Source organism: Callithrix jacchus, chromosome 12, assembly GCF_049354715.1.
Source record: "Callithrix jacchus isolate 240 chromosome 12, calJac240_pri, whole genome shotgun sequence".
Classification (NCBI taxonomy): domain Eukaryota; kingdom Metazoa; phylum Chordata; class Mammalia; order Primates; family Cebidae; genus Callithrix; species Callithrix jacchus.
This window is the reverse complement of record NC_133513.1, coordinates 54,727,370-54,853,792: the sequence shown is the minus strand read 5'-3', so window position 1 is coordinate 54,853,792 and position 126,423 is coordinate 54,727,370. Positions and strand designations below refer to the sequence as shown.

Here is a 126,423-nt window from a genome sequence, read left to right as displayed (position 1 = left end):
GCTCTGTTGCCCAGGTTGGAGTGCAGTGATGCAATTATGGCTCACTGCAGCTTCGACCTCCTGTGCTCACACCTCAACTTCCTGAGTAGCTAGGACTGCCATGCATAACTTTTTTTTTTTTTTGTAGAGACAGGGTTTTGCCATGTTTCTGGCACTGGTCTCAAACTCCTAGGCTCAAGCAATCCCTCCCAAAGTGCTAGGATTACAGGCATGAGCCACTGTGCCGGGCCAAATTTTCAAAATAATGTTTGATAATTAAGTAAAAGGTATAACACCTTCTTAGTGGTTCTGATGTATATAAAGGGAACATAAGAAACAATTTTGTTGTAAATGGGGGAGAAAAGGAACATAAAGGGAGGTGAGTCTCTGTACTTCACTTGAACTGGTACAATGACAACATAAATAGACTGTGGCAAGTTATGTATATATAATGTCATACCTAGAGCAGCCACTAGAAAAGCTATATGAGCAGATACTCTCAAACAACCTATAGATGCAGTAAAAAGGTATTTCTTTTTAAAAAGTCAAGTAACTGCAGGAAGACAAAAAAGAGAAAAGAGATGAAAAGCAGAAAAAACAAACAGAAAATCAAGTGGCAGACTTAAGTCCTAAAGATAAAAATAATTATATGTAAATGGGGGAGAAAAGGAACATAAAGGGAGGTGAGTCTCTGTATATAATTAAATATAATTAAAAGATATAATTAAAAGACAGAGATGGGCTAAATAGATTTGAAAATATTAGGCAACTAGGTGCTGTATTCAAAAACTTTCTTTCAAATATAATGACATAGGTTTACAGGACAAGGCGAGAAAATGATGCGTACATTAGTCGCAAGAGAGTAGGTGTAACTTAGATGAAATGAAGCAATTTCAAGGAAAACAATAACTACAACTCACCCAATATGAAGGAGTTAATTTGAAGTCTTAGAACTATTAATACTGTCAAATTTATAAATTTTAAAAATCCTAAATAAGAAATCTCCAGGTTCAGATGGTTTCACTGGAGAATTCTACAAAACTTTAAACAACATTAATTCTATACAATCTCTTCTAGAAAAATAGAGGAGGGAAAATTTTTCAATTTATTTTATGAGTTTGGCATTATCCTGTTACTAAAACTAGATAAAGACTGTACAAAGGAAGAAAACTGTAGACCAATATCCCTCATGAATATTGATGCAAAAAACTTTGAAAAATTAGCAAATAGTGGCAGGGTGTGGTGGCTCATGCCTGTAATCCCAGCACTTCTGGGGCCGAGGTAAGCAGACACCTGAGGTCGGGAGTTTAAGACCAGACTGACCAACATGGTGAAACCCAGTCTCTACTAAAAATATAAAAATTAGTTGATGTGGTGGTGTGTGCCTGTAATCTCAGCTACTTGGGAGGCTGAGACAGGAGAATTGCTTGAACCCAGGAGGCAGAGATTGCAGTGAGCTGAAATTGCACCACTGTACTCCAGCCTGGGCAACAGAGTGAGACTCTGTTTCAAAATAAATAAATAAGTAAATAAGTAAAAGAAAAATAAAAATTAGCAAAGAGAATATAGCAATATATAGGCTGGGCATGGTGGCTCATGCCTATACTCATAGCACTTTGGGAGGCTAAGATGGGAGGATCAATTGAGTCCAGGAGCTTAAGACTAGCCTGGTCAACATAGCAAGACCCCATCTCTAAAAAGATTTAAAAAAAGAAAAGAAAACAGCAATATAGAAAAATAATTATATACCACAATCACATAGGTTTTTCCTCAGGGATGCAAAGTTGTTTTAATATTTGAAAATCAATTAATCAGTGTAATCCACCATATTAACAAGATAAAGAAGAAAATAATAATCTTATAATTCTTGATGACAGGAATTTGATGCAGAAAAAGCTTTTGATAAAATTCCACTTTCATTCATAGTATAGTTTTCCAAGATATTACCACTTGGGGAAATTAGTTAAAGGGTACTGATATGGTTTGAATCCTAAATCCCATGTCAAAATAACCCCCAGTGCAGGAGGTGGGGCCTGGTGGGAGGCAATTGGATGATGGGAGCAGGTTGTCATGAATGGTTTAGCACCACCCCCCAGTGCTGTTTTTGTGATAGAGTTCATGAGATCTGTTTGTTTCAAAGTGTGTAGTATCTCCCCTGTCTCTTTCTTTATTTTTGTTTTTATTTTTTTCTAAGCATCTAGATACTGCATAGAGAACAATCCCCTGTCTCCTTCTTCTTCCTGCTCTGGTCATGTAAGAGGGGCATGCTTCCCCTTCACTTTCTGCTTTCATTATGTTTCCTGAGGCCTCCCTAGAAGCTGAGTAGATGCCAGAATTATGCTTTCTGTACAGCCTGCAGCACCGTGAACCAGTTAAATCTCTTTATAAATCAGCCAGTCTCAGATATTTTCTTGTAGCAATGCAAGAATGGACTAATATAGTAAATTGGCACCAGACGTGGAATATTGCTATAAAGATACCTGAAAATGTGGAAACAGCTTTGGAACTGGTTAACAGGCAGGGGCAGGAACAGTTTGGAAATCTCAGAAGAAGACAGGAACATTAGGGAAAATTTGGAACTTCCTAGAGACTTGTTGAATGGTTATGAGAAGAATACTGTTAGCGCTATAGACAATGAAGTCCAAGCTGAGGAGGTCTCATATGGAAAAGAAGAACTTACTGGGAAGTAGAACAAAGGCCACTTTTGTTATGGGTTAGCAAAGAACTTGGAGGCATTGTGCCCCTGCCCTAGGGATCTTTGGAACTTTGAACTTGAGAGTGATGATTTTGTGTAGCTGGCAGAAGAAATTTCTAAGTGGTAAAGCATTCAAGATTTGACCTGGCTGCTTCCAACAACCTATGCTCATACGCATGAGCAAATAAATTACCTAAAACTAAAGCATATTTAAAAGAGAAGAAGAGTGAAAAAGTTGGGAAAATTTGAAGCCTGGCCATGTGACAGAAAAGAAAAGCCCATTTTCAGGCAGGAATTTAAGGACACTACAGAAGTTCGTATAACTCATAACAAGTATTTTTCTTATTGTTCTCCTATTTTCTTAATATACATTCTCTTACTATTATTTTAGCAGTTGCCCTGTAGTAGTCAATATACATCTTTGATTTATTAAAGCCCAATAGGAAATAGTACTTTTACCACTTCTCATTCTATGCAAGCACCTTGTAATACTTTATTTACTACTGCCAATTTTTTATGCTATTGTTTTCATATATATTAGTTATACATATATTTTAAGCCACACATGATAATTTTTCTATGGAAATGATGTTTGTTTTTTGGCCGGGCATGACTGTCACTCATGCTTATAATATCAGCATTTTGGGAGGCTGAGGTCGTAGGATCGCTTGAGGCCAGGAGTTGGAGACCAGCCTGGGCAACATGGTGAGACCCCCAACTCTACAAAAAAAGAAATTAAAAATAAAAAAATTAGCTGAGCATGGTGATACATACCTGTAGTCTCAAATACTCTGCAGGCTGAGGCAGACTCAACACCTGAGCCCAGGTGTTCGAGGCTGAAGTGAGCCATGATCATGTCACTGCACTCTAACCTGTTGGGCAACAGAGTGAGACCCTGTCTGAGAACCAACCAACTAACCAACCAACCAATATCTATTTTTTTTTTTTTTTGAGATGGAGTCTCACTTTGCTGCCCAGGCAGGAGTGTAGTGCAATCTTGGCTCACTACAATGTCTGCTTCCCAGGTTCAAGTGATACTCCTGCCTCAGCCTCCCAAGTAGCTGGGACTATGCCACCATGCCTGGCTAATTTTTGTGTTTTTAGTAGAATGGGGTTTCACCATATTGGCCAGGCTGGTCTCAAACTCCTGACCTGTGATCTGCCCACCTCGGCCTCCCCAACTGCTGGGATTACAGATGTAAGCCACTGTGCCCAGCCTTTTTTTTTTTTTTTTTTTTTTTTTTGTTATAGTGTGTATTTCATTTTGAGTTTTCCCCACATTCTGGTCGATTTTTAAAAATTTACATACAGTAAATTTTATTCTTTGTTGTGTACTTTTCTACAGGGTTTGTGAAATGCACAGAATTGTATCTCCACCACCAGTCTTGTATCTCCACCACCAGTCTTGATTTAGAACAATCTATTACTCCAAAATTCCCTTGTTCCATGTTTCCCCCTTGCAGTCAACCTCTCTCCAAGTATAACCCCTGGATGTGTCTGTTTTCCTGTGTAGCCTTCTGGCTTGGAATCCTTTCAATATAGCAAAATACATTTAAGATTCATCATACATGTTGTATGAATCAAGTTTGTTTCTTTTTTTTAATTCTTACTGCAACAGTCTACCCAAATGAAAATGAAAGTTTGTTTCTTTTGTTGCTGAGAAGTGTTTACTTGTATGGTTGCACTATATAATGTTTATCCATTTGATAACTGAAAGACCTCTGGGTTACTCCCAGTTTTTGGTATTTATAAAAAAGCTATTTATTTATTTATTTTTAAGATTGCATTTTAGGTTTTGGGGTACATGTGCAGGACATGCAAGATAGTTGCATAGGTACACACGTGGCAGTGTGATTTGCTGCTTTCCTCCCCTTCACCCACATCTGGCATTTCTACCCATGCTATCCCTCCCCAGCTCCCCTGCCCGCTGTCCCTCCCCCATTCCCCCCAATAGACCCCAGTGTGTAGTGCTCCCCTCCCTGTGTCCATGTGTTCTCATTGTTCATCACCCGCCTATGAGTGAGAATATGTGGTATTTCATTTTCTGTTCTTGTGTCAGTTTGCTGAGAATGATGTTCTCCAGATTCATCCATGTCCACACAAAGGACATGAACTCATCATTTTTGATTGCTGCATAATATTACATGGTGTATATGTGCCACATTTTCCCACTCCAGTCTATCGTCAATGGGCATTTGGGTTGGTTCCAGGTCTTTGCTATTGTAAACAGTGCTGCAATAAACATTTGTGTGCACGTGTCCTTATAGTAGAACAGTTTATAGTATTTTGCATATATACCCAGTAATGGGATCGCTGGGTCAAATGGAATTTCTATTTCTAGGTCCTTGAGGAATCGCCACACTGTCTTCCACAATGGTTGAACTAATTTACACTCCCACCAGCAATGTAAAAGTGTTCCTATTTCTCCACATCCTCTCCAGCATCTGTTGTCTCCAGATTTTTTAATGATCGCCATTCTAACTGGTATGAAATGGTATCTCAATGTAGTTTTGATTTGCATTTTTCTAATGACCAGTGATGATGAGCATTTTTTCATATGTTTGTTGGCCTCATGTATGTCTTCTTTTGTAAAGTGTCTGTTCATATCTTTTGCCCATTTTTGAATGGGCTCGTTTATTTTCTTCTTGTAAATCTGTTTGAGTTCTTTGTAAATTCTGGATATCAGCCCTTTGTCAGATGGGTAAACTGCAAAAATTTTTTCCCATTCTATTGGTTGCCGATTCACTCTAGTGACTGTTTCTTTTGCCATGCAGAAGCTGTGGAGTTTGATTAGGTCCCATTTGTCCATTTTGGCTTTTGTTGCCAATGCTTTTGGTGTTTTGGTCATGAAGTCCTTGCCTACTCCTATGTCCTGGATGGTTTTGCCTAGATTTTCTTCTAGGGTTTTTATGGTGCCAGGCCTTATGTTTAAGTCTTTAATCCATCTGGAGTTAATTTTAGTGTAAGGTGTCAGGAAGCGGTCCAGTTTCTGCTTTCTGCACATGGCTAGCCAGTTTTCCCAACACCATTGATTAAACAGGGAATCCTTTCCCCATTGCTTGTTTTTGTCAGGTTTATCAAAGATTGTATGGATGTAGATATGCTGTGTTGCCTCCGATGCCTCTGTTCTGTTCCATTGGTCTATATCTCCGTTTTGGTACCAGTACCATGCTGTTTTGATTACTGTAGCCTTGTAGTATAGTTTGAAGTCCGGTAGTGTGATGCCTCCTGCTGTGTTCTTTTTGCTTAGAATTGACTTGGCTATGTGGGCTCTCTTTTGGTTCCATATGAAGTTCAAGGTGGTTTTTTCCAGTTCTGTGAAGAAAGTCAGTGGTAGCTTGACGGGGATAGCATTGAGTCTGTAAATTACTTTGGGCATTATGGCCATTTTCATGATATTGATTCTTCCTAACCATGAACATGGAATGTTTCTCCATCTGTTTGTATCCTCTCTTATTTCATTGAGCAGTGGTTTGTAGTTTTCCTTGAAGAGGTCCCTTACGTTCCTTGTGAGTTGTATTTCTAGGTATTTTATTCTGTTTGTAGCAATTGTGAATGGCAGTTCATTCTTGATTTGGCTCTCTTTAAGTCTGTTATTAGTGTAGACGAATGCTTGTGATTTTTGCACATTGATTTTATATCCTGAGACTTTGCTGAAGTTGCTTATCAGTTTCAGGAGTTTTTGGGCTGAGATGATGGGGTCTTCTAGATATACTATCATGTTGTCTGCAAATAGAGACATATGGCTTCCTCCTTTCCTATTTGAATACGCTTTATTTCTTTTTCTTGCCTGATTGCTCTGGCTAGAACTTCCAGTACTATATTGAATAGGAGTTGCGAGAGAGGGCATCCTTGTCTAGTGCCAGAGGGAATTTCAAAGGGAATGCTTCCAGTTTTTGCCCATCAGTATGATATTGGCTGTTGGTTTGTCATAAATAGCTTTTATTTTTTTGAGATACAGTCCATCAATACCGAGTTTATTGAGGGTTTTTAGCATAAAGGGCTGTTGAATTTTGTCAAAGGCCTTCTCTGCGTTAATTGAGATAATCATGTGGTTTTTGTTTTTGGTTCTGTTTATGTGGTGAATTACGTTGATAGACTTGCGTATGTTGAACCAGCCTTGCATCCCCGGGATGAATCCTGCTTGATCATGGTGGATAAGCTTTTTGATGTGCTGTTGCAATCGGCTTGCCAGTATTTTATTGAAGATTTTTGTGTCTATGTTCATCATGGATATTAGCCTGAAGTTTTCTTTTCTTGTTGAGTCTCTGCCAGGTTTTGGTATCAGGATGATGTTGGTCTCATAAAATGATTTGGGAAGGATTTCCTCTTTTTGGATTATTTGGAATAGTTTCAGAAGAAATGGTACCAGCTCCTCTTTGTGTGTCTGGTAGAATTCGGCTGTGAACCCATCTGGACCTGGAATTTTTTTTTTGTGTGGTAGGCTCTTAATTCCTGCCTCAACTTCAGACCTTGTTATTGGTCTATTCATAGTTTTGGCTTCCTCCTGGTTTAGGCTTGGGAGGACACAGGTGTCCAGGAATTTATCCATTTCTTCCAGGTTTACTAGTTTATGTGCATAGAGTTGTTTGTAATATTCTCTGATGATGGTTTGAATTTCTCTGGAATCTGTGGTGATTTCCCCTTTATCGTTTTTTATTGCATCTATTTTGTTATTCTCTCTTTTCTTTTTTATCAGTCTGGCTAGTGGTCTATTTTGTTGATCTTTTCAAAAAACTAGCTCTTGGATTCATTGATTTTTTTGAAGGGTTTTTTTTTGTCTCTATCTCCTTCAGTTCTGCTCTGAACTTAGTTATTTCTTGTCTTCTGCTAGGTTTTGAGTTTTTTTTATCTTGCTCGTCTAGCTCTTTCAATTTTGATGATAGGGTGTCAATTTTGGATATCTCCACTCTTCTCATGTGGGCAATTATTGCTATATATTTTCCTCTAGAGACTGCTTTAAATGTGTCCTAGAGATTCTGTTACGTTGTGTCTTCGTTCTCATTGGTTTTGAAGAACTTCTTTATTTCTGCCTTCATTTCATTGTTTATCCAGTCAACATTCAAGAGCCAGTTGTTCACTTTCCACGAAGCTATGTGGTTCTGAGTTAGTTTCTGAATTCTGAGTTCTAACTTGATTGCACTGTGGTCTGAGAGACTGTTTGTTATGATTTCAGTTGTTTTACATTTGCTTTCTTCCAATGTGCTTTACTTCCAATTATATGGTCAATTTTAGAGTAGGTGTGATGTGGTGCTGAGAAGAATATATATTCGGTGGATTTGGGGTGGAGAGTTCTGTAAATGTCTATCAGGTTTGCATGTTCCAGGTCTGAGTTCAAGTCCTGGATATCCTTGTTAATTTTCTGTCTGGTTGATCTGTCTAATATTGACAGTGGAGTGTTAAAGTCTCCCACTATTATTGTGTGGGAGTCTAAGTCTCTTTGTAAGTCATTAAGAACTTGCCTTATATATCTGGGTGCTCCTGTATTGGGTCCATATATGTTTAGAATTGTTAGCTCTTCTTGTTGTATCGATCCTTTTACCATTATGTAATGTCATTCTTTGTCTCGTTTGATCTTTGTTGCTTTAAAGTCTATTTTATCAGAGACGAGAATTGCAACTCCTGCTTTTTTTTTTCTCTCTCTCTATTTGCTTGGTAAATCTTCCTCCATCCCTTTATTTTGAGCCTTTGTGTATCCTTGCATGTGAGATGGGTTTCCTGGATACAGCACAGCGATGGATTTTGGATTTTTATCCAATTTGCCAGTCTGTGTCTTTTGATTGGTGCACTTAGCCCATTTACATTTAGGGTTAATATTGTTATGTGTGAATTTGATACTGCCATTTTGATGCTAGCTGGCTGTTTTGCCCGTTAGTTGATGCAGATTCTTCATTTTGTTGATGCTCTTTAGCATTTGATATGTTTTTGGAATGGCTGGTACTGGTTGTTCCTTTCTATGTGTAGTGCCTCTTTCAGGAGCTCTTGTAAAGCAGGCCTGGTGGTGATAAAATCTCTGAGTACTTGCTTGTTCACAAAGAATTTTATTTTCCCTTCACTTCTGAAGCTCAGTTTGGCTGGATATGAAATTCTGGGTTGAAAGTTCTTTTCTTTAAGGATGTTGAATATTGGCCCCCACTCTCTTCTGGCTTGTAGGGTTTCTGCCAAGAGATCTGCTGTGAGTCTGATGGGCTTCCCTTTGAGGGTGACCCGACCTTCCTCTCTGGCTGCCTTTAGCATTTTCTCCTTCATTTCAACCCTGGTGAATCTGACGATTATGTGCCTTGGTGTTGCTCTTCTTGTGGAATATCTTTGTGGTTTTCTCTACATTTCCTGGACTTGAATATTGGCCTGCCTTGCTAGGTTGGGGAAATTTTCCTGGATAATGTCCTGAAGAGTATTTTTCAGCTTGGATTCATTCTCTTTGTCACATTCAGGTACACCTATCAAAAGTAGATTAGGTCTCGTCACATAGTCCCATATTTCTTGGAGACTTTGTTCATTCCTTTTTGTGCTTTTTTCTCTAATCTTGGCTTCTCATTTTATTTTATTGAGTTGATCTTTGACTTCTGATATCCTTTCTTCTGCCTGGTCAATTCGGCTGTTGAAACTTGTGCATGCTTCGCGAAGTTCTCGTGTTGTGTTTTTCAGCTCCATCAATTCACTCATATTCCTCTCTAAGTTGTCCATTCCTGTTTTCATTTCCTCAAATCTTTTTTCAAGGTTCTTAGTTTCTTTGCATTGATTTAGAACATGTTCTTTTAGCTCACAGAAGTTTCTCATTACCCACCTTCTGAAGTCTGATTTTGTCATTTCATCACACTCATTCTCCACCCAGCTTTGTTTCCTTGCTGGTGAGGAGTTGTAGTTTCTTGTAGGAGGCGAGGTGTTCTGGTTTCGGGTGTTTTCCTCCTTTTTGCATTGGTTTCTTCCCATCTTTGTGGATTTATCCACCTGTTGTCTGAGTAGTTGATGATTTTCTGATTGGGTCTCTGAGTGGACGTCCAGATTGTTGATGATGAAGTATTTCCATTTCTTAGTTTTTCTTCTAACAGTCTGGTCCCTCTGCTGTAGGACTGCTGAGGTCCACTCCAGGCCCTGCTTGCCTGGGGAACTCCTGTAGCAGCTGCAGAACCATAAGGGTTGCTACCAGATTCTTCTTCTGCTATCTTTGTCCCTGAATGATGCATGCCAGATGTCAGTCTGATCAGTCCTTTGTGAGGTGACTCTTTGGATATATGGGGGTCAGGGAGCTGCTTGAGGAGACAGTCTGTACTTTATAGGAGCTCAAGTGCTGAGCTGTGAGCTCCATTGTTCATTCAGGGCTGCTAGGCAGGTACATTTAAGTCTGCAGCAGCAGAACTCATAAAGCCCCTTTTTTTTTTCCTGAGGTGCTCTGTCCCGGGGAGTTAGGGCTTTATTTATGAGTATCCGTTGCACTGTCCTGCCCAGCGAGGAGGCAGTCTAGTCATTGCCTGCCTGTAGTGGCTATGCTGAGCTGCCGTGGGCTCCGCCCTGTTGCCATGGGCTCCGCCTTGTTGCTGTGGGCTCTGCCCTGCTGTTGTGGGCTCCGCCCTGCTGCCGTGAGCTCTGCCCTGCTGTCGCGGGCTCTGCCCTGCTGCCGTGTGTAATTCCCTGTAGTCCTGTTTATATGGGTGTGGTTAGAACTGCGGTGGCAATGGTGGCCTGCCTCTGTAATGGAGGACTCTCTCTGTTATGGCGGGTTGCCTCAGTAACAGCAGGCTGCGTCCTCAATGGCAGAGTACCTCCGTAGGGGTCGAGTGCCTCAGTAATGGCGGACGCCCCTCCCCCACTGAGCTGCACTGTCCTGGGTTCAGCTGTGCTTGCTGTGAAACTCTCAACCCTGAGCGTTTCCAATTGCTGTTTTGTTTGTTTTTGTGGGGGTGGGACCCGACGAGCCTGATCACCTGGCTCCCTGCCTCAGAGCACTTTTTTTCTAAGTTGAACAGTTGACTCTCTCCCAGGTGTTCCAGTCACCTGCTCAAAGGCCGCTGGGATTTATGTCATTTCCCATGCAGTGACCCACTGCGCCGGCTGAAACAACGTTGCTGCCCAGGAATCTCCTGGCCTGGCTTTCTGTTTAAGTCCTGTTTAATCAGATGAATGTGCCAATCTGCCTTCCAAAATCTCCAATTGCTGGTTTAAGAGGGCAACCAAACCAGTGTATTTTGTACGGAGTGCGGCTGCGCTGCGGCCCCGGCCCAAACTGCCATGCTGGAGGCCCATGGGGCTCCTACACCTGGAAATCTCCTGGTCTGTGGGCAATAAGGATCCATCTGGAAATGCGGTGTCCACTCATTCTCTGTGCTTTCATTGGGAGCTGCAATCCTGAGTTGGTCCTACAGTGCCATCTTCCTTACTCCTAAACATTTATTTTTATAGACATAGGTTTTCATTTCTCTTGGGCAAATACCTAGAAGTGGGATTTTGAGTTTGTATTGTATGGGTATGTTTAATTTTTTTTTTTCTTTAAGATGGAATCTTGCTCTTATTGCCCAGGCTGGAGTGCAATGGTGCAATTTCGGCTCACTGCAACCTCTGCCTCCTGGGTTCAAGTGATTACCTTGCCTCATCTTCCTGAGTAGCTGGGATTACAGGTGTCCACCACCACGCCCAGCTACTTTTTATATTTTTAGTAGAGATGGGGTTTCACCATATTGGCCAGGCTGGTCTTGAACTCCTGACCTCAGGTGATCCACTTGCCTTGGCCATATGTTTAATTTTTAAGAAGCTGCCAAATTGTTTTCCAAGGTGGCTGTACCATTTTTCATTTCCACCAGCAATATTTGAGGTTTACAATTGCTCCACACTTTGGTAGTACTCGACATTGTCAGGTTTTTTTTTTTTTTTTTTAAGTATCTCATGATGGTTTTACTTTGCATGTCCTTAATGACTAATTGTGTTGAGCATTTTTTCATGTGCTTTTTAGCCATACATATATCTTCTTTGGTGAAGTGTGTGTTCAGAACTTTTGCCATTTAAAAAATTGGATTGCTTGTTTTCTTATTTTTGAATTTTGAGCATTCTTTATAAATTTTATATACAAGTCTTTGTCAGAAGTATGATTTGCAAATATTTTATTGCAATCTGTGGTTTGCTTTTGGATTCTCTTGAAAGTATCATTTGCAAAACAAAAGTTTTAAATTGTCATAAAGTTAAAATTGTCATTTTTTTCTTTTATGGATAATACCTAGGGTCATGATTATTTTCTCCTGTATTTCTTCTAGAAGTACATTGTACATTTAGGTTTATGATCCTTTTTTTTTTTTTGAGACAGGGTCTCACTCTATCACCCAGGCAACCAGGCTGGAATGCAGAAGTATGGTCATTGCTCATTTCAGTCTCAAGCTCCTGGGCTCAAAGGATCCTCCTACCTCAGCCTCAAGGTAACTGGACTACAGGCACACACCACCACACCTAGCTAATTATTTATTTTTTTAGAGACAGGATCTGGCTTTGTTGCCCAGTCTGGTCTCAAACTGCTGGCCTCAAGTGATTCTCCTACCTCAGCCTCCTAAATTGTTGGGATTACAGGCATGAGCCACTGCATCCAGCCTATGATCCATCTTGAATTAATTATATATGTATATATATTTGTTTTATTGAGATATAAATCACATACCATAATATTCACCACTTTAAATTACATATTTTATTGGTCTTTAATATATTCATAAAGTTGTGCAACCATCACCACTATCTAATTCTAGGGCATTTTATTCCCATGCTCATTTGCTGGGATTCCTAGTTCCTCCTCCTCTCAGCCCTAAGCAACTATTTTATTTTGTCTCTGTAGATTCTTTCACTTAGCATAATAGTTTCAAGATTCATCTATTATGTAGCATGCATCAGTACTTCATGACTTTTTATGGCTGAATAATATTTCATTGTATGAATATGCCCATTTTACTTATTCATTCATCATTCAATGGACATTTGGGTTGTTTTCGCTTTTTGACTATTATGAATGATACTTCTGTGAATATTCATACACATGTTTTTGAGTACACATATGTTTTTAATTATCTTGGGTATCTATCTAGGAGTGTTGAGTTAATTTTTGTATAAGGTATGAGGTATGGGTTGAGGTTCATTACTTTAGAACCATTTGTTGAAATGACCATTTTTTCTCCATTGAATTGCCTTTTGCCTTTGCACATCTGTTCAAAAATCAGCTGACTCTATTTGCCTGGGTCTATTTCTAGACTCTGTTCTGTGTCATTGATTTACATGTCTATCTTTTTGCCAACACCACACTGTATTTTTAGTGACAGAGCATTGCTCTGTTGCCCAGGCTAGAGTGTATTGGCACAATCAGCTTACTCATTGCTGCCTTGAACTCTCAAGATCAAGTGGTTCTCCTGCCTCAGCCTTCTAAAGTAGCTGGGATTACAGGTGCAAGGCACAGCACCCAGCTCCACACTATCTTGATTACTGCAGCTTTCAAGTAAGTCTTGAAATTGGGTGGTTTGAATTCTTTAACATTATTTCTACTTTTTGAAATTGTTTTGGCTATTCTGCATCTAGAATATCCAAATTATAATCTATATTTCTATAAATTACAGAAATTGATAGATTCTAAAATTCTATACATTTTAGAATCAATTTGTTCTAGTGACAATAAAAAGTATATGAGATTTTGATTAAGATTGCAATGAATCTATAGATCAATTTTGGGGGAATTGTCATCTTAATAATTTGATTCTTTTAATCCATAAACATGGCATATTTTTCCCTTTATTTGAATTTCTCCTTTGATTTCTTTTGTCAGTATTTCATACTTTTCAACATACAGATCCTGCACATATTTTGTTAGATTTATAACTAAATCCTTCATTTTGGGGGTGCTATTATAAATGGTATTGCTTTTTTTTTCCCTTTTTTCTATTTTGAGATAGGGTCTCACTCTGTCACCTGGGCTGGAGTGCAGTGGTGTGATCGTATAACTCCTGTAGTCAAGTGATCCTCTCCTTGGCCTCCCTAAATGCTGGATTTAAAGGCATGAGCCATCATGCCTGACTGCAGTATTGCTTTTATTAGGTTGGTGCAAAAGCGATTGTGGTTTTTGCCATTGAAAGTAATGGCAAGAACATCAATTGCTTTTGTATCGCACTAATAAAAATTGGAATTCCAATGTTCATTGCTATATAGAAATAGTATATAGAAATTTCTATAGTATATAGAAATACAGTCGATTTTTTGTATATTTGCCCTGCATCTTATGACCTTGCTAAAGTCACTTGCTATTAGTTCTAAGAGTTTTTTTTTTCGGTAGATTCTTTGGAATTTTCTATATAGACAACATATTCATTTTGGTTTTAGAGACACCTTTACCATTCCCTCTGTTTGTGTCCTCTCTGATTTCGTTGAGCAGTGGCTTGTAGTTCTCCTTGAAGAGGTCTCTTACATTCCTTGTGAGTTGTATTCCAAGGTATTTTATTCTTTTTGTAGCAATTGTGAATGGCAGTTTGTTCTTGATTTGGCTTTCTTTAAGTCTGTTATTGGTGTAGACGAATGCTTGTGATTTTTGCACATTGATTTTATATCCTGAGACTTTGCTGAAGTTGCTTATCAGTTTCAGGAGTTTTTGGGCTGAGGCGATGGGGTCTTCTAGGTATACTATCATGTCGTCTGCAAATAGAGACAATTTGGCTTCCACCTTTCCTATTTGAATACCCTTTATTTCTTTTTCTTGCCTGATTGCTCTGGCTAGAACTTCCAGTACTATATTGAATAGGAGTGGTGAGAGAGGGCATCCTTGTCTAGTGCCGGATTTCAAAGGGAATGCTTCCAGTTTTTGCCCATTCAGTATGATATTGGCTGTTGGTTTGTCATAAATAGCTTTTATTACTTTGAGATACGTTCCATCGATACTGAGTTTATTGAGGGTTTTTAGCATAAAGGGCTGTTGTATTTTGTCAAATGCCTTCTCTGCGTCAATTGAGATAATCATGTGGTTTTTGTTTTTGGTTCTGTTTATGTGGTGAATTACGTTTATAGACTTGCGTATGTTGAACCAGTCTTGCATTCCTGGGATGAATCCTACTTGATCGTGATGAATAAGTTTTTTGATTTGCTGTTGCAATCGGCTTGCCAGTATTTTATTGAAGATTTTTGCATCTATGTTCATCATGGATATTGGCCTGAAGTTTTCTTTTCTTGTTGGGTCTCTGCCGGGTTTTGGTATCAGGATGATGTTGGTCTCATAAAATGATTTGGGAAGGATTCCCTCTTTTTGGATTATTTGGAATAGTTTCAGAAGGAATGGTACCAGCTCCTCTTTGTGTGTCTGGTAGAATTCGGCTGTCAAACCTTTACCATTCCTTTAGCTCTTTATTGTTTTCTGAATATCCATGATCTTAATCTGGTCATTTTCCTTCTGCCTGAGATCTATCTTTCTTCCCTTTCCTCCTTTCTTTTCTTTTCCTTTCTTTCCTCATTTCTTTTCTTTTCTTTTCCTTCCTTCCTTCCTTCATTTGTTTTTTCTCTCTCTCTCTCTCTTTCTGTGTGCTAATTATAAATGCTTCAATTTTTGTTTGGCTAGAAATGTCTTTATTTTTCATTTATTTTTGAAAGATATTTTTGCAAAATATGTAATGATGAGTTGGCAATTATTTAATTCAGGACTTTAAAGATATCTTTCAGTGTTCTGGCCTTCAATTTTCGAGAAGTAAGTTATTGCTTCTACTTTGATGGCAGTCTTTCTTTCTTGTTCTTACTTTTAAAATGTTTATTATTTTTAGTTGACACATAATTAATTGTACATATTTATGGGGTACAGTCTGAATTTTTTTTTCCAGATGAAATCTTGCCCTGTAGGCCAGGATGGAGTACAGTGGTGCTATCTCAGCTCACTGCAACCTCTGCCCGCTGGGTTCAAGCAATTCTCCTGTCTCTACCTCCCCAGTAGCTGGGATTACAGGCGCCCACCACCACACCTGCCTCAGCCTCCCAAATTTTTGGGGTTACAAGCGTGAGCCCTTGTATGATAGTTTTGATATGTGTATACAATGTGTGATGATCAAATCATGACAATTAGCATTCCATCACTTTAAACATTTACCATGTCTTTATGTTAGGAACATTCAAAATTCACTTTTCTAGCTATTTGAAAATAGACAACAAATTGTTGTTAATTATGGTCACCCTGTAGTGCTTCAGAACTCAACTTATTCCTCCTGTCTAGCTCTACTTTGATATCTGTTAACCAACTTTTGGCTATTTCCACTACCCCCGACCTCCCCTGACCTAGGTCCCCTTCCCTACCTTTAGGAATCACTAGTCTACTATTCTACTTTCTACCTCTGTGAAATCAACCTTTTTAGATTTTACATATGTGTAAAAACATTCAGTATTTGTCTTTGTGTGTCTGGCTTATTTCACTTAATGTAATGTCCTCCAGGCACATCCATATTGCCCTGAATGACAGGCTTTTGTTCTTTGTATGGCTCAATAGTATTTCATTATGTAGATGTAACATATTTTCTTTATCCATTCATCTGTTGGTAGACACAAATAGATTCCATATCTTGGCCATTGTGAGTAGTGCTGCAATAAACAGGGGAGTGCAGATAATCTCTTTGACATACTGATTCCCTTTTCTTTGGATATACCCAGAAGTGGGATTCCTGGATTATATGGTAGATCTCTTTGTAGTTTTTTGAGGAACCTACATACCGTTTTCCATAATGGCTGTCCTAATTTACATTCCCACTAACAGCGTATAATAGTTTTTTTCCTCTGCATTTTCACCAGTATTTTTTTTGTTGTTTGAGATGGAGTCTTGCTTTGCTGCCAGACTGGAGTGGAGTGGAGTGATCTCGGCTCACTGCAACCTCCGCCTCCTGGGTTCAGGCAATTCTCCTACCTCAGCCTCCTGAGTAGCTGGGATTACAGGCACATGCCACCATGCCCTGCTAATTTTTTTATTTTTTTTATTTTTAGTAGAGACGGGGTTTCACCATGTTGACCAGGATGGACTCGATCTCTTGACCTCGTGACCCACCCACCTAGGCCTCCCTAAGTGCTGGGATTACAGGCTTGAGCCACCGCGCCTGGCCTTGTTTTTTTTTAATCTTCTTGATAATAGCCGTTCTAACTGGGGTGAGATATCTCATTGTGATTTCGATTTGCATCTCCCTGGTGATTAGTGATGCTGAGTGTTTAAAAAATATATCCATTGGCCATTTGTATGTTTTCTTTTGAGAGATGTGTATTCAGCTCATTTGCCCATTTAAAAATCAAATAATAATAATTATGATTATTATTTTGCTGTTCAGTTGTTTGAGTTCCTTGTGTATTCTGGCTGTCTTGTCAGATAATAGTTTGAAAATGTTTTCTACAATAAAATCTTTGCCCAGAGCAACGTCTGGAAGCATTTTCTTTATGCTTTCTTCTAGTATTTTCATCATTTTGGGTCTTACATATAAGTCTTTAATTTATTTTAATTTTTTATATGGTGAGAGATGAGTGTCTAGTTTCATTTTTCTGCATGCGGATATCTAGTTTCCCTAACACCATTACTGAAGAAACTGTTCCTTTACCAGTGAGTGTTCTTGGCATCTTTGTTGAAAATCAGTTGGCTGTAAACACATAGATTTATTTCTGGGTTCTTATTTTGTTCCATTGAACTATGTGTTTGTTTTCTGTTTGTATGCCAGTACAATGCTGTTTTGGTTGTTATAGCTTTGTAGTATATTTTGAAGCCTGGTAGTATGATGCCTCCAGCTTTGTTCTTTTTGTTCAGGATTGTTTTGGCTATTTGGGGTCATTTGCAGTTCCATACAAATTTTAGGATTTTTTTTTTCTGTTTCTGTGGAGAATGCTATTGGTATTTTGAGAGGAATTGCATTGAATCTGTAGATTGCTTTTGGTTGTATGGTCATTATCACAATATTAATTCTCCCAATCCATGAACATGAAATGTCTTTCCATTTTTTAATGTGCTTTTTAATTTTTTTCATCAATAGAGATCTTTTACTTCCTTGGTTAAATTTATTCCTAGGTGTTTGATCTTTGTGTAACTATTGTGAATGGGATTGCTTTCTTAATTTCTTTCTTGGCTAGCTCATTATTGGTGTATAGAAACACTACTAATTTTGTATGTTTATTTTGTATCCTGAAACTTTGCTGAATTCATTTATCTGTTCTAAGAGTTTTTTTGTGGCACATTCAGGGTTTTCTCTTCTGTCTTTTTTTCTCTTTTTTTATTGAGACTATCATAAAACAGCATCTTTCTTTTTTTTCCTTTTTTTGTTACAGAGACAGAGTTTAGTTTTGTTGCCCAGGCTGGAGTGCAGTGGTGTGCTCATAACTGTCTGTAGCCTTGACCTCCTGTGCTCAAGTGATCCTCCTGCATCAGTTTCCCAAGTAGCTGGGACTACAGGTATGCACCACCACACCCAGCCAATTTAGACAATTTTTTTTTATATAGAAATTGAGTCTTTGTTGCCCAGGCTGGTCTCAAACACCTAGGCTCTTGCAGTCCTCCTGCCTCTACCTCCCAAAGTGCTGGGATGACAGGTATGAGCCACCGTGCCTGGCCAAGTTTTTCTATATATAAGATCATGTCTGCAAACAGGGACAGTTTGATTTCCTTCATTCCAATTTGGATACCCTTTATTTTATTTTATTTTTTATCTTGCTTAATTACCCTGTTTAGGACTTCCAGTATTATATTGAATAGAAGTGGTACAAATGGGCATCCTTGTCTTGTTCCAGATCTTACAGGATCTTTTCCCTATTTAGTATGATGCTGCCTGTGAATTTGTCATTTATGGTCTTTATTGGCTGAGGTATGATTCTTCTATACCTAGCTGATCGAGAGCTTTAATTATAAATGAATGTTGAGTTTTAGCAAATGCTTTTTCTGCATCTATTGAGATGATCATATAGTTTTTATCCTTCATTCTATTGATGTGATGTACCACATTTATTGATTTACTTATTCAAATTATCCTTGCATCCCTGGAATGAATTCAGGGGCTGCATGGTAACTTGATCATGGTGAACGATCTTTTAATTGGGCTGCTGGGTTTGGCTTGCTAATGTTTTATTGAGTATTTTGCATCTATGTTCATCAGGGATATTGGCTGATAGCTTTGGTTGTTGTTTCTTTGTCTGGTTTTGGTATCAGGGTAATCTTGGCCTCATAGAATGAGTTTGGAAGAATTCCTTCTTCTGGAAGAGTTTGAAAAGAATTAGTATTAGTTATTTAAATGTTTGTTAGAATTCTGCTGTTAAGCCATTGGGTCCTGGGCTTTTCTTTGATGGGAGACTTTTTATTACAGATTCAATCTTATTACTTGTAATTGGTCTGTTCAGGCTTTTTATTTCTTCTTGAGTCGATCTTGGTAGATTGTATGCATCCAGGAATTTATCCACTTCAACTAGGTTTTCTAATTTGTTGGCATATAGTTGTTTGTAATGATTCTTTGTATTTCTGTGGTATCAGCTGTAATACCTTTTTCATTTTTGATTTTATTTATTTGGATCTTTTCTTTCTTGGTTTGTTTAGCTAATGGTTTGTCCATTTGATTTATGTTTTTAAAAAACAAATTTTCATTTTGTTAATATATTGTAATTTTTGGCCCTAATTTCTCTGTTCTGATCTTTATTATTTCTTTGCTTCTACTAGTTTTGGGGTTGGTTTATGCTTGCTTTTCTAGTTTCTTGAGATGCATTGTTAGGTTTTTTATTTGAACTTTTTCTACTTTTTTGATGTTGGCATTTATTGCTATAAAATTCCCTCTTAACATTGCTTTTGCTGTATCCTGTAGGTTTTGACACATTTTGTTTTTAAAACTTTCTTCTTAATTTCTTCATTGTCTGTTGTTTAATTGCCATGTACTTGTGCAGTTTCAAACGTTCCTGTTATTGATTTTTAGTTTTATTTCATTGCAGTAAGAAAAGATACTTGATATGATTTCAGTTGTTTTACATTTGTTGAGATTTGCTTTGTGGCCAAACATGTGGTCTATCCTGGAGAATGTTCATGTGCTGATGAAAAGAATATGCATTCTGCAGCTGTTGGATGAAATGTTCTGTAAGTGTCTGTTAGGTCCATTTGGCCTAAGTGCTGTTCAAATCCAGTATTGCTTTATTGGTTTTCTGTCTAGATGATTTGTCGAATGCTAAGAGTGAGATGTTGAAGTCCCCAACTATTTTGAATTGGAGTCGTCTCTCCCTTTATTTTATTTTTTAAGAGACAGAATCTCACTTTGTCACCAGGTGGGAATGCAGTGCCATGATCATGGCTCACTGCAGCCTTAAATTCCTGGGCTCAAGTGATTCTTCTGCCTCAGTCTTCCAGGTAGCTGGGACTACAGGTATGTGCCATGGCTTAAAAAATTTTTGTTTCCAGAGATGGGATCCCATTTGCTTCTTTGCCTTTTGGCTAAGATCAAATGTAGAGATGAAGTCTTACTATATTGCCCAGGCTGGACTTGAACACCTGGCCTTAAGTGATCCTCCTGCATCCCAAGTAGTTGAGATTATAGGCACAAGCCTTGATATCTGGCCACTGTCTCTCCCTTTATATCTAATAATATTTGCTTGATATATGTCAGTGCTCCAGTGTTGGGTGCATATATGTTAACAATTATAATACCCTATTATTGAATTGATCCCTTTATCCTTATATAATGACCCTTTTGTCTATTTTTACTGCTTTTGACTTAAAGTCTGTTTCATCTAAGTATAGCTACTTCTGCTTGCTTCTGGTTTCTGTTTGTTCGGAATATCTTTTTCTATCCCTTCACCTTCAGGGTATGTTTCTGGCTGTTTTTAAAGGGTTTTCTTTGTCTCTGAATAGTTTTACTCTGATGTGCCAAAAGTGTGGGTATAGTTTTCTTGTGTTTATTCTACTTGGATGTCTTAGCATTTTCTGAAGATGCGGCTTGATGTTTTTTGTTTTTGGAAAATTCATAGTCAATAATCTCTTCAAATATTACTTTTGCTCTATTTTCTCTCTCTTCAATGTGTTCCAAATCTTTAATTTTTTCTTTTTTTCTCCTTTTGTTTCAGTTTGTATGTTTCCTACTGATATTTTTTAGCTTACTAATTCTTTCTCTAGCTGTGTCTACTCTTCTGTTAAGCCTATCTATCCAGTTCTTAACATTCTGTCAGTTATTGTGTTTTTCAGTTTAACATTTTCTATGTGATTCTTTTAAAAAACAGATCCAAGCTCTCTGTTGAAATTCTCCTCCCAGCACTTTGGGAGGCCGAGGCGGGTGGATCACGAGGTCAAGAGATCAAGACCATCCTGGTCAACATGGTGAAACCCCGTCTCTACTAAAAATACAAAAAATTAGCTGGCTGTGGTGGTGCATGCCTGTAATCCCAGCTACTCGGGAGGCTGAGGCAGGAGAATTGCCTGAACCCAGGAGGCGGAGGTTGCAGTGAGCCGAGATCGCGCCATTGCACTCCAGCCTGGGTAACAAGAGCAAAACTCCATCTCAAAAAAAAGAAAAAAAAAGAAATTCTCCACTTGGAATTAATTTTCTTTAATGTATTAATGACATTTTTAAAAATTATATCTGAGAACTCCCATATATAAGTCACCTAAAAGTGTATTTTTATTATTTAGTCTTTCTCTGGTTTTTGGTCACTTGGTCTTATCTCCTGGTAAGTCTTATCATTTTTTATTAAATGCTGGACATTGTGGATAAGAAATTATAGTACAGATTTGAGGCTCTTGATAACACTTTTTTCCTCCAGAGAGGATTTTCTTTTGTCTTATGGCAGGATCAAATCATCTTAATCTCATCTTGAATCAGGCTGGTTTAAATCTGTGTTTCAGCTTTTGCAATGGCTGATTTATTTGTATATTCTAGAAATAAGATTAGGCCTTATTTTAAAACTATAACTCATCAGAAGCCCCAGTGGAAAGCTGGAGGTGCTTTCTAGATTCCTGTACTTATACCAGCCCGGAACTCTTTTTTTTTTGAGATGGAGTTTCGCTCTTGTTACCAAGGTTGGAGTGCAATGGCGCGATGGCACGATCTCGGCTCACCGCAACCTCCGCCTCCTGGGTTCAGGCAATTCTCCTGCCTCAGCTTCCCGAGTGGTTGGGATTACAGGCACGCGCCACTGTGCCCAGCTGATTTTTTGTCTTTTTAGTAGAGTTGGGGTTTCACCATGTTGACCAGGATGGTCTTGATCTCTTGACCTCGTGATCCACCCACCTCGGCCTCCCAAAGTGCAGGGATTACAGGTGTAAACCACCACGCCCGGCCTCTTTTTTTTTTTACCCTGAGTTCTAGGAGACTGCTGAAATCTCTGCTCAGCTTCTGGACCCTTCAGCTATTCGTATGCGAATCTGCAAATTACTTCTGGAGAAAAACGCAGTCAGATGTTTGCTTCACATGAATGCTCTGATCTCTCTTCATGGTCTTGGTTTTCATTTCCCTGTTAACTTTTCTTCATTTTCAAACCAGATTTCCTAGTTGTTTTTGACAAGGAGGTTGGTCTGATATGAATCAATCTACCATATCCAGAAGCAAAATTAAGAGTATGGACTTTGGAATCAAACTTCCAGGATTCAAATCTCAGTTCAAATCATTTACTTGCACTGTGATCATGAGCAAACTATTAACTTTTCTGAGCGTCAGTTTCCAATCACTAAAATGTGGATAATATAGTAGCTACCTTTTAGGGTTGTTGTGATCATTTAGAATGTGTATATGTAAACTTAGAAAAGTGCCCAGAACACTGAGATGCAAAAAATGCTATCTTGGTGTTTGCTATTATTATTTTTACATGACCAAGATTTTTTTGCCAATGATTTTCCATCGTATAATTTCAGTGATGCATCCTTAATGGGCCTCCACTGGCTACTGGATAAAGTCCAAACTCTATAGTTGCTGTTCTCAGCCCTGGTAGAATAGCAGGGTAATCTGTAGTGCTTTTAAAACTCTTGAGACCCCAGCCAAACCAGGCTAATCACATTAGAATTTTTTAGGTAGGATCTAGATAGCAGTATTTCTAAGAGATCCCCAGGTGATTTCAGTGTTGAGCCAACACTGAAAACCTTTGGCTTTCAAGATCACTAACAGTCTAGCCCAACCTATCTTTCTAATGATAATTCTCCCGTATCCCAACATGGGCATTTCCTTGTAGTGAGCCTATCTATTCAAGGTCCAGGCTTCCACCTATATGATTGATGGCTCATGCAAGGCTCAGAGGCTGATGGTTTATCTCTTCTCCCTCCCTTCCATAGTGGTATGGGTGGAGACACAGGTGCGCACCTCAGTCTTTGTCCCTTCCTTCTGGGCTTCATTTTCTTACCATAACTTGAATCTGTTTCATAACAAAGTTCCCATGTTTTCTTTTGTTTTTCTTCCACTCCTCCCTCCAGATCTTTTGCTAAAGACTTTTCACCTTTCCCTGTCCAAGACTAACACATCCTCCATTCCTCACTAGAAACACACTTTTCATCTATTTTCCTAACATTATCAACTGACAGCATGGCATCATAGCTAGTTTCCAATCATAAGGCTGGAGAAACCTGGCCTGCCCCCAGGAATCAACTTTGGACAACGTCATTCTCATTTCTACTTCTGTCTCTTTGGGCTACCTCATCGACTTAGAATATCTCTTTTCCTGCCTCTCTCTCTGCCAATTTGCAGTCAATTCCACCTCGAAGTTTCACTTCTTCTACTAAGCCTATTAAGTGTCTCCAAAGCACACTGTTCTTCCACTTTTCTTGTGCTCCCACTTACCCTGTCTATTCACAATTTTAGCTCCAAATTATATGTTCCAATGGAGGACCTTGAAACACAGTGGAAATTCAATACTTTATAATTCCTTGTTAGACCTACACAAAATTGTCAAAAAAAAAAAAAAAAAAAAAAAGCCTAAGCTAAAGATTCCCAACACTGATTTTCAGATCATTATCATTATCATTGTTTTTTGCCCTAGAAGTGAGGTGCATGTTGCTAAATGTTAGGGAGTTCTGAGAAACCATGGGTTGGTAGGAATAGGATAGGGAATTGCACTCACTTTCTGCTGCTGCATAACAGATGATCACAACCACAGAGCTGAAAATAACACTGGTTTATTATCTCACAGCTCTGTGGGTCAGAAGTCCAGGTGGCTTGTCTGAGTTCTCTGCTCTGGATCTCACAAGGCCAAAATCAAGATGTTGGCCAGGCTGGGATCTTCTTGGAGGCTTTGGGGAAGAATCCACTTCCAACCTCATTCAGGTTGTTGGCAGATTCAGTTTCTAGTAACTGTGGGGCTGAGGTCCCCGTCTTATTGCTGGCTAGGGGGTCACTCTCAGTTTACTGAGGCCACGCTCAGATCCTTCCATGTGGCCCCCTTAATGTCAGCAGAGAATTCCCCATGCATCGAAGTCTTCTGACTTCTTTTTCTGCTACCAGCTGGAGAAAATTCTCTGCTTTTAACTTGCATTATTGGGTTAAGCCCCACCAGCTGATATCTCTATCTTAAAGTCTACTAACTTGAGTCTTTAATTATACCTGAAAAATTCTGGCTGGGTGTGGTGGCTCACACCTGTAATCCCAGCACTTTGGGAGGCCAACGTGGGTGGATTGCTTGAGCCCAGGAGTTTGAGATCAGCCTGGGCAATGTGATGAAACCCCATCTCTACAAAAATACAAAAATAGTCGGGCATAGTGGTATGTGCTTGTAGTCCCAGCTACTCAGGAGGCTGGCTTAAGGTAGGAGAATGGCTTGAGCTAGGAGGCTGAGGTTTCAGTAAGCTGAGATTGTGCTACTGCACTCCAGTCTGGGCAACAGAGTAAGACCCCGTCTTAAAAAAAATTCTCCATAGCAGTACCTAGATTAGTGTTTGGTTGAATAACCAGGGTATGGGAGTCTTGGGGAACCATTTTTAGAATTTTGCCAACCACAGGACGGATGAAGCAGAAAGTCAGAGAACCAGTAAGGAAAGGACCACTTAGATTCAGTGGACCAGTGCCTTGCAGAGCAAAAAGCACCCTTCAGGATCACCTAGTCCTGCCCTTTTATTCTCTGGATTGGAACATCAATACTTAGAGAGGGGAAGGGAATTTATAATTAATCTTCTACACATCCACCCTGGGCCAGATGTTGTACTAAATGCTTATGGAGAATATAGAGACAAATAAGACTCAGCATCTGCCCTTAGGATTTTATTACCCATGCATCCAAGGTCCATGGAAGTTTTTCTTAAGAAAATAGCTTATTTAATCCTTGGAAATTATAGGGTTGTGTGCTAGAAATGGACCTCACAGATCAAATGTTCCAGTGTTTCTTAAGAATAGAAACAGTGACTTTAGGCGACATGTAGACCAACATTTTAAATTGTAATAATAATGTCTTTATGTTAATGTTACCTTCTATTTATGGCAAACGATGCTATTTTTTCTGCATTACAATGACATAAACTTTCCTTTTGCCTTCTTCCTTTTTTCCTTTTTTCAACTTGCATTTACGGATCACTTACTCTAGAAGACAACAGAAGATGAAGGCTTTGGCTCTGGGAAAAGAGTTACCTGGATACTGATCCTGATGTCTCTCACTTAAACTCTCCAAGTCTTACTTTCTCATCAGCTAGGTACGGAGAAATAGACTATTTAAGTGATATCATGTGTGTAAAGTGCTTAACAGAGGGCTCGTGACATTGTAAGGATCTAATAGATAGTAGCAATTATAAAATTAATGCTTTTCTGATCCAAGGGGAAGGGGGATTTCTGCTAAGGAAAGCTGGGCCTTGTTTCCCTGACCTTTATGGGGAGTGGCAGCAGTTCTCAGGGCCCTCATCCCTCTCCTCGCCTCTCCTGGGCCTTTTGAGAGCCTGGGAAGGTGCCTGAGATCTGGCACTTTCTGGAAAGAGAGGAAATGGATGAAGAAAGTAAAGAAAACATGGCCAGGTCCAATGGTTCATGCCTGTAATCTTAGCACTTTGGGAGGCTGAGGCTGAGGTCAGGAGTTTGAGACCAGCCTGACCAACATGGAGAAACCCCGTCTCTACTAAAAATACAACAATTAGCTGGGTGTGGTGGCGCATGTCTGTAATCCCAGCTACTCGGGAGGCTGAGGCAGGAGAATCGCTTTTACCTGGGAGGTGGAGGTTGCGGTGAGCCAAGATCCTGCCATTGCACTCCAGCCTTGGCGACAGAGCAAGACTCCTTCTAAAAAAAAATTTAAAAAGTAAAGGAAATAGTGGAGGGTGTCACCATAGGGACATACCTGTGGGAATTACTAATTTTTTGGAGAAGCAACAAACTCAGATTGGGCACCAGCAGTGTGCCCTGCTTTGAGAATCTTGCAGGGAATGAGGCAGCTGCATCTGTTCGCATTCTGTCTCTATCCTAAGCCTCCTCCCAAGTCACTCTCGCTCATGGCCTCCTCTCTCTTTCAACAACTACCAGAGGAGTTGTTGAAATATCTCCTGTCTAAAAAATCTTTGTGCTTTCTTTGGAGAAGAAAGGTGTTTCTCTCTTTTATTAAAAAAAGGACTACAGGTGTCTGTCAGAGGAGGGAAAAGGGGGCTAGAGTCTGGCATTCAGATGGCCAGAGGCACCGAGTTACTTGGCAGTAGGTGAGAGGGGAGCTTCAGAAAGAAGATGGGAGAGCCTCCAAAACACTTATTAGCTCATCAAGTGTCACCTGGGCTAACCTCTGAATGTTTAGGTGTTTAGTGTATGCCACCAATGGTAGATGTTCAAGGTGCTCTGCCACGCTGGTGGGGGAAATATTTTGTTGAGAGCTAAAGAGAGAGCCCAATCATAGCTGCCTATTCTGCCAACACACAGGGTGGGGGTGTCTGCCAGCGAGGAGCTGAGCCACCTGTGCCTTGGTGTTGCCCTCAGAGAGGCAGAGCTCCTGGGGAAAGGAGTTCGTGGGGCAAAGGCGAATGGTATGGTAGAAACCAGTTTTATACATTTTGATATTTTGATGCTATTTAAGTTATGAAGACATAGCCTATAGGTCTTCTGCCAGCCAACCATTGATTCATCGTGGGAAATGTGTTGTGAGACTTTCTGGTTCAGAATGTCTTTCTGGGCTACCTCTCTGCTTAGACTAGGGAGTGAAAACAAGTGACATAGATTTAAAATAATAACAGTCAACTGGGCACAGTGGCTCATGCCTGTAATCCCAGCAGTTTGGGAGGAAAGGCGGATGGATTGCTTGAGCCCAGGAGTTTGAGACCAGCCAGAGCCACATGGCAAAACCCCATCTACAACAAATACAAACAATAGCTGTGTATGGTGGTGTGCACCTATAGTCGCAGCTACTCAGAACACTGAGGTGGGAAGATTGCTTGAAAGGGGGTGGGAGGGTCGAGGCTGCAATGAGCTGTGATTACACCACTGCATTCCAGCCTGGGCAATAGAGCAAGACCCTGTTTCAATGTAACAAACAACAACAGCAATAATAATAATAGTCATACACAGTGCAGTGAAACAAGACTTTTAATGCTACTCGTGGGAGTATAAATTTGTCTGATCTTTCTTGAGGCATTTGGGCAGTATCAAAAGTCTTAAAAATAGTAATACACTTTATCCCAGCAATTCCACTTCTATGAATGTGTTCTGAGAAAATAGTTGGACAAGTGCACAAAGATCAGGATATAATGAAAACCATGATAGTTTTTTTCATAATCATGAACAACTGAAAACAACCAAAACATCCAGCAATTACAGATTGGCTAATAAATGAAGGTAACTTCATAGAATACTACACATCTATTGAAAAGGACACTGCTGCTGTCTCATATATACATTGAAAAAGAGTTTTGCTCTTGTTGCCCAGGCTGGAGTGCAATGGCACAATTTCAGCTCACTGCAACCTCCACGTCCCAGGTTCAAGCGATTCCCTTGCCTCAGCCTCCTGAGTAGCTGGGATTACAGGCATGCGCCACCACGCCCAGTTAATTTTTTTGTATTTTTAGTAGAGATGGGGTTTCTCCATGTTGGTCAGGCTGGTTTCGAACCCCTGATCTCGGGTGATCTGCCCACCTCAGACTCCCAAAGTGCTGGGATTACAGGCATGAGTTGCCACACCTGGTCTCATATTTATTGATAGGGAAAGATGGTTGTAATATTTTACGTGAGAAGAGCAGATTCCAGGACAGTATATTCATTATGATTCTATTTTTATAGATAAAAGTAGATAAATTTCTCTATTTCAGTAATTTTTTTACTCCCAGAACATTATTTCATTAAAGGTGACATTTGCTGAGACTGCACCACGTGGACACCCAGTTTTATGCAGGTTGCGCTCCAGATTATAGTGCCATGTTGTGAAGGTTACAGGTAGAGTGTATACATTACTTTGCATAGTGTCTGATACATAGTAGTGCTTAGAGGTAGAAAAAGTAAGTATTGCTTTTGGAAACTCTCTTAAAGTTGTAAAGAGACTGCTCCTCTAGAACAGTTTGGTATTTTAATAGAATAGAAACTATGATATAAAAATTGGCAAAGTTTGGTATCCTGAATACATGTAGTTGATATGGTCTCAACCTTGAAAAAAATAGTACATGTGCCCATAAGAAAAGTCTGTAAAAATATAAATAAAAATTTTAATAGTGTTTGAGTAATGCTGGATCATGAGTAACTTTTATTTTTTTGCTGTAACCCACCAGCCTCATGTGAATAGAACAGACAAATCTTCATTTCTGTCCTTCTTTTCACTCAAAGTTTTTTAAAAAAGACTTTAATTACTGATATAAAGTAAAACAATTACTCGTGGGTTGGCTGAGAATTGCTAGAAATTAATAAATAGTTTGGAAATATTTAGTAAATTCTAATTACTTAGCAAAAGTAATTAAAATATTTATAAGCGAACACCCATAAAACACCACCAAGCAAATACATTACTCAATAAATGGTTTAATTAGTATTTCATTACTAGAAATTAATCTCAGTAACGAAACATTACTACAAATTACATGTAGGATAGACAACTTATTTTACTGCTATTAATGATTTCAATTACTAAGTTTGTTCAAGCCTAATTCCTTCTCACTTCCCCCACTCCCTCCTCCCGCTCCCACCCAGGCAAGTTCCCACACACTGGGTCTGAATTAGGATGTTTGGGGCTGGTCTGGAACTGCATTGTTGGGAATCCCAGGCACACAGATTAACAATTTCCCTTGGCTTATTTCTTAGTTGTCTTGCTGAAATACAGGCCCTGGGTGCCTCTTAATCAGCTAGAATCAAACTCCAGGGGCTGGTGGGCTTCTTACTGCAGATATACTCTCCTCTAGAGTCTTCTAAATCACTTGGCTGCAAGGATCTATTCCTTCCCCTCTCCTGTGCCAAGGTCTTTCTGGCACTGGCTTGTATCCCTGGTCCACATGCCAGGCTGGGTGGGTGGGGGTGGGCCGGGCTACCACCAAGTCATCAGAGGGCATTATTATGCAGATTGGAGAAAGCAGCCTCTTCCTCCAGACACAGGTGGTCACACACCAGGGTGGATTTCAGCTCTCACTTGTTTTTTTTTGGTCAGGTTCCCCAAGAAACAGATTTGGGATTTGCATGCAGGAGTCTTATTGGGGAATGCTTTCAGGTAGTTCCCATATAGGAACTACCACCCCCGTCTGAGAGCGAGGACTGTACAGGAGAAGTTGAACGACTCCATGGAAAGCTCGGAAGCTGAGATAATTCTTCCAGAATGTCTTGGATTGAGACAAGGGGTGGGGATCATGATTTCAGATTGTTACTCACACAGTCATGGGTTCCATCATCTGGCAGGTGACAGCCCGCTGACCACAACCAAGGAGGATTTAACAGGGGATTTCCTTACTAGTAACAAGTAAAGTGCACACTAGGGATAGTTCCCAGAGCAGTGCCTCCCAGGGGTGACCTGTGGGTGTGGTTTGCTGCTGGCATAGCTTTGATGTTGCATGAGTTGTTCCAGTGTTCTGCTGGCGCTGGGTGATGTGTCGCTTTTGGTGTTAGAGTGAACTCTTACTGGGTCTTCTGCTTAGACCATAAGCTCCAGGAGGGCGGGCTCATGTCTCATGGTATCCCCAGACCTTAGCCCAGTTCATGGCTCCATTAGTATTTGCTGATTGAATGTATAAGACTAAAGACAGGCCGGGCGCGGTGGCTCAAGCCTGTAATCCCAGCACTTTGGGAGGCCGAGGCGGGTGGATCACGAGGTCAAGAAATCAAGACCATCCTGGTCAACATGGTGAAACCCCGTCTCTACTAAAAATACAAAAAATTAGCTGGCCATGGCGCGTGCCTGTAATCCCAGCTACTCAGGAGGCTGAGGCAGGAGAATTGCCTGAACCCAGGAGGCGGAGGTTGCAGTGAGCCGAGATCGCGCTATTGCACTCCAGCCTGGGTAACAAGAGCGAAACTGCGTCTCAAAAAAAAAAAAAAAGTCTAAAGACAAATGGTCACTTAAATACATTAATGTAAACTTGATACACTTGACAAAGGGAAACAGAATCTGATCTAATCTGAGGGGTCAGGGGAGGCTTTTCCAAAGAAGTGACGCTTGAGCTGAGACCCAAGGACTGGGTAAGAGTGAACCAGGTAAAATGAGGGGAGGGGGTTGCTTCCCAAGCCTCCCTGGGACGGGCGTTTGGCTCTGCCACTTCCTATGTGTGTCTCCTGGGAGGAAACAGAACTGAGAAGGCATGCTCACTGAATTTCTGTTATCTGTTGCTGAAATGTATCCTTTGTCCCTATCACAGCCTTATCTTGTACAAGATTCGTGTGTCAGAGAGCTCGTTTCCACCAGCCCAGGCTGCTGTGGGATGGAATTGCCTGCACCTGGATGTGCTTGCTGGGCTGGGAGATACAGACAAGGCATCCCGGCTGGAGGTGGAGGGGGCCTAACCCGGGGTGGCCTAGGGGGGATTTTGCATATGTATGATGCATATCTTGGAGGAACTGAGGGTGGAAACAGCTGGGGTACACCACACCTAAGCCTGTGTTTCCCATCTGTCCTTATCTACTCTGAGCTCACCCTCGCCAACTCTGGGCCTGTCTCTACTCCCCACTGCCCCAGGACTGTAGCCTGTTCATTTCTCCTCCACAGCTGTGCAGGGGACCTCTCCTCTTTGCAGTGCCCCTCTTGATGCACAAAATCCACCTAAATCCCCTCCATGGAGTCCTGCCCAGAGAATCCAGGTCCTGCTGTCTCAGCCTTCCTTGGATTTGATTCTTTAAGGCAGGGGCTTGGTTTGTTTGAGAAATTGCATGCCTGGTCCTAGGCCTGCTCCAGAGCACAGAGGTTGGCAAAAGGCTGCAGGAGAAGTTGAGCCCTGAAGAAAAACCTAGCATGCCCACTCCTGTTACATGATGCTGTGGTGGGTGCTAGGCCTTGTAAACTGTGCTTGGGGTGACATCTACTGGGCCCCCCATGCAGGCAGACTGTGAGGGGGACCTCAGGCTTGACTTCAGCTGGTGGTGGCAGGACTGGGGGTGGAGGGGAAAGGAAGATGGAAAATTCGCATTTATCATGTCTGAGACTTTGCCTGCCTTGTCCTTAATCAGTCTATAGCTAATTAGCTGCCTCCCCAGCTTGGCAGAGCACCATTAATCACCGAAGGAGAAAGCCAGCAGCAGTGCCTTGGGGCTTAGGGGAAATCAGACTCCTTGGGTGGGCCATTCTTGTTTGTTGCACTGAGTTGGCCACAGGGGCTCCTCTGTGAGGGTCCCTGGGGTGGCTTCCCTGTGAGGGTCCCTGGGAAGGGGCAAGGGTCCCTGTGGCAGCTGAGATGACTGTCAGAGGAAAGGTGTGGCATCTTCCTCTTCCTCTTTGCTTTCAATATTCCACTTCCATTTGTGGTGAAAATGTGCCTAGCCCAGACAAGAAATTTACTTTTCCAGATTCCCTTGCAGCTAAGGAAGGCCAGATGGCACAGCTCAGACCAATAAGGCATAAGCTGAAACCTCAGCCAGGCTCTAGGAAGTCTTTTCCTTTCCTTATAGAAGACATTGGATGTTGCTGGTCCTGCCCCTTCTTGCCCTTTCTCCTTGCTGCCTTGAATGAAGACTTGAAGGCTGGAGCTCCTGCAGTCTCTATGAAGGAAAGACCAAGAGAACTGTAGTGACACCAGCCCTGACCAGCTGATAAATGAATGCCAGTAACCGTTCTACCTTTAGACTTCTGTTATGTGAAAAGAATAAATCTCTATTTGTTTAGACCATTGTTGGCTGGGTATTCTGTTACCTGTAGCCAAAGACATTTCTAATATAGAGGGAATTCTGGGTGGTGTCAGCCTCATTGAAGAGATGCCCAAGGTCCCCAGAGTACTTCTGACATCCCCAAGCTTTGCCAGCCATGGGGCATGAGAGAGGCTATAGTGGTAACAGTAACCCAGTGTCAGCAGCTCTGCCCCTCTGATCATGTAGCCTCTGCACTTGTTTAAAGTCTCATTCTCCAACCCCTTTCAGCCACCCATACTGTTAAGAAAGTATCTGGTGTGACACTGATATATCAGTGATGTTAAACTGAGCAATAGAGCACCTAGTAAGGCAAAACTAGAATTTTCTGGCAAATAAACAATGTTTCCACTCTTAGTTACGCGACAGGTAAGTAGACAACTGCATTGCTATGGGAAAGGGCTGTGACAAGGAATGCTGTGATGCTAAGCAGGTTTGGGTGTGCAGAGCTGGTTACAGAGGTTGGGATATTTCATAGGGGCCTGGCAGGACGGAGGTCAAGACCCTGACTGAACCTTCTCTGTTGGAGTATAAGGTTACTGGAGCCTTTCTGATGAACTGAGTCAGTCTCTCTGAGACCCTTTGGCATGAAAGGGTAGAAGGAACCTCAGAGGGGAGCTCACCATCAGGAAATGGGGAGTGGGAATAGGTGAGCTGATACCAGGTTTAGATGGTTGTTGTGGGGTCTGGCGCCAGCCCAGCATGTGGCAAGGTAGAGACGCTCCTGGACCCAGGCATTCCATGCTGTGGGAACTATGGCTGCACGTAGGGGTGTGAAATAAAGGAATCGTAAACTGGAGTGCATGGTGGGGCTCCGCTATGCTGTGAGTCCAGGCATCTGGAGCACAAGAATGTCACTTGCTGGTAGATACGGAGGTGGGGGTCAAACTGTGCAGGATCAGTGTTCAACAGTGACCTCTTGTGGCAGCCAACCATAAGACTGTTCAGTTCTGCATCTGGCTTTTAGAAAGGGCAGATGCTGTTGAAAAGAGTAAGCTCTCTGGTTCGTGGACAGTTTGGAGGAAGTGAGGGAAGGGCGATCCTGAGAGGTAGAGGTAGTATAGCCCAGTGGTTAGGAGAATGGGTTTTGGAGCCAGATGGCTTCGGTTCACATTCCTGCTTTGCTACTTACTGGTTTACCTTTTATACAGATCTGGCTTTGTAAATGTGCAGACCTGTGTAGTCTCACAGGGCCCTGACCTTAAATAGACCCCATGCTTGGCTTGAAGTTTGGTGTCTTGAAAATTCTCGGTAATTTTTGAAGAAGGGCTCCCTATTTTCTCCTTCCTTCCCTCCCTCCTTCCTCTCTCCCTTCCTTCCTCTCTCTCTCATTCTCTTTTTCTCTCATTCTCTCTCTCTCTCTTTCTTTGGCAGGGTCTTGCTCTGTCACCCAGGCTGGAATGCAGTGCTGCAATCTTGGCTTACTGCAGCCTCAACCTCCTGGGCTCAAGCAACTCTCCTGCCTCAGTCCCCAAGTAGTTGAGACCACAGGCATGTGCCACTATGCCCAGCTAATTTTTTTTTTTTTGTAGAGATGGCATTTTGACATGTTGCCCAGGCTGTTCACAAACTCCTGAGCTCAAGTGATCTGCTCACCTCCGTCTCCCAAAATGCTGGGATTACAGGTGTGAGCCACCACAGCCAGCAACCTCAGCCTCTTTGAGTAGCTGAGACTGCAGGCATGCATCACCACATTTGGCTAATTAAAAAGAACTTTTTTTTTTTTTTGTAGTGACAGTCTCCCTATATTGCCCAGGCTGGTCTCAAACTCAAGCAGTCCTCCCACTTCATCCTGCCAAAGTGTTGGGATTACAGGCATGAGCCGCAGTGCCTGGCCAGGACCCGCATTTTCATTTTGCACTGAGCCCTGCAAATTATATAGCCAGTCCTGTCTGGGCAAACTATTTACTTCTCTTATGCCTCTGTTCCCGTATCTCTAAAATGGATTTTTAAAATATTATCTGCCTTGGAGAGTTGTCGTGAGTATTAAATGAGTTATATACATATAAAATACTTAGAGCAGGGGCTGGCATATAGTAAGCACCATGTAAATGTTAGCAATTGCTATCGTATCTATTAATTGAGGCAAGTGAGGACTCTGGCAATTAATCTGCAAAATATAAGGATGTGATCATGTTCATGTCTCTAGCTAGTGAAGCAGATCAGATCAAGTACATAGGGAAACAATGCAAGGAGAGGAAAATGTGACTCCTCAACTTAGTTCTCACACCAGAAGACATGCCTCATTAATCCCACATCCATCTGGGCCCGCAGGGCTGACAAGAGAGGAGAACGCAGAAGCCCAAGGAGTGTGGAGTCAAGGCCAACCCCCTGCCGGAGGGGCTGGCAGCAGAAATCAGGCACAGCTCTGAGGGGTGGGACAGGGCACCTCCTGGAAGCAGCCTGCGTCCTCCCCAAGGGGTCAGCCTGGGGGCAGGCTGTCCTCAACTCAGGCCTCATTGCCCTTCCCTGAAATGGCACCGCAGTCACAATGTGGGGCCCAGCCCCAGCCTCCTCTCTCCCCGCCCCCTAGCCTGTCTCACATTCCAGACAGATCAGAGGATGGGATATTGCGAAGAGTGGTTTATTATGATGATTATTCTAAATCAACTTTTTATTGACACATAGCATGCACACACAAAAGAGGAGAAATAATGGATTGCCATCTCCAAAATCCTCCCAAATACTGAGGTTGAGAAATAGGACATCCTTCTCCAGTGAGCTCCCCGCCCAGTTACTCCCTTCTCAAATTTACCACTACCCTACCTATTATTATTTTTTTTGAGAGGGAGTCTTGCTCTGTCCCCCAGGTTGGAGTGCAGTGGTGTGATCTTGGCTCACTGCATCCTCTGCCTCCCAGGTTCAAGCAATTCTCTGGTCTCAGCCTCCGAGTAGCTGAGATTACAGGTGCCCACTACCACACCTGGCTTTTTTTTTTTTTAAAGTCTTGCTCTGTTGTCCAGGCTGGAGTGCATTGGCATAATCTTGGCTCACTGCAACCTCCACCTCCTGGGTTCAAGTGATTCTCCTGCTTCAGCCTCCTCAGTAGCTGAGACTACAGGCACTTGCTACCACGCCCGACTAATTTTTGCATTTTTAGTAGAGATGGAGTTTTACCATATTGGCCAGGCTGGTCTTCAACTCCTGACCTCAAGTGGTCCACATGCCTCGGCCTCCCAAAGTGCTGGGATTATAGTCATGGGCCACTGTGCCTGGCCTAATTTTTGAATTTTGAGGAGAGATGAGGTTTCACCATGTTGGCCAGCTGGTCTTGAACTCCTGACCTCAAATGATCTGCCTACCTCTGTGTCTCACAGTGCTGGGATTACAGGCGTGAGCCACTGCACCTGGCCCCTATTATTTTTTAAAACCATTATATTTCACTTTTCATAATTTTTTAGTTTTTACAATTTCAAATCTATAAAATAAATGGGAAGACTAGACCAGGAACACCTATATATTCACCTCATATACCAGTTGTTAACATTTTGCTACATATTCTCTCTCTCTGTCTCTTTCTGTTTCTCTTTTTTTCTCTCCCATCACTACACACACAATATTTTGAATCACTTGAGAGTTACTTGTAGACATTATGACACTTTATTTCTAAATATTTTAGCACATATCTCCTAAGAACAAGGACATTTGCACAGTGCAATCACCACACTCAAGAAATTTAACATTGCTATAATGTAATATAAGTTGATATTCATACTCCCCAGTTATCCCAATAATATTCTTTACAGATATATGTATTTTTAAAATTGATAATCCAATCTTGGGACACACTTTTCATTTAGTTGGATGTCTCTTTCGTCTTTTTAAATGTAGAACAGTTCTTCATTAAAAAAAATTTTGGGGGGCCCGGCGCAGTGGCTCATGCCTATAATCCCAGCACTTTGGGAGGCTGAGGTGGGTAGATTACAAGGTCAGGAGTTTAAGACCAGCCTGGCCAATATGGTGAAACCCCGTCTCTACTAGAACTACAAAAATTTGCTGAGCACAGTGGCGGGTGCCTGTAGTCCCAGCTACGTGGGAGGCTGAGAGGCAGGAGAATCACTTGAACCTGGGAGGTGGAGGTTACAGTGAGCCAAGATTACACCACTGCACTCCAGCCTGGGTGACAGAGTAAGACTCTGTCTCAAAAAAAAAAGAAAAATTAAAAATTTATGATGTTGACATCATATAGGCCAGTTTTGGGGAATGTCTTTGAGTTTGGATTTGTCTGTTTTGTCATGATTGAACTCAGTTTAAACATTTTTGGCAAGAATGTCACATGAGGTTTAATGTTAACCATATTTATTACTTATAATTAATTTATTATTAATAATAGTGGCTGCAATTTATTGAGTGTCCATCATGTGATGTGGGGATTATTGTGTTCATTTTACAGATGAGGTCACTGAGGCAGAGAGTGGCTAAGTACTTTTCCCAAGGTCACATAGAAAAAGAACAGGCCGGGATTAGGTCTGTCTGACTCTAGTGCCCATGCCCGTAACCACTGCAGCTGACTACTATAGTGGCAATCACTGCTGCCAGTGATGGCTGGTCCCACTGGAAGTAGACCCAAGGCTGTGCCTGGAGGCAGGGCCTCCATTGTGTTCTCTGCTGAGTGCCAAGCTTAGTCTGGGCCAAACCCAGAGCCAGGGTCCAGATTGTTTATTGAACAAATGAATGTTTTGTTCTGTGGACAAAAGGTAGCATGAAGTCCATGGACCATTGTCAGCAGAGTCACCTAGAAAGCCTGTCAGAAACACATCTGTGGGCCCTGCTGCCAACCCACTGAATCTGCACCTCTGTTGGTGGGCCCTGAGGATCCAGTGAATTAGGTTTGCCTGATGATCCTGATATAGACAAAATTAAGTGAAAAGAATAAGTTTTCGAACAGCACATAGTGAATAATCACATATGTCTCTTTCTCCATTTGAAGCTGATGTGGTTAAATATGGATTTACAGTTTCAGGAAGGACATTAGAAAACTGTTACCAATATTCACCTCTGAGGAATGGGGCTGGGAGCCTCGAGGGCTGGAGGAGGACTTTACCTTCTACCTTATATATTACTAGAAATGACACAAGTGATAAATTAATAAAATTTTTTACACATTCTTAGTGTAAAAAATTAAATGTTGCAGATAAGTAGGGTTATTATATTATCACCAAAACCGAATGCTTTGGGGAGTTAAAGGCAGTGTTGTTGTTATTACACCCCCAACAGAGAAGACAGAAGCCATCCTGGGCATACTGGACAGGTGGGCACCTGCGAAACCTGCAGTCCCCTTTGATGCTCCCATTTGGTAACAACTGCCCCCAATCAGAGGTAACAACTGTTATCAGCCTGATGTGTATTTTGCAGACCCTTTAAGTACAATATGTAGCCATTGAAAGCACTTTAGCCATTTCTGCTTTTCTCTTTTTTTTTTTTTTTTGAGATAAGTACTCACTCTTTTGCAGGCTGGAGTGTGGTGGTATGAGCATAGCTCACTGTAACCTGGAGCTCCTGGGTTCAAGTGATCCTCCTGCCTCAGCCTTCTAAGTAGCTGGGACTATAAGCACATGTCACCAGGCCTGGCTGGTTTTTTTTTTTTTTTAAGTTTTTCTAGAGACGGGGTCTCACTGTGTTGCCTGGGCTGGTCTTGAACTCCTGGCCTCAAGTGATCCTCCCACCTCAGCTTCCCAAAGTGCTAGGATTACAGGCATAAGCTACTGCATCCAGCCTGGCACTTTCTCTTTTTACATAAATAATATCACGTGAAATATATCAACATGCAGGTTGTCTTTTTTTCACTCAGCGCATGTCTTGGAGATTTAGTCATGTCTTGCCACATGGAGATACTTCATTTTTTTTTTTTTTTTTTGAGATGGAGTTTCACTTTTGTTACCCAGGCTGGAGTGCAATGGTGTGATCTTGGCTCACCTCAACCTCTGTCTCCCCAATTCAAGCTTCAGCCTCCTGCTTCAGTCTCCTGAGTAGCTGGGACTACAGGTGTGCAACACCACGCCCAGCTAATTTTTGTATTTTTAGTAGAAACAGGGTTTCACCATGTTGATCAAGATGATCTCAATCTCTTGACCTTGCGATCTGCCCACTTCGGCCTTCCAAAGTGCTGGGATTACAGGTGTGAGCCACCGCACCCAGCAGTAGCTACTTCATTTATTTGAGAAATGCATGCTGTATAGCATTCTACATATTCTACATGTGAATCATCTACATCCTCTGGTGGATGGATATTCAAGTTGTTTCCAATTCTTTGGAATTATTAACAGTGCTAATGATCATGATGATGGGGATCTTGTCTCAACAGTGGAACAACCTAGTATCCATCAGAAGTCAGCCTAACATTAGAATACTATCAGGAGGTGGCATTTTTTTTTTCTTTTTTGAGATGGAGTTTCACTCTGCCACCGTGGGTGAAGTGCAATGGTGTGATCTTAGTTCACTGCAACCTCTGCCTCCCAGGTTCAAGCAATTCTTGTGCCTCAGCCTCTTGAGTAGCTGGGATTACAGGCATGTACCACCACATTCAGCTAATTTTTGTATTTTTAGTAGAGATGGGGTTTCACCATGTTGGCCAGGCTGGTCTCAAACTCCCAACCTTCAGTGATCTGCCCATCTGAGGCTCCCAAAGTGCTGGGATTACAGGTGTGAGTCACTGTGCCAGTAGGTGGCATTTTTGAGGCACAACTGAATTTATGTGCATGGTCCCTCACTAGGCCTGAGGACTCTCCACTTTTCAAATCCAGCGAAGATACGGAAGGGGTTCAGAAGTGGGGCTCTTCCCAGCTTCACCATCACAAGATCCTCAGAAGGTCTTTGTCCTCTCCAAATCTTTCCTGCATTTGAGGTTCGGAAGCTCCCAGGAGAGTCGACTCCTCCATTCTCACTCTGTATTCCTCATCTTCCCCTCCCTCTACTCATGAGGCTTCTTTTTACTTATCTGAGGTGGCATTTGGGTATGGTGGAAAGAGCCTGAACTTTACAACAGGATAGTCTTTCATTCCCAGTTCCTCCACCAAATGGCTGTGTGACTTTGAGATAATTGCTTTACCTCTCTGGGCCTCCAGTTCTTCCCTATTTGCAAATGGGGAAATATTATCTACCTCCTGGAATTATGAGTTCATATGTGGGATAACAGAACAGGTCATGTACATGCCCCTTGCTGCCGCAAGGTGAGTGCTCTGTACGTGTTCACTCTAGTCCCCTCCCCTCTCTTGCCATTGCTCTGTGTGGATTAGAACCACTGCAATGTTGAAATGCCTATGGGTGTTCCAGAGAGCAGGGATTGTCCTTCCCACCATTTGGCACTAACCTCACTCTTCCCAAGCCCTGGCACAAGTTTGGGGCACATTTGAAGCCCCCAAAAGGAGGTACAGATGCCAAGAGGCTGCTGTAGGGGCCAGGATTTATCTTTTTGCAGGGTCCTGGGGGGCTATCTAGCAAAGGATGGGGAGGCAAGGCCCTGCCCTTGGATAGATATCTACTTCATGGGATTTTCAATCTGAAAGGAGCAATAGTTCCTAACCCTGAGGTCTCTAGCCTGACAGGAAGACACCTGGCCTTTTTCCCCAGAAGATCTCCGAGACTGATGGGAAGGGGCTAGTCAATATCCTCTCAAGCACCTCACCTGATGAAGGAGACTTGATCTGACATCAATATCCAGGAAGTTTCCAGGCTGATAGAGGAAACACACTCTCATCTGGAAAGCCGTCCAAGATTCGGTGAAGACTTCACTTAGCGTGAACCTTTCTTCAAGCACCATTTCCTTACGTATGAATGCATGCCGGTCTTGCCTGGACTGACCTTCCTGAGTGCAGTTATATTATCTTACTTTGGGGATCTCTGGTCCCAGCGTGTTGCTGGCCATCTTGAAAAATGCTTGCAGACTGGGCACATTCTCAGGGTCTCCTTATTTAAAGAAGAGTCAGGGTTCTTAAATAACTCAAGGCCACAGACAAAGCAATTCAGAGCATGAGAGTGAGTGAGTCATCAAGGACAGCTGAGAGGACAGGATGGACCAGGAGGGGCTGCCTGGGCCTAGGGCAGAAGGACCACATGGGAGCCAGGCCTCCACCTCCCCGAGCCACACCTGTCTGTACTTCTTTCTGGAAACTGCTACATGTCTGTAGGTGGTGTTTTAGAGGAGCACCCACGCAACCTCTCCCCATAGGAGCTGTGTGCCGAGGGGGGCACCTATGTCTGTGTAGGAGGGGAGAAAACATGTCAGACCCTGAGCGGACTGGCAAGTCAAAACTGCTGGTTAAATGGCTTTAAAGTAGTGGCCATTTATAAGTTAATGAAAGAGAAAATAGGCACATTATACATACAGATTTGTCCTTAATGAGGGGAAAACGCATTGTTTACTGATGTTCAGTTCTAATTATCCATGCACAGGGCTAGTGCCTCCATTCTCCCATCTTCCACCTCGTTCTTTTAACTCCTTCAGTGCCCACCCAGCTCTCACCCATTCCCCAGAGCATGAGGTTTCAGTGCTGGCTGAATGGCCAATTCCTGGCTGACTTCAGGGACCTTTGACCCTGGCAGACAGCACAGCAGCAGCTTGTGTCCTCTGCTCTCCTCAGCTGAGAGGGCAGATGGTGGGCAGGGACCTCAGGGCACCACTCTTGGAGGGAGGCAGAGCTCAGGGGTGTGCCAGGGAAAACCTAACTGGGGAGGCAGGTGGAAGATGAAGACTTAAGCTAGAGACTCCCCAAAAAGTCAGAGTTTGGTAGAACCACCCACCAGTCTTGTCCTTTGCAGTTCTTCTGAAACTATCAAGAAGGAAGGGGGCTCCTCTGGGAAAGGCAAACAGCAGGGTACCTCTCAAATGGGCAGCTCACAGAACCATTGCTAAGGTGACACTCGTCCATCCTTTTCAGCATAAGCAAAAGAAAGATCACTCTGGAATAGACAGATAACCCCTTGCTGCCCCATAAGCTCCCCTCACCCCGAGATCCCAGCCTGCTAGATGCTGCTTGTCTCAGTGGGGAATAAATAAGCAATAGACATGAGAGTGGAACATCACGATGACTCCTGCCAAAGTCAGCTCAGGGTCTGCTTGGCTTGAAAATTGGCAAGGAGGAAATGAGCTACTCACTGAAAGTGGGGGAGGGAAGATGGCTCGGTCAGCCCCAAACCCTAATCATCAGGGGCACACTTGAGCTGTCTTCAGGACACTGCGATGGGAAGGGATTTGGCTTTTCCTTGAACTTTCTGGGTGAGCAGCAGTTCTAACTTGCTGATGCTCAGAATGCATTCTCCACTCTGCCCTGGGAAGCCCAGGAGAATGCGGAGGGTGGCTTCAAGTGGTGACGCCAAAACCACTACCTCCATGACCATTAGACAAGAGAACATGGGGTTACCCCACGACACAATTTTGGAGGTTTGATCAAAGAGAGAACTTCCTGATTGATTAAAAAGGCAGTTGGGCAGCATTATGCCATTAAATATGAAAAGTTAGATAAAATGGGCAAAGTTGTAGAAAAATGCAGATTACCAAAATTGACAAAAGAACAGAAAGCCTGTATAAGGGAGGGGAATATCACATGCTGGGGTCTGTTGGGGGTTGGGGGGCAAGGGGAGAGATAGCAGGGTGTGGGGAGATTGGGGAGGGATAACATTAGGATAAATACCTAATGTAGGTGACGAGGGGATGGAGACAGCAGACCACCTTGGCATGTGTATACCTAGGTAACAGTCCTGCAAGGTCTGCATATGTGCCTCAGAACTTAAAAACAAAAAGCCTGTATAATCCTATAACGGTGAAAGAACTTGAATCCTGCTGAGCTTGGTAGCTCATGCCTATACTGCTAGTACTTTGGGAGGCTGAGGCAGGAGGATTGCTTGAGGTCAGGAGTTCAGGACTAGCCTGCATAGTATAGTGAGACCCTGTCTCTACAAAATTAAAAAAAAATTGGCTAGGCATCTTGGTACGTGCCTGTAGTCCCAGCTACGGAGACTGAGGTGGGAGGATCACTTGAGCCCAGGAGGTTGAGGCAGCAGTAAGCTATGATCATGCCACTGTGCTCCAGCCTGGAACACAGAACAATATCCCATCTCTCTAAAAAAAAACCCAAAAAACCAAAAAACAAAACTTAAATCTTTAATGAAAGATCTCTGCACAGAGAATGCCAGGCTCCAATAGCTGCCCTTCCTTTCTTGTTATTGGGCATCTGCTGCCATTCATTTTTTTTCTTTTTCTTCTTTTTTTTTTTTTTGAGGTGGAGTCTCACTGTGTCACCTAGGTTGGAGTACGGGGGCACGATCTCGGCTCACTGCAACCTCTGCCTCCCATGTTCAAGCGATTCTCCTATTTCAGCCTCCCAAGTAGCTGGGACTGTGGGCATGTACCACTATGCTAGGCTAATTTTTTTGTAGTTTTAGTAGAGATGGGGTTTCACCATGTTGGTCAGGCTGGTCTCAAACTACTAACCTCAAATGATCTGCCCGCTGTGGCCTCCCAAAGTGCTGGAATTACAGGAGTGAGCCATGGCACCCGGCCATCTGCTGCTATTCATAAAGCCAAAGCTTCAATCGGCATCCTCCTCCTTAGACCTATTTTCTGTACATTAAAACCTTGAGACAAAGAGAGTTAGGTCTTAATCTTCCTTCCCCTCAAATCAGAGGAGACATCCTGCAGCACCCTTTTCATAAAAAGCTCCATTTATTTGCAGATTGGAATGGTAATTGAAAGACCTTTCATGATATTATTTATTCAGTCTTTGCATCAAGCATGCCACTTATTTAATCTGCACAAGTGTCCCGCAAGAGAGACACACTAGGATCCCTGTCTGAAGCTTGTTCTCTTCCCATGATACTTCCCTGCTGCCCCAGAACAAGCCTACTCCTCCCTCAGGGATAGGAGCATCATGATTGAGTCCTCCCCACTCTCCACTCTCATCACTAGCCATCAACATCTAGGCCAGAGTTCCAGGCCCCTCTGCCTTGATGACAATGCTTGGGAATTTCTTCAGTTGGTCAATGACCCTTCTTACACAGTTGTCCCCAGAACTGAACCTGGCATTGAAAGGTACAGTTGGCTATCCTGGTTGTGTATTGCTAAGTTAGAAATTACCCCAAATTTAGTGGTGTAAAACAACCATTTATTATGTTTATAGATTCTGTGGGTAGGGAATTCAGATGGGGTACAGCAGGGAAGCTTTGTCTCTGCTCCACAGAATATGGGCCTCAGCTGGAAGTTTCGAAGTCTGAAGGTGACTCAACTTTTGTGGGCTGGCATCATTAGAAGGTTTGCTTACTCAGGCATCTGGTGATTGGGGCTGGCTGTCAGCTGGGACTTAGCTGGGACTCTGGGCCAGAATATCTCTGTGTGGCCTGTCTAGAGAGCTTGGGCTTCCTCACAGTATGGCAGCCAGGTTCCCAGGAGATAGTGACAGGTGAAAGCCACATGACCTCTTAGGATTTAGCTTTGCTGGTTGTACAGCATGACATTTCTACATTTCATTTGCAAGTCCTGCCCAATTTCAAGAGCAGGGCTGTCAAGATTCTAGCAAGGGTGTCAATATTCTAGGTGGCACTGGAGATACTAAGTAAACCTTTTAAGAATATGTCACGTGGCTCATCTACCTAACTCAGAGGAAGATCTCCATGCAGGAGGGCCTGGGAGACACTCAGGGTGCTAGAACATCATTCATTCAGTCAGCACAAGTGATCAGAGTCTACCATGTGCCAGCAGCTATCCCCTCATGCCCTTGGTGATTCACAGCTGCACTGCTTTTCAGCCCCAGCCCTGCCCAGGTTCCCTCATTGAGGCCCTGCCACATTTGATCAAGATGAGAGAACTTTGGCCTCAATTCTCTTCAGCCTCCTGGGAAACCTCCCTGTGGGGGCTGCTGTCGAATGGAAGGTTTATGCACCTATTTCTCCAAGGTGTAGGCATGTTGAATAGTTGCTATTTATTGAAGAATAAAACAATAAGTTTTTATTTATATATAGTTCTTGTTTTTTTCCCAAGGGACAAAACAGGGTTCCTCAATTAGAAAGAGGTTCCTGCCCTTCAGTAGGACTTAGAAATGGGAGAATCCATGTGTGAATTAAGTCACTGCAGTATAGAGAAAGAAGTTGGGAGCTCCTCTAACCCTTTCTTTAGCACAGGAGCATGGCTTGTACAGCTAGTTCACTGGCTATTATACTGGAAAGCGTACTGAGTGGGTCAAGACAAGTGGAGGTATAGCTAGCATAATAATCACAATAGGGCTAGGCACTGTAGCTTACGCCTGTAATCTCAACACTTTAGAAGACAGAGCTTCAAAGACTGACTGAGCCCAGGAGTTCAAGATTAGCTTAGGAAACATAGTGAGGCTCTATATTTACAAAACAACCCAAAATAACAAAATTAGCTGGGCATGGTGGTGCACACCTGTCATCCCAGCTACTCAGGAGGTTGAGGTGGGAGGATTGCTTGAGCCAGGGAGGTTGGGGCTACAGTGAACCAAGATGGCATCACTGCATTCCAGCCTGGGCAACAGAGCAAGACCCTGTCTCAAAAAGAAAGTAAATAAATAATCACAATAATAACCACTATATATCATATTCTGGGCTCTGAGCATTTTATATAACATTATGAAAATGATATTAATACTTTTCACCACAATTGTTAGCAGATTAAATGGAATGAATGAGGAAAGTAATTTCTCTAAGGCCCAGAGTCATTAAGTAATTTGCCCAAGAGCACACAGATAAGATGTGGTAGAATTGGGATTTGAATCCAGGCCCATAGTCCAGAGCCTGTCCTCTTAACATTGGGTCCTGATATGCAGCTAGCAGGCCTAACAGCTTAAAGGGAGGGGTGGGAATTGGAATACAACAAGCGAGGCACACAGGCTCTGGGTGTTGGGTCTCTCTGGTTAGACACCAAAGACTCATTTTGCAGCCTGAGTCTCCTCATCTGGAAATGGGGATAATACCTACCCCAGTGAGTTATATAAGGCACTAGCACAGCACTCTAGACCCAGTGGGTGCTCAGTGCACCGTTGGAGAGTCCCTTTCCTTTTCTCCCCTGGGCTGCTCTATGGAGACAACTTTCCTGCCCAGGGAACAGGGAGATTGGCCAGGATGACTTTGTTATCTGTGGCAACTGTTAGGGAACCCTGGTTCCCTAAGCTTCTGCTGGATGTCAGAATTCCAGTCCCTCTCCACTGTGCTTTTCATTGGCAGAACTTTAAATGATTTTATAAAAACTGCAAATGTACAAGGTAATTGAGTCTTTTGTTTTATTACCCTGAGCTGCCTGGACCTTGCCCGGCCTCCTCCTCACTCACCGAGCCGCCGGAATAAAGTTGGAAGTGTTTGCACTGGTAATATATAGGACTTAATTAACCTGGCCTTTTATAGCATTTCCAATGGAGGCTTGGAACGAACTTTGAGGCAGCTTGAGAAAGGGAAGGGGGGGCCTGGGGTGAGAGTGTGTATGTACATACAACACTTGATGTTGGTTTTTTCTTCTGTTCTTTTCTCCAGTACTTTAATCAGCATTTAATGACCCAGTCGAAAATTCATCGTTTGGACCCAAGCACTGGTGGGAAGGCAGGAGGGGAGGCCTGCCTGCCTCCCTCCTTCCCTTCCTCCTGAGCCCTACAGCAGGCCATGGAGTGGTGAGTGAGTTCTTACTGTGCCAGCCACATTCCCAGAAACTTCCCGCAGAGGTTAACCCCGCTCCTCTCAGGTAGAGACAATGAATGGACATTAACAAATGGACTCCCTGTGTTGGCTAATGCCACTCCCTACTCAAATGCAGACCAACCTAGGATGGCTCCAATGGCTCATGTCCCAGTTCCCGGGCCTTAAGGCTGTGTTAATGTGCTATCCTGCCTGCCCCTTCATCCCTCCCCTCCCAACACGAAGCCATGCCTGAACTGGACACCCTTCCATACCAACCCAGGGAAAAGTGATTCAACTCCAGTCCACCCTGGGTGCAGCAGTCCTTCTGCCAAGATGTCTTCATGCCGTATAGCTATTATTTTCGGGAGGATTCCAAGTGAGGGCAGTCAGGGTAAGTGCCTCTTACCAGCTGCCTGCTCAGACCATTGCTCCACACACCCTAGCTCATAAATCCTCCCCCAACGCTGCTGAGTGGTTACATCATCCCCAAACCTCATGCAACAATTCGATTTGGAAATAAAAAGGCAGGTGTTAATTGACTCACTCCTTCTGCCCCTTTGCGGTGCCCTGACCCTCGATAGCTTTTAACCTCGCAGTTAATAAAAGTTTTGGGCTCAGCCCTAGCACAGTTCCTCATTCATTCTTTTACAACGTCAGCAAATTCTTCCTGAGTGAGTACAATGCACAAGTCATTGGCCAGAGCCTTAGGGAAGAGGGTTAGGTGGCTAAAGATGAGCAAGAAGCACTTCAAGCATTTCATGCCTTAGGAAAGCCTACAGAGGATACTCATAAGTAACACGGATTTGGGCAGCAGTGCTGTAGGCTTCCAGAGAAGGCCTGGGGCAGCCAGTATTTTAGAAGCATCTCCAGCTCTTGAGTTTGCCTGTTCAGTATCCATCCCTCATCCAAGAGCACCCAGATTCTCCTTTGGAGAACCCACGTCTCTCATTAAATCTATGTGGTTCCAAGTGGGGTTGAATGTCTGGGGTCCCCAGGAGTCAGCCCAAGAGTAGAGCTGGCCATTCAGGGCAGCTTAGCCCCCAGCCGCAGTGATCAGTTCAGCCATGGGCATGAGACTTGGGCTGGGCCAGTGAAAGCTATTGCTGCAGCTCCTGGGAAGGACGAGCTCTCTTTTTCCACTGGAACTGGCCAGAAGTAAGCCTGGAGCTGCTAGCAACCATCTTGCCCTCACTCAGGAGAGGCTTCATGAACCTAAGAGTGAAGCCCATCACTTCATTTGCTCCCGAGGGACAGCCTCTGACTTCAGGCCCCTACTGTCTCCTACCCCATAATGAGAAGCTCTTGGTTTTTAGGTGTGTTTATTACCCAGGCCCAAGAAACTCTCTGTCTCCCTTCAACTAGTCTGTGCCCAAGCAGAATATCAAGGAAAGCAGAGCTGAGAAATGAAAAGGAAAAGATGGTTAAGGATGTTGGGGAGCTGGATCCACCCCTGCCGAAGGTTTCTTAACCTGTACTTTCACTCCTCAACTCAAGGGTGGGCCAAGGAAACATGTTTTTTTCTGTTGTTGTTGTTGTTATTTTGTCCACTTCCCTCTTTGTGACAGAGTTAGCGAAGTTCAGGGTCGGGGGTTGATAATGCATCATTTGGGGGTCCCTTGTTTTTAAAATTTGCACTTGTGTGACTCTGAAGTGAGTGCCTTCTTAAATTTTGTACCCTAGGTGCCTCTCTCTTTTCCCTATTCCTGGCCCTGCTTAGATTGCTGGAGGTCCGCCCCTGTCTGTCCCTGGACCCAGCCTGAAGAATTCAGAGTTAATCACCCTTGTCTTTCCTCCCCCACAGGTAGGCTTGGCCCATTCTCTAGACCTTGGAAGATAATGTTCCATAGAGGCCTGTTCTGAGGCTTTACCAGGTCAAAGCAGAGAAGAACCAAGCAATGTAACTCATCCCAGCCTAACTATCCTTCAAGGGCAATCAACCTACAGCATCCAAGCACAGAGAAATCAAATCCATGGAGAATCTTTCAATTAGGCTCAGAATTTATTTGGGACACTGGATTTACTGTTATCAAGATCTTAGTTGATTTGATCCATGATTTGACCTACTTTAGAGTGAGAAGATAGTCTTCCTGGGCTCAGACTAGTTGAAGGTAAGGAGACAGGCCACTGGGTGTGGGGAGACCTCTCGTGGGATAACGCATACACAAAAAACCAAGAGCTGCTCACTGTGGTGCAGGAGGCAGCAGGGGCCTGAAGCCAGAGGTTCTCTCTGTGTCCTTGAATACACTACTCCTCTGACCCATTACTGTGGTTTGGAGAGACAGACAATATAGGATGGGCTCTGCAGGCAGGGAGGTCTGATCATAATCCCAGCTCTTCCTAAATTGGGTAAGACTCACTCTGAGATTTAGTTTCCTCTATCATCTCTCAATAGAACCATAAAGGTACTTTCCTCTTAGTATTGTTTTAAAATTCAGTAAAATCATAAAGGTTTAGCACAGGGTCTGATATAACTTTTCAATGAATTATTGTTGTCAGTATTGTTCTAGAAAACAGGAGAGCATATTAGAAGGTCAGAAGTACTGCCAACCGCTGAAGTGCCAATTCTAGATCCAGTCTCAGCCTTTGGAGAACTGATATCATTGTTTTCAAGCCATTCAAAAACCAGTGTGAATTGAACACCTAGTATGAGCTCTCTGGGGGAAGAGCTAAGTCCTGTGTTTTTGATCTTAAGGGGTCTTCAGTACCTCTAGCCCACAACAGTATCTCCATTAGGATTCCTCTCTGATAGTGTTCATTTCTTTTTTCTCAATGGATGCCTTAAAAAAAAATCCTTGAAGAAAACCTGTACTCCTCAAATACACCACTCAGGAAACCTGTTCTCCTCAGTGGTCACTCAGGTGACCATTAAATCATTTACATGGTTAATTTCTTTTCAGATATGTGTCTTTTTCCCTAGTTACATAATCAGAACCTTGAAGGCAAGGACAGGTCTTAGACTTCTTGATGCCCCCATACATCTAGGTACAGAGTAGGCCCCTGGACATCAGTATAAGGCCCATGAGCCTGATAGCTGCCCAGGTGGGTACTGTGTGCCTGGGCCTGGGAAGGACAAAAGAAAGGGCACTAAAGGGGTTCCTGGGAATGAAGAGGCCCTCTGACTTTAGAAGGGAGCCCGTACACTTTCTGGACAACTGAAACAATCAGAAAGTTTTTCCTGGAGCAGCAGCAGCCAGAAAGACCTGGGGAATCGGGTAGACCAAAGCCCTTCCAAAGGCTGCAGTGGCTCAGCCAGTTAGCCCAGCCTCCCTACCAGCCCCAGAGCTGCAACTGAACAGTGTTGGCCTTTTAATAAAAACAGCACCAAAGCAAAGCCCTAACTTCACTGGAGAAATAGCCCTGCGCCCTTCCATCCATTAACATTTTGCACCTTAATGCGGCCATATTTTTGGAAAGCCAATTCACATTGGCTGAGTAGCTTATTGGTATGCAGCTCTGGTTAGAGGTGGGGGATCCTGGGAGGGGGGCACTCTGCAAAGGGAATGTAATTAAGCCTCAGAATGTTCGATATATGCCCCAAAAAGGGGGGCAGTACTTGGGGGACCTAGAGCAAGAGTGATGGGCTTGTCCGAAAGGTTTGTGTGTATGAAGGCTTGACTGTTTCTGGGAAGTCCCACCGTGACTGCCACCCTTGCTCACCCCTAGCCCCTAGCCCCCACCAGAGCAGGGCCACCCACTCACCCTTTGGGTGTCTAACTTCAAATTTCCCAAGCAGACCCTATCGGGCAGCTCTTCTCAAATAAAATACATCATCATTTGCTCCATTAGAAAATAAATGTATGGCTATATTATGGGATTTGCATTCCATTACCTTGGTTTGCATGCCATAAAACATTTATTACACCCTTGGGCTAAAGTCTTAATAATGACTGGGTGTGAGGCACTAATGTGGTGCTGGTCTTGCTCAGGAACCAGAGATTAATGCCTTTTGATGTCACTCAGCTAATAGTTGTGCTCACCAATTTGTCCCATCAGAAGACATTAGAGTCAGGCCCTGTGCAAGGGTGGGGGAACCACTGCTCAGCTTCAGCTGGGAATCAAGGCTCTCTGTTCAAAATGGCTGGAATGATATCTCAGAGTTCCCCCTCTTTAATCCCCCATTCCACTTCTACCCCCACCCCAGCCTTGGCCAAGTCCCCACCCCTGGGTGTGAAAGCTACAAAAAGAGGTTTAAATGTCTGCCCTCCTGTCAGACAGCAGCGGAGGTGGCAGCAGTCATGGGTGGGCATGGATATGTGTGTACATGCATACACACACACAAACACACACTCCTCCCTTCCCTGTTAAGGAATTGCTTCACCAGGCCTGCCTCATTCAGATACAGAAGCCCAGCAGCCCAGTAGAGGAGGCTCCAGTCCAACTTCACTCCACCGCTAGACCTAGGCGCAGACCCCAGCCCAGGAGACAGGCCCAGGACGGCACCGAGCAGATGCTTTGGGGCTGTATCGTGGGTCTTTCATGTCATCAGATGACTTGGTTGGAGCAGCCCTGTGGCCAGGCCTTGGGGAATGTCCTCTTGTGGGTTGCTGTGATTCTCTGTGGGGTCCTGGAGCATCCTTCTCCGAGACTAGAGATCTCACTACTTCTTTTGCTCAAAGCCATGGTCAGGAAGTAGCTAGTTACTTCACCCTTCTGTCTCCGTTTCTCCACGTGGAAATGCTGGCATTTAGTGTATGTGTGTGTGCATGTGTGTGCGTGAGCCAGGGGTGCTGGCTGCATCCTGCAAATGTGTAGGACAGTTTCGCCCAGGGAATAATTCTCCCACATTCCATACAACTTTTGAAATGACCACCCAGGTTGCTGTGTACTCCACTTCCATGATGAAGTAAATGGCTGTGCAGTGCACAATCTATACAACCGTCAGAGAGGTCCTAGGTTTGACAGTCATCCCGGTGGAAAAACCTGTTTACAGTGACCAGAGCTCTAAATCTTACTGTTTTACATATAAGCACGGAGTATTTTTGCATGGCTCTGATGCACACTGGATTTTCTAGCACTGAATCTCTTGTGGCAATTGAGAAGGAAATCGTCCTCTGTTCTGTGTAGATCATTACCAAGCATTGTGCACCATTTCGGAAACCACCATTCATGCAGCCATGCTGTGGCCCTTAAGTCAACAGGACACTGCCCTGTGGCAGGCGGCACTGACAGCAGTTCCACTGTGTGGTTTTGTTTTTAGGTGCAAGCATTCTACTTTTTAAATTATTCCTGAGCATTTACATATTGAAATATATATTTAATTATAACTTACTCTCCTTTGATTTCTCCTTTATCTTACAGCTGGGTCAATATATTGATTTTTTAAAAAATTCCATGGATAGGTTTCTTATGTTATCTCTGCTTTCCATTCTGAGATAGCAAATGGGGTGTGACAAACCTGGTAATAAAAGAAAGCTGTGGGTCTGATGGGCTGCATGCTGAAGCCAGAGAATTCTAGCCTCAACATCTCTAGGAAGCCTTTTCTGACCACTTTTACCCCACGCTCCCACCCAAAGCCTGCTTTCCTTCCTCCCTGAAATAAAGAGCTTCAGAATGCCTACTTTCTCCTTTTTTTTTCTTGATCATCTCAGGGACAATCATGTCAACTGTACCCCAAGAAACATGAAAAGCTCACCAAGGACAGCTTTGAAGTGGTCACTCTTCATGGCCCTGACCGGGCCCTGGAGTAAAGGACACCAGCTTGGTGTGCTGACCTGAAAGACATGAGTCTGGCAGTGATAGGGCCCCTGGGAGCAGAAACCAGAGACAGGCACCCACAGCAAAGGCATGCAGAGTCCAGAAAGCCCCATCACTCAGCCTGAGAGAGCTGGGGCAAAATAGAGGGCCTCAAGACTCTAGAAGAGACGTTTCATAAGTCTCATCAAATTAAAGACTAATTAGAAAAAAAATTCATGGGAAATCATTGAAAAACAAGTAAACCATCCAAAGCCTGAGATTGTTTAAAAACAGCTTATTGGAAGTCCAAAGACTGGACAAGTTGAGGAATAAAGAAAACATCTTATGTGATGAGATGGTGACTTTAAAGCGACTTCTGTGGCAAAGAGGCATCCTTTGCAAATGGGAAGATTGGCCAAGCTCAGAGAACAGGGTTTAGGTAAGTTAATGGATGACAGCACCATAAAAGGTTATTAAGGGGAACCTGGCTCTGCTTAGGAGCTGCACTTGTGATATCTGGGGAATGACTGCACATTCCCAAGGCAGGATCCTTGTGTCCTACCCGGAGATAGACAATGGGCCCAGAACCCAGAAAGAAGGAGGCACTGCTGGGTCTCTGGTTATTTCTAGGGGTCCTCCATATGGATGTGATAGTCCACTTCAATTTTTCTTTTTTTTTTTGAGACGGAGTCTTGCTCTGTCACCAGACTGGAGTGCAGTGGTGCGATCTTGCCTCACTGCAACCTCCACCTCCCAGGTTCAAGTGATTCCCCTGCCTCAGCCTCCTGAGTAGCTGGGACTACAGGCATGTCCCACCACGCCTGGCTAATTTTTTGTTTTAGTAGAGATGGGGTTTCACCACATTGGCCAGGATGGTCTTGATCTCCTGACCTCGTGATCCATCCTGCTTTGCCTCCCAAAGTGCTGGGATTATAGGCATGAGCCACCAGACCTGGCCTCAATTTTTCAAAGAAAGAAAAAAGGAAAAATGCTCAGACTCATGCTGAATTTTTGGAAAGTCGATTTTCAAATGCGTCTGTGTTTCAGGTTAGAAGAGTTATGAAAGAAAACGCAGGAGGAGCATAGTGGATAGCCTTCATCACTGGGTTCCAGACACTGCTTGAGTTCAGGTCCCACCCCACCACTGCATAGCTGGGTGACCTTAAGCAAGTTACTTAACCTCTCTGTGCTTCAGTTTTCTTCCCTCTGGAATGGGGTAATATTACTTTGCTGGCTTATGAAAATGAAATGAGTTAATATGGTATATGCTTAGAATAGTGCATGGCCTATGGTGAGTGCTCAGTGTCTGCTTAGGTTGTTGTTACTCTCAAGAAAAGGGCCAAGTTGCATTAGTTCCCACTCCCTTCCTGCTGATTAACCAATGAAGGGTGGCTTTGGGAACATAAGAGAGGAGTCAGGGCAGGCATATGTGCCTCTTACTTTCCTGGAGGAGCCCCAGTGAGGAGGTCAAGTGCCCTGGTCCTGGTTCTAAATCCACTGTTTAGAGTAGCAAGTATATTTGAAGTGGAGATTACCCCTTTGGCCGCAAAGATTCAGCTAGGTAGGGGACAAGGAGTGACTGTGTCACTATAAAGTTATCTACATAGGTAATCTGTGCCTCCCAAAACATTTTGATTAGAGAACATTGTGCTTAGGAGGGATGCTCCCTCTAGGCCATGGGAACAAATAGGTTTGAGCTCTTTTGTATATACCATTGCTTGATAACAGCTGTGGGCTATATCCTATTGGGGATTCTGAATCCACATCCGAATGTTGGGGAAAGGGTGCCAAGATCAAACAGTGATGCAGGCTAGGAACACAGGATACAGGAGTGTCAGCACTGGCTGGAAAGTAAAAAACCCTGTCTGCCCATAATAGCCTGGCCAGAGGTAGCCTGGGTTCCTAGATATGGCATCCACATCCCGAGCAATGGTAAGGCAAAATGACTTCTCTGCCCTCCTCCACCAGGCCTGGCAGCCCTGGGAGCTTCTCCACTCCTGGGGTCACCTCCCAAATCCTTATCTCAGAATCTGCTTCTGCCAAACTAAGGCAGAGGTTAGCTGGCTGCACCACTTTGCGTTACTGAAGCGAGATAATTGCCAACACACTTGCCCACCAGAAAGGCCATATGTGTATCTATCTGGCTATGTATCCACCTAGCAAGGCCTACACACAGCCCAGAAAGAATCAGAACATTTGCATCTTTAGGAAGAAGTTCCCTCCTCCAGCTCAGGAAATTGTCCCTGTACCCCCCACCCAGAAAATCTTGTAGCCTGTGATGAGATCGCTCTCTCTGGTTCTCTCTCACCAGCCGTCTGTTCCTAACAACCCCACCCACGCACCGGAGCTTCTCTGACTTGATATTGCAGGATGCTGTCACTTGAAATTAATTGCAACTAATTAAAAATGATCCGGTTAGGACAATTGCACAATGGTGCTCCGGAGACTGCTTCATTCCCAGAGGTTTGGTGGCGTTTGCGGCTGCTGCAGCCCTGGTCTGCTGGACGGGGCCATACATCATTGTGTCATTTTACATTGTTATTTCTCTGAAAGCAGCAATTTAAAAGAGTCTCAGATGAACCTTGAGCAACTTCGTGCTAAAAAGAAAAATGTTACTGTCCAAGATCTGTAAAATATAACATATAGGCTCAAAGAAGCCTCTTGACATGAAAGGCGGCCCTAAGTTTGTGCCACGATTTGCATATCATATATAATGTTGTAGTAAAAGGACCCACAAAGCAGAAGGCAGCTGCGGAGCATCGATCCTCATCCCCTTTGTTCAAACTGGGTCACCTACTGTCCCTGGTTATTATTTTATCACAGCCATTCCTCACGTAAGGTGACAGGACAGCATCTAACCTACTGGGTTCCGAGGACTGCCACACCTCCCCCTTATTTAGTAGAAGACCCAAGGGTCCTTCTTGGCTCTGATTCTGAAAGCATTGCAGGTCCTGCTTCGTCCTGCCATTTTCCAAGCTGATCCCAGGAGCAGTAGTCCTGTTAGGAAGAGCCATTTATTGGACTTGTGTAAGGCCCAGTAAACCTCGAGTTAGGGCATTGAACCTCGATAAGCATCCAGAATGCCCCCATACCTCACTAGGAGGGACTTCAGGCAGCTTAAATGAATTCTGGCCCTATGTTCTTGAGCTACAAATCATTCCTCTTAGGCTACCTGCTGCCTCATCTAGCTCTGTGGTCTCCATGGTGCCCTTCAAACCCCTCCACATCAACAGGACAGGCGAGAAGCAGGCATTTGAGCAGAAAGGGGTATGTCCCAAAAGCATCTTCCAAAATTATTCTTCTAATCCTCTGGCTCATTCTGCAACTTTAAAAAATGAGCTGATTTTCAAGGGTACCAATAAGAATAACAAATCTCTGCAAAATAGAAAGTTTCAAAAATAAAAAATCAAGACCTTTAAAATGAAAGGTCCAGGAATAGAAAGGACTAGACAGAAGAGATGAAAGGAGAAAGAATAGTAAAGAGATATGCAGATAAATCTTATGTAATTACTAAAATTTGACTCTGGGCTTCCTGGAGGCCAAAGCAAAGAAGGAAGGACCCACAAAGACATATGATTAATTACATATGATTAATTACAAATGTTACACACAGACCAGCTCCTTAACAGAATCAAGGTTCTTTTGCATTGACCTCATTTGGGTCATGTACCTGACATCGCCCTCCACACACCCTCATACTTCAGTCAAGGGTAAGGCTCGTGGAGCTCCCTGCATTGGAAATGGATGACCTGGCAAGCCAACTGTCTTGGAAATCCAGGAGATTTGCATCACGTATGTGGTTCACTAATGGATGGTTTCATTCAGGGGTGAGACTTTAATACTGGAAAAGTGCAAGGACTAACTCCAACCTGACCATCGAATTATTTTCCATACAAAGTGTTTCTTTCAGCTCTGCTTTTATTGGAAGCTGAGCAGCAGACAGTTTGAGGTTATAGTTTCAAAGACTGGAATGCAAGTATTCAATATGCCTGAGAATTGGATTTAGATACATCAAACATAGCGCATCTGTACAGTGGGATACTATGCAAACATCGATAGGAACAAGGGAGACTTCACATGCTGTTAGGAAAGGTTAAGATACAGTATTAAGTGGGGAAAAAAGCAAGTTGCAAAACAGTGGGTATATTATTATCCCACTTGTATCAAAAATTAATAATAAAGCATGTGGGTACAGAAAATTTCTGGAAGGATACACAAAAATTGGTAAGTGTTTAACTTTGGATGAGAATTTTACAGCTTACCCAAGCCCTCCTTACTATAATTATGTATTGCTTTTTGATATGGTTTGGCTCTGTGTCTCTACAAATCTCACCTTGAATGTAATAATCTCCACAGGTTAAGGTGGAGATAATTGAATCATGGGGGCAGTTTCCCCCATGATGTTCTCATGATAGTGAGTGAGTGCTCATGAGATCTGATGGTTTTATAAGGGGCTTCCCCCTTCACTGGACTTTCATACTTCTCCTTCCTGCCATCATGTGAAGAAGGATGTATTTGCTTCCCTTTCTGCCATGACGGTAAGTTTCTTGAGTCCTCCCTGGCTATGTGGAAATGTGAGTCAATTAATCCTCTTTCCTTTACAAATTACCCAGTCTCAGGCAGTTCTTTATAGTAGCGTGAGAACGGACAAATACACTTTTAGATTTAAAAAATAGTTTTTGAAAAGTTAATTGAGAAAACAGTGCAGTTTTGTTAAAAAGAATGAAGCAGATCAGCATTACTGAAGAAATAAGATATGAAGGAAGAATCTGGATACATATGAAGTGGTTATCTTGGTTGCCAGGCCCATACCTGTAATCCCAGCACTTTGGGAGGCCGAGGTGGGTGGATCACTTGAGGCCAGGAGTTTGAGACCAGCCTAGTCAACATGGCAAAACCTCATCTCTACTAAAAGTATAAAAATTAGCCAGGCGTGGTGCTGTGTGCCTGTAGTCTCAGCTACTCGGGAGGCTGAGGCAGGAGAATCGCTTAAACCCCAGAGGTGTGGTGAGCCAAGATCTTGCCACTGTATTCTAGCCTGGATGAGACTCCATCTCAAAAAAAAATATATAAAATGAAGTGGTTATCTTGAGGAGGTAAAAGTACTACAGACTTCCACCTTCTAAGTTAATTTCTGTAACATTTTTAATAAGTAGGTATTTACTTTTATAATAATAATTTAAAGGCACTAAGCCAAGACTATTAGGTTGACTTTTATGACAATAAAGAGGCCTAACCAAGACTTGTGGAAATGAATGGCCACCCTATCCCTTCAGGGCAGGGGCCAGGAAAGAATCTGCCCGCAAGAAAAGAATTTTTCTTAAGAAAACAGTGGGTTGTCTATTCTGGCACAAAAATCAACGAATGATCTTGACATTAACATTCTGGCCTCACGGGTAATAATGCTCATCTGGGAAGGTGCTTGTGGCTGAATCCTGAAGCTGTAGTGTTTTACATTTAAAAATTCCCATTGTTTCACAGTGAGATATATCGGAACTATTAACTAATTTGTAACAATTCTGGCTATTTCTTTCTCTGTCTCTCTCCAGCCTGCTACCCCTTCAAGCTAAGATGTTTTATGCTGGATGCCTCAAGGAAGAGAGGACAGCAGGAAGAAATGTCCTGACTTTTGACTTTTAAAAGCCTGGCTCAAAATGAGAAGAGTGAGGGGCAGGAAAAAGGGCCCAGGGAAAGAAGTAAAAAATAATGTATGAAAATATCTCACTGCCAAGACTAGCAAATGGGGACCTGGGAGGGTCAGAGGGGAGAATCTGAGAGGACCAGGACTGGCCCTGGAGGAACTGTGCTTGGAGCAGAGACAGCATCCAGGGAGCTCTGAACTTCCTCTTAGAGAAGCTGAGTCAGCACTCCTGGTCCACAGAGTCTCTGTCCAAAGGTTAAGATGTGGATCAAGAAAGGCTGGAAGGCTGCAGGACTTCAGGAGGTAATGTGGGAGGCTGCTCAGCCTGGGACACTATTGTTTAATGGTTTGAACCCAAACACTGGGAGCACTCAACAGAAATCTGTTGTGGTTTGGCAACAGCAGGTAGGTGTTTCCAGAGCTGATCGGATCCCTCTCTACCCTCCCCCTCTCTCTCTACCTGCTTCAGCCTTTGCTGTCACTGCCCAAGATCTTTGCTCCTCAGTCTATACAGCCTACCATGGCTGCTCTCAGACTTATACGTCCTTGATTTAACACCCAAAGCCAGACTGACTTCTTTCTCCATTCTCGGCCCCTTATTCCTGAGGCCATTTGTGATTGGCCCAGCTTGGATCAGGTAGGTACCAATCAGGCATTCATCCCTGGACCAATCTGTGGCACATGGGGCTGGAGTCCATTGTATTAAGTCTGCAGATACCAGGGTAATCTATGATGGGAGTGATGGGGTGGACGGGGTGGTCTCTGAAGGGAAAGCGATGACCATTCCCCTTGGCTTTCACTCTACTCTGCCTACCATCTTACCTCTGCCACCGTCTGCTCCTCGTGCCTGCCTGCCTCATTCAGTCTATTTTTTTTTGGAGAAGGAGTCTCACTCTGTTGCCCAGGCTGGAGTGCAGTGGCACAATCTCTGCTCACTGCAATCTCCGCCTCCTGCAAGTTTTTATTTTTATTGTGTATTTTTACACAATAAGAGTTTTTATTTCATATTTTTCTTAATACAAAAGCAACATGCATGCATTGTAGAAAGATAGACTCTTACGTGCCAAGAAGCACAAGTCTCTTGGATTTAGAAATCAAAAAAGACATGGTCCAGAGAGGGAGGTGAACAAGTAACTCAGTGACATTCGTACTGAACGTTGTGATTGGGCTTGTCTACTCCACTGAAGGGCGAGGCACTCGAGAGAAGAGACAATATCCACCGCAGCATCTAAGTAGTTCAAAATAGGGCATAGGTTTTCTGTAAGCACTTGCCTGACTTAATGAATGACTGTGCCCTGAGGCTCAGCCTTGCCAGGGTGGCTGGGAAATCCACTCAGCCTGGGACAGGATTGTTTAATGGTTTGAACCCAAACACTGAGAGCACTCAATACAAATCTATTGTGGTTTGATAAGAGTAGGTTGGTGTTTTCAGAGCTGACTGCAAGATCAGTCTAAGCCCCTGTGGGCAACAACCCCCAATCCAAGCCTGAGTCTCCTGGACTGTGTTCAGGTTTGGGAGAGTTTAAGGGTATTTTCCCAACTGGAGCCCTCTTTGGGTCTCCAAGGCACCCTGGATCTGTTTCCATTACAGCCCCCATTAGCCTCCAGGGGCTCTTTCTCATTCACAGCTTGGTTTGCCTAGTAGGCAGAGAGCCAGAGAAGGCAAAGACCTTTTCTTGTTCACCCCTGTGTCCTTGAGAGCTTCCTTCCAGAGAGAGGAAAGAAGGAAGGGAGGCAGGGAGGAAGGAAGGGAAGAGCCAATCTGCTCTTGTACACAGTGAAAAGTGAACCTTTTCCCAAGGCGCACAAGCTCCGCCCCTCTTGAGGGTGGTGCATGTGTCCCCCATCTTTTGCAACTGTCAGATGTGCACGGCTCACAGCTCAGCTCTTCACTGGACATTGCCCTTGGCTGCAGGGAACTGCTTTGCCCAAAGTAATGGCTCTATCTGTGTGGCCTGTGGCCAGTGACTGGCAGATGGAGACACAAAGGCCAACCCTTTGCTTCAATTGAGGACAACTCTGGGGGCCATCTCAGCTCCAGAGCATCCTCCAAGACTAGATGAGGTATCTGCTGCAATGACATTTGGGGTCACTTTCCCTCCTCCCAGTCCTGTCTTCTCAGTTTTCTTACAGATGTATCTCCTGAGAGCATTCCCCAATATACCTGAATGCACCTCCTTCTCTCAGTGGATCTTTCCAATTGAAGACACTCACCTTGCAGACTCTGGGTGCCCGCAGGATATCTGGAGCCTCCACTAAAGGCTGTGTTCACTCATCCACCTGGGATAACCTTTCCTAGAGACCAAGGAAGCTCTGCACACTGTTCTCAACACCAGACCATATGAGGCTGAGGGAGGGGCGCTGGAATTACAGAATCTGGAAGCCCTGGGTTCTGCCACTGGAGAGCCAGGTGACTTGGGCAACTCCATTCACTCCTTACACCCACAAGGTTCTCAAATGCAAAACAAGGAGAGGAATTTCCTACCTCATAGGGTTAATTCAGAATTCATAAGTGAATGGGATTTGCACAGTACTGGGCACAAAGTAGAAATACACGAGTGTGAAGAAAGTTTGGCTTTCAGAGCCTCCTGGCCACTTCCAGCTCCCTGCCTCCCTCTATCCCTGCCCTCTTTCCACACATCATTCCAGGACACGTGTGGCCAGCAGCAGAAGGGCCATCTGACCCCCACCAAGAGGCCTGTGGCTTTGGAACTAATATTACTTTCTTTGGGTCTCCACATCGACTTGGCATAGTCTGAAATGTAAGTCATCCCCCCTTCTCCCCTCTCCCTCTCCTCTTTTTTTTTCTCTTTCTGTCTTTCTTTTTCCTTTTTCTTGCTGATTTTATGAAAAGGGCTGGCATTTTGATTGTTCTATTTTCAGGTTTAATCCTTATTTTAATAAAGTTTTCACACACACACACACACACACACACACACACACACAAAGTAAGTCATGGCCTGGCATGGTGGCTCATGCCTATAATCCCAGCACTTTGGGAGGCTGAGGTGGGTGGATCTCTTGAGGCCAAGAGTTCAAGGACAGCCTGGCCAACATGGTGAAACCCTGTCTCTACTAAAAATATAATACGCCAGCTGTGGTGGTACATGCCTGTGGATCCAGCTACAAGATGGGAGAAACACTTGAACCTGGGAGATGGAGGTTTTAGTGAGCTGAGATCATGCCACTGCACCTCACCCTGGGCTGCAGAGCAAGATTCCATCTCAAAAAAATAAATTAATAAAAAGATAAGTCATGCCTGCTGTTCCCATGGCTTCCTGTCCTCCTCAGGGTCTAACAGTTGGATCCCCTCTTATTTTTCTGACCCTTTTCTGCAACTGAGTCTCTTAATTTCCTCCCACATCAGCCTCTAGCTGTGTATCACGCACACCAGACAGACTCCCACCTGGGGTCTTTGCACTTGCCACCCCCGCATCCTAGAAGAGCTTTCCACCCAGCTCACTCTCTCTTCCCCTTCAAGTTCTTACCGAAGGTCAGAGAGGCCTTTCCTGACACCCCTGTCCCATTAAAAATAGCAAAACTCCCTGGCCCTGCCTATCCCAACTCTCCATTTCAGCACTCCTCACCATCCAACATGCATGGAGTTTCTTTATTCACTGCTTGTCTTTCTCCATTGGAAGAGAGGACAGGGATCTCTGCTTGTTTTGTTCTCTGCTGTCTCCCAGTACTTACAACGGCATCTGGCATGAAATATATGCCCAATATGTTTTGTTAAGTGAATGAATGAACCTGTTTGTATGCTTCACAGGCAGGTGAAACTGAGCAAAGCAAATCCACTAGTGAAACCATAGCAAATTGATGCTAGCCCCTGGAAAAGGAGAGATAAAAGTCCCCAAGCTTGCCTGGAATCAAAAGTTTGTCAGAAAACCAAACACTGCATGTTCTCACTCATAAGTGGGTGTTGAACAATGAGAACACACAGACACAGGGAGGGGAACATCACACACTGAGGCCTGAGGGGTGGGGGGCTGGGGGAGGAATAGCAGGGGGTGGGGGGATTGGGGAGGGATAGCATTAGGAGAAATACCTAATGTAGATGACAGGGCAATGGATGTAGAAAACCACTACCATGGTATGTGTATATCTATGTAACAAACCTGCACGATCTGCACGTGTACCCCAGAACTTAGAGTATAATAAATAAATTAATAAAATAAAAATTAAAAAATGATAAAGTTTGTGGCAGGCCAAGGCAGTACCTAGGGTCTTTTCTGCCACCCCAGCCTGGGAACTTCTTGAGGGTAGGAGCCATTGCCTCACTATCCTCTATTAGCTTCTTAGTGGCCAGCTCTGTCCCTGGAAAGTGCCTGATTTGCTTATGTGCCAATGCATCAAGGTGCTGGGAGCTGAGGGGAAGTGGCCTGTATCTTCAGGCACAGGGGCAAAGGCATCTGCACATGCTGACACAGTCATCTGTCTCTTGGTGCAGCCTTTGGTATTGGCCAGTGTTTCCCAAAGTATGTCCTATAGAACCCCAGTGCCAATAGGTATTAAGTGGAAAAATGGCTGCGATCTGATGAGTTTGGGATGGATTACATAAACAGGTTTCCCACCTCCAGGACTTTTCAGAGCCTTTTTTTTTTTTTTGAGATGGAGTCTTGCTCTGTCACCCATGTTGGAGTGCAGGGGCATGATCTTGGCTCACTGCAACCTCCACCTCCTGGGTTCAAGTGATTCTCCTTCCTCAGCCTCCCGAGAAGCTGGGACTACAGGTGTGTGCCACCACAACAAACTAATTTTTTTGTATATTTAGTAGAGACGTGGTTTTACTGTGTTAGCCAGGCTGGTCTTGAACTTCTGACCTCATGATCCACCTGCCTTGGCCTCCCAAAGTGTTGAGATTATAGACATGAGCCAACATCCCCAGCCCAGAGCTTTTCATACGTAAATATAAGCCCAAGCGGGGGCTTATGTTTTGAAAAGTTTTCCAAACTACCTGACCATTGGACCCATCTTTCTTTTTCTTTTTTCCTTTTTGAGATAGTCTTACTCTGTCATCCAGGCTGGAGTGTAGTGGCATGATCACAGCTCACTGCAACCTCCACCTCCTGGGTTCAAGAGATTCTCATGCCTCAGCCTCTCTAGTAGCTGAGATTACAGGCCTGTGCCACCATGCCCAACTAATTTTTATGTTTTTAGTAGAGACTGGGTTTTGCCATTTTGGCCAGGCCATCACAAACTCCTGGCCTCAAGTGATCTGCCCACCTGGGCCTTCCAAAGTGCTTGGATTACAGGCATGAGCCACTGAGCCTGTAGAACCCATTTTTCAAGGAGAATAAAAGATCCACAAAGTACGCTTTGAGCAACACTGGCTTAACCACACATCTATCAGAAATGCAAGGGATTCTGGAGGAAATCTAGTGCTCCACTCCCTCTTCACAGAGGAGGAAGCGAGAGAGGGAACTGGAGGTACTGCGGGTCACAAGGTAGATCAGCGGTGAGGCTGGGGCTATAATAAGCCAGCTCTAGCTTCCAGGGCCCATGCTGCTTTCAGTCTCCACTCTGGGGTTCTGGACCTTGGATTATCAGGCCTGCTTTGCTCACTTGCTCTTAAGAAGTGCCAGGAACTTAAAAAAGGAAAGGCCTCAGAGATGTGGAAGTCCCATTGCAGACGTCACTTGATGTTTTGGCCTCCGCTTCCTGCCATGACCCAACTCTGAGCTTGTAATCTGTGCCTAGGAGCTCAGTGTTTTTCATCTACACTTCCTTCCTTGTCCCTCCACCCCTCCTTGGCTTAGGTGTTGTATTAGTCCATTCTCATGATGCTGTGTAGAAATACCTGAGGCTGGGCATGGTGGCTCATGCCTATAATCCTAGCACTTTGGGAGGCTGAGGCAGGCAGATCACTTGAGGTCAGGAGTTCAAGACCAGCCTGGCCAACATGGCAAAATCCTGTATCTATGAAAACTACAAAAATTAGCCAGGTGTGTGGCACGCACCTGTATTCCCAGCTAGTTGGGAGGCTGAGGCAGGAGAGTTGCTTAAATCTGGGAGGTGGAGGATACAGTGAGCCGAGATGGTGCCACTGCACTCCAGCCTGGGTGACAGAGCAAGACTGTCTCAAAAAAACAAAACAAAACAAAACAAAACAAAAACCTAGGACTAGGTACTTTATAAAGAAAAGAGGTTTAATTGACTCACAATTCCACGTGACTGGGGAGGCCTCAGGAAACTTATAATCATGGTGGAAGACATTGCTTCACAGGGTGGCAAGAGAGAGATGAGTGTCTTCACTTGGGCGAAGGGGGAAAGCCCCCTTTAAAACCATCAAATGTTGAGTGATAACTCATTATCACGAGAACAGCATGGGGGAACTGCCCCATAGTTCAATTATCTCCACCTGGTCCTGTCCTTGACATGTGGGGATTATTACAATTCAAAGTGAGGTTTGGGTGGGGAAACAGTTAAACGCTATCAGGGGTTCTCAAAGTGTGGGTCTGGGACCAGCAACATCAGCATCACCTGGGGGCTTGCTAGAAATGCAAACCCTCTAGATTCACCCCAGACCTACTGAACAAGAGACTCTGGAGGTGGCTCCAGCAATCTGTTTTCACAAACCCTCAGGATATTCTGACTCAGGCTAAAGTTTGGGAACCACTGCCCTCAACCATACAGCTCCAGACCGAACAGCTCCAGAGAAGGGCCTTTCAGGTCCCCAGTGACAAGGTAATCTCCAGGGCCCTTGGGAAGGATCATGGAAAGCCCAGGACACGAACTCTCCAGAGTTTCTTATAGGGTTCCAACCACTTGAACTTGGCACCATCTAAACTCTGAAGTTAATTTACTCTCTACTTTATTTTATTCATTGGTCTAATCCATAGCTGCAATTTTACAAAACAAAGACCTGGGCTGGGGAGCTTTTCAGGGTCCCATTCTGAAATCATGGCAGTTGGTGGACTATATGTTACATGCCTGGAGAGTTTGGAAGTGTCTGAGTTCTACCTCAGTCCATGCAAGCCAAGGTGGGGTCTTTTTAGTGCATTAAGAGAGGTGCCTCTATCGAGTTCAATATCTCCATTTGGGGAATCCATCTGCTTCCTGCATTTCTATCCACGTTGAAGTGGGCATGTGGGATTTTTGTAAAGAAACTGTAATCCCAGGGTTGCTGCATGGAATAATTCCATGGATTGTGCAGTGCGAGGTCTGCATGGCCACACGTGGTGGCCCTGGGACCCTGTATTAGTTTGTTCTTGCATTGCTATAAAGAAATGCCTTGAGAGTAGGTAATTTATAGAGGAAAGAGGTTTCATTGGCTCACAGTTTTGCAGGCTGCACAGGAAGCATAGCAGCTTCTCTTTCTGGGGAGACCTCAGGAAACTTACAATTACGGTGGAAGGTGAAGGGTAAGCAGGTACATCTTACCTGGCCAGAGCAGGAAGAAGAGAGAGAGGAGGGAGGTATCACACACTTTTAAACAGCTATCTCATGAGATAGTAAAATCTCATGAGAATTCACTATCTCGAGGACAGAACTGGAGGGGATGGTGTTAAGCCCTGAGAAACTGCCCCCATGATTTAATCACCTCCCACCAGGCCCCACCTCCAGCATTGGGGATGGCATTTCAACATGAGATTTGGGTGAGGACACAGATCCAAACCATATTAGACCCCTACCCTCCTTGCTGTCACTCAGAAAAAGGACAACCCCTTCTTTTTCACCCTCCACCCCCAACTGGCTTCACAGATGGGCAGGAAGTTCCTGGAATGTGCCCATCAGAAGGGCGGCTGGGTGAAGGTGGGCTGCTATCTGTTCCCCACCAAGCACTACAGGCCTGATGGCCTCCAGATTGCATCCCTGGCCACTGTATCGGCTCCCACAGCTTATGCTTCCTAGGGGACAGTGTAGATAATCTGGGCACCCACCCACTCCCGCACTTACCCATGACCCACTCCCTCCTTCCCTCCCTCAGCCCAGGCAGCAGTGCCCTCTGCTGTGGCAGCCCTCCATCCATCCTCATCGTTCAGAGGCCTCTGAAAGTATGCCTGTCAATATAATGCATGGCCTGTTGAGGGGAAGTGACATTTTGAATAGTGGACACTTCTCCGGGAGCATTCATCCTAGGTCAGCCTCATGATAAATAAATACATTTGGCGTTCGAAGTCAGCAGGCGGGATACAGGGACCAGAACACAAGCACAGATGCATACACCATAAGGCTGAGTTGATGAGGTGGATGTAGGATGTGGCAGAAAGGGAAAGAGGGAAGGCCCCACAAGCAGATTTTGGGGGCAATTTATTCCCTTTCTTCCTGGTACCTCCAGGGAACACAGGAAGCAAAAGAAGCTACAATTTCCCTTTATTCTTGAACCACAAAAGGGTCTCTGTTTCCTACCACCCCGTCTGTTCCTCACCTGTGCCTCTCCACACCCCCTAAACCCCGGTCCTGATCTTAATTACCCCTAACAGTGTCCTAAACAAAGTATTTAGAAGGCTCACTGTGTTTGTCTTCCTGTTCCTATTAATAAAGTCTGGGAATGTAGAAAAGAAATATAGGCGGGTGACAGGGTTTTTAATGGTGCCTCACCTTAAATGCATTTTAAAATATGTAAATCAATAAAAAAATTATTTGTAATAGCAGCCTAAGAGTGCTGGTTAGCCTGGCGAGGAGTGAAATGCATGCTACAAGCCCTATTACCATACATCCTGGGAGCTGTAGTTAGGATTAATCTGTCAAAGGGGATGGTTTAGTGTTGATGAATATGACATGTGACCATTAACGATGTTGATTTTATCTCCCGAGATTAGCATGATTTACTTCGGATGGATAATAATGTCATTTGCTTGATGCAGTAGATCTGTTTACGAGCTGATTAAATTGTAAGGCCTTGCCTCATTTCATGCTATTTGGTTTACAGCTTCATTACCACAATCACAAAAGCTGGGGAAATGTCCCACATTCCATGTCACAATAAATCACTGCTTCACGTTGCTGGGATGGATTTTAACAGTTCTGCCCAGCACAGACCGTTCTTGGCTCCCCACTAATCTGTGATCCAGAATACATTAGGGGGATCTTCAGGAACACTGGCATGAGAGGGGGCAGGAATCCTCTTGGATCTTTTAATTGAGTGAGATTAAGGAAGTCCTTGAGTAATTAGCTGTAACAAATTACCTTATTATTTAGACAGTGAAGTCACTGTTTTTGTTGCAGGGATGATTACCATAAATACTCAGAAAAGTGATGCTCGAGGAACCAGAGGGAAGCGTGGACGCAAATTTCATTTTTGCCCTGTGATGCTTTGTTGTAGGAGAGAGGCCGTCTGAACGCAAGGTGTGCAGGGGTTCCTTGTCCCGTGCTTTTTCCTGGTAGGGTGGGAGGGGGTGCGCACCACACACCTACAGCATGGCCTGCTCAGCACCTCTGGGTGAGAAGTGGCTGAAGTGGAGGGAAGAGAATGCCTGGTAACATGGATTAGAAGCGAAGTGTGTGAACTAGACCTGTTCACTCTATCCAACCCTGCGCCCAGACTGACCTGGCAATAAGGACTCTCGATTCAGTGCATGAGGGAGGAGGGGGGACCACAGAAATGGAAAAAGCAGGGCCACTTACACCTTGGAAGGCTGGGGAGGCAGATTTAACACAGGCCTGAAATGACTGTCTCCATTCCTAGAACACCTAATAGGTTTAGAGCTCTATAACCTGTCAGTTTCTGTTCTCCCAGGTGCATAACCCTGGAAGGTTGGGACTACTATTCTCATCCTATGTTATAGAGGAGAAAACTGAGGCTCAGGGAGCAACATGCCCAAGGTCAAAGAGCCAGTAAGCTATGGAGCTGGAGTTTGAACCCAGGCAATAGGGCCCTGGAGCTCGGCACCTACCTATATGTCACCAAAGCAGGCTCTAATGACTCAGGGTGAGGAGGGCACATTTTCGGGATTTTTGCTTCTGACTCCAGAATTAAAGCCCATAACCCTGAACGGGCCCTGTCTGGGAAGGATTTAGGATCAGCAACAATGAGGAGCTCTGAGGCCAGGTCTCGAATGGAAACTTTAGTAAGGTTTTGCAGAGAGCAAAATCGAAGGGGATTTGAAACTTTGCTTCTTCAAGACTCAGCCTTTGGAAATAGAAAGCAATCATTTCAAAGAGAAAAGGTGGTTTCTCTGCATCTCAGCTCAGAATATCCCTAAGACACCAAGAGATAAAGGGGAAACAATGTGGCCACTGAAAATTCTGCAGAAGAGGTAATACGGTAACACTGTTTCAAAGCCCCACACAGTTTTACCTCTGAACTTGAGACCTGGCCCTCGAGTGCTTGTACCCACTAACAAGAACCCATCATGGTCCCCTTAGACAGTGGCCATACAGACCTTGAATTGCCTGATGCATCCACTGGAATTATTCAGTGCAGCTGAAATGATTGTTTCTTCATGAAAATCCCACATGCCCACTCCAACCTGGAAAGAAATCCAGGCCCTCCAATCTCCATTCCTTCTTTTTCCTGTAATGAAATCCTGATTTGTAATTGGTTTTAACAAAATAAAGACTACATTATCCGCCTCTCTTGTAGCTAGGTGGGTCATGTGACCAAATTCTGGCCAATAAGATGTAAGAGGAACTGTCACGCCAACTTCTGGGATGTGCTTGTGTTTGTTTGTTTTCGTTTTGTTTTGAGACAGGATCTTGCTCTGTTGCCTAGGCTGAAGTACAGTGCCGCCATCACAGCTCACTGCAGCCTCAACCTCCCAGGATGAAGCAATCCTCCCACTCAACCTCTCTACTAGCTGGGAATACAGGCACACACCACCATGTCTGGCTAATTTTTTTTTTTTTTGGGCAATTTTTGTAGAGAAGAGATCTCACTATGTTGTCCAGCCTTCCAAAGTTCTGGGATTACAGATATGAACCACTGTCTGTGGCCTGGGATGTGTTCTTAAAGGGAAGAAACACACTTTTCTCTTCTTCTTCCTGTTGGCTGAGAGGCAGATGTGATAGCTGGTACTTATGCAGCCAGTATGGACGATGTGAAGAGGATAGTGGAGCAACAAAATAGAACTTTGAGTCTCTGATAACTTTATGGATTTGCTATGCCAATCCTGGGCTGTCTGCCTCCAGGTTTCAACTGTGTGTATGAATGTGTGTGTGGTGAGGGAAGAAATAGAAAAAGAGAGTCCTTTTCATTTTTTGTCACTTGCCACAGAACCAAATTTTTTTTTTTTTTTTTTTTTTTTTTGAGACAGGGTCTCACTTGGTGGCTCAGGCTGGAGTGCAGTGGTGCGATCTCGGCTCACTGCAACCTCTGCTTCCTGGGTTCAAGTGATTCTCCCATCTCAACCTCCCAAGTAGCTGAGACTACAGGCATGAGCTACCATGCTTGACTAATTTTTGTATTTTTTTTTTGGTAGAGACAGGGTTTTGCCATGTTGGCCAGGCTAGTCTCGAACTCCTGACCTCAAGTGATCCACTTGCCTTGGCCTCCCCAAGTGCTGGGATTACAGGCATGAGCCACTGTGCCCAGCCTACAGAACCTAATTCTAATAAACAAACTCAACTCAGTTTGGCCATGAGCCAAAGTGGTGGTATGCAAAGACGCCCTTGAAGTATGAGGAAGTCATACTTTTTTTTCATGTTTCAATGGTATGTTTATTAAACAAATGCTCATGACAGATTTTCACAAGAGTAACAAATGTTATTTCACAATATCAAATCTTCCTTAATAAGGAGAAAATGACAACAACAGCAAGGCTGATGGATCTGGATTATTTTTCATGTTTCCTTGAGGTAAAACCAGGGTCCTCACTTGTTTTCCTCTGTCTTCATGTTGGAGACTGTTTCCATTCTCTTTACCTCCTCTCTGGCTGTATGTCCCTGGAAGGGAGCTTGGATTTTAACAGCAGAAACCTCTTCTCTTTCCCTATCTTCCCCAGAAGAGTCTAAGATGGTGACTGGTGTCTCTTCCTCCTCCCCAGGTATCGGAGACTTTTCTTGTTTAGGATCACATTTATCAGGTGGTTGTTGATCCTCCAATGCGTGATTGCTGTAGAGGCGGTCTTCTCCCTGAGCCCCATTCTGCTGGATCAAAGGTGGTTTTTCTCTCTTTTCTCTAGAAAGCTCTCAAAATATGCTGCTGCAAAAGCTGTATGTTATCTAGCTGCTCTCTCAGAATCTCATGGGTCACCCCTTCAGGAAGACTCCCAAATCCTTACGGAATCAGTAGTGGGTGTTGGAGAATGGAACGGACATCCTCTTGGTAAAAACTGCCTATGGAGCTTCCTCTTTCTCTGGGAGCTGGTGCCACCGGTCCAGCTTACTTCTTCCTCTGACCCCATGATCTAGAGTTGCATGAGGAGGAAGTAAGCTGGACTGAACGCTCTCTTCCAGGGCAATTCAGGGACAGCACTGGCCAGCCTGCATCCTTCTTACTGATATCTGCTTTTCTTCCGCTAGGCTTCCTAACACACTGTTCTGGATTCTCTGGTTGAAAGTTCAGATGTGGCTGCAGCTCTTGACTTGTTCTTGATGTCAGGACAGGGTTGAAAATTCCAGGGGTCTATGGTCCTCATCATGTAGCCTGGGAGAAGGTGGGGCTTTTATACATGAGTCTTCGTGATTTTTCTTGAATGAATTCTTTCCCATCCCAGCACATACCTTGCAGCCTCTTGACAGAACACCCACCCATCTAGGGTAGGGGTAAAACCAGAACTCTCTGAGCCACAAGCTCTATTCTAGGGTGCTCCTCAGCCCCCATTCCTCCTGGTGTCTGCCTCAGGTCCAGTTCTCTTCTAAGACTCCAGCTTATCCTGCCCAAGCTGCCCCCACTTCTGCTTTCTTTTCTGGAATTATAGGACCTCCAGGGTTTCCCAGGGCAGAGGTCATCCCATGTATTGATGGCTGCTATCTCTGCTCCTCAGATCCCAGCATTTCCTGAGCTCTGTGGGCCTCCCAGTCATACTCTCACCCAGGCAATCTCAGAGTCTCTTTGTGACTCAGCCACTCAGTTTCCTGATCACTTAGTCACTCAATCAGCTCTTTACTTGTTAAGTCAACTAACCACTCACATGCTTGGGCCCTTGGCCAGGTGCTCAGATACTTTTCACTCCGCCATTTTATTTGCTATCTGTTCATTGATCAGCCATTCACTGAACATGAATGAGGCAGCCCTGTGCTAAGTTAGTGGGGATAAAGAGACACCAGGTACAAACTCTATCCTCAGCCTGGGGAGCTGCCAGTCTGTCTGGCAATCTGTTGGCTGTTTAATTGATCTATTGGTCAATCAGCCTGCCAGCTATTTGATCAATGGCCAGACCCTTGCCCTGGCAGGCACTAGTCCTTGTGCTGAAGTCTCAGGGTGTAGTCATCAGCCCATTCTTCAGAGGAGATTAGGAAACCCCAAAGCCTCTAGGAGGAGGTGCTCTGGAGCTGTGATGGAAGTTTAGGACCACTCTGGTTCCTATGGGGACTGGAAGTGCTGTGGGGCTGGCTCCCAAGGCAGGCCTCTGCTCAGGTGCTGGGAGATGTGGGGCAGGGACGCAGTCTGCTCTATGTCGTGGGTGCTCCTGACTGAGAACACTGAGGGCCCTGGATTCTAGTCCCCCTTTCTCCCACCCTCCTGGTGATGGTGCAGACACACACACACATACACACACACATATGCACACAGATAATCTCACACATGCACACACAGACTCATACAACACACATAAAGCCATGAACTCACATATATGATCACATACAAATTCACAAACATGGACACACACACTCATACACACTCTCCCATATGGACCCACACAGGCACAAGCATACACTCATACACACATAGAGTGTCACTTGGGCTTGTCCAAAGGTAGGTGTGTCCCCCATCACAGCCAGGCCCCCACAGATGGCCCCATGCCACACTCAGACATGGCTGAGTAGCACTCTTACATCAAGGCAAGTGCCACAAAGACACACCTCCCCTGCCACATCCTCACTCCTAGCCCCCAGCCAGGTAGCTACCCAGCCAGGCCCCTAGAAGGGACATAGCCCTGCAGTCCAGCACCCAAATGATGTTCTGGCCATGCAGCCCTGCTTACCTCCCCAAAGCCCCGACCTGGCTGGGGGCATGCTCAGAGTTTGAGGAACCCTGAGCCCCTGCAGTGGGGCCACATTCCCTCTTGAGCCAGTTTTCCTCTGAGGTCTCTTGTCCCCACAGGATATGGTGCCTGTGGCCACTTCCCCAACCCCAGCCCCCTGGGCCTGCCCACTGGTCTCAGAATCTTCCTCGATGACCTTCATCCCTCTGCCTCTCCAAGTCTGATGTTGTTCCTTACACAGATACTCAAAAGGAACTCGGAGACCTTTCTGTCCTTCGTGCTGGGACCTCATGCTGTCATCCCACTTCTCTGCCACCAGACCACTCCTCTCAGGATGAGGGATGGGGAGCTGGGGATGTCCTTTTGAGGGGGTTTCCTGTGGGGCCACTCCAAGGACAGAACCTAGAGAGGTGGCCATTGTGGGGACCCAGAGGCCCACCAAGGCAGCGAGCTGAGAACTAGGAACATGGATAGTGGGACGGGCTACAGCTGGAGAAGGGCCAAGCAGGAGACACACAGGAAGGTTACCCAGGTCACCCTCTTCTGTATGGCTGGGAGCATTCTCTTGGGATGGGAAAAGGGGTCCTGGCCTGTCTCAGTTATCTACTGCTAAACAAAAAAGAGTCTCAAATCAAGGGGCTTAAAAACACACCCAACTTTTATTTTGTTGAAAAATTAGCAATTTGGGTGAGGCTTAGTGGGGAGGGCTCATATTGCTCCTCTCCATCTTGGTCAGCTGGGGCAGCCCAAAGGCTGGGCCAGGAGTTGTCTGAGCCTCGTTCACTCATGTGGCTGCAGTTGACACTGCTGTTGCCTGGGGCTTCAGCTGGGGCTGTTGGCCAGAACACTCCCACATGGCCTGTCCTGTGGCTGCATGGCTTCCTCACAGCATGGTCACTGGGTCCCAGGGGTGTGCATTTCCAGAGGAAGCTGTATTACCGGTTACAGTTTAGCTTTGGAAGTTCCATAGCATCACTTCCACTCCGACCCTGGCCAGATTCATGGGAACAGAACGCAGACCCCATCTGTCAAGGAAGGAGTGTCAGCTCCATAGTGTGAGAAGAATATATGGGATGGGATATATTGGTGGCACCAAATGATTGGAAAATACAACTGGCAGAATGACTATTCTTCATAAGCCTTCCTCATCCTTAGCCTCCACCCTTACTCCAGCCTTTTTCTTCTGTTTTTTCTCCTTGGGTACACATCACTCACACCCTAAGTTTCAGCTTTCTCTTCTCTGTATACAATTCACAGATTTACAGCTCTAGCCCTGACCTGATGTAGGCATCAGAAACTCAAGCCATACAAACTCCATCTCCCTGCCAAAGCCTGCTCTCCCTCTAGAATTTCTTCCAGGTACCCAGTCATGGGTTCTACTTCATCCATTCCCCCATTTCCCCTGGCACATGGAACAATGAGAGACTGGAGATGAAGCCAGAAACATTTCAGCTAGACTCTTGCAGCTGGGTGTAACCATGTGACTATGAGCAACTTCTTTCTGACATGTTTGAAAGGACACTGCACGCTGCTTCCTTCCTCTACCCTTCAGTGGCTGGAATATGCCCATATTTGATCACAAAAATGAGCACAATATTTTAGGAGACAAAGGAGCACCAAGATGGAAGGAACCTGGGCCCCTGAATGACATCATGAAGCAGAGTAGTCACAGAGACCATTACCTGAGAGAGAAATGTCTAAGTCCCTCTATTTGTTTTACCATTGTGTAGCCCAATACCTGATTCTAAATATCTCAGCATCTTCTTCATCTTCCTGCTGTCCATTCCAGCTCAGCCATTCACCAAGTGCAGTCCATTCATTCTACCTCCTCACTGCCCCCTGGAACTGTCCTTGCTTTGCCTGTCCTGTACTTCTCCCTTGCTTCCAGCTCTCACTTTCTCCTCTTAACCACAAGATCTCCACATTCGTTTCTTTATCTCCAGTCTCTCATTGTTCCATCCCATAATGTTCCTTTTCTGCTCAAAGACCTCCATGGCTCCCTATTGCTTACTGAAGAACAAGACACCATCTTTCCTGCTTCCATCCCTTTGATCCTGCTGGTCCTTCTTCCTGGGTCCCCAAATCTGCCATTTTCTAGCCATCAAGTATCTACTCATCTTCCAAGCCCAGATCAAGTGCTGCCTTCTCCCTGATGACTTTCACATGTTCCTGTTGGAGTTAATCCTGGGCCTCCGCTGATTATTTCCTTCATTACAGCCTGCCTTAAGGCAACAGTTGTCTCCATGACTCACTAGACTGTTTAGTAAGTTATTTGAGGGCAGAGACCATGTCCTGGTCATCTTCCCATTGTCTCCATGCCTAGGATAATGCTATGTATGCAGCAGGTGCTCAATATGTGCTTGCCAGTGAACACTTTCCATGGCTGGAGGCTCATAACTCTGGGTACTGTTTTACCACAGGTTGCCAAGTTTGTCTTCCCTATTGCCTTGAGGGCTTCCCCAGAGAATACTGAAGTAGGTGAGAGGGGCTGTCCTCCTCACACTTCCCTGGGGCCTGGGAAGGAGCAGCTGTGAACATTCTGTTTGCTCTGAGTGCAGAATACGTGAGTGGAAGTGCACAGGTTTTATTGGCAAGGGCTTTATTAGAATGAGACAGACCTGGCTTTGAATTTCAGCCCCACCACTTGTTAGCTGTGGGACTTCAGGCATATTGCTTAACCTCTCTGAGTCTCAGTTTTCTCTTTTGTAACATGAGGTAGTTCTTTATCTCCTAGGGTTCTTGTGAGAATATAAAAAGATAATGTCAAACAAGCACTACGTATAGCATTTGGTATAAATAAAGTGCTCACTAAATGGTATCAATGATCATAATCCAATTTCTTTCCTGATACTCTGCCTGGTAAGAGTGCATCACGACAGGTTTCATGCTAGGCCTGGTCCACTGGAGTCCTTGCTGTCAGATAGGTTTCCCTATGGACAAAGGTCAGAGGATGTGCATTGTCACAACTTAGTCGAGTTAGGGTTGGCTTTTGCTGGGTGCTCCCAGAAAGTGGAAGAGAGGGATCAGGGCTTGTTTCCAATGGGGTGAGGGTGTGGGGCTGGCTGTTTGCTTACCCCAAAATGGCTGGATTAAACCAGACCTGGCTGGCAGGTGCCAACAGCCAAGGGTACAATGTCAGGGGTAAGATCTGGCAGACTTCAGGGGCTTCTAGGCAGCCAAAGACTCTCTGGATCTGATGGACTGCCAGAATCATCCATAGTGCTCAGTTTCCTCTGGTGTAAAGGATCTGGATCTATGTGGGAAAAGAGGTCCAGGACTCCACATGAGCAGGCTTGGTGTCCAGCAGAAGAGAGGTACTAGGGCAGTTGGCAGTGGCCCACATAAATGGGGTCAGAGAGGAAGATTACACTCCCCCTAAATACCCTACATATACAAGCAGACCATATACAAGTCCTCCTCACTGGCAGGGAGGGGCCACTGATTCCAGGCCTGGGTAGCTGATCTGCAGGGTGCAGCTGTTTGGACTAGAATGGGTAAGGCCAGTGTTGAGCTGGTAATTGGTGAACAAGCAGTACTTTGGTGGGGGGAACACTTTCATTTGTAGCACTTGCCCGTTGCTGTGGTGTAAATACTCCCACCATGGCTGGTTTCAAGCTACCAACATAACATCACTAAGTGAGGAGTTGGGATGTGCACAGTTGGCTCTCGGGAGCCAGTAGGAACGGATACCAGCACACCACTGGGTGGGTGGGGCCTGACACCTGCGTTTGGGAGAAAGACAGGTTTCTGTGGCTTCAGTGTACAGAGAAGTAAAAGTCACTATGCAGTATAGCAAAGAGAGGAAGGCACAAAAGTAATAGACCCTGGAGTCTAATACCCTATAACAAATCCCAGATCTGCTATTTCTTGGTTGTGTGGTTTTGGGCAAGTCACTTTGCCTCTCTGTGCCTCAGTTTCCCCACCCATAAAGTGGGGCTAATGATAGCGCCTCCTTCATAGGGTTCCAGTGAGGTTGCACAAGTATACACTGGCTTGTAGTAGGTTGACAGAAATGTTATTTATTACAGTTGATCACCCAGAGTAGTTGGAATGTCCCATTGGTCAGAATAATTTAGAAAGAAAAACCCAGGTCCCCTCAGGGCATGTCCAAAGTCCTTGCTCTTTTTATCTTTAACATCTTTGATTTTCCTTAAGGTCAAGGATCTAAAATCTACAGGTTCATGAACTATGTGAAATTAAGTTTCCCACGTTGAGCATGTGGACTCATTTCTGTGAAGAGGGGCCACAGCTTCCAATAGACAGTAAAAAAAGGTGTGGTTTCTGCATCCTTTCCTCAACGCACAAAAGGCTTAAGAACTGCTGATGCAGCATATGTAGAATTCCTACATCCTGGGAATTGTCCAGTTGCCCTGGCAGCGTTTTGGAGGAAAGGAGATGTTTGTAAAGTAAATGAAAGAAAAATGGCAGAGATGGAGAGACACACAGAGAGTCAGCCGAGAACTCTGAGATGTCTCTTCCGTGTTGAGACCTAAGGCTGGAGGAAACTTCCAGCAATGGAGCAACCAAAAGGCTCACATTCATGCTCAGTGCCCCTCCTGGTTTCTGCATTTTCCTTACTCCCTCTAGTTTCCCAGGCGTCTCCTCTTCTCTTCTCCAAGTCTCCCTCTCCTCCCAGTGCCCTCTTGGACCCAGCATAGGTGTCCCCTGGGCTACCTCTTTATATATATAGAGAGAGGCAGGGTTAAAACTTGCTCACATGGGCTGGGCACAGTGGCTCACGTCTAATCCCAGCACTTTGGGAGGTCAAGGTGGGCAGATCACTTGAGATCAGGAGCTAGAGACCAGCCTGGCCAACATGGTGAAACTCCGTCTCTATTAAAAATACAAAAATTAGCTGGGCATGGTGGTGCATGCCTGTGATTCCAGCTACTCAGGAGGCTGGGGCAGGAAATCGCTGGAACCTGGGGGAGGTTGCAGTGATTAGTGCCACTGCACTCCAGCCTGGGCAACAAAACAAGACTCCATTCCAATCAAAACAAAACAGAACTTGCTCACATTTTGCTATGATTCAGTGAGATCATCTGCCTTCTTTTTGGTTGGGTTTTGTTTCTTTCAGGTTTCTGTAGTCGCACTATAATTATTTAAGGCAGGATCTGCCTCCATTTTGGGTTGGAGGCTGTATTCAGGTTTTTTTTTTTTTTTTTTTTAATTAGTAACATGGAAGCAGGTGGCAGGTAAGTTTAATATGCTACTGCCTTTCCACCCACCTTTGCTTTTGTCCTTTTTTCTTTTTCCTGTTTATTTCCACCTCCCTTTCCTGGTGTTCTTTTTCTTCCTCCTTCCCTCCTCCTCCTCTTCTTTCTTTTTCTTCCCTCCTCCCCCTCCTCCTCCTCTTCTTTCTTTTTCTTCCCTCCTCCCCCTCCTTCTCTTCTTCCTTTTCCTCCTCCTTCTTCTTCTTCTTCCCTCCTCTCCCTCCTCTTCCTCCTCCTTCTCAGGACCAAAATAAACAGGTCTCTAACCAAAGTTCTTTATGGGGATAAAAATTACTTTTCACAAATCCAACTCTACATCATTGCATTGTACATCGATAGGCACCATCAACTGAATTGCACCAACTCTGAATTACAACTTCTGAGGGCTTCTCCAGAAGCACCCCTGTCCACTTCCACAAGAATTTGTGTTTAAAAGGCAGAAGTCAGCATCCTGTGATCCACCGAAGGTCGGCAACAAGAGGGCTCTCTCTTGACTCTGGTTCCGGGTGACCCCTCTTGTGGGGTGCAGGGGAGTCTGCCAATATTCTATTCCTATTTCCATCCTTCCCGCTCCTCTTAGTAACAAAGTTCTTTGTGTTAGTCAGCTTGGGCTGCCAGACAAAATAGCACAGACTGAGAGGCTTAAACAACAGAAATTTATTCTCACAGTTCTGGAGGTGATGGCTGATTCCGTTTCTGGTGAGCGCTCTGCACGTGGCTTGAAGACGGCTGCCTCCTTACAGGGTTGTTCCTCTGTGCATCGTGGCCGGTGTCTCTTCCTTTTCTTAGAGGGCCCCAGATTCTCTCAGATTAGGTTCTACCTTTATGACTTCATTTAACTTCACCTCCCTAAAGGCCCTATTTCCAAATACAGTTATATGAGGGTGTAGAGCTTCAAATGAATGTTTGGGGGTGTAGAGGCTTTGAGTTTATCTGAGGCAGCAGGCAGTGTGCCCAGCTAAACATGACACTTCCCAGCCTCTCTGACAGCTAAGTGTGGCCAAGTGACTAAACTCTACACAACGAGGTGCAGGCTGAGGAGCCGTGTGGCTTCCAGGAAGACCCGTTCAAAGGGAGAGGGTCCTTTTTACCTCTTGTTTCTTTTCCTGTGGTTTGGAATGAGCTGATGGTGCCTGAGCTCAAGCGGCCATCTTGGATTCAGAGATGACGTAGGAGGAAAGCTTTCTGGACTGGCAGAACTGAAGACAGGAGAACCCTGGGTTCCTGGTGACGGAGGGCTACCCTCATCCTGGACTGCCCACTTCCAGTCTGGGAGAACATCTGTCTTCCATAAGCCACTATTTAGGGGTCTTTGTATCATCAGCAAATACTATTTCCAGCTGATGCAGGGAAGCTCACCTGGCCCTGACTTTTGAGCTTTAGGCAAAGACATTCAAAGTTTCTCTAAGGCCACTGCTACTTTCTCTCCTACCCTCCCTTCTTTGGAAGCATAATTGTATCCAAGAGTGCCTGATTCATGTGCATTTGTCCACCCTTTGTCTTTTTTTTTTCTTTCCTCTGCTTTCTCCTCTCTCCCTCCCTCCCTTCTTCTAATATCTAGTGAACACCTACTATGTTCCAGGTACCATGCTAGCTGCCATGATTAGAAATAGATATAGGAGATAATACCTTCTCCCCAGTAACCCAGAATCCAGGCTTTCTGGACAATAGAAAGAGATATGATAGCTGGATACAGCTAAGGAAAGGGCATTAAATCTGATAAAAAGGGTCTGAGGACTTCCAGAAGGAGGTCACACTTGGCCTGAGATCTAAAGTAGAACTTTTGAGTTGCTGGTAATAAGGAAAAGGAGGTGGAGGACAAAATCTCAGGCGCAGGGACCAGCACAGTGTCACATGAACATTTTATTCGGCTCCGTCACCTGTAAAATGGGGACAGTAATGGTCACATGAAGAAATGAATGCAAGAACTAGTCAGTATGCAGTTCATGCTACTTTTTAATGTTATTCTTGTTGGCAATGTGCTGTTCACCCTGTATCAGTTTTGGAGACAGGCTTCACAGAGGACATGTGACTTACTTGTCCACGGTCACACAACTATAGAGGCACTGCTCAAAACCAAGTCTCCTGGTCCCTGGTACAGTGGCCTTTATACCTCTACCCTCCACCTTTGCATTAAGTGCTAAGGGAACACAAAGTGAGGGAAAGATCAGTGTGGTAGGGGGAAAAATCTAGAGGGCTTCCTGGAAGAGGAGAGTATTGAGAGTGTTTTGGAAGAAAGGGGAAAAAGGAACGCATTCCAGGGAAGGAGTATATGATGGGTGCCGTCCACCAGGGTGTTGAAGGATGGGCTGAGGGGCTAGCGGCTGGCAGAGGATTTGAACTCTGAAGATTGGTGAGACACAAGGTAGGTTAGGCAAAAAGAGGTCAGAGCAGAGGATGAACCATGATTACAGGCACCCTGCTAGCCAGGTAGTGGAATGAAGATCGAAGCCAGTGGGCCACAGGGAGCCACAGGAAGTTCTTGAGCAAGAGAGTTGGTCAAAATGAAATGAGACTTTGGGGAGAAAGAAAAGAAACAAATTTGTCTTTACTAAGATCCAGTATGAACTAGACAGTAGGTTGGCCATTTTCTAATTTATTATTTCATTTGAGCCTCACAAAAACCCCATTAGGTTAGTATCAATGTGCCCATTTCATAGATGAGAAAACTGAGGTCAAGAGAGACTTAGCTTTAGATAAGAGTCAGTGGTGGAGCTAAAAGTTGGATTAGACTGAACCCAGATCTGTGCTTTTTCTACTGCACCATGTGGCTTTATGCTGGTCTCACTCAGAATCTCTCTCGTGCTGTGAGTGTCCCAACCAAGGCATTTCATGGCGGGGCTCAAGTCTTTGCATAGCCCAGATACCCTCGGGCCTGACTCTGGGTTGTACTGGGCACAGAGGGCTTAGTACCCTTGGGACTTTTGGTGATCCCCAGCACAGGGTAGGGTTAAGTGCTTGGCTTCTAGGTCTGATAGAAGTAGGTTCAAATCCCAGCTGTACTGTGCACGAACTGGAAAGCAATATGCCTTACCTCACTGAGCCTCAACCCAGGTGGGTCAGCAGGATGAGGCCTGGATTGGAAGCCAGCCCAAGCATAGGTTGAAACCCTAGCTGGAAGTGACAAGCACTGAGGAGGTGAAATGATGTCTTTATTATTTCAAAATAATGAGCTGGAGTGGATAGAGAGGAAATAAGGTTGCCCAAGAGCTGATCGGTGTTGAGGCTGGGTGATGGGTTTATGCGGGTCCATTACACTGTTCATTCTACTTCTCTGTTTGAAAATCTCCATTAAAAAATAGGCTGGGTGCGGTGGCTCACACCTGTAATGTAGCACATCAGGAGGCTGAGGCAGGCAGATCTCTGAGGTCAGGAGTTTGAGACCAGCCTGGCCAACATAGTGAAACCCTGACTCTACTAAAAATACAAAAAAGTTAGCCGGGCATGGTGGTGCACACCTGTAATTTTAGCAACATAGGAGACTGAGGTGGGAGAATCACTTGAACCCAGGAGACAAAGGTTGCAGTGAGCTGAGATCAAGCCACTGTACTCCAGCCTGGGCGACAGAGACTCCGTTAAAAAAAAAAAATCTCCATAAAAAAATAATAGCAATAACACCAGAACTTTTTTGAAAAAAAGCCAGTGATGTTCACCAGACCCTCCCCTAGCCAGAACAGCATCTCTGGTTCCCAGGCACTGTTCTTCAAAACTTCATCAGGCAAGAGCAGCCAAGGTGAGAATCCCTGCTTATAGCCATCTCTCACTAGCTACGTGACCTCAAACCAGTGTCTTTCCCCTGCTGAGCCTCAGTTTCCTCATCTGAAAAATGGGGTGAAGATTCTTTTAAGTTCAGGGGTACAAGTGCAGGTTTGTTACATGGGTAGACTTGTGTCATGAAGGTATGTTGTACAGATTATTTCATCACCCAGGTATTAAGCCTAGCAATGGAGTGAAAATTCTAATGACCTCATGGAACTGTTGTGAAGTTCAAATGGGATGATACAGGATCCCATGGGCTGGGCATAGCCCATAACAGATGTGAGCAGGTCAGCCTGGGTTTTTCAGTCACTCTAAGCAACCACCAGGCCACTAGCCACATTTAGTGGGGAACCCTAAGCCATTATATGCAGCAGAGGCCAGCAGATGGCCTGGCAGGGGATAGGTTCCACCTTCTGGGCAACTTTTACAAGCTTTCTGTGTAAGTCCTGCGTGCTAAGCGATTGTGCCACTGGAGCTCCAGTTTTATGAGTTTTCTAAAGCACACGAAGTTCATCATCTAGCAGGGCTTTCTCTGCCTTTCCTCAGTACTTAAAGACTGAGCCCAACATTTTTCCTTCTCTTGTCTGCTGTCAGAGCATAATTATGTGCCGCACATAACCAACCAGGTGTGCCAGAGTCAGAGCAGAGAGGTGGCTTCTGTGGAAGTAGGGGTGAAAGTGTGGAAACATGTGAGTGAGGACGTGTGTTGAAAGGCCTCTGCATTTGTGTTGGTCGTGCTGACCGGGAGGTCCACGGGCTGGTGGCAGATTTCAGAAGCTGGTCCTTCTTTGGTAGCTATCTTGGAGGAACACCTCCCTGATCTGCATCTGTGCAGAGTCATCCAGCACAAGGACACCAGCGTCACTCAGTGTCACCACCAGAGGGGCAGGTAGGGGGATGAGATTGGATGGTGTGGGAAAGGCCTGGGCTTTATCCGCTGGCCCTGTCACTGGCCTCCAGGACTTAGCCTCGGTTTCTCCAACTGTGTCAGGGATGAGTAAAGGGATAAGCAGGCCTTGGCAAGCGGTAGGCGCTAGGAAATAATCAGTGAAGCAGGGAGTGAATGAATGCAGGCCTGTGTGGGGACTGTTTCAGTATGGCAGACAAGGTGATGTGTCAGAGCCTCGAGGGCGGCAGTGGGGGCTCCCCAGGTTGGGAACGGACTGACTCCTGGGCCAATCCTCAGAACTGGAATAGAGAGCGAGGGGGAAACGAGGGCAGAAGGTGAAGCAGGTGGAGAAGAGCAGGGGAGACGGTTCGCAGCAGGAGAAAAGGAGCGAGGATCCACAGAAGGGGCCTCCCGAACACCGCCCCGAAAACCACGCGAAAGTGGAGGCGCGGGGCCTGGGGATGCCTACCCAGCTGGCGGCCCGCGCGCTGGCCGGGGTTCCAGGGCTCCTTCCCGCTCCGCCGGGCTCCGCAGCGCCGCCTGGTGGACACGCGGCGCTCCGCCCAGGCTCTAGCCGCCCGCCGGCGCGCCTAGGATCCCGCGGCTGTTCGGGAGAAAGCTGGAGAGAGTCGAGGGGCGCCCTTTGGGGAGGGGCGTTTGTCCCTTCCAGGAGGCTGGCACCTCGGCCTGGACGCGCAGCACACACTGGCAACCCACCCTTCACTTACCGCGCGCCCGGGTGACTCGGAGCCGTCCAACACGTCGGGGAATCCTTTCCGCCCTCACTCCCTGGCGCCCCAGCGCCGGAATGCTGCTGCCTCTGCGTAGCTGCTACAGGAAAGGCTCTCATCAAACTTTTAGGGGGCTTTGGTATGGGTTTTGTTGATAAAATACCACGAAGGGGCAAGAAGGCACGAACGTCCCCAGTTCGCCTCCCTGCGGGTCCCAGGCCTGAGTCCCAGGGCAGGGAACTGTCTAGGTCCTTCCGGGCGGGCAAGGTGTGGTGGCTTAGGAACCCCTGTCCAAAGACGCGAGGCAAAGAAGGCACAGCTTGTGGGTCGCAGTGGCCAGGAGCGCTTGGCTGCTGCTGGTGAGCAGGTGGTAGACACCTGGCTTTCAGGTCTCGAGCCGCGGGCACCGGAGCGTAGGACACCGACTGCAGCACCCCGCGCGCACCCGCCCTCCCACCTGTGGGGCGGGGGTTGTCTGTCCGAGAGCGTGGGGCGAGCAGCCCCACGCCGGCCAGGATTCTCGAGGAACCAGGCCCAGCCCAGCCTCTCTCGGACGGCCCAGAGTGGGAGCCAGGCTGCGGCGTCCGAGGACGCTGCGGGCCAGGGGTCCTCCTCGGCGCCAGCTCCGGTTCCCTGGGTCTCGCGACTTCCAGACGTTAGGGTCGGGAGTGCGGAGACGGCGGGGAGGCAGAATACCCACCAAGTCAGTTTCAGGAGGCTGCCGGCACGCTCCCAGCGGCGTCCGGGAGGTCGCTGGGGTGGCTTTGCGTGCAACCCGGGTAAAGGCCCTGCAGCCGTAAGGCTGGCGCTGAGAGGAGGGTGGAAAATCTCAAAGTCACCAACCCGGGTGCAAATGGCCGCAGGGGCTGCGGGCTGTCTGACGCAGGCCGGAGGCCAAAGACGTACTCTACGCGGCCATGAGTCCCAAGAGGCAACGGGGGCACCTGAGCGCTGAGGGGATCCCGAGACTTGGAGAATCCAGGACGGCTTGACCCCAGGGAGCGGGGAATTTGGGGTGCGCTCTCAGCGCTGCGACTCCACGGTCCCGGGATCCCGGGAAGGGGCGCTCTGAGCTCAGAGTCCCCAACCAGCCTCAGGACCAGGGCTCGCTTCCAAGCCTGAAGCGTCTGGGAGGGGGCGCTGAGTCTCGGGCCACCTCCCCACAAAAGCGACTGGGACTCTTCTCTGCGTGCTTCCTTCGGCGCTTCGTGTAGCTCCGTCCTGCGGCCCAAGTTGGGGAAAAGGGAGCGGCGCGCGCCACAGGGAGCCGCGCCGGGACCCAGACTCCCGCCGCAGTTCTGCCGATCGCAGCCCTAGGTGCCCACCTGGTCGCCCCAGAGAGGCCGGGCCTGGGCGCTAGGACGCTCGCCGGGCTGCACTTGGCGGGGCTTTCCAGGTCCCTGGCCGGGCGCGCTCTCCTGCGGCGCGGACTGGAATAGAGCGCCAGCAGCGGAGCCACCCGGACCGGGAAAAGCAGCAGCGGCGCCAGCCTGCCCCGGGTCCGGACTCCGGAGGGAGGAAGGAGCTGGCGGGTGGGGGCGGGGGTGGGGGCGAGGGTAGGGGTGGCGTTCTGAAGACCCTGGGGAGCCAGAGGAAGAAAACAGGACTGACTCTCCCCGAGGAACCAGAGGGTTCCGGTGCACTCTACCCAGACCCGGGACACAGGTTCCCCCAGCGTCCCCCCGCCTCCCAGTCTAGTCGGCTCGCCCGCCGCGGGCCAGAGAGGCTTGGAAGCCAACACAGGGCAGCACGCTGCCGCACGTCCCCAAGGCCCCGGCCCTGGCCCGGCAGGCGAGTCCCAGCCTGCTCCGCTCTCTGCATAAAACGAAACCCAAACGCCCAAAAAGCTTAGGAGGAAATTTAACAGAAACTCTTTTACCCCCCAGCCCCCTTTCACTTTTAAGAAGCCGGCTGCCAAGAGAAAATTGAAACAAAAACGAAATGATAGCAGAGGACGCTATCTTTCCAAATGGTGAAATTTCCTTTAAAAATATGTTCCCTAAGGCCAACTTCGCGGCTGGCCGCCCCTTCCGACGCCTTTGCCTCCCAGAAAATCACAACAAAGCGATCGGAAATTCTGCCACGGTCCCGGGAAGGAGCAGCAGTGAGGCCCCGGAACCCACTGCGGCCGAAACTGCCATGCTCTCTTTAACCAAAAAATAAAAAAGATAAGAAGAAGAAGTAAAACCTTTTAATACATCAAATATACGGAATTTTAATCTTTAAAGCGATACATTGTCTATTATTTTAGTACATGACGTAAACCTTGTCCCCTTCTCAACGGGTGGACTTAAAAATTAAAAATAGTTAAGTGTTCCTTTTAAAGAACAAAATAAGGCAAATGAGGTTTTGGAATAGAATTTTTTCCTTTTTTTTTTGTTTTCTTCCAGAATACATACAAAAAAATACCCATTCTCTTCGATGGTATACACCTTAAAAATAATTGCAATTTGAAATCAGAGCTGACAAATTGTGACTTTTTTTTTCATTTTTTGTAACAAACATGCATGTAAATTTGTGTTTCAATCAGACATTAAATAACGTACAATACAATCATAGCAATTTTAAAGTAACATTAAAGAGAAGACCTCTAGTTCTGTGGCGGTTTTGCTTTTATTTATAATCTACAAGGGATGGGAGGGTTTGTTTTCCACATTTTTACCCTCACGTTTTAAATTGTTTCCCTCCTCCTTTTTACCTACAGAGCTCAAACTAAATAATGCACTTTTGAACCACGGGTCCGCTTGGAGCTAACATAAATAAATACCAGTGTCCACCGATGCAGTCCTCAGATGAACACTTTCTCAATTATTTTTTCCTTCTTTTTCTATAAAAAGTCAAATGATATTTTTTCAACTTTTATAAAGTTTGGGTGGGGAAGTGAGAGGAGGGGAGAAAGGGAGTCCCACCGGGTTTCGGTTGCTGCTGTGGGGTAGATAGATATGGTATATATTTCTTTCCTTTCGTGGCTTGAGTCCTCCCCACGCGCGGGTGTCAGCAGCCTGGGCCATGATCCCGCCCCTCCCTGGGCTCCTCCCCTCCTCCAACTCCTTCCTCTCCCTCGCTAGCCCTCCCGGCCCCTTCACTGATACCCCAGTGCCGAGGCGGTGGTCAGTCTCTGTCCGTAGAGGGCGTAGGGGGAGTAGTAGGGTCCGGTGGCGGCGGGCACCGGCACAGGGGCACCGGGCGTGGGGAGCGGGCTCTTGGAGTAGGGGTGGTAGCGGCTACTGAGTCCCAGCGCGTGGTGGGGGCTGCGCAGCGCCAGCGTCCCAGGACTGCCCGGCGCGCCGGAGGTGGGGATGTGCATGTGGCAAGCCATGGCGGCCGCGGCGGCGCTGGCCAGAGACGACGAGCTGGGGTAGCCCGACAGCAGTTTGTCTGTCCCAGGGAAGGCCGTATGGGTCCGCAAGTGGCTCAGCAGCTCTTCGGACGTGGCGAAGCGCTTGTCGCATGGCCCGTTGGCCGACACCCAGTTGCAGATGTGGGGGAGCGGGTCGTTAGGGAGCATAAAGCCGTAGGGGTAGAGGGGGTGGCCGGCCAGGGAGGGTGGTGTGGCGCCAGCAGCCGCGGCGGCCGTTAGCGAGGAGTGCACACCGTGCAGCGGGTGAGTGGGGTACACCAGCGGGTATCCAGACTTCAGCGCAGCGGCCGCAGCGGCCGGATCATGTGCGCACGAAGCGCTGGCTGCCGCCGCCCCTGCCAGGTGGCTGGCGCAGTGGTAGCTGAGGCAGTACGGGTCCCGGCACAAACTGGCTGTCATCACCGACGGCGGAGACGCCCCAGCCAAGGGGCTGGAGCCGGCCGGCTTACTGCAGCCCAGAGACCCAGCCGCGGCCGCCGCCAGCTGTGCCCCCACCAGGCTGCCCGGCTTGGTGGGGTCGAGTGCCACGCCATGTGGCAGGAACTGGGGCGGGTAGCCGGCGTAGGCCCCGGCCAGGCTGCCTGGGTAGGTCATGCCCGCGGGAGGCAAAGGAAACACTGTCTGGCCTGGCTTGTAGGGTGAGACGGGCGCCACCAGCCCAGAGCCCAGCACCGAGGAGGAGGTGGGCGCGCTGGGGCCGGAGCCAGAGCTCGAGCCAGATGAACCGCCGCAGTCCGAGCCCAGAGCCTTGCCCCCTGGGCCCCCATCAGGGTGCTGGTTCACGTCCACATTAATCCCGCCGCCGCAGCTAATCCGGCCGTGCGCCAGCCCTGTGGGTCCCCCTTCGGCCGAGGTGCCCCCGGCGCCCTTGCCGCCGCCGCCCACGTCGGTGTCTTTCTTGTCGTCCTTGCCCTCCGGGGCACCCCCGGCCGAGGGCAGCATACCTCCTGGGGAGCAGGCCGAGGCGCTGGAGCTCGGGCTGCCTGTCCTGGGCGTGAATGGCTGGCAGGTGGCGCTCGGTACCCGGAATCCCGACTTCTCCGCCGAAACGCCCCCGCCGCCGCCGCCCCCGCCGCCGCCCCCGCCGCCTCCACCGCCGCCTCCCGGCTCCTTCTTATCCGAGCCAGGTTTGGAGTACGGCTTGAAACTCGACTTGTCCTCCACGCCGATGTCGCTCAGCTTGAGGGGGCCCGATTTGGCGTCCTTGTCGCCCGCGGCGCTGCCGCCGGCACCGCCCGCGCCGCCCCCGTTGGAGGCGACCGAGGACAGTTTGGAGGAGGGCGAGGGGTCGGGCTTCCCAATCTGCGAACATGTTTGGGCCAACAGCGCCAGAGGGCTCTTCTTGGCATCGAGCTGCGGGGTCAGATGATGGGGGGGGTCACACAGAGAAAGAAGTGGAAACCCTTTAGAATCTGGCTTCTGGGGTTCAAATGCCTCTCTGCAACAGCCCACGAAGATCTTCCCAGCCCCGAGGCGCAATTCTAGGCGGCACCCCCTCTTCAACACCCAGTCGCAAACATTCTCGCCCTTGGGAAAGGCAGCAGATTCCCCCCTCCCCCCACCCCTCCCAGCAGCATCTTTCCTGCCCTCTCTGAACGCTAACTGGATTTTTAAAAAGCAAAATGTTTTTGGTTTTTGGTTCCTAGACCCACAACTGTACCCCCTCTCCACAAACAATCCCTAATTTTTCAGAGTAAGGGCTTGGACGGCTGGTGCCTCCGAGGCTGTGTGCACACACTGGCTCCCGGCGAGCCGGAGGACGGCGACTTTGGAATCGTATTTCAGACCTCTGCCTGCCTTCAGTGCCGAGTGAGGGGGCCTGGGTCGGGTTAGGGCTTTCATATCAAAAGGAGAAACAAGTATTGGCAGCCTTGCTCCCTAGCATTCACACCCCATTCCACCACCTCCCTCTTTTCCGCCCTAGTTTTGAGGTACGGAAGCAGTAGCCTTGTCCCCCATCCAGGAGCTGAATCACTCCGACCCCCCCACCCCCGCCCAGATCCAGAGAAAAAGAAAGCTTTAGGGTGGCTGCCAGGGTAGTGGTCCCAGCGCGATCCAGAGAGAGGGTCCTTACCTCGATAGGGCTGACGGGCGTGGAAGGCAGGGGCTGCAGGTACTCGGGGTGCAAAATGTGGCCAGTCCGTGCCGTCAGCATCTTCAGCACCTTGATTGGCAGGCGGCTGGCCTGGCGCAGGGGGTCAGAGGGGGGCACGGCGTGCACAAAAGGCTTGGTGCTGCCGGCCGGGGACGAGCCTGGACCGGGGCCGGAGCTATTTCCAGAGAGCGCGCTAGTCCAGGCAGGGTCTGCACCGCTGCCGCCGCCGCCGCCGCTGTGCTTACTGCTTCTTAGGGCAGAAAGCGAGGGCGCTGTGCTCATGACCCACCCGCGCGCATGGGAGCAGCGGGGGGGAGGGCTCCTGGAGGCGCGGGGCGGGCTCGGGGCTGCGCGCTCGCCCGGGGAGCAGGAGCAGCAGGAGGAGGAGGAGCTGGCTCGGCGGCCGCGGGCGCCCAGCGCGCCTTCTCGGCGCCTGGAGCCAGACGCGAGTAATCCTGGGTGGCCCGCAACGGAGCCGTGGCCGGGCTGGGGGAGCCGGCTGGAGTGCCGGAGTGCCGGAGTGCCGGGCTGCTCCCCTGCGCTGCGCTCCCGCGGCCCCGCGCCGGCGCTGCGCTCTGCGATGTGAGCTGCTGCGTGTCCAGCCGGGGCTCTGGCGAGGAAACTCACTTCAAAAGCAGCTGCACCGAGGGGGAGATTAAAGCCTTTGCCGCCTTCCAATCAAATGGGAGCCCGAGGTGATTGGAGGGTCAAGGGGATGTGACGCGTCCCGCGCTGCCTCTGCCGCCGCCGCCAGGACTCTCAGAGCTGGTTTTAATGGGCAGCTCCCTCCTCGCCGCCCCCCTGTGTGTCCCCTCCCTCGATTTCGCTCCGAGGACGAGATGGACATCTATTCTACGTTTGCCATCCGCCGCCTCCCTCTTTTTTTCTCCTCGTCGTTCTTCCTTTCCCCACCTCTAAAATAAACTGAAACCTTCTTTTGGAGGGGGGTGAGCGTGAGGAACAGACTGCGGGGGTGTCCAGAAGGAGCACCGGTGAGAGTGTGGACACCAGCCGGACTGTCAACTCGAGGGACGCAGGGAATCCACACACCCAGTGTTTTTTCTTCCGCAGTAATCGAGATCCCGCCCGACGCAGCGCAGCGCGGCCACCAGGGTAAGGCAAGGTGGGGAACCGGAGCTGGAGGAAGCCTGCCCGCCCGCTCTGTTTCCTCAGATTCTGCGGCAGAGAAACCAGAAACTAGATGGGCAGTCGCAGCGGCGGCGGCTCCACAGCGCGAGGCGCGCCGGGCTCTCCGCCCTTCCCGGCCACGTGACGCCCGGGGACGCGTAGATTGGGGCAGCAGCGGGGGTCACATGTTTCCTCTGTTTCACACTCAGTCTCCCCCCCCCAACCCCCCATTCTTACTCTCCCCTTCCATACTCTTTTCCTCCCTCCCCCCGTTCTTTGGGCATCTCCACCCCTCCATCAATTGTCAATGTTCCTCGACCGCAATCAATCAGTTATTTGTCAGCTCTTGTCAATCCGCCCGTGATTTATGTCAGCTTTTGTTGCTGATTACAAGGCTGGTGCGACTTGAAGGGAAAAAGAAGAGGGAGAGAGAGATGAAGAGGAAGGAAGAGACCGAGAGGGAACTGGAGGATGGGAAAAGAGGAGCGGCCTCCTGGGATGAGGAGTGGGGTGGGGGCTCTAAGAAAAAGAATGAAAGAGGGGAAAGAGGCGGTCTGTGTCAGGAAAATGAATAGTGAGAGTAAAGTGCGCAGGTGCGCCCAGGGCGCACGCAGGCCTGGATTGAGCGCCTGCCTTCTCGGTGTCGGAGAGACACCCACCTCTGGGGGCTTCGGTCTCTTGGGGTCGCGGAGTTCGGGCGCGGCTCCAGGTACCCGAGACCAGCGGCTGCAACCTCTAACACGGGAGATTTCCCGCCACCCCACCCCGCCGCCACTAGTCCCCGGGGGGCGTGTAGCGTGCGGAGGTCAGGCTGCCACCCTCGGTAGTTCTCTAACCCCAAACTCGGAGACTTCTAAGAGCCACACCAGCAATGAACCTCGAGTCCTGGAGGTCAATGGTGGGGTAAACCTCGCCTCAATTCTTTGACATCCTCAGTCGTAACCAGGGCTGAGAGGCTGCGGAGAAGAGGCCGGGCGGTGTGTGTGGGGGAGAAACGTCTCAGGCTCACTCTTTCCCCCTTCCGACCTTCCCTCACCTCCCGCCCCGCGCTATCCCCGCAGGCTGGGGAGCCAGGGTCACTCGGGGCTGCTCTCTCGAATTTATTCGGAACGCCGCGTCGGAACGACCTGCGCGGGGAGAGCCGGGGGAAGGAGCAAAAAAAGGAGGGGGCGGCTGCCTGTGGAAACGCGGGTTCTTCCAAGGAAGCAGAGAGGGACTGCCGCGTTCCCCTCGATTTGCACCGTCACTCGGGTTTGGAAAGAAGAGGGGAGGCGCTTGCGCGTGCCACCGCGTACCTGGACCTGGGTGCCCAGTGTGTATGCATGCCTGTGGCGCTGCGTAAGTTCTCGGGGCTTTGACAGTGTCCAGAGCGGGTTCGAGAGTCCCCTCCAGAAACTCGCAGAAATTAGAGCGGGTGGTTGGGTGAGGAGGACACACCCCCTTCCTCGGAACCACTAGGAAGACTTTGAATCTCCCTCCTCCGCTTTTCCGCCTCGGCTCTTCCTTTGTTGTCAAGTCCTTTTGATAAATGGTGGGGCTGGGAGCTCTGGGAGCCGGGAGCCGGGAGCCAGTCTGTGCCCGCGAGGTGGGTGGGGGCCGAGCCTGGAAACCTGGTTACAACCGGCGCGCAGCCGGGGCTGAGCCGGGTACTCGCGGGGGTCAGGTCTGGAACCTGCCCTCGGCGTGCTCACTCTCTCCCCTCGGCCCATCTCACTCCCCTCCCCCACCTCACTCCTCCACCCCGTTTCTTTCTCAGTCTCATTCCGCACGGGTACCAAGAACTTTCTGGGGTGAGTTTTAGAATTTCCTCCTAGGCATTCTTTTTCCGCGTTTGGATTTTGTCCCTTGGCTCTTTAGGCTGGTAAACTTTATAAGATGGTAACTTTACTGAAGCTCATTTGGAGAGAAGAGGGGAGTGAGGTGGTCTGTATTTGGGGCCGGTGTTTGTCAGTGTAAGAGCACACCTGCATTCAAGAGAGTTTGTAGTGTCCGTGCGACATCTGAGGAAGGTGAGTCCGCGAGCGGGTGGCGAGGCCCCACGCTGTACAGGTTGTCTGAATGGTCTCCCGGGAGCGAGTCCCAGGTGTTCATTTCGGAGGGCGGGATACTCCTACGCTGTCCCTGTGGGGCAGCGTGTCTGTGAAGCCGCTCTTATCCTTCGCGTGTGTTAGTGTCTGCCTGGTCACTGAGTGCGCGGCCTTCTAGATGTCGACTCAACCAACGGCAGTGTTCCCAACGCCGCGAGCCCAGCTTTGGGCCGCTATCACTGCGACCTCCCCGCGAGGCCCGGGCACTGAAATTCTGGGGGCTGCGGCAGGGCTGGGGGTGACAGAGCCAAGGGCGTCCCTCCCCAGCCCCGAGACGCAGCTCTGCCCCCTTTCCTCTAATTCCAGCGGCTTTCTTATTACGCCGGCGGCTCGGGGAAGGCAGCCCCAGCACCTGAATCCTAGGGGAGCCGTGGAGTGCCTTCCTGCGTCCCTTGGTGTGGCCGCACACGCTTGTGGGGCTGTGCTGTGCTGCGTGGGCGCGGGTCGTGGTCAGCGTGCGTTCGCTTTTCTCAAAACTCCACTCCGAGGGTCCGAGCGCATGGGGGCGCCTGGGGGCCTGTGCGCCCGGGGCTTTTGGGAGGCGCCAGCGTCGGAGCCTGCGCACCTCGCGCTGGAGGCCAAACCCCCGAAGGCCGCGCGGGCCCGGGGGTGGGGAGCCATTAATTACTCTGTCCCAGGCCTAATGCCTCAAACCCCCAGCAGCGGTTGGCGTGGATGTCCTGCGGATTTTATTTGCACACAATGGAAATGATTTGTTTTCTCTTAAAAAAAAAAGTGGACATGGCAGATATTGGAGGAGGGGGGTGGGAGGAGAAGGAAAGGGAGAGAGCTGAGGAAAAAAGTTCGAAAATGCCTTGAACTATTCACTGTCGAGATGGCTAATCAGTATTGAGGCCGGAGGGCAGGCGGGCCGCCTTTCACCGCCGCTTCCCTTTCATCTCGGGCTCGGCGGAGGCGCTCAATTAAAAGCCTATCAGTTTGTAAGTAAATCAACGCCTATCAGAGTTGTCACATCAAACAAAACGATTATTATTGCGGCCCGCCTCCCCTATTAATCTCCCTCGAAGATAATCCGCCTGACAGGTCAGGCCCGGCGAGCTGGAAAGCCTGGCCCAGAGCGCCCAAACAGTCCAGGACTGGCGAGCGCCCCCGGGGGCCTTCCTACCCCGGTCCGGCCCTGCCTCGAGGTCCCTGGGAGTGGGGGAGAGAAAGCGCGCGCAGAGACCTCTGTACCCAGGTCTGCTCCACCCGACTGGGAGCAAGGCCTACAATCCCGGGGCCAGTAGGGGACAGTCCCGCACGGCCCTCGCTACTGCTCGGGGCTGGGGAGGCGACTAGAGTGTAGGAGCCGTGGCCCCGTCTGGTCCTGGAGTCTCGCCTTGGGCTGCGCTCTCCTCGGTGCGCCTCTCCTGGCTCTCATTTCTTTTTTCTTTCTCCCTTCTCCTTTTTGTTTCCTCTCCAGCGTCTTTCTGGGTTCCCCGATTTCTCTCCTTCATTTCATCTTGCTTTTCCCTTTTCTTATTTGCCAGGGAGTATTTACCATTTTGGCTCCCTCATCTCGGTGTGCTGTATAAACCATTCGTGTGCAGTCACACTGCCTGGAGTAGGACGTTCTCAGGGCCCGGGTTATTTCTCCCGTGACAGGGTTGCCTCAGGAGTGTGCAGTTCCCAGAAACTCATGGCAAAGTCCACTCTAATCTTTCCGAGCAGGGGCTCTGAGGAGCGCTGCGCCTGTTTAAGGGTTGGGTGGGTTTGGAGGGGTGAAGAGGAAAAAGAGGGAGACAGACTGGTAGACAGTTAGTTGCCTTAGTATGGAATTAGTATTTGGTCTTGGAGTTTCAGAGCTGCAACGTTGCCGACCTCGCTGTTGGCGTTGCCTGGGCTTTGCAAATATGTAGAGAAGACTCACCGGACATCCGGGCCTCAGTAGTGACTATGCAGGGGGCGGGGCGGGGGTGCCTGATATTTTATAAGCAAATACACCCAGATAACTGCCTCTGTGGCCTCAAGTTAGTGCCCCAAGAGTTCGGGTGGGGCCTGGCTTCTAGAAGGCGCAAAAATGGTGCCTTCTTCCCGGTGGCTTCCAGCTTCCTGCTTTGGGATGCCTGAGAATCGAGCTGGACCCGCCCTTTTTTGCACTCTTCCTCCACATCTGTAGATCCAAAGGGCCACTGCCAGAGCCAGGTGGAACCAGGATTGAGGTGTGGCTGAAGTGTCTGAGAGGAAAGGGCTGCCCGCGGGAGTCCAGGCCTGCCACCTGATCCACCGCTGCCCCGACAAGGCTCTCCGCGCCTGTAACTAGGAGAATCCCCAGGGTGCTGCAGCACTGGACGTCGGGCTGAGCCGAGCCTCTCGCAGCAGTCACGCTGAGGTCATCCAGTAGAGCCCACTTCAACTTGTATGGCACTTGGGGTGCAGGACCTGTGGCCCCCAGAGAGGGTTTCCGAAAGCCTCTCCATTTGTCAGCACTCTCCACCACCGACCTTGTAGGAAATTTATTTCTATGCCCAGAAATATTGTTTGGACAGAGTGGCTCGATTATCTTCGAGCCTGCTTTTCTTTAATATATTTATTTCACCTCTGCCGTGCTGCAGATACTTAAAGATCTGTAGATACTGTACCCCTCAGCGATGCAGGACTCACTCTGTTTATAGATAATATTCTCTGGATGGTTATTTGGACATAAGTTCTATCTCCAGCCCAGATGACGCCCAAGCAGGGACTGTAAAAGGACACTTGCTCTAGAATTTTTCTGAAATATATGTGCAAACAGGGAGAATTTAAGAGTATTTTTATATTCCTCGCTAGATCTAAATATTCAGATGTGTTAATTATATGCCCCGGAAGCTGGAAGCGATCAGTGGTGTTCACACTGGACGTGGAGCTGTTTGTATAATTTTCATCTCCCTGCAGTTACACGTGAATCTCAATCTAATAAATTCAACCTTGTCATTTTTAGAATCGACGGGATTTCTCTGGCTGTCGTTTGCGCTGCATTTATCCGAATACATCCAGCTCGCAGGCATCCTGCAGGAAACGGCTCCGGCTGGTGTGTACGCCGACACCACAGCCCTACGCGGGACTCCTAGTGCCCGGGCGGCTGCGAGTCTGGCCTCCAAGGGAGGCTGGACAAGCGGCGCCCCCAGGTTGAGAGGCCTCTCGCTGCTTGGCAGTGCCTGGCAGCCCCCACCTCTGCTGGTACTTCGGAAACCCATCCCGCCAGGTTCGCCCGCAGTGAAAACTGAAAGTAAATTCCCCTTCAGGGGTATCCCAAACTTTCCTCGATGAAGGCTCTCCTGCGCCTGTATCTCGGAGAACCCCCGGGCTCTGCAAGTTAGCAACAGAGATTCTTCGGCGGCTATGGAAGGGACACGCAGGGTGGGGTGGGGGGCAAAGAGGACACTGGGTGACTGAGCCTGGCCCTGGGCGAAACGCAAGAGAACGTGCCACCTTCCTTATTTCAATGCAATTTCTCTGCCCAGATGGTAAAAATAGTTTCCAAGCTGCCGCAGACACCCAGGATATGTTTGCAGAGATCAAACTGGGGAGGAGGCAGCTTTGTAAAAGTTGCAGGAAGATTTGCCCAGAAGCGTCCGCCCGGCGGGGCTCAAGAAAGCTTGCGGCCAGTTCCACGTTCCTTGAAGCGGAGGCCAAGAATTGGCCTGGGTAACCCCTGCCCAGTTCTCTGTCCTCACTTATAGCCAGCGCTTAAATAACTTCCCGCCGCTTGCCCTGCAAACTTCCCGGCGCAGCGCCGGCAAGGCCAGGACGCAGCTAGGGCTAGCAAAACCCCGCCGCTGCTCGCTCGGCCCCGGCCCTGAGAGGCTGCGCGAGGTGGGAGGACCAGTGTGGTTTCCGATCCCACTCGGCTGCCCAGACCCTCAAGGCTGATCCCCCCAATCCCTGGGAGCCGGTGCTTCCCTCTGGTAGCCGCGATCTTGCGGGCTGGCGAGGGCGCAAAGTGCGCGCGCTAGCCCGCGCGGGGGCGGCCGCGCGTCTCTCCGCGGGGCCTGTCGCCGGGCCGGCCGCGGCGGGTGAGTGATGAGGGCAGAGAAGGGCGCCCATAAATCGCGGGTGTCAGGGCGAAAAACTCTCTTTATTGTCTGCGTGATGGATGGGCCCGGGGACGAGACACCAAATACTTCGTATCGCCTTTAAATGGGAACACATTTTCCGCGGCCATAATTCATGTTTTTTAAATAGAAAGTTTGAAATGTTGCCTATATTTCACCGGCCCTGACATATTTATGAATCGCTCCCTGCATGCAAATATCATTATTTAAAGCGCCAGGGAGAGCGCGGGGGAGGGGAGGAGGCGCGGTTCCCGGGGCGTGGGGGTGGTGAACCGGGGAAATGTCGGTGAAGGGGGGCCATCTCCCTAAAGGGCAGAGGGTGAGGTGCGGGGTATAGCCGTATCCGGAAACCGAGCGTGTGCTGGGGCTTCTCTCCCGCCGCCGTAGCCCGCACGGCTGCCCCGGGATGTTTTTCCGTAGCTTGGGACCAAAGAGAGGCCCCCGGCCCCTGCTGGGAGACCAGGGGGCATTTTTCGTCCCTCTCTGAGGCTGTTATCCCAGCTGAAACCACCTTTTCTAAGAAGAAATTTTTTTTAAAAAAAGGAATTTAACAAACATAAATAATAATAACCCAACATGTTTCGTGTTCTTTGCCACTGCATCGATTTTATTGATTTTCATTCTGCAAACCTGGGAATGTGCGCGCCCTGTCGGGGAGGCTGTCAAAACCCAGTCGCAGCGGGGAGTGGGTGGGGGACAATCCTCCGGCGCCGCGGCCCCGATCCGCCCCCACCCAACCGGCGCACCACCTCCTAGGCACCACAGAGCCTGCGCAAGCCGCCGGGCCGTAAATGACCTGGCCCCCAAGCTCCGGGAGCTACAGTCCCGCCCCTCTCTCTCCTCAGTGCCCTGCAGCGCTCGCAGGGTCCGCGTCTGCCCTTCCCAAGCCCCCACTGTCAATACAATCGCTGTAAAAAACAAAAATCTTCTTAAAGCCAGGCACGTGCCGTCGGCCTCTCCCCTGCCCGCCTGGCCCAGGAGGCGCCCACACCTGCGCCCTCACTTGCCGAGACTTTACCTGTGCAGTCCCCCGCGGCGCCGGCAGCCGCGCAGGTAACCGAGAAATGGAAGGGAGGGCTGGGGAGTGGGAGGGACAGAGAGCACTGCTCGACACAGCCAGACTCGCGGACCCGGGGCCTCCTCTCTGGACCGACGCTGGGGCCCTGGCAGAACCAGCTCTGGGAGCCAAACTGCGCCGGGGAGAGCGGGCCGGGGGAGGGGCGAGGGGAAAGGGCCTTGGGAGGGAGGGGCGGGCCCGGCGGCACTTCCGCTGGGGGTGGGGCTGCGGGCTGACGCCGGGTCCCGCCCCTCCGCCGCGCGGGCCCGCCCCTCCAGGCCAGGCGCCACCCCCCAGCCCCCAGAGACCTTGCGCAGAACCGGCTTTCGCGGGAGGGCAGAGGGCAGCTCCCTTTTTCTCACCTGGGGGTATTCTCTTTTTAAGTCGTGGGACAGAATATCTACAGACTAGGATCCCAGGCCCAAACTTGCACTTGAGATTTGTTGAAACTTAGGTCATTTGGTAGCCCTGACACCTGCCTGACCCAGGGGTCCTCACGCTCTCTCTGTGGATGTGACCAGCTGTCCTCTCGGACAGTCGGGAATCCAGTCTGTGCTCACAAGGTCCCACCTGTTTCTGAAAGACCAAAAACAGAAACTGACCCTTTTTGATAGTTCATTTTGTGCCAGGTGCCCTTTAGAAACTTTGTATGAAGTATGACTTATGTCATCACCCACAGCGACTCTCTGAGGTAGGTACCATGAATGCCCCATTTCATGGATAAAGAAATTGAGGCACAGAGAGAAGAAATCGGCCTTGCCTCACCTACATCCCATCCTTATCCTTATCCCTTCTTTTCTTCAGATCTGGAGCATCCGAATCCGTTATTCTGGGGGTATATTGGAGGGACGGGGACTTTTACTTTTCTGATGGGGGAGTACCAACCTGTTAACCACAGCCATTTGCAGCTGAGGCCGGTGCAGAGTAGGGGGGGCTCTGCACAGAGGAGAACGATATAAATGGAATGGGGTCACCTCAGCCCCTGGCCAGCTCCCAGCCTAATGGGAAAACCAGACCATTGAGCGTCCCTTGCTGTTTCCCTGTAGTCTCAGCCCAAGCCAGCGTGCTCTTTCTTTAAAAAGCAAATCCAATCATGTTTCTCTTTTGCTTAAAAGCATCCGGGTTTCCATTGTTCTTGAGAACAAGTTGAGCCTGCCTCCCCTGGCTGGCGGGTCTACGCTGGCTCTGCCCCAGCTTGCCTTTCTGCCTTTGTCTGCCTCCACTCTCCCTCACACTGAACTCCTGCTACCTATGGCTTCCTTTTAATTCCTCAAATATGCAACGCTACTCCCCACTTCAAGGGCTTTGCTTATGCTTTCCTCTTTCTCTCTGGAATGACCTGTCCTTCTCTTTATCTGGTTTGCTCCTCCCTTTCCTTCAGGTCTCAGCTCGCATATGTTTCCTGCACCCTCCCACCTGCGTTACCCTCACTTATAACAGAATTTCCTGTTGTGAGTCTGTCCCCTTCACTGGATGGTAAACTCCCAGGGGGCAGAAACTAGGGCTGTTCCTTCAAGAAATGAATGAAGAAAGAGTGTTTATATAAACCACCAACTATGATGAATGAATGAAACTGCATTTTTGGGGGCCACCAGTAAGTATTCTGTATGGTCTCACATTCCAAGATGTTGTCAATGAGGGAGATAACACAAATCTCATGAAAACATAGATTATTTTGAATGTCCTAATTGTAAATGTCAAGTAAGTGGATGCTGGAGGAGGTTGGAGAAGAGAAATATGTATGGATTACAGCCGTTTATTCAGGGTTTCAAGATGCAAGATGTGTTGGTTGACATTATTTAATGGAAAAATATGCCCCCCTGCAACCATCTCCCAGTATCGAGCATATATGTCTCAAGGCTCTAGCCTCCACCCCCTGTTCTCTTCCTTTTTTCATATATTATTGCCATCACAGTTCAGTTCTTATGTTTCTGACTGAACTGCTGCTACAAGAACCTTCAAATTGTTCTGCCCATCCTCTACCTCTCCTGTCTCTCATCCGTTATATATACTCCTGCTGGGTTCATTTTCCTGACCACATCATTTCCTTACTCAAAAATCTGCAGTGGCTCCCTATCACACAACGTAACACTCCACTCTTCATAACCCACTTCCAAACTACTTTTGTAAAGCTTTAAGATGCATTCCAAAATTAGGAAAGAAACACATGTTCACCTCAAGCAGCAAAACACTCATAAACATTAGTGATCTTTCACATCTCCTCTCCATTTCCCACCCAGTCTCCCAAGACATCCATTGTTAACGACCTGGGGTATAAGTTCTACCCCTTTCACCATGCTCCATGCTTGTAATAAACTATATTCATATGTGTGGAGATATTGTGTTATTGCTTATTTATACAAAAAGGATTATATGAGGAGTCTCAGCAACTTGTTCTTTCTTAATGATAAATGGGTCTATAGATATGGAATGAATGTATTCATTTTATAGCTACATAGTATTTCAATTTTATTTTTATTTTTTGAAAAATGTATGTATGTATGTATGTATATATGTATGTATGTATTTTAGACAGGGTCTCACTTTGTTGCCCAGGAGTGGAGTGGAGCGCAGTGACACATACATGGCTCACTGCAGCCTTGACCTTCCAGACTCAAGCAACCCTCCCGCCTCAAATAGATGGGACTATAGGCACACACCATCACACTTGGCTAATTTTTCTGTTTTTTGTAGAGACAGGGCTTTTCCCTGTTGCCCTAGCTGGTCTTGAACTCTTGAGTTCAAGGGATCCACCTGCCTTAGCCTCCCAAAGTGTTGGGATTATAGGTGTGAGCCACCGTGCCAGCAAGCTACATAGTGGTTCATGTGATGTATATACTACACTTATTCAACCATTCCCCTTTGATGGGCACATAGGTTGTTACCAGGTGTTTTTCTGCTAATAAAATTTCTTATGTCTGTATCCTTGCAATCAGTGATTTTACTTCTCTAGGATAATTTACCAAAAGTGCAGCTACTTACACATCAGCCAAATTGAATGTCTTTGTTCTCCCCACATACCCTATGTTTTTCTTCTGTCTCCTCTCTCTGGAAAGCCCTTGTCCTCCATGCTTGTGTGTCTAACTTCCAATCCTGCAACTGCCAAATCTGATACCAGAATTTAGATATATTATCTGATATCCACCTTCCTCCACCTTTGTCATTTGAACTCTGTAGTAATGTGCCAGGCCCAGGCAGTGGTTTGCAGTTGGCATAGGCCAATCATGACAATCCTGTTTTCATCTTTCCCAACCACCCTTGCATCCTGTATCTAGGTGGCCATGCAAACTGTTTTGGCAAATGAGGAACAAGTAGAAGAACAGGGGTGGCAAAGCAGGAATTCAGTGTTGAGAAACACTCTATTTTCATGATCAAAGGGGATGAGGCTGATGGTTGGGCCCTTCCCTTTCCCCTCCTTCCTTGTGTGAGCTTGGACGTAATATCTAGAGTTGTAGCCATCTTGTGACCATGAGGGAAAATCCTAGAAAACAGAAGAGACTTAATCCTGATTAACTCTGGGACACTGAGCCATCACCATAATCCTCCTTCTCCAAAACTTTTATTTTGTTAGAAAAATAAAATCCCTATTCGTTTAAGCCAGTGATATTGGGGATTTTTATAAGTGTAGCCAGACATATTCTTCACCTTCTTTAGCAAGTATTATTGCCAATGGTGTACTTCCATTGAAATACCACTACAATGGTCCAAAACAGTTTTAGAAACTTATATTGGAATCTTGCTTTCAAGAGTAGTTTTTGAAATAGTCTCAAAAGCAGGCAAACATTCTTATGGGATGCCTTTGGTATTTTACAGTGACCCAAAGATACTTGGAGGCAAGTGTAGTAATACCCTTAACCTTCAGTGCTACAGTACACTGTTGCATGGGGGACATTTAACTTTTTCCTACTTATTTGGTTGCCTAACAGCTGAATCTCCTTCCTTGTTGGAAAGCAGGGCCTGCTTCCAATTACTGAAGTGGAAAGAGGCCACATCCTCCTTCTCACTGCCCCCCCCACCAATGGATGCCCCTTACCTGGGTCTCAGACTCAAGGGATGAGCAGAGGATCGGGTAGTTTGGAGACTTTGCCGCAGCAGCCGTGAGCCCAGCGTAATGGCATTAACTAGGAGGGGCAGAGAGGGAAGTCACTGCCATATGCGCCATGATAATGGCAGCCACTCAGGCAATGACCTAACTAGGCTGATATGGTAGCACGGCCAACGGCATTTTCATTTCCCGGCCACTGACTGTTCACTTCCCAAGTCTAGGTCTCCAGTCTTCCCACTGATTCTGTGAACTTCCTGATATCCTTCTGATCCATTCCTTTTCTACTTAAGTAAATCAGAGCTAGTTCTGGTCACTCACAACCAACAATGTCAATTGATTTGCCGTAGCCTGGCTCTTCAGGTGACTTCTAAACAGGCCCAATGGTGATTACTTCTTAGTTGTGTCTGTGGGTTCCTGTGATGGGTACTTGCGTGAGACCCCAGCACCACACAGCCTGGCTGAATATCAACCCTGCCAGGTAACGACTTCAGCTGAAAAACTGACCAATGCAGTAAAGAGAAGCAATCGTGTCAGCATTGAGTGAGAGAATCACACTTGGTTTTATTGAGTGCCTACTGTGTCCTGGACACAGTTCTAGGTAGCTTACAATATTACCTTACCTCTTACCAAAGCCTGGTGAGAAAACAATTTTTATCTCCATCTGGTTTGAGAATGTTCAGATTCTTTTTCCCTTCTAGCCCTTCCCCCCACAAGCCTGAATGACACCCAATATGTCTGATTGAGGCTTCTAAGGCATTAAAGGACTGTCAAGATTGACCACTGTAGCTAAAAATCAACTCTGCTGCTTCTTAGCAGAACTTAAGAGCTTAAGAAACTGGTACCTTGGGGTGCTCAAAAATGTTTGTGGAATGCAATCAACGGCACAGAAACATTTCCAGGGGGCATTTCCTTGGGAAAGTGGTAGCCTGAAGCATTTGGGGTCTTATGTGAGTATGGGGGGAGCACCAGGGAAGAGGTAGGTTTTCCGTATTCACTGCACTGCACTTTCCCAAACTTTGACCTTGGCCAATATGATTCATGTCTCTGGGCTTAGTGTTTTTTCTTCTTTTCTCTTCTTTTTCTGTCTCTATCCCTACTTCTTCCCTTTGTTTCCTCTCACCTTTTCCATTAATCAAGGCATTAGCAAGGACACAAATGGTAACATCTTACATTTATTTCCTACATAGTCTACCATATACATCAACTGCATTTAATAAATATAGGTTAGGCCAGGTGTGGTGGCTCACAGCTGGTATCCCAGCACTTTGGGGGGCTGAGGTGGGAAGATGGCTTGAATTCAGGAGTTTGTGACCAGCTTGAGTGCCATAGTGAGACCCTATCTCTACAAAAAAAAATGAAAAAATTAGCCGGGAGTGGTGATGCATGCCTTTAGTTCCAGCTTCTCAGGAGGCTAGGTGGGAAGACACCTTGAGCCCAGGAGATGGAGGCTACAGGGACCTGTGACAGTGCCACTGCACTCCAGCTGGGGAGACAGAGCAAGACCCCATTTCAAAAAAAAATTAATATATAGGTTAATAAATACATTTTTAAAGATTTTACTTTCTTAGTCCCCACCTTTGTGACTGAGCATGCTGCCCTGCAGTTACTCCTGCTGGCTCCTTGGCCGTATTCTCATAGTCACCACGTTTTACTTGAAGAGCCAAAGCCCTTGTCAGGGCACTCAGTTAGTGTTAACTGATTCTCCCTTTGAAATGGGAGCTCCACAAGCATTTATGGAATGAACAAATGAGTTACTTCCTGCAGAGCCCAAGTGTGAAAGGAGTTAGTAAACATGCCAGAATGAGGCCAGCAATCGTGGAAACCAAATGTAGATTAGCCCAAAATGTCAGAAAGATAAAAAGTTGGGGCAGAAGGACTTTTTAGGAAGGATGGCATTCCATCTTCCCTGAAATGCTTCTGCCTCAACCTCAGTTCTCCTCAGCACCCATCTGAAATCCTCCTACCGTATTCCCCCACCAGTCCTACCTTCCCAAACACTGCTTTGATTGGATCCCACATTGCTCCAAACCCTCATGGACAACTCATTTTCTACAAAAAAGCATTGCACGTGCCTTAGCTCCCAGGTTTAAGTGATTCTTGTTCCTCAGACTTCCAAGTAGCTGGGATTACAGGCACCTGCCACCACGCATGGCTAATTTTTGTATTTTTAGTAGAGACAGGGTTTCCCATGTTGCCATGGCTGGTCTTGAACTCCTGGCCTCAAGTGATCCACCCACCTCAGCCTCCCAAAGTGCTGGGATTACAGGCATGAACCATCTCACCCAGCCCCTCTCCTTCAATCTTACTGTCAAAGCTTGCTTTCCACTGTCACTGAGGACCAGCCATCCAGCCAGCCTGGAATCTTCCCCCTGCACCAACACACCCTTCTCTGTCCCGTCTGTACTCATGAGGCTCCCTCCTGTACCATCCAACTCAGTACGCAGCACCACCCTGCCCCTCCCTCCATCTGAGTAGAGAGCATGTTGCTTCAGCGTGTGGTGGGCTTTGGGGGCCGACTGCTTGAGTCCAAGGAACAGCACTACCACACTCACTAGATGTGTGACCCGGGGCAAGCTTCTTCACCTCTCTGAAGTGTCAGTTTCCTCTTCTGCTAAATGAAAGTAACAATTGTCTTTCATTTCAATGGTCTTGAACCGCCGGGCGCGGTGGCTCAAGCCTGTAATCCCAGCACTTTGGGAGGCCGAGGCGGGTAGATCACGAGGTCAAGAGATCGAGACTATCCTGGTCAACATGGTGAAACCCCATCTCTACTAAAAATACAAAAAATTAGCTGGGAATGGTGGTGCGTGCCTGTAATCCCAGCTACTCAGGAGGCTGAGGCAGGAGAATTGCCTGAACCCAGGAGGCAGAGGTTGCGGTGAGCCGAGATTGTGCCATTGCACTCCAGACTGGGTAACAAGAACGAAACTCCGTCTCAAAAATAAATAAATAAATAAATAAAAGAAAGAAAGTAATAATGGTCTCTTCTTCATGTGGTCGATGGGTAAGTTAAATGAGACAATGCGTGTGCCTGGTACAGAGAGGGTGCTCAGAGAGAGTCCTAAGGCGGTCATTATTATTATTAACCCCTGTATTCTCTCTTACCTCTGAATCCTTAGAGTGCTTGCTGTCTGTGCCACTCATGTGGCACTTAATTATCTACTAATTGATGAAATCTTTTATTAGCTATTTAAATTCTTATTGTTTAGCTTTTTGTGTATATGTGTGTGTTTAACTTTCCAATTAGATCTTAAGCTCCTCCAGGGCTGAACCAGATGCCTTCTTTATACTCTCAACACTGACTAGCAGAGAGCTAAGTAAAATGCAGGCACTAATTAATGAACCCTTATTAAAATGGGCAATAAAACGTTCAATCCCTGTATAGTTTTTTCACAACAAGTATCTCCCTTAATCCTCACAACAATCCTATAAGGTGTATATTGTTATCCCCATTTTACAGATTAGGAAAGTGAGGTTCACAGAGAGTCATTTACTCAACCAAAAGTAAGGGCTGTTTGTGGCCTCACAACAGCTTCCTTTGGCTTTCAGGAATCCTGGCAATGCCTCCCTATCAGGCACTAATGACCAAAACACACCTTCTCTGCTAACCCGGTTAAGCATCCCTGACACCTCTGACATTCTTTCCATGTGCTCATGGGAAGAGATGTTGAAGATATATCATTAGATGGAAAAAGCTGGTTATGAAAGAGCAGGGGTGCACACCCACCCACAGTAAATACATATCACCTAGAAAGCTGGCCACAAGCGTGTCTGTGGGACTGCTGGTTGTCTTAGGGGGTGGAGTCGTGGGTGATTTTAACTTTTCTTGCTCACCTGTAGTTTCTGCTACAAAATTCATATATTTATAAATTGAGGGAAAAATACAAGTTTGTTTGCTTAGTTGTTTAACAGAGACAATGACGTAAGCCTCCTAGTTGCCTTTTACTAACAAATGCTCCTAGTGGAGGCAACATCTTTCCTCTCCCTTCCTCCCTCCTCACTCTAAGCAAGGTGGGCAGAGACCCATCACTGGCACTTATTAGTCACAGGTTTGAAATGCAGGGGTGGGTTGGGGAGGTAAAAGTGATTGGTGTGGGGTGGGAATTTGGGGATTCTTTTATCCCTTGCATCTCAAAGGCTGACAGGCTCTTGAGGGGTGGAAATGACTGGTAATTAGTGAACCTTCTTCGGAGTATACACGGAAGACACACTTCACAGTCTCCACGACCTCTGCAGCCCGGTGAAGCTTTGTTATGTAGATGCTCTTAATTGGGTGAGTCACTTACTGCAAACAGCTTCAGGAGAGAGCACTGTGGGCTGTTTCAGGGAGGCTTCCTACCAGGGCTTCTAACTCAGGAACTGGGGGGGCTGACAGCAATGGCCTCCAGGTAACTCCACTCCCACCCCCGTAGAAGTGAGAAATGGTCCCCATGATTGGAGTCAGCACAGTAAGCTTTTAGGGCATCTTTAGTATGAAGAGTGTTAACCGATGGCCTTCATCCTCCTCCTCCCTTTCTCTATCACCCTTTTCTTCCTTTTGATAATATTGATTAGTGATTCTGGGCAAGGCTGGGAATATTTTGAGATATAAACTAGTTTATATAAACTTCTTCAGGTCACTGTTACACCCAAAGTTGTGGCCCCCAGCACCCTAAGCATGGTGCAGACGTCCAAGGCACAGAGTGCAGTGTGTGACTGCCTCACCGGTGCTTAGGCAAGCTGTTGGTCCTAGAGTCCCATCTGCTGCTTTCCCCAGAGGAGGACACAATGCATGAAGACTTTAAAATGCATCATGTCCCAAATGGAACTTATCATGTGGTATTTTGGTAAATGACAGCATCTAAGCTCCTTCATCCTTTGCTCCCAAACAGGCATTATTAAGTCAAGGCAGCTGGGCAGCAATCTCTTTGCAATCATCTGCTCCTGTCCCCTTGCATCCCTATTGCTATGCTCTTTCTTCAGGCCCTCGCCACCCTTTCCAGGGGTAGGAGACACTTTTAGAGCCGGTGAGGACATTTTCCTACTCTCCCCCTTCTCAGCCATCCTCTCCCAAACTGTCAGACTGATTGCTCTAAAATGCCGATGTGATTAATTTTACTCCTATTGTCCTCAAAGTGAGGCCTGCTCAGCTCTTTCCTTTTTGGCCCCTTCCTGACTCTTTTGCTGTCCACATCGTCAAGGTGACCAGTGACCCACATGTTGTTAAATCCAAAGTTAATTCTCAGTCCTCCATTTACTTGGCCTAAACCAGCACTGGACACAGTTGATCACGCCATCTTCCTTTTAGTCAGTCCTTCAAACGGTGTTTATAACATTCTCAAACATAGGAAAAGACGTGAAGAATAGGACAACAAATGCCCAATACCCTTCACCTCAACTAAGCAGCGGGCAACGCTTTGCCACATTGCTTCTCCCTCTCCTCCCCAGCCTCCCACACACAACTTTTAAGAACCATTTGAAAGCTGTGGGCTTCTTGATGTCTACTCCTGATTTTTTCATGTCCTAGGGAAAAGGATATTCTCTTATGAAACCACAAGACAATTAGCACAACGAAGAAAAGCAATGTTAATTCAATATCAGTAATATCATCAAACAGGTCACATGTAAATGTTCCCAGTTGTCCCTAACATGTCTTTTTCACTGTCCCTCCCCCAGTTCCAGTGTTCAATAAAGGAGCAGGCATTTTACTTAGTTGTCATGTCTCCTTGGTCCATTTTATCTACAACTGTTCTCCCAGCCTTTTTTTTTTCTTTCATTATATGATTTTGGATAGTCTAAAACCATTGTTTCATAAAATATTCCACTTTCTAGATTTGTCTGTTTCTTCACCAGTGGATTCTGTTTAAACGTTTTATGGCAAGAACAGCATGCAGGTGGTGTGTACTTCCCACCAAAATCACATCAGAGGCTCATGATGTGAGATTGTATCGCCTTTGGAGATGCTGTCTGAGCTTTTGGTTAGGGTTGTGACCCTAGATCTCTCCACTGTAGAGGTGTATTTTCCCCTTTGTAAATTCCCATTTGTGTCCTGTGGGGTGACGCTTTGTGTTTATTTTTATTTATTTATTTATTTTGAGATGGAGTCTCACTCTGTCATCCAGGCTGGAGTGCAGAGGCATGATCTCGGCTCACTGCAACCTTCACCTCCCAGGTTCAAGTGATTTTCCTGCCTCAGCCTCCTGAGTAGCTGGGATTACAGGTGGGTGCCACCATGCCTGGCTAATTTTTGTATTTTTAGTAGAGACAGGGTTTCATCATGTCGGCCAGGCTGGTGTCAAACTCCTGACCTCAAGTGATCCACCCGCTTCGGCCTCCCAAAGTGCTGGGATTACCTGGCCTGTGAGGTGATACTTTAGAAACCATTCAAATATCCTATTCACTCCATGCTTTCAACATCCCCTGGTGATCCTTGGCAACATAGGTTGTCACCTTGGGAACCCTGTCTTTTCTGATCACTTTTGTTTCTTGGCTCCTAGGCCCTAACTTGCTTTTGGTTCTTCCTTTCCTCTCCAGTTGCTCCTTCTCAATCTCTTTGTTATTCTTCCATTTTCTCTGACTCTAACTGTTGGAGGGTTCTGGAACTCAATCTTCAGATCTTTTTCATCCTGTTGTGTGGCTTTACATGACACCTGAAAGCTGAAGACTCCCAAATTTCTAACTCTACTCCAGATCTGTCTCTTGAACTCCACACTCATGTATCCAATTTCCTTCTTGTCAGCTCCACTTATAAGCTTCAAAATCAAGGGAGGTGCAGTGGCTTATGCCTGTAATCCCAGTACTTTGGGAGGCTGAGGCTGGAGGATCACTTGAGCTCAGGATTTTGATGTGACAGTGAGCTCTGATTGCGCCACTGCATTCCAGCCTGGGTGACAGCAAAACCCTGTCTCTAAAACCCAGCCAACTGAAAATAAATGTCAAAATCATCTCAGGCTGGGTACGGTGGCTCACAATTGTAATCCCAGCATTTTGGGAGGCCGACACGGGCAGATTGTCTGAACTTGGGAGTTCGAAACCAGCTTAGGCAACATGGAGAAACCCCATTTCTACTAAAAAATACAAAAAATTAGCCAGGTGTGGTGGCAGGTGCCTGTAATCCCAGCTACTTGGGAAGCTGAGGCAGGAGAATTGCTTGAACCTGGGAGGCAGAGGTTGTAGTGAGCCAAGATCTCACCACTGCACTCCAGCCTGGGTGAGAGAATAAGACTCTGTCTCAAAAAGAAAAAAAAAATCTCAAACTTATCAGGACTAAAAATGACCCCTGATGTTCTTCACCCTCCAATATTCTCACCCATTTCAATCTATTTATTTAAAAAATATTTGTTGGGCTGGGTACAGCTGCTCAGCCTGTAATCCCAACACTTCGGGAGGCCAAGGTGAGCGGATTGCTTGAGCTCAGGAGTTCCAGACTGGCCTGGGCAACATGGTGAAACCCTGTCTCTACAAAAAATAGAAAACTTAGCTGGGCATGGTGGTGTGTACCTGTGATCTTAGCTACTTGGGAGGCTGAAGTTAGAGGATCACTTGAGCCTGGGGGCCAGAGGTTGCAGTGAGCCAAGATCTCACCACTGTACTCCGGGCTGGGGGACAGAGCCAGACCCTGTCTCTGTAAAACAAAACAAAACACTACAAAAAATAAGAACAAACTATTTGTTAAATGCCTACAATCTGCCTGACATCAATCTACACTTTGGGAACAGAGAGGTGAAAAAAAAAAAAGAAGAAAACAGAAATTCCACCCTGTGGAGCTTACTTTCAGTAGGGGAATAGAAAATAAATAAGTAAATAGAGAGTGATGAGTGCTGTGGAGAACAATACATCAGGGAAGGGGGACGGGAGTGCCACAGTGGACAGGGTGCTTAGGGAGGAGGCCACTGAGGAAGTAAGATGAAGCTAAGACAGCAAGAAGCGAGGGATGGAGAGGCTGGGAGCGGTGGCTGACACCTGTAATCCTGGTACTTTGGGAGGCCGAGGTGGGCAGATCATGAGGCAGGAGATTGAGACCATCCTGGCCAACATGGTGAAACCCCGTCTGTACTAAAAATAGAAAAGTTAGCTGGGCATGTGCTGTGGAGAACAATACAGCAGGGAAAGGGACAGGAGTGCCGGGTACACAGGGTGATCAGGGAAGGCCCCACTGAGAAAGTGAGATGAAGATGAGATCTGCAAGAAGGTCTCACACACCTTTAATCCCAGCTACTCGGGAGGCTGAGGCAGAAAAATCACTGGAACCTGGGAGGTGGAGGTTGCAGTGAGCCGAGATCGCGCCACTGCACTCCAGCCTGGTGACAGAGTGAGTCTGGCTGCTCAGGCAAACACTTTGGAGCTACCCTTGACTATTGGTTCTTTACACTTTCCATGTCATCCAATCCATCAGAAAATTCTGTTGATGACATCTTCAAAATATATCCAGGCACTGCTCATAGTCCGCAAGATTCCTGTTACTACCTGCTGTCTGGCCTTCCCAGCCTCTGTCTTCCCTTTTCCATGATCTGTTCCCAACACAGCAGCCAGAGCAGTTTATAAAATGTGGGTCAGAGCAGGCCCATCCTCTGCTCAGGGCCCCCCACTCAGCCAGGAGTGCTCACACCTATAATCCCAGCACTTTGGGAGGCCAAGGTGGGTGGATCCCTTGAGCTCAGGAGTTTGAGACCAGCCTGGGCAACATGGCAAAACCTCATCTCCACAAAAAATTAAAAAAGAAATTAGCCAGGTGTAGTGATGCACTGTAGTCCCAGACGCCTGTAGTCCCAGGTCCTCTGGTGGCTGAGAGGGGAGAATTGCTTGAGCTTGGGTGGTTGAGGCTGCAGTGAGCCAGGATCATTCCACTGCACTCCAGCCTGGGTGCCAGAGAAAGACCCTGTCTCAAAAACAAAAACAAAAACAAAGCAAAAAACCCTCTCCATCTCAGGTGGAGTACAAACACAAGTCCTAACCTCGCCTATTTGGCCCTACATGATCTGTCCACTTCACACCTGCCCTGTGATGTCACTGACCATCACTCTCCTCCATCATCACTAACTCCAGCCCAAATGTGCCAGGCATCCTCCTGCCTCAGGGCCTTTGCACTTGCTGTTCCCATTGCTAGGCACATTTCCCCCCTAGAAGTTCCCTTGGCTCTCCCCCACTTCTTGGAGATCTCAACTTCATCTCACTTTCTCAGTGGGGCCTTCCCTGATCACGATGTGTACCCGGCACTCTTGTCCCCCTTCCCTGCTGTATGTTCGCCACAGCACTCATTACACTCTGTATTTACTTGTTTCTTTTCTTTCTTTCTTTTTTATTTTGAGACAGGGTGTTGCTGTTATGCAGACTTGAGTGCTGGGATCACAGCTCACTGCAGCCTCATCCTCCTGGGCTCGAGCGATCCTCCCACCTCAGCCTCCCAAGTAGCTTGAACTACAGGTGAGCACCACCATGCCCAGCTAATTTTTTGATATTTTTGTAGAGACAGGCTCTTGCCATGTTGGCCAGGCTGGTCTTGAACTCCTGGGCTCAAGTGACCCACCCACCTCTGCCTCCCAAAGTGCTGGAATTATAGGCGTGAGCCACCATGCCTGGCTTCCTTGTTTATTTTCTATTCTCCTGTTGGAAGTAGGCTGCACAAGGGTAGAAATTTTCTTTTTCTTTTCTTTTTTACAGGCATGTCTCCAGAGTTTAGATTCATGTTAGGCAAATAGTAGGCACTCAACTAGTATTTTTTGAATGAATGAATTGAATGAATACATTTCTAGCACCTCAGCATAAGCTGTAAATCCTCTCAGGTCTAAGTAAGTACTGGTGTCTGTAACGTCTGCATTCTCTACTGGCCACTAGCAGCTATTTCAGTGAGATGGGAGACCAGGGTGTGCCTAGGAATGGGGTTCAGGGTTCAGACCACAGCTGTGAAGTGGAACACATGGATCCTAGGTTGGCATGCATCTTACCTGGCTATGTGCTTACATGTATGTTTGTGGGCTTCTTTTAGTTTTGAGGCAAAGTCTTGCTCTGTTGCTCAGGCTGGAGTGCCGTGGTGTGATCTCAGCTCACTGCAGCCTCCGCCTCCTGGGTTCAAATGATTCTCCCGCCTCAGCCTCCCGAGTAGCTGAGATTACAGGCACCTGCCACCACACCTGCCTAATTTTTGTATTTTTAATGGAGATGATGTTTCATCGTGTTGGCCATGTTGGTCTCAAGCTCCTGATCTTAAGTGATCCATCTACCTTGGCCTCTCAAAGTGTTGGGATTACAGGGTGAGCTACCATGCCGGCCTGTTTGTATGCTTTTGCGTGGATGGGAGATTCTGTGCCAGTGCAGGCATGTATAGGGGCCAGCACACCTTCTGTGTTTTCCTCTTCAAGAAAACCACAGATGCTTTATAGAGCTGTAGAACCTCTGTGTGTCCAGGAATGACTGCTTCCAGCTGCTGCATCCCGAAGCCTTAGCCCACCTGTGATTTGGAGCTGAAGAGCAAGTCAAAGCCAAGTGCAACTGTACTGGAAGACTCTTCTTTCTGGCTGGGGTGACACTTTGTCCTTGGAAACACTCGAGTTCAAGTTCACCACTCAAGCATAAGCAGTGACTACGTGAGACTTAAGAGAATGTGTTTGCTATCCCCTCTGCAAACCCTTCTCCCAGGCCTTCCCATGGCTGGCTCCATCTCATGATTCTGACTTCAGCTCAAATGTTGCTCCCTTGAGAGAGGCCTTTCCAGAATATTCCGCAGCTGCCTGAGGCTGTGTCATTTATGCATCACAAGAGCATTGTGCAGAGGGGGTGCATGGCGCCCAAATCCATCCTGTGATTGGCTCCTCAAGGATTTCATAAGGGAAAGGTTTTGGAGGGTGAGCAAAGACCTTGGACTCTGTGTCTAGGTTAGCACCCCCACCTCCCAAGCCCTGCCTCACATTGTGGGACTTCTGTCTACAGTATGCATGACTGCTATCTGCAATGAGGTATTTTGGCAACTTGAAATTGTGTTTCTATTTGTCACCTGTCTCTTCCCACCATAATATAAGCCTCACAGGAGTAAGGACTGTATCTGTCTTGTTACTGTTTGTCCTCCCAGTGCTGGACAAATAGTAGGTGCTCAATAAATATCTACTGGTGAATGTATTCTTTTTGTTTTAATTTATTTTTATTGATACATAATAGATGTATCTATCTTGGGAGTACATATAATAACATTCATATGATTTGTAAAGATCAGATCAATGTCATTTTTTTGAGATGGAGTTTTGCTTTGTTGCCTATGCTGGAGTGCAGTGGTGCAACTGCAGCTCACTGCAGCCTCCAAATCCTGGGGTCAAAGGATCCTCCTGCCTTAGCCTCTCAAATAGCTGGGATTATGGGTGTGTGCCACTGTTCCCAGCTAATTTTTTTAAAAAAAATTTTTGTAGAGATGGTGATCTCACCATCTTGCCCAGGCTGGTCTCAAATTCCTGAGTTCAACTGATTTTCCCACCTCAGAATCCCAAAGTGCTGGGATTATAGGCATGAGTCACTGCGCCTGGCCTCAGTGTAGTTCAGATATCCATTCATTATCCTAAATATTTGTCTTTCTTTATGCTAGAAACGTTCAAATTCTTCTCTCCTAGTACTTTGAAATATACACTAGATCTAGGGAGATGTGCATTGTTATCTCAGTCACCAACAGCTGCTTAGATCAGTTAGTTTGCATTTAAGGAAACTGAGCATCTTAGAAATGAAAGGATTCATCCATGAGCACCCAGCACATTTGTAGCAAAGCCACAAACTTGAACCCCACTCTCCTAGGCCAGGGCACCACCCACTACAAGGCTCCAGCAGGATCAACCTTCACCTGGCCCTCAGCCTCTGGCACTGGTGGTACCAGGTGCACTTGACACTTGCTTTGCCCCAGGTTCACAGCTGTGAAGAGAGCCTGGGCTTCTTTCAGAGAAGTGGGAAAAGACACGGACTTAATATTGGTAATCACACCAGAACCCTCATGTGCACATTATTATTATTGCCCCCCATATATATTCTAAAATAATTCCTGTAAATAATTATAAAAATAAATCTCAGTGACAAATTTTTTTCTTTATTTCCAGGAACACATTTATTCATCATAATCTCTTCAGGGATAGGACAAATTGGAGCACTGGGTAGTGAATACAATTTGTGAATAGGCAATATAAGTAGAGAGAAAATTAATATGTATTCCTCGGCACTCTAAAAGGAGAGGAAGAACATTAATAGCCATTTCCTTGCAGACATAACTTTCAAAATGTTATTTCTGATCCATCAGCGTGAGGCTCCATGTGAGGAAAATGGTTGCAACGTGACAAGAAGTGATTAGATGTGAAATGGCATCTTTCAGGTGCTCCTCCCAGCCTCCTTATCCTGTTTTTAGTGGGACATAGGAGGAGTCCTGTTTTCTTTTCTGGCCTAGGGTCACCTGCTCATTTGCTGGGTGACCTTGATCAAGTCCCTTCTGCCCTTTAAGCCTCAGTTTCCCTCATCAGTAATTGGGGTAGATGATTTCTACAGCAGTGAGTTTTGGATGATCATAAATCCAAATTACTTTGGGAGTACTTAAGAAAATATAGATGCCAGAGGACCACCTTACTGAACTGACTGCCAAGTTCTATGTATTTTAATGAGGGTGGGAGGAGCCCTTCCCCAACTTCCAAGTGGCAGAACCTCTTCAAGTCAAGTTGGGATTCTGGAAAGGTGCTCCCACTGGAAATAGACAGTCGGTGGGTTCTCTTTCCCTCCTGAAAGTCCAGTGTGAGCCCCCCCACCTCTAAGTTAGAGATGACCAGCCTCCCGAGCCCAGCCAAGGACTTGGAATCGCGGCGAGTTCCAGGTAAATTGGGAAATATTTCAGGATTTCTTTAAAAAGTACTAAGAGATTAGCAGACAGTAGTTTTCATGGTAAATTCTCTCTATCCTGTGCCAATCTCCTCCTTTTTTATTTTTAATTATAAAAGTAGTTTATGCATGTTACCAAAATCATAGAAGAAATGGAGTGAAAAGCAAAAGCTCCTTTCCCACCCCTACCTTCCTCAAACCCACTCCATTCTCCAAGCCCAGCTAATGTTTGCATTTTATTTTAATTTTTGTAGCAAGAGAGTCTTACTATCTTTGCCCAGGCTGGTCTCAGTGCTGGATTTCAGGTATGAGCCACCATGCTCAGCCCTCTTGTTTGCATTTTAACAGAGAAGCAACAACAAAACCCTTTAAGACCTAAAGAGAAGGAAAACAGCCAGGTGCGGTGGCTCATGCCTGTAACCCCAGTACTTTGGGAGGCTGAGGTGGGTGGGTCACTTGACCCCTGGAGTTTAAGACCAGCCTGGACAACATGGCAAATTCCCATCTCTACAAAAAATTCAAAAAAATTTAGCCAGGCGTGGTGGTGTGTGCCTGTAGTCCCAGCTACTTGGAAGGGTGAGACTGGAGGATCACCTGAGCCCGGAGGTCGAGGCTGTGGTGGGCTGTAATTGCAGCACTGCACTCTAGGCTGGGACCCTGTCTCAAAAAAAAAAAAAAAAGAAAAGAAAAAAGAGAAGGAAAACTAGAGGCACTGAGAATAGTAAAAATAATTACTTTAATTGTAAATAATAAATATAATAAATTAACATTTATGGAATGAACACATGCTAGATATTATGATAGTATTTAATTTAATATATATTTTTAAAATTCAGTTTGTTCTGATGGGGGATACTGTAGGGGCTTTGGAGCACACATCATCCTCAATCCCCTCACACATATGCAAGTACTTTGGAGAGGGCCCTGGAAACCTCTCTCCTTTCCTGCACTTCCTAGACTTTTTCCTTTAGGCTGAAAGGGGGCTGCTTCAGCAACAAAGAACATTTCATAAGCAGACACCCCGCCTTTTTTTTTTTAATTGAAATCTGAATGTGGTAATTCTGAACTAGGGCCCTGGGCATGATTAATTACAGCAGCAACCATCTTAACCTGCCCAGGGGCTGGGCCTGAAAGAAATGAGGCCAGGCTGAAGAGAAATGCAGCTAAGGATAGTTAGGAATGCTAACAAAACTTTGTTAACTGGCTCTGTTCTTCTCTCAGCTGCTAATGCTGAGTTGGGAGATTTAAGGAATCAGTTCCTGTTTCGCTGGTTCTGGCCGACCCCAGAATCAACTCCCTTGATTGCAAATAAACAGGATCTTCCTTTTTGTCCCCAGGAATGTGATGGAGGAAGGACTCTAAGGCAAAGGGCCTCTTCTGCCAAAGCAGAATAATAATAACAATGATGACAGTAGGAATAAAATATTGCCCTCTTCATCAAGGGGGATAAGGGAATGTCCAGTTGTATGTGTCGAACCTTGTTGCTCTCCATGTGCCTGTCAGAGCTCCAGAATTCACAGGCCCAGGGTGGTCAGCATAGGCTGGATTTGAACTTTGTTTTGTGGTCCTCCTGAGTGCACTTGTACAAGCTGGGCTACATGCTTCAATTTGGGGTTCAGAAAACAGGATCACAATGACAGCACTTTTTGTTGACACAGTGCTGCAAATGTCTGTGCACCAGTCTGAGCATGTGTGTCAGTCATGGATGTCCCCAGTGCCTAGCACAAGTTGGGGCACAGTGGCTGTGAAGTAAGATGGGGCAGGATAGGAAGCTTGCAGCTTACTTTCAATTAGTCATGGAACAGGGTGAGAGGGCCGTGACTGTGAGTGAGCCCATCTTTTACCTCAGTGCTCCTGGAGCTGGGGCAGAAGAAAGAGCTGTGTTCAGGACTCATCTCCTATGTTTACTCTTGTAAACTCATTGTGTTCCAGAGGAATTATTGGACTTGCTCCTGGGTCAGTCTTATCTCAGTGTTTATTTTTTGGCTCTCTCGCTTCCCCAAGGGAGGGATACATCATGGAAGAACTTTACTATTTCTGTTTAATGTTCCTTTTTGTTCCAAACGGTGATGAGGAGGTAGAACGATGTCCCCTTCCCGGCTTCCAATCTTCCTTGGTCCAGGGACACAGATTCTTTTTCTTTTTCATTTTTCCTCTCTCCCTTTCCCCCACTTCCTCCTTCTGTTCCTTCTATTCTCCTTTCCCCTCATCTTTCTCCTTGTTCTTCTATTCTGAAGACTAATTCCAAAAGCTGAGGAGTAAGGACAGGTGAATTCAGTTTGTTCCTGCTGGTGCCCTTCCCCAGTAACATTTAGGAAATGACTTCTGTTAGGTCTGAATGTTTGTGTCCCTCCCAAATTCACATGTTGAAATCATAACCTCCAAGGTCTTAGGAGGTAGAGCTTTGGGGTGGGGGGTGATTAGATCATTGGTGTGGAGCCCTCAGGAATGGGATTAGTACGGTTATAAAAGAGGCCTGCAAGAGCTAGCTTGTCCCGTCTGCCATCTGAGGACACAGCAAGAAGGCCATTGTCTAGGAGTCAGAAAGTGGGCCCTCATCACACACCAAATCATGGGTGTGGTGATCTTTGGCTTCCCAGCCTCCAGAACTGTGAAAAATAAATTTCTGTTGTTATAAGCACCCAGCTTATGGCATTTTGTTATAGCAGCCCTAGTAGACAACTCATCTGCTCAAGAACTTTCAATAGCTCTCTATTATTATCAGTTTATAGTTCCAACACTAAAGCCCCCTCAAACAGAGCTATCCTGATCTTAATTTTTGTGACTTCTGCACATGATCCTTCCCCGCACCATCAACTGGTCTTCTTGATGTGTTCACCGAGCACACACCGCAGTGGGTGGGGAAGCATTTCCAGCCTAAACTAACAGCTTCTGTAGAGCCAACTAGAGGACAGAAGAGGTGGCTGAAGAGGTAAGGATTGATGGGATTATAAGAGATCTTCAGGGATATACTAGAGATTCTGGACTGTATTAATCATTAGTTGAGTAGGAGCCATTGAAAGATTTTAGGTCGGATCAAATTGGACTTTTTAAAATGGTTGTCCTGGGGCTATGTGGAGGAGGCAACAGTAGTGAGAGGGTGTGGAAAGGGGGAAGGATGCCGGCCCACTCTGGTGACATTGGTAGTGTCTGCAGAATAGCTTACACTTAGACAACCCAGCTGTGCATGGAGGCAGGGGGATGGATAACATGATCTTCACTAACCCCCTTCTGGTTGGGGAAGGGAGACCCGGTCTCCAATTTCATCTTTGAGTAGACTTGGGCCTGTTTCTGCAAGTCCTCTTCTATCTGTCAAAGCCCTTCTAGGAAAGCTGAACTGAAAGGTTTGGAGGGCAGAGCTGCTGGCTGGGGCCCCGGCCCACTTCCTCTTTTTCAGGCAGGAAAAGCAGACAAAAGTGGACAATGGACCAGAGGGTGCGTCCAGCAGAGAAGGAGGGAGGAGGCGGGGGAGCTGGTCCTTGGGGCAGCAGGCCTGGGAAGGTTCCCTTTGATCCCCTTATCTCTGGAGTGTAAGCTTTCTTTTTTGGCCTTAGGACCTTTCGTTGCAGCATTTCCTGGAATCCCCCAAAGTAAACACAGTCAAGACTGCATTCTTACTGCTCCACTCTGTGGAATCTGCTCCTCCCAGCTGAGAGAGGGCAGGAAGGTCAACCCTCCAAGATCAGCAATGCTCATCAGAATGCTGACAAGGGCCCACCTAACAATATGTTAGGACCAGCGCTGTATGGGAGACGATGCCAGCCACAAAATGTTTAACCATGATCATGACTGTCATCATCAGCTGCAGAACCAGGGGCTTCTAAGTGCCAGACGCTGGGGAAAATGAAATCAAAGCCCTGTGAATAACCGCCTCTGTGGAGATGGGGAGCTACAATTACGAATAGGCCTACTGGGTTGAGGCACCTGCAGTGTGTAAGATCAGGATCCAGCAAGTCAGGACTCAATTTTCCCTTCTCTATTTGAGAGGTGCCTATACCCACTGGAATTAAAGTAGGAGGGGAGAGAGGCCAGTTAAGGCTGAGCTGGCTCTCAGCTGCAGTAGGAGCGGAAGACGACAACCAGCTGATATTGGGTAGCTCTGTTCATCCTGGGCTTGGAGGCAAGAATAGGCAAGGAGAAAATCTGGATCCTTCCAGAGAAGAACAGGCATGGGTTTAAGGAGTTACCTGCCCACTGGGCCTCCTTTCATCCAGACAGGAGGCCCATGACCACCTCTTCCAGATGGGGATGCGGTGGGTGGGGAACAGCGAATGATGCCACTGATGACTTTAAGCCTCACAAATCTCTCCCTCTGAGGAGCAGGAGAGTAAGAGAAGCTCGAAATTTGGGGTCATCAGCCAATTATCCTTCCCCAGTGTTTATTATTGCCAACACTTAGAGGGAAAGGGTGGGATGCTTTTAGCCAAGCTAGCGTTTTATTTATAGGGAAATTCAACCCCTGCCAGTCCTTCTCCCTTTCTACAAATGGAAACTGCTCCACCAGGAGTCCTTCAACCTTCTGACTTTCCCCCTCTCCAGCGGCTCCTCGTCGCGCAGTTGAGGGCCCTTACGTAACGCAGATTGTGAAATGCAGGAAAGGCCCGGCTGTCTACAGCTAACGGCTCAGATGGAGCGCCCCTGATAGGAATCCCCCCACCCCGGGCCTGGCCCAGACCCACGCGATCAAGTTGTGGGCATGGAGTGTTGCGCCCTCGGACACCCAGGGACAGAGGGACGCGGGGAGTCGGAAAGCCGTCCGGGCGCAGGGCGCCGAGGGCCACCTGTTGCAGCGGGCGGCCGGGGCTCACTTGCGCGGGGGGCCGGGCCGAGGGGCGGCGGCTGCGGCGCGCGGCGGCGTTGAGGTTCCCGCGGCCGGCCAGCTCCCCCGGCTTCCGCCAGGTCAGCTGACTGCCCCGTGCGAAACTGCACGCCCAGCGAGGAACTGCACGCCCGCCGCGCTCCCCTGCAGCGCTCCCAGTCGCCTCCGCCGCCGCCGCCGCGCCCCCGCGTTCTGGCCGCCATGGCCGGGCTCGTGGTCAGTGGAACTCAAGTAAGTCCCGGCCAGCCCCGCCTCCGCCCCGGGTGCAGAACGTGTGAGGAGGGACGGCGGGGCTCAGGGGCTCCCTAGGGCCTAGACACCCGTCCTCGCATCAGGGGACTGCATCTGCAGCGGGTGTCAGGTGCTCAGGCTCGCCCTAGTGTGTCGAAGACAGACCCCGTTTCGGTCCTGGCACACCCCCTGGCTGTGCGGGAAGAACACCCCCGAGATCCCCCGAACTCCCTCTCCCCTTAGCGCCTCACTGAGCAGGCCCAGTGGGCACAATGCTGAGGGCGCTGCTACTTTTGGGGGCCCACAGAAAATACTCCAATTTCATAATCTGAGTTTTAAAAACTTTTGGTCAAAGAATCAATTTTGATAAATCACACTGATCTAGTCATCTTTATACCAATGCAGTTGTAACATACAAATTTACTTATTTGTAAATGGAGGAAGAGGTTTACGAAGGCAAAAGTGCCTAGGGCCACCGAAGTCCCAGCACGTCCCTGGAGACGAGGGTGCTGGTGGGCCCTGTGCTGGATGGGCTACGCCATAGCCATAGATTCCTTTCCAAAGGCTGGTGGAAGGCCACCGACCTCCAGTTCTGTTTCCACACCTGATTTCTTGAACAGGGGTCTGATGAACACTCCAGTTTCAACCCTGGGTGCCAGACACCCAGCCTCATGTGCTTTCAGCTCTGTAGTGAAGCCTCAGGTGTTTAAAGTCATTGCAGGAGGCATGAACTCAGCCATGCTGGGACTAGGTGTCCTACCTGCGGGAAAAGCCAGGTCTCTGTCTTTAACTTTTTCTCTGCTCTCTGATGAAGCCAGAGCCCTCTTACTTCCTGCCTTTCCCTGCACACCCTGGAGAAAAAGTTCTGAGTTTTTGAAGCTCTCCTCCTGGACTGTCTAAGGCAGGTGGTGTCAGGCACAATTGGATTTTGAAATTACTTTGGGCTGAAGGGAATGATTCCTCCCTAGAGGAGGTTCTGCGGTCTTTTACAGCTCCTACAGATGCAGTGAGGGCCAACTGTGCTGCCCATTAAACTGGCCGCTGCTTGTTTTCTTTTTTTCCAAAATCCTGTCATTTCATCAGGTACACATATTTATTGAGTGCCTACTGTGTGCCAGGCACCATGCCAAGCATTGTTGGAAATTAGACTTTCCATTATCTCTGCATACCCCTCATTTAACAGTTGCTTAGGAATGCTGGCTCTGTCCCTTGACCCATAGCCTGGGAGGAGAGAGCTGGAGAAAACCAGAGTTCACAAGTGAGCAGACCAGGGAGCTACCAGCTTGCTGAGATGTTAAAAACGACTAGTCTTGTTCAGCCAGTGGAGAAAGGAGCTTTTTTTCCTTGGAGTTAATATGACTGCCTAGAGGGAGGGACTGGACAAGAGGGCCTCTTCTTTCTCTAGGAGTATCTGCCTAAGAAGGAGAGTTCCCTGCCCCTTCAGACCCTAGGTCTCTGCATTTTCAGATGTGATATTCTCCAGGTGTACCTTGCTGCAAGTTCATGGAGCTGAGTGCTTTCATGTGCTTCCTTTTCCTTTGCTCTTCTTCTGTTTCCTAGATTTGATCTTTCCTGCACCCCCATTCTTAGCCTACTCCAGATAGCCGAAGGGCATTCATGGAAGTGGTGAGACATTTTAGGCCCTTGGGGACCATTTTAGAAGGATGGAGTTGCTTGGGGAGGAGCTAAGAAGGTAGGTTGGGAAACTGCCCTGGGGTCTTAGTGCCCTGTTTCCTAAACTGCCCAGGTTAGTGGATTTGTGTGTTGTTGTTGTTGTTTTTGGTATTCTGCTCCCAGAGATTTCTAATGGCTGCGCCGTTATAAGAGGTAGCACCTTGAATGTGGGTAGCATGGAACAGTGCTTGTCAGTCTTCAGTAGATTCTTCTTTAACTTCCCATGAGCCCGTAATATGAATACAGTTTTTAATACAATGTTACTCAAATATAAAAACATACAGCCAGATACAACTTTTCCATATCTAGAGACCTATAAATCCCAAATAAAGGGACGGTTTAAGTGCAAAGGAAAAAACCCTATACAATTAAACAATTTAATGAGATGAATGCTGCTTGACTTGAAGTTAGGTCACTGCTTTTAATGCTGCTGTGGAGTTGGTTTTTAGGAACTCCACAGGCCTGTGATGCCCCATGCTTGGTGACGTTGCAGTCTCCCTATGGCTTTTCTCTATAAAAGTCTTTTCATTTGCCACGGATCTGACTTCATTTGGCTTCTCCTGACTTGAGTGCATCATTTATGTTCAGCATTAAGTCACTTCTCTTCTTTTTCCTCTAGCTCATGACAATACGATTGTAGACACAAATAGAAACTTGGAATTTGGGCACCGAAATCTTCCCAAGAGATACTGGAATAACGAATCCCTTCTATGGGGATAGTGGTCTGATTCAACAGCTGTTTAACAGAGTGGCCACTGGGTGCCAAGGACGGTGTTGTGTGCTTTTAATTTGTTAGCTCATCGCATTCCTGTAAGTACAATAGGCACAAAAATATGCATGGGGCTGTTTCATGAGGATTGAATAGATAACAAGCCCATGATAGGCATTTAATAAATGTTGTTTTTTATATTATCTTAACACCTTTGGAGGCAGTTAGTGTTAATCCAGTTGCAGAAGAGGAAACAGACTTGAAGATAGTGACTCATCCACGACAACACAGCTAGTCGTAGCAGTACTGGGAATCAGACTTGGACCTATGGCTGTTGCTACTCTGACAGCTTCCAGTATCACACATGCACTTATTTATTTATGAATGAATGATAAGGTCTTGCTCTGTTGCCCAGGCTGACATGCAGTGGCGTGATCATAGCTCACTGCAGCCTTAAACTCCTGAGCTCAAGCAGTCTCCCCGTCTCAGCCTCCTGAGTAGCTGTGAGTACAGGTGTGTGCCACTATGCCCAGCTCAGTATTACAAATTTAAAATTGAGGATCTCCCGCCCCTGGTTAGGAGCAGACATCATAATATAATCTCCTCAACATCGGACTGCTGACAAACTCATCATCTCCAGAAGTGCCCTGGGAGCCAGAGAGTCCCGGTGCAAAGTGAAAGCTGCAGTCTTATGCGTTTGGTCATTTTCCGCAGCTTCTGCTCGGAGGGATTGGATGTGTATATGGGTGAGGACCCCTTCCAGACACACTCCTTTCCCTTTGTAGTTTCCTTTCCTTGGGGGTCTTTAACTTATTTTCATTTGCTGGGCAATGGTGTCCCTTCCTGTTATCATTCCACCCAGGGTGGAAGTCTTAGGGTACAAATTAGAGAAAATAGAGAAATTATAAGTTCAAATCTTTGTTCCTCAAGGCAGTCTAAATAAAGGTAATTGACTAAATGCAATGGTGTTCTAGATATGCTCTTGCTCCTGTGCCATTTAGGATCTATTAGTCTCTATACCCTGTCTCCCTTTTGCTGAAGAAGCAAACTATTTTTGATGTGGCTCTTCTGGCCTTGAATCTTACAGTAGGTGGTCCTTGCTCTAAGAAGCTTCCTGACATCCTGAGAGGTAATGTCTTCCCTCAGAAGTACTTCTTAAGTCTTTTTTTTCTGGTTTTGAATGTTGCCTGCAATGCCTGGCAGTGGCTGCTTGCTGCTTTTAAGCCTTTTCCAGCCGATTTGAGCCCTTCAGCCTGGTCGGCTTAATTCACATCTCTAAAAGCTTCTAGTTTACCACAGGGGTTGTCTAAGCATGCAGATTGCTTATCGGGTTGGTCCTAGTGCTAAACTTTTGAGACTTGGTCTTCATCTTTGTGGAATGAGAACAGGTTGTATTTTTCTTAGTCTTCCTGAGATGTTGTATAGGTAAGACCATCTAATGAAACAGGCTGCTGGAAGTCTCATCAGATGCTGGGAGTGATCCAAATGCTTCGTGGTGATAGCTGTCCTCGGTGCTCCTGTTTCCGCTCTGAAAGGGACTCCTACAGAAGGAAAAGGGAAGCAAATATCCATTTCTTTTCCCAGGCTCTAGCATTCTTCTTGGGCCCTTGGGCCCTCAGTGTAACACCGTGAAAGAAGTTCTTGCCCTTTCAGCTCAGAAGACTCATTTTGAAGCCAAAACATGATGATAGATGCACCATTGGCATTTGTTGATCAAGAAAACTCAGTGGGGTGCAGTGGCTTATGCCTATAATCCTAGCACTTTGGGAGGCTGAGGTGGGCATATCACAAGGTCAGGAGTTTGAGACCAGCCAGGCCAATATGGTGAAACCCCATCTCTACTAAAAATATAAAAATTAGCCAGGCATGTTGGTGGGCATCTGTAACCCCAGCTACTTGAAAGGCTGAGGCAGGAGAATCACTTGAACCTGGGAGGCGGAGGTTGCAGTGAGCCGAGACCATGCCATTGTATTCCAGCCTGGGTGACAGAGTGAGATGTTGTCTTAGGAAAAAAAGAAAGAAAGAAAACATGCATCTGCCTGGCATGGTGGCTTTACCTGCAGTTCCAGCTACTTTGGGAGGCTGAGGCAGGGGGATTGCTAGAGTCTAGAGTTCGAGATCAGCCTGAGCAACACAGTGAGACCCCATATCTTAAAAAAAGAGAGAGAGAAATCCCACACCCACATGTGGATTTGTAAGCACTCCACGGCCCCCAAGTTGGAAGTCCTTACTTATGGTGTAGGACTTGATCTGGGCTCTATCACTAAGAAGCTGTATTGTGCTGGGCAGGCCTCTGGAGTCTTAGTTTCCTTGTATAAAATATAAGAAGATTTGACAAGCTGGGTCTCTACTAGTTTTAGTCCTTGGTCATTCCAAGAGGAAGGAGCTCAGTTTCTGCATCTAAAATACAACATCTCTGCTATATATATTACAGAGGTCTTGATTGATAATATGTACAAGATAGTGGTGCAGGCTGGGGTGAATGGGATGGATTTTCTGGTGAGCACCATGAGCCTGTGGTTCATTGTGAATGAACAATACTGAAGAAGCTGCTGATTGAGCAGAGATCCTGAGGGAAATCGAAGTCCCCAGATAGACTGGGGCCTTATAGCCTCAGTCTCTTTGGCCTGTGATTTCTGTTTTAGCTTGGAAGCAGAACTTAATTTATTACACAAGGAACTGAGGTGAAAGATGGTCCCCAGGTAGAAAGAGGGAGATTGCTAGATTGAGCTTACAGTCCTTTATTTTTTAGCCTGTAACTTCTTGAGTCAAAATTACTTTATTGCTGTCAGCTATCTTTCTGTCCTTTCTCCTTATTTTCTCTCCTAGAATGAAGTGACGGGAGGGGAGTTGATACAGGATATTGCATTGTCAGCAGTTTGTCCTCACGGAAAGAAGAAGGTTGAGAGATGACTGGACATGTTGAGGGTGGCAGGGTTCAGTGTGGCTTGTATTAGGTTGAACCATGTGAAAGAGCTATTTTGTGGTTCTAAAATGGTTGGATATCGGTAGTTCACATGGGTGAACCTAATATCTGAGGATGTAAGATGGCCACCATAGTCTTGTTTCTCCTGAGGAAACACCCTCCTGGGGAATCCCTCTCCCTCTCATTCTAAGATATCTGTGTCTATATGTGTGGAAGAATGTGATTTGTAGGGTAACCAGAGGAAGGTTGTAGCATGTGTTGGGCTTGAATTTCTACCTGGGGGTTGAGCATGTTGTACTTTAGGGAAACAGCATGCACTGTGGCCCATTGGTCAACTGATCCTATGGATTTGTTTTATGGTTTGGGGATTAGTTGCTTGTTTGCCCACAGATTGCTGTCTGTAAAAATGGGTTCCAAAAACTGAGTGATCAGGGTAGTGAGAAAGGCCACTGACCTCACAGGCATCAGTTCTGGAGTCAGTTCAGATTCAGTTCACTTGAGCCCTTTAATATTTGGGCATATATGGGTACTTAATAATCTGAACTAAACAGAAGAATGACTAAGGAACAGCTTTGTGTGTAGAGCGGGATTGGTTGCCAAAGGTCTACTGGAGGAGGACCACACATTGTTGCCCTAGTTGCCTTCAAATCAGCTTTGTTTGGGTGTGGAGGGCATTTTGTACACAGTGGCAATTGGATGGGATTGTTGGTCTGGGGAGGTTTTCTTTTCCAACCCTGTTTGTTCCAGCACCCTAAAAGTTGAATGCTGGTAAGTGAATCTGCTGTGTCTTTTATGAAGTAATGTGCATACCAGGGGACTGGGGGGCAGTGGAGGAGAGGGAGAAGAAGGGGTGGAGGGACAGCTGTTGCAAAGGCCCCTGAGTGAGAGGGCGATTGTTGCGGTTATATCAACGTGCCCTGATAATCAGATTTCTTTTGGACACCTGAATCTGGCCCATTTTAGTCCAATTTCCATTGTCCTGGGATTAGTCTCCGTCATGTTAACTGCACCAGGAAAGGAGAGCTGTTGGTGGAGTCCTTGGAGCCCCCAAAGCTGATTTGATCAGGAAAACAGTCAGAAATGTGGCCTTTCTGTGTGTGAGAAACATGCCTTTCAAGTTGCGGAAGCAATCACTGGATCGGTAATTTCAGGGTTGGGAGCAGCTGGGTGATTTCCGTTTGCCACATTGTTTCTGTTCCATTTAATTTCCAGGTGTCCTACATAGGCCAGGACTGCAGAGAAATTCCAGAGCACCTTGGCAGGGACTGTGGACATTTCGCAAAGAGGCTTGATCTGAGCTTTAACCTTCTGAGGTATGTAACCTTCACAAGATGTAGGCCAGGCCTGGGAGGCCCAATCCTCCTGGGTACTTTAGGGCCAGCAGATAAAAGTCAAATGTTCCAGCTCTTCGTAGGGTGTCCTTTTATTCAGCACAAGGCTCTCAGATGCGTGGAATCACACCGCAAAGGTTTGACTGTGTCTGGTATTTGCTTGGCTGACTTTTTTTTTTGTGCTGCTGAAGAGGCAGCCCACATTTTGAGCCTCATTCATCTCACATGAGTTCCTATGAGAGGGCCATCATATTTTCACTGTGTTTTTTTCCTTTCTCATGGATACCTGTGCAGACAGGTCAGAACACTCTTGGGGAAGGAATGAGATGGAACCTGCAAGAGTGTTTTGGGGTGTCTAGGTGTGCTTTTTTGGATAAATGCGTGTCCCAAAGCACTCGTTGAATCACAGGTAGGGTGTGTGTATGTGTGTGTTTTCTTTCTTTTGCCTTTTTATAAATTGGAGCTTTAAATATTTGTGATGATAATTTCTCCCAGATGGTGTTTCAAAGCAATTTAAACTGTTGGCGTGGGGTGGGTGGGAGGGAAATTCTCTGACAACTGTTCCAGTCTTGGCAAAGGTAAGTGTGATCTCGTATATTATTCCAGTGGAGAATATAGGCAGTTATTTCCTTTCTCCCTAAAGGGTTATGCCTTGTGTCTGGTTTGGGGGCTTGGAGGAGAGAAGTAAGAGGTACTTGGAAAGCAGGTGTCGGTGGGATAAGAGCAGGGGTCAGGCATCAGGCAAGGCGATTGCTTTTCCTCCTAACAGGATGGTGCCACCCAGGGCTTTTTCCTCCATGCCCTCCTTGATAGCTGTGCTGCCCTCTGAGTGGGACAGACTGTGCTGGGATCAAAGGAGAGATGAACCTGAATTCCGTTCCAGGGCCCAGGCACTCTCCTGCTTGTAGACCTCTGAGTCTTCATTTCCCACCGCTGAGTCATGATACCTGGGAATCAGGAATGTGAAGGAAAATGAACACAGCTCAGGGTATTAAGGCACCAGAGAGGGAGAAGAAGATTTGTTTGAGGTCAGCCAGCAGAACTCCTCGGATGCTGCTCAGGAGCACGTGGCTACACAGAGCTGTGCTGTCTCCAGGAAAGGGGCATCCTGAAGGTTATGGTGGAAGGAGAGTGGCTGCTGTCTGTGTATTCTTCCTTACCCCCAAAGGGTTGTGTGTATCTGGGGAGAGGTGGAAACTGACAAGTTGCAAAGTAGTGCACAGTGATGAGAGGAAGCCAAGTAAATACATGCTGACTCTAAAGAAATGAAGGTTGGTTTTTTGGTTCCAGTATCTGAAATGAGGACTGAGTGCACAGCCTTGAATGTTCCAGCTTTCTAGAGCAGACTTGGGCAAAAGGCTCCCTTTGCTGGGTATGGAAGGATTTCCTCCTGTGTGACTGGCCCCCAGGGGCTCAGGGCATCAGATCGGGGCGTGGGCTTGTGGTTGCCCTGAGTAGCTGGTGGGAGCGGGATGTGGGTTTGAGGAGGCTGTGTCCTGTGAGGGAGCATCAGTGCTTATGGGTCATGGGACTGGGTTGTTGGGTTTGAGGAAACACAGCCATCTTTGTCATGTCCAGGGGCCCCGCCTTTCTTTGGCAGAGGAGGGACTGGACTTTGGGAGGTGTGTATGTGTGGCAAGAAGGGGCTGTTGGCTCTGAGGCGCTGGATCTATATGAATTTATTGTAGGAAACAACGTACTAGACGCAGAAAAATTTAGTAAGGGGGTAACTGAAAAGTGGATTCAGAGGGAGAACACTGAAGATTAGTATTTTCCTTTGTTGAGAGGAAAGACATTTCTGTAGTGTTGTGTTTGAGTTGGTTTCACTTCTGCTCAGGAGCCTGTTCTTGTCTGCATTTTGGTCAGTGTGTGAGCTCCACACTGGATTGTAGCTGAGTTTGGGCAAGGGATGAGCAATGAAGGGGTGAGGTCTAAGGTTCAGAAAAAGTTCAAGTTTAAAGACTTGGTTATGCTGGAGGGAGTTACAGACCAGAATGGAGAAAAGCACTTCTGACTTGAGTTGGGTGTGGTTGGGACTGGATCACCTTTGACCTTCTTTATTTACCTAATGGGAGGGAGGAGTAGGGGAGGCAACAGCTCTCTTGGGTGTTAGAGGAAGATTTGAGCTTATTTGGGCACTGGTCTCTATCTTTGCCTTCAGCTGAATCAACATCTAAAATGCTTTAGATGCTTAGCTAATTTCTCTTAAAAAGAATAAGCAGAGGCCAGGTGCGATGGCTCCTGCCTGTAATCCCAGCACTTTGGGAGGCTGAGGTGGGTGGATCACTTGAAGTCAGAAGTTCAAGACCAGCCTGGCCAACATGGTGAAACCTCATCTCTACTGAAAATACAAAAAATTAGCTGGACGTGGTGGTAGGTGTCTGTATTCCCTTAGAGAATAACTTCAACCCAGGAGGCAGAGATTGCAGTGAGATCACACCATTGCACTCCAGCCTGGGCAACAAGAGCAAAACTCTGTCTAAAAAAAACAACACCAAAAAAAGAATAAGCACGAGAGGGAAAAAATAGTGAGAAAAGAAGAGACAGGAGATTCTAAACTTACCTTCCAAATGCGTAGGGATGGAGCGAATGACCCAAACCCACTAGACTTCAGGGATCATGATATCCAAATGAAATATTGTGAATCCATATCCCATGTTCTGTAGACAGTTTCTCCCTAGGCCTCTCTGCCCCTCACTATTTCCATGGGACTGCAGGGAGCATGTTTCCCAGTCAGGC

At 46.7% G+C, this 126,423-nt stretch overlaps 3 protein-coding genes, 1 long non-coding RNA gene and 1 pseudogene across 14 annotated transcripts in view; 3 read left to right on the top strand and 2 right to left on the bottom strand.

Moving 5' to 3' along the window:
• Window positions 1–11,942: 11,942 nt before the first annotated feature.
• On the top strand, window positions 11,943–50,996 carry LOC103796689 (uncharacterized). Of its 3 annotated transcripts, none has more exons than XR_008475245.2 (5): window positions 11,943–12,078; window positions 17,954–18,077; window positions 25,145–25,250; window positions 45,301–45,434; window positions 47,243–50,996. It is a non-coding gene; the product is annotated as an uncharacterized LOC103796689 (long non-coding RNA). The 3 variants fall into 3 exon arrangements; XR_013524888.1 differs by lacking the exon at window positions 11,943–12,078 and adding an exon at window positions 13,018–13,139; XR_008475247.2 differs by lacking the exons at window positions 11,943–12,078; window positions 17,954–18,077 and adding an exon at window positions 13,018–13,139.
• A 1,013-nt stretch (window positions 50,997–52,009) lies between these two features.
• On the bottom strand, window positions 52,010–82,852 carry LOC108594110 (sperm surface protein Sp17 pseudogene; annotated as a pseudogene). Its single transcript, XR_013524887.1, has one exon. The product of XR_013524887.1 is annotated as a sperm surface protein Sp17 pseudogene (transcript).
• An 872-nt stretch (window positions 82,853–83,724) lies between these two features.
• On the bottom strand, window positions 83,725–87,463 carry ZNF503 (zinc finger protein 503). The gene is made up of 2 exons (XM_035266214.3): window positions 86,813–87,463; window positions 83,725–86,091 (listed from the first exon to the last, which is right to left on the bottom strand). Exons 1-2 carry the CDS (start codon window positions 87,113–87,115, stop codon window positions 84,460–84,462), a joined length of 1,935 nt encoding a protein of 644 aa, XP_035122105.3. The 5' UTR covers window positions 87,116–87,463; the 3' UTR covers window positions 83,725–84,459.
• Window positions 87,464–87,567: 104 nt separating this feature from the next.
• LOC144578661 (putative uncharacterized protein encoded by ZNF503-AS2) lies at window positions 87,568–110,275 on the top strand. Of its 5 annotated transcripts, none has more exons than XM_078345524.1 (4): window positions 87,568–89,299; window positions 92,969–95,135; window positions 108,476–108,586; window positions 108,824–110,275. In XM_078345524.1, exons 1-2 carry the CDS (start codon window positions 89,284–89,286, stop codon window positions 93,295–93,297), a joined length of 345 nt encoding a protein of 114 aa, XP_078201650.1. In that variant the 5' UTR covers window positions 87,568–89,283; the 3' UTR covers window positions 93,298–95,135; window positions 108,476–108,586; window positions 108,824–110,275. The 5 variants fall into 5 exon arrangements, 4 of the variants coding, with proteins under 4 accessions (XP_078201650.1, XP_078201649.1, XP_078201648.1 ...); XM_078345523.1 differs by having other exon boundaries at window positions 89,251–89,751; window positions 109,568–110,275; XM_078345522.1 differs by having other exon boundaries at window positions 89,251–89,751; window positions 109,522–110,275.
• Window positions 110,276–116,930: 6,655 nt separating this feature from the next.
• The window catches only part of LRMDA (leucine rich melanocyte differentiation associated), a 1,126,962-nt gene continuing 1,117,469 nt past the window's right edge, over window positions 116,931–126,423 (top strand). For 3 of the 4 annotated variants that reach the window (XM_054242288.2, XM_054242286.2, XM_054242285.2), the window contains exons 1-2: window positions 116,931–117,044; window positions 123,566–123,666. In XM_054242288.2, the coding sequence (XP_054098263.1) occupies window positions 117,015–117,044; window positions 123,566–123,666 (131 nt within the window). In that variant the 5' untranslated portion in view covers window positions 116,931–117,014. Of the gene's footprint in view, window positions 117,045–123,565; window positions 124,094–126,423 lie in introns of those variants that run through there. The other variant, XM_054242287.2, reaches the window with a different exon arrangement.

What these genes read in the sequence shown, in the direction of transcription:
- ZNF503 (XM_035266214.3), bottom strand. Translation starts at nt 87,115, where the DNA reads ATGAGCACAGCGCCCTCGCTTTCTGCCCTAAGAAGCAGTAAGCACAGC. An exon ending in CGCCCGTCAGCCCTATCGAG is followed by an intron (nt 86,092 to 86,812) that starts GTAAGGACCCTC and finishes CTGACCCCGCAG; the next exon opens with CTCGATGCCAAGAAGAGCCC.
- LOC144578661 (XM_078345523.1), top strand. Translation starts at nt 89,490, where the DNA reads ATGGTGGGGCTGGGAGCTCTGGGAGCCGGGAGCCGGGAGCCAGTCTGT. An exon ending in GGTACCAAGAACTTTCTGGG is followed by an intron (nt 89,752 to 92,968) that starts GTGAGTTTTAGA and finishes TGTCATTTTTAG; the next exon opens with AATCGACGGGATTTCTCTGG.